This window comes from Strongylocentrotus purpuratus, unplaced genomic scaffold (assembly GCF_000002235.5).
Source record: "Strongylocentrotus purpuratus isolate Spur 01 unplaced genomic scaffold, Spur_5.0 spur5_contig_844, whole genome shotgun sequence".
Classification (NCBI taxonomy): Eukaryota; Metazoa; Echinodermata; class Echinoidea; order Camarodonta; family Strongylocentrotidae; genus Strongylocentrotus; species Strongylocentrotus purpuratus.
In genome coordinates, this window is record NW_022145551.1 from 1,305,468 (window position 1) to 1,412,104 (window position 106,637).

The window sequence follows — 106,637 nt, forward strand, 5'->3', positions numbered from 1 at the left end:
GGTAGCATTATAACGACAAGTAAGCTAATTGCTTGCTTTCTAACGTCGTTTTCAATGATCAGCATAATTGCTGGCAGCCAGGGGGAGAGGTGGGACGTCTTGCAGTTCCATTAATGGCATTATCCATAGTAGCATCGACCACCAGAAAACAGGATTCCTTGTTTCGTAGATAACATTTTTGAAAACGCAGAAACATATAGACACGAATTTTATCGTATTCTCTTTTCCGTATTTGATTTATAAACAACTTTTTTTGTTAGATCAAAAGTCTGAGATTTCCTGTAGCAGTGATCGAGTTTGGGGACATTGAACTGATATTTCAGATAGTGACAATATTCGGGGGCTGTATGCCCTCAACGTTGATTTCGAATAAGACATTTCATTTGCAGACGACAGACCTTTTGATGATGAAACGTGCGATCGGCGAATAATGTTCCATTTATGGCCATGGTGGAAGGTCTACGATTTATCTCAAGCAATCGAAGCAAATGAAAGGAGCATCGAAACAAAGTTTCACTTTGGTATGTCTCCATGTTTTCTTTTATAATTGGCCACGTTTTATTTAAATGATGTGAATGATCTAACATTTACGATGCACTCCGTCAAACGGTTTATTGAGTCAAAGCATCCACCTGCACCTGTAGCTTCATTGGGCCGTGCACGCTCTCTCTACCGTACTCCGCTACGCTACGCATTAGCATGGAATCTCTAGCTTTGCTGGAGTGCTCCGCTACCAGTAGATATATCGCGGCGCCTGCACCCCTGTGGGGTGTGCAAAGTATATACGGTAACATACACCATGTACATGATGGACAAGTTGTACGTACAAGGTTTTTTGTTGATTCATGTTCTAGATAGTTTAAGAGGTAAATTCAGCTTGGTTGCCATCTTGTCAAACTTGGGCAACTTTTTTACATATGCCTTATTTGCATAATCATCAAATCAAGATATGTGCAATGTTGCTTATCGTAATACTTTTCAAAGGTTTTCTATGAAAAAGAATTCATTTATGACAATTGCATTACTTAAAAATAAGAACCGGTGTCCTTAATTGTCATAGAAAACCCTTGAAAAATATTACCCATGTTTATAGGGTTCCCGGATTAAGATGAGCAACATATTAGGCCATGTAATAAAATATACATGTTTAGCGTCCCTGCCCACTTCCTTTTTGGGGGCCGCCTCCTATTTTTTTTCCTTCTTTTTTTTTTCTTCTTTTTTTTAAAATATTATGTTGAATAATTTTTTTGAAATTTTTTTTTAAAGAAAAAAAACATGAAAAACATTGCTAAAATGGATCTATTTCTGATTTAAAAATCAGAAAATTGAAAAATAGCCCGACTGACAGGGAAAATGTACCGAGCGGCCATTTTGAAAGAAAAAAAAAGGGCCTCCTCCTCCTTCCTATTTTTCCAAAAAACAGGACGCTTAACATGTTTTTTTTTTAATTTGGCCTTACATGTTGCACATATCATAATGATTATGCAAATTAGGCTTATAAAAGTTGCCCAAGGTTGGCAAGATGGCAACCAAGCTGAATCTACCTCTTAACCCATCTAGAACACGAATAGACAAAAAAACCTTGTACTTAACAATTCTAAATAATTCTCATTTGAGTCTAGACTCGATACTTAATAGATCCACTCAGGCGCATACGCAGGGGTGGGGGGGGGGGGGGGAGGGGAGGGGTTTGGGCTTAAACCAAGACCCCTTGAGTTTTTTTTATGTGTATGTTTTTGGGGAAACCCCCCCCCCCCTCTTTTGAGTTTTATGCCAATGGCTGACCTAAAAAAAGGTGACCTTACCCCATTTTCCTAGTTATTTATGACTGAATAGATTTGTTTCATGGAGGGGTTGTTTAAAAACACATTTGCAGTAATAATATTTAGGGTGAGTGCATGATTGAACATTCTCTTGAGGGAAATTATAGATTTTAAATTGTTTTAGTATGTAGCTAGGGCAAATGGGAGGGAAGCTTGCACAGAGTTGCCAATATGTGTTGGATCAATTGCACTTTCAAAAATTCATAATTTTTTTTCATTTTTAATTGAATTTTGCTCAAGCTTTTAATGGCCTGCTTTTTCATTCTCCTGCTTCTATTAAAACCAACTTAATTTCAGGGTGGACATCCCCTTAAGGTCATCGTTTGACAATGTCAATCTGAGATGCATGGCCCTACGTGTTATCAGTGTCTGTGATATATTGTGTAATATATTGAAGCCCGAAAAAATTGCGCTTAAAAATGATCATGAAGTGCCTCAAAAAAGTAAAAATCTGTGAGTGACCGGTTTTACCATACTCATTTTGCTGAATATAGACTGTAGTATTATAAAAACTGTTAGGAAAACAAAGAAATATAAATATCTTGATAATCCGACAGGCGATCGGCTTGTAAAAGTCATGGGATTCCTGACTGAACTAAGGTTTATAATTATGATTGCGGATACGATTGATATGGTAAATAGAGGTAGATTTTGTTTCAGAATCTGAGGCAATGTTACCGAGTCACTTTAAGCACTACCACAAGAGGAGCGCTTCCTACTCAGTTGGGTATAAAGTTGTTTTGGGTCATGAAAATTAATTGAGGCAATGTTACCGAGTCACTTTAAGCACTACCACAAGAGGAGCGCTTCCTACTCAGTTGGGTATAAAGTTGTTTTGGGTCATGAAAATTAATTGAAAAGTACACTGGACATTTTGGTAGGGGTTTAGAATGCATTTATGGCCCACTCCTTGTGGTTACCAGCTATAGGCGCATTTATACTGTCAAATACCTCATTTTGAAAAGTTGCGATGTTTCGCGCACCCGTTTACACTTGTGTGGAAACATCACCGACTGAAAAGCTCAGTGATGTTTTGGCGTGTTTTAGTTGGTAATGCGCATGCGCGGCACTCCGATGCAAAAACTTTCCTCTTTCTGTCTTTCCTTATGTTATTCTTTGTTTTTCCTTCTAGCACCTTCTCTTATGTTATTCTTTAACACTTCCTTCTATCACTTTCTCTTTCTGTGTTTCCTTATGTTATTCTTTATTTATTCCTTCTATCACCTTCTCTTATGTTATTCTTTTTTTTTATCATTCTATCACTTTCTCTTTCTGTGTTTCCTTATGTTATTCTTTGTTTCTTCCTTCTGTATCACCTTCTCTTATATTATTCTTTGTTTTTTTATCATTCTATCACTTCCTCTTTCTGTGTTTCCTTATGTTATTTGTTGTTTCTTCCTTCTATCACCTTCTCTTATGTTATTCTTTGTTTACATCGTTCTATCCTTTTTTTCAAGGACGACAGCTAGCTCCGCGCTTAAAGTCATGTGACCTAACATCGCGATATTACAACTGCGAGTGTTCATACTTCCCAAACACGCCAAAAGATCACACTTCGTTTTGGAATGTTTCGGGCTTGGCATGTCTACCGGTAAAGCATAGTTGCCCTTGGTAACATCGCGATCAGGCTCCGGTTTGGCATTTTTTTGGCGTGTTTGGAAGACAGTGTAAATGCCCCTAATGTTGATTTTTTGTTACATGCCATTGTTAGAAAAACAGTGATTTTAAATTTCTCAGTGTGTTGCCAATGCAATAATTAAAAAAAATATTTTCCTATACAAAAATCGTATTATCAAAATGAAAAGTGATCATGTGACAAAAAGGGATAACAAATTTGCAGAAATGTTTGCAATTATTATTAATGCATTTTTTCAGTGCTCTGAATGAAAAGTTACTGAGGCAAACCTGGGGAATGTTTCATGAAGGCTTTGAGTGCGGTTAAGCTTAAATTTTGAAGGCAGAATGAGCGATTTGTAACGCTCATCGTAAACGCTCATCGTAATCGCAGTTCCATGGTGTACTGTTTATGCTCACTTCTCTGGCTCCTTCAGGCAATTCTCCCTGGGTGGCCTTAATTGGCCTTGCAGCTGGATTCGCAACCTTGAAATGCGCATGCTTTGTAGACCATGGTCCATGCGTAGACCCACTAGAGGTCAGTGCGTTGACCCCATTTAAACGCGTTTACAAATTGTAAACACATCTTTTTGTGAGTTTATGTTCGGCGATCGTGATCGCCGTTTTTCGGTGATTCTACAAAAGTGAGAAAGGACGCAACCGTGTTTTAAACTAAACGCATAACAGATGCCTGATTCTGGCCAGAAAAAGTTAAGCATAAACACACCCTAAGATGCATTTAAATTTATGGATGCTGAAGTATTTCATTCACTCAAGGGGAGTGTTTTACAAAAACTAAGATCGACTTTAAGATGGACATAAATATGGCAGGGCATTCATGCCACTGGTTGCTCTCACCATTGGTCTCTCGATTATGATCTTTAGATAATATTTTTTCCTTCAATAATGGACTATCATAAAAGCTGAATTCTGTAGATGTGTGACCCTAATTTGTACGTCCCTCAGGAGACCATTGCCAGTAAACGGAGAGAGCAAAGAGGTGGCATGAACAGCCTGCCATAGTTAAGTCCAATTTAAAGTCGATCTTAGTCTTTGTAAAACACTCCCCTTGAGTGAATGAAATACTTCAGCATCCATAAATTTAAATACATATACTTGATAAACGACTTCACATACTGGTAGTTGATATGCCTGGATCCAGTTCTGTTGATAGATTGGTGAGGAGCCAGGTATACTCACGTTATCAAGAACAAGGGGATACCCATGTCGTGCTGAGAAACTACATTATCATGCAAAGTATATCATGCTTTACCACTCTCATACACTTTGATGAGAAATCTTGTAGATTAATGGGAAAGAATACAATGAACCTTTTAGAGTCAATAAAGTTATTTCTCAGGGTAAAGGTTTTCCTTCATGGATACCAAGTAATTACTAGAGTACTGTTAATAAAAAGGGCCCTCGCCCCTCGGGAAGAAGAGCATTGATGCTGATGATGCTTCCCTAGGTAAACAAAATTATTATCATGAACGCTTATATTTTTGTTGCCTTGTTTTCATTTTTAAACACCAGGATATTTGGTGTCAAAATACCAAGTCTGCATTCAAATGTATGCTTGTTACAGTTGATTGAGTTTTTTCCAATACAGCTTGAAGAGATAGATTGACTTTTACAGTTAAAGTGAAATCCAACCTTGTTAGCAGACTAATCTAATAGGAAGCAGAAGAATCAGAGAAGAACACTGGTGAAAGTTTGAATGAAATCAGACAAAAAATTAGAAAGTTATCAACTTTGTAATCACTGTATGTATGGGAATTTAAATTTTCTGAATCGATATTGTAACTGTGATGTAGTGCCCAGCAACTATTCCTTTTGTTCCAACTTACAAACTAACTAAAATAAAATTTCTTCTTTAAAATGTATGACTTTGGAGTGTCTTGTTTTTTTTGAGAGCGCCTATGATAACATGTTATTATTGTTATGCCTCCGCTACAAAGTAGCCGGAGGCATTATGTTTTTGGGTTGTCCGTCCGTCCATACGTCCGTCCGTACGTCCGTACGTCTGTCCGTACGTCCCGTTCTCGTGATCGCGTTATCTCAAGAACCGATTGGTTGATTCCCACCAAACTTGGGTCATGTATGTATCTCACAGAGCCAATGAACTGATTAGATTTTGGGGTCACGAGATCCAAGGTCAAAGGTCACGGGGCTCATTATTTATGCGAAAATGGCTCGTGATCGCGTTATCTCAAGAACCGATTTATGGATTCCTGCCAAACTTGAGTCATGTATGTATAACACAGAGCCAATGAACTGATCAGATTTTGGGGTCACGAGATCCAAGGTCAAAGGTCACAGGGCTCATTATGTATGCGAAAATGGCTCGTGATCGCGTTATCTCAAGAACTGATTGATGGATTCCTGCCAAACTTAAGTCATGGATGTATCTTGCAGAGCCAATGAACTGATTAGATTTTGGGGTCACAAGGTTGAAGGTCAAAGGTCACAGGGCTCATTATGTATGCAAAATAGCTTGTGATCGCATTATCTCAAGAACCGATTGATGGATTCCTGCCAAACTCAGGTCATGTATGTATCTTGCAGAGCCAATGAAATGATTCGATTTTGGGGTCACCAGGTCAAAGGTCACAGGGGTCTTTATGTATCCAACAATAGCTTGTGATCGCATTATCATGAGATCAAATAGACAGATTACTATCAAACTCAAGTCATGTATGTATCTTGCAGAGCCAATGAACTGATTATATTTTGGGGTCACCAGGTCGAAGGTCAAAGGTCACATGGCTCATTATGTATGCCAAAAATAGCTTGTGCATGCATTATCATTAAAACCCACAGATGGATTACAATCAAACTTGAATTTAAAAATTGTTTCTGTTTTGGTTTGTAAAATTGCTCTATGGCGGAGGCATCATTTTTGACTGCGCGCAGTCAAAGTTCCATCTAGTTATCCATATTATATTATGAATAGTACCCCAAGGGAAATGGCGATGTAAGAGAAAAGAAATAATAATTTGTGTGCACAAGAAACGGGATTGTTGTCTGTGAATAAGTCACAATCTACTGACATGCTTTCCAATTTGAGATTCGCTGAGCTTCAGTGGTCTCATATTTCAAACACTCATAAACTCTTTTATTATCGGTCAGTTTTATTGTAATACTTATCTTTTTAAAAAAAATGATTTTCCTGCTTTGAATCCATAAAAATGAACATATTACAAAGTTTGGATTGCTCTTGTTTTAAGAGTAATATTTTCTTTCAATTTATATCTTTCAGCTATCCACTGCACAAATACCCGGACGTGTTCAGAATCTTGTCATCAACAATATTCAGCAATGGGGGTTCACAGCGGCCTGGAATCCACCAGCTACTGGCAACACCCCAGAATTTTACAATGTGACCATAACAAATACGAACACCAATGATGTGTATGAGAGATCCTTACTCCCCAATGAAGATAGGTCATATGAGATTGATCATCTCTACGATGATACCACTTACACGTTCAGCGTTGTGGCTGTCAACTCTGATGACCAAGGGGGATCACCAGTTGAAAATACTGGCATCAATATTCCACGTAAGTTACCATTTTCGGAACAGCAATCAAATCGACATTGTGATCATAATAGGCTGATCACACATAACAATTACCTAGTGCGATTTGGATTGCAATGCAAAGATCTTTTTTTTTTGGCGACCGTTCACACATGTCAATTTAGTGCGAATTGCAATTGGATCGCGATTCAAAGATAGATGCTTTTTGGCGACAAGACACAGAGAATTCTCGCTCGGCGGCAAGAACGTCCAAACTGCCCATGCATGAATCTCAACGATGTTGTTTGCTTGGAATCCTGGGAGTAAATCAATCAATTTTTGATTCTCAATACCATTCACATACACATAGCGCCCGGCAAACTATCGCAAATTTCCTGAAAAATCAGAAGACTTACTGGGAATGGGATCGCGATGCAAAAATAGATTTTTAAATCTCACTTTTTTCTGTAGGTGTGAACGCCCCTAGTGTAAGATTATGATTTACTCATTAGTAATTCTTTAATTTACATTTAGCTTTGCATACTCTGTCGTCATAGGGGCAGCCGTGACCTATATTCCTTCCCCTTCATCTCTATTCTTAAAGGCACACTGTCCTACTTGTAGCTACTTGCTCCCTCTATATAGAAAACTTCCCAAATCGATGCCTGTTGGTCCCCCATGATCCTCTTTTTCTTATGTTAAATGAGAGCTGAGTTAATTAGATAGCCACCTGTCACAGTGACCTCGATGGCTCACTGGGTGGTCTAATCCCTTCTTGCTGAAGTAGTAAAGCCTCCCTGTAATACTTCCTTTGTTCTGCCCTTATGCATTCTTACCCATTCAACCTTGCCTGCCAAGGCAACCTCACTCTCTGTTATGACAATCCAACCTTTAACTCACTCAACACCTGACACTCTCTTTCCCTCCATTGGTTACTTTAAATTCCTTCTTGCGAACTTATGATTGGTCACTACTACTTTTATATTGTTAACATGTCAGCCATATCTTGGCAGCCATCTTGGAAGATGTATTCAAATTTAAAAAGTCAGTGCACCTCAACTCTAGAAACATGTTGGTGTGTCTTAAATTTAATATAGGTGAAATTACAATAGATGTGATTATGTATTTTTTACCACGGCAGAATAGGTAGACCACAGGAATTACCCTTTTTTAACTTTTTAGAGTGTTTAATATACAATGATGAAATTACAATATTTTTGTTTTTGTTTGTCATCCTAGCTTGTCAACTGTGCCTGAGCAGTGCAAATGTAGGATCAAGCTTTTTCCAACTGATGTTCCCTGCTACGGGTGTGAACACTATTCTCTCTGGAAGAACAGTGGACGCGTCCACGCAACTTAATGGACCCCAGCGTGCAATGGGCCCAAGTTTAACATCCATATTTTATCTTGGGCTTCAAGGGGGTTTGCTGTATGAACTGCAAATGACTGACTCCAATACACAAGCAATTGTTTACTCATCTCGGTATAGAACAGGTTGGTGTAGTCTTTAACTTATACAGTGCTATTTGTGTTAGGACACGGTCTGTATTCAACTAAAAATTGCACCTGATGCGAGGTCGAAACTCAGCAAAAGTTGAGTTTAAACACCTTTTAAAAAAACTTTATGTCAATGGAAAGCTGAATGAATGTAGAATAAAAACATAAAGGAATTTCCCTATCACATGTAGTATTGCACAAAAGCAAATTGAAACCTCATTTTCAGCACCCCTCCAAATTACAATCAACAGGGGTAAAATTTACTGCAGTTTCGGTGACAATATCACATGTGGACCCGATCTTGACTATATAGCTTAGGCAGGTAGCCATGCTTAAAGGGATAGTTGAGTTTTGTTGCAGATTGCGCTACACAAAATAATTTTTTTTGTGAGATAATGAAAAATTTAGTGTCAAATTTGAAGGAACATACAATTTAAATGACAAAATCATCTTTGTTTGATCAAAAAAGGTTCAGAGACGGCTGAAATATCCATAAATGTAACAATTTCTAATATTTATGGTGCCCCACAAAATTAATTGATAATTTGATAATTTGATAATCAGCTGTTGAAAAAACGAGATGTCGCCTTATGTTTCATTCAAGCCAATGCCAATGTTGGCATTTTGATGGGTTTTTGGTGTTGGTTATAATACTAAAAATCAGCCGGCCCGCGTATTGTTATTATTAATTAATTAATTAATCAATGGTCACTGTATCTTTTATGCCTACGTTACGAATTAGCCGGAGGCATTATGTTTTTTGAGTTGTCCGTCTGTCCGTCTGTCTCGTTCTTGTGATATTATCTCAAGAACCGATTGATGGATTCCTGCCAAACTCTGGTCATGTATGTATTTTTCAGAGCCAATGAATTGATTAGATTTGGGGGTCATGAGGTCAAAGGTCAAAGGTCAAATGTCACAGGGATGCATAAATATCTGGTGATCACATCATTAGAACTGATGGACAGAGTGCCATCAAACGCAGGACATGTATGTATCTTGCTGAGCCAGTGAACTGATTAGATTTGGGGGTCATGAGGTCAAAAGTCAAAGGTCCTGGGGCTTATTATATATGCAAAAATGACTTGTGATGGCATTATTATTATTAGAACCGATAGGCAAATTACCATCAAACTCAAGACATGTATGTATCTTGCAAAGTCAATGAACTGATTAGATTTTAGAGTCATGAGGTCAAAGATTAAAGGGTCATATATGTATATGACAAAAAGCTTGTAATCACGATATTCTTAGAACCTCTGGATTACTATTAAACTTTAATTTGAAAAATAGCTTCTGTTTTGGTTTGTGAAATCGCTCTTTGACGGAGGCATCATTTTCGACTGCGTGCAGTCGAAGTTCCATCTAGTTTGAAAGTGGAGCTGAATTGGTATGATGGTATTGGCTAAGTTTCACACATTTTGGGGTCTAAAATTACCTTCATAGCAATTTTAGGTCCTAAAAGAGCACTAGAAATATCATAAATAAGAATAAATGCCAAAACCATGCACTCTAAAGGCAGTTGCGGTCTGAAACAAGAACTCAGCTATCCTCAGTGGAGACAAGTCATTTCCATTGGGGCTTCAATGGAGGAAGTTAGACCAAAGTCAATTTTTTTTCTCATGAGTGTAGCTAGCCTTGTGTCAGGTTAAAATGAGTTGAACTCTTTTTATGCCTCCGTTACGAAGTAGCCGGGGGCATTATGTTTTCGGGTTGTACGTCAGTACGTCTGTATTTCCGTACGTCCCGTTCTTATCGCGTTATCTGAAGAACCGATTGATGGATTCCTGCCAAACTTTGGTCATGTATGTATCTTGCAGACTGACTAGATTTGGGGTCATGAGGTCAAAGGTCAAAGGTCACAGGGCTCATTATGTATGCAAAAACAGCTCGTGATCGCGTTATCTGAAGAACCGATTGATGGATTCCTGCCAAACTTTAGTCATGTATGTATCTTGCAGAGCCGATGAACTGATAAAATTTTGGGGTCACGAGGTCAAAGTTCAAAGGCCACGGCTCATTATGTATGCAAAAACAGCTCGTGATTGCATTATCTGAAGAACCGATTGATGGATTCCAGCCAAACTTTAATCATGTATGTATCTTGCAGAGCCAATGAACTGATTAGATTTTGGGGTCATGAGGTCAAGGTCAAAGGTCATGTGGCTCATTATGCATGCAAAAATAGCTTGTGATCGTATTATCATTAGAACAGATTGATGGATTCCTGCCAGACTTAGATTATTTATGTATCTTGCAGAGCCAATGAACTGAGTAAATTCTTGGTTCATAAGGTCAAAGGTCAAAGGTCATGGGCTCATTATGTATGCAAAAATAGCTTGTGAACGCATTCTCATTAGAACTGACAGATGGATTACTATTTAACTCAGGACATCTTGCAGAGCCAATGAACTGAGTAGATTTTAGGGCCATGAGGTCAAAGATCAAAGGGTCATATATGTATATGAAAAATTGCTTGTAATCACGATATTCTGAGAACCTGTTAATGGATTACAATTTAACTTGAATCTGACAAATTTCTTCTGTTTTGGTTTGTAAAATTGCTCTATGACGGAGGCATCATTTTCGACTGCGCGCAGTCGAAGTTCCATCTAGTTTATTTTTATGATTCTTCTTCTTCTTTTCATTTTAATTATTATAATCAGGTGGGCTGTGTAACGTACAGACCACCTTATAATTTTGTTAGAATTGCCTTTATTATTTATTTATTAGGTGGTCTGTCAATGACAGATCACCTATTGTTTTCGTCAGAATTTTCTTTCTTTATTATTATTATTATTTATTTTTATTTCCTACACTTTTTTGTGCCGAGGATAACTCAAGTACGGTTTCATCAATTTCATTCAATTTTGGCACATTAATAGGTCATTGCCATGAAACGTGACAGTAACATTTTCAAGGTCATCAGGTCATCGTGACGTCATCCAGGCGCCATTTTGTGAAATCCCATTATCCATCAAATCTTTATGATGCATAAGCAAAGGTCATTCATATTCATATCACATATACTTCAGGTCAAGGGGCAACAAGTCATGTCATCAAAGGTCACATAAAGGTCATGACGCGCACGTACGCGCGCGTCAAAATTTTAAAATGCTCAAAATCACTTAACTATTAAACGAGAGTACGAATCAGGTCATTTTAAGCATTTCAAAATTTTCCGTCCGTACGTGTCCCCGCTCGCGTTGCGCGCGCGGACAACGCGCGGAAAATGTCAAATTCAATTTTTTTACATGATTTCGATTCCTCTTACCGTAAATGACAATTTACATTAATTTCAGTCACTCTTGACCTTTCATAAGGCTGTGAGCGCGCGTCAAAGTTCAAAATCCGCGCGTGCTGCTATGGGCAATATAATGCAAATTTGATAAAAAAACATGCCATTTTAAAAATCAAAATAGCTCTTCAGATAGTCCATTGATCCCATTTTTTATATCGTGGTTGGAAAAAGCATGAGTTGGAGATATGATTTCATGTCATCATAATGGCCTCCGAACTCAAAATATCAATTTGCATATTATGACGTCAGCAGAATTTTGGAAAATTGATTGTATCTCTGCAAATGTTGATCAATTTTCTTTCAAATTTTGATATGTTTTAGCTGAGACAATTCTCTACAAATGCAGTTACCACGATATTTCATTTTGACAAAGGCATCATGGCGTATTTTTGCGATTAAAGGAGGCATGTCAATTTTTCACATTTTGCGTGTATTCTCTATGGGACATGACTTTTTCTCAAAACTGGATTCTACATTCTCGCCTTTCGCGAGCAATATCTCCGTAGTCTTAGCTTCGTTTTCGCTGAGCTTTGAGTATGTTGTAGCTGAGACAATAAGCTATCACAAGTGTGCCCTTTATTTTTCGATCAGATGCCGGGATCATGCTCATATTTCACTTACAAAGTGGGATTTGAAAATTCCATTTTTCGTTTACGTGTAATCTCTATGGGAAATGTTTTGGTATATCGGTAACGCACTTCACTTCCGACCTCGAGGTCCCTGGTTCGAGTCCGGGCGTCTCCAACAATTTTTTTTTTTTACTTTTTTTTTGTTGACACTTCACTTTACCATCTCCTTTGAATATTAAAACACGTACAATCGCAAATAATGTAATAAACAACCATATTTACTTTATTATTACCCTATTATCCCTTGATCCATTACTTTTTGCGTGTAATCCTTATGGGAGATGACTTTTTCTCAAATCTGGATTCTACATTGTTGTCTTTTGCGAGCAATATCGCCGTTATTTCGGCTTGGTTTTTGTTGATTTTTGAGTATGTTGTAGCTGAGACTATACGCTATCTAAATGTTCTCTAATTTTGTTCAGTCTGATGTCATCGTGGTCTGTTGATGATAATCATCAACATCATCATGATCATGATCATGATCATCATCGTCATCACCATTACTATCAAGATCATCATCATGATGATCATCATGATGATCATCATTGTTTACATGTCTATATAACTTCTCCCTTTCCCAATATAGTAAATATTATAATCTATCATAAGACTTGAAGACAGACCACCTAATTCGTCTCCATGACGAATTAAATTTCTAGTTTATTTATTCTTTATTTTTCTTATTTCTAACCACTTTTTTGTGGACAAGATAACTTGAAAATGGCTGGATCAAATGCCTTGAAATTCGGCACACATATGTATAGGCATATGTACAAAGCACAGAAATTTTTTCAAATTTGACCTTGACTGATGACGTCATCTAGGCACCATTTTGTAAAATTTTACGAAAATAAACTCATGATCATATCTTCATAACCAAAAGGTATTTCTCATTCATATTTATCATGATCAAGGTCAATATCCGAAATTTTTGAAATGCTCAAAATCGTTTCAAAATCATTTTGCATACGTTTTAGGCCATTCTAAGCATTTTATAAAAAAAAAATCGCGGACACGCACATGCGTGCGCGTTTTCGTGCGTAAAACTATCGCACAAAATATAATTTTTTTTTTTCATAATATTCCACATATTTTTACAAACAAATTGATAGCATGTTTATCTCTTTATGACTATTAATGACGGAATGATCGACCGTTAAACATAAATTTCTGTGCGCGCGAGCTCTTGTAATACAAAGCATATTTGGGTAAAAACATGCCTATGCAAAATCCATTGTAGCTCTTTAGGATGCAAGGTGACCCCAATTTTTTTTCATATTTTGATTGAGTATGAATCGGAGATATGATTTCATGTCTCATTTGACCCTCAACTCATAACGTCATCATAATGGCCTCCGAACTCAAAATTTCAATTTGCATATTATGACGTCCGCATATTTTGGAAAATTGATTGTATCTTTGTAAAAATTGATCGATTGTCTTCAAAATTTTGATATGTTCTAGCTGAGACAATTCTCTACAAATTCAATCCTCACAATTTTTCATTTTGACAAAGGCATCATGGCGTATTTTTGCGATTAAAGGAGGCATGTCAATTTTTCACATTTTGCGTGTATTCTCTATGGGACATGACTTTTTCTCAAAACTTGATTCTACACTCCCGTCTTTCGCGAGCAATATTTACATCGTTTTAGCTTCATTTACGCTGAACTTCGAGTATGTTGTAGCTGAGACAAAAAGCTATCTCAAATGTACCCTTCATTTTGTCTCAATTTTTTGTTGGATCAGCCCACCTATACTTGTTCCAAACAAGTATTACAAATCTAGTTTTTTATTTATTATCATTATAATTATTATTGTAATTATTATTATTATTTATACTTATGTTTATATTATTGTTATTATTTACATCCTTTTCTTTTAAGTTCCTTGGCCGGTAACAAACCTTCTGCTGAGCCCCGAGTCCAGTACCAGCGTACATGTAACGTATGAGCAGCCTATCGGAACTCAGTATCACAAGTATGATGGCTTCAGAATCACGTATGGTGATCAAGAACGCTTCGTGGGAAGTAGCGATACGTCGTTGGTAATCGATGGTCTACGGGCGGGGATTTCATACATCATTGAAGTTCAGACGTTCAGTGGCGAGTTAGCTGATCGTAAATACTCTCTTCCTGCAGCCGGTGACATAACTATTGGTAATGCTTCTCTTTTTTTTATTGTATCCCTAAGGCACGCCGCCGTCGCATCATGTAATTGTGTGCGCTCTAAATTTTGTATGGAGATGTATCTTGGTACAATCTACACATTTGTAGTGTTTGGTGATGCTGCTCCTAGTCTTGACAATAGTTAAGACATTCCCTGCCGGTGCATTCGCATCGTGCGGCAATGGAGATTGCAATTTTTTCCAGTTTTCATGCATTTACTTGTAAACATTTTTACGAGGAATTCACAACTTCAGGTTTAATAGTTGCCTTCGGCTATTTGTTTGCTCATGGTGATTCTGTTTCTTTTTTCTTGTACAGACTCAAATTGAAACTGCAAATAATAGGATGTAAAGTTTCACTCTTTAATATCTTGGTTAGAGAAAATGTTAATCAGACAGTTGGAGCACACTTTCAGCCAAACATTACCAGGCACGACGTCTCTTGTCTTTCACAACTTTCTTATTAAACCTGCCACTTCATTTCGGAATATACCTTAATAGTCTGGTTCATTTCATAGTCCAACATTAAAGAGCAATACAGGTATAATGATGAAGATGTCTCAAAGAGGGCAGCAAGCAAAGATCAAATATAGCCAAGTGATTTCTACATGCATTGTCCATGGTACAAATTATTTGTGTATTAATTTCTGAACCCCTATACAGTTGATTTGTTTTTGGAAGCGAATGCTACTACATCGTTGTCAGTCGCGTGGGCCCTCCCCAGCGTTGAAGTCAGTGGATTCCAGATCCGATACAGCATTTTTGGTGCTTCATCTTTCACCACTTTACCATTTGGTCCGACTGTAACCACTGCTACACTGGAAAACCTAGAGCCTGGTCAGATTTACCGGATCAACCTCTACATTGTGACAGCCGAGGGAACAGACCTTCTAACAGAAGCCGAATTTCAAACAAGTAAGACAAGATTCAAAACCCTGGGTAGTGTCATGTCATTAAATATTGTTATTGTTATTATTATTATTATTATTTTTCAATAAGTATTATTATTACTATTATTTCTATTATTGTTATAAAGGTTCTTCTTTGTATCATTATCGTTGGTGTTGTCATTATTATTATTATTATTATTTTTTACTAATATTATTATTTTTATCATCATCATAAATATATGCTTCTCACTATTTCATTTTGTTTCTAGTTCCTGATGTTGTGAGTGGTATCTTGGGGGAAACCATGGACACCAGTATAGCTTTATCATGGACCCCTCCTGCAGGCAAAGCAGATTATTACCTCGTCATGTACAACCCTCAGTACGGGTCAACTATTACCCCCTCGGAGGCATCCACTCCGGAATTCAACATCGAAGGGCTGGATCCCGGAATTGATTATGAAGTTAGCATCATATCCGTAGCTGGTTCGGCACGGAGTTCTGCAGCAAGTAAAATTTTCATGACAGGTGAGACGATTAATTGTAGCAGTGTCATAGTTGAGTCGTTAAATCACTTGACTGGAAATGTGAAGGTCATGGGTTCAAGCCCTTTCATGGCACTACAGCCCTTTGGCAAGGTATTTACATTTGCCATTGATTACTGTTGGAAAGACTTAAATCACTACTAAATCTACTTATATCAGTATATATTATCTATTAAACACTTTTTTATTTGATTTTTTTTTAGATCTTGGAGATGAGTGTTATCTGACTAAATCACTGCTCCCAACATGTATATCAATTTGTTTTCTATCAATGACTCTTATTTATGTGCTTTTCATATCCTGGAGATATGAAAGTGATCCTACTCAGATGAATCACGGCAACCGTAATATTTTGTATCTATTAGTTGCTTTTTTTTTCTTCTTTGAATGTTTAAGATACAAGTTTGATCTTGCTTTAATACATAAATCACTAATACCTAAATAAATTTGTTATCCATTTTCTATTTAATAATTACTATCTGTTTTATTTTGTTCAGATCTTGGGGATACAAGTTTGATTCGACTGAAGGAAATCACTGCCACATCTTTATCTGTGACCTGGAGTCCCAATCAGTTTGCTACTGCGTACACAGTCTCCATTTCCCCAAATGAGGCTGAGGGAAACCCTGCGTTTAACGTAGCTGCTTCCAACAGACTATTTGCTGAGTTTTCTGGGTTGTCAGGAGGCACTCTGTATACAGTCACATTGCAAACAGATCCCCCTAGTGGTATTCCTTTGGTAGCTGACTTTAAAACAAGTAAGTGGAATACAGGGCCCTGTTTCATGAAACCTTTTATCAATAGCAAGTTACAATAACTGTCATAAGCTACTAAAATCAGGGCATTTGATTGACTGAGAGCAAATTTTTCATAGACATTTTGCATTTGTTATTGATAACAAGTTTTATGAAACAGGTCTCAGAACCCCCATGGGCGTTCAAACTTTTCTTCACGTCTGAATCAATCGGATTTGCCTCTTTCAATTGCACCAGATATATTTACTTTCCACACCTCAATAGTTCTACAACATACAAAATGTCGCATTTTGCATTTGTTATTGATGTAATAAATGACATGTGCCAAACAATTTTCGAAGAAAATGTATACTGGCTGAGTAATGAGCATAGAAAGACAAGGAAATCAAGGTAGTACTAGCCCCGACACCATTTATGTTGTCCCATATATAGCTTTCTGTGTACAGTGCTTGTTACTTTACCAAGACTGGGCCAAATTTATTATGATTTTGATGTCTCCAGAACCTTGCAGTGCACACCAATACTTATATGCTACATGATCAACTGTTTCTTATCCATTCCACACCTTTTCTTTCACAATGCAATCGCATACCAGAACTCACCTTTATCTTTAAAGAGATGGTTCATTGAAATGTGGAGAGTGGGCAAATTACACCTCTACAGATTGCCGAGAACATTAACAAAATGAACAAAGTACTTTTGAAGCCCTCACTGTTGTGAGGAATAAATTAAATGCAATGTTGTTACCCTTTCCTAAACCCACTCGCAAAGTGAATTGACGGCGTTATTTTACATTCGAAACGATGATGTCACAATATGAACAACCTACATCACACATTCGGGACAATGTTGGATACCCATTGCAATTTTCAGATATGGGTTAACGTTGTTTGTATATTTACCGCCAGTGGTGATATTTCCTCTATTTTTGGCATTTTGAATGAGATACAATGAATAAATGATGCTTTCTACAAATGTTTGTTTGATTTTTATATTTTTTTCCGTCACACTTGAGCATAAAAATTGGGAAAATAATCATATATTCTGAGGGCACTTCACTTCTGATCTGGGAAGGCAAAAGTCATTTTGCATGCTGGCCTCATGACTCTTTTGGAGTAAAAAAGGCGACAAATTTACATAGAAATGTCCATATATTCATTACAAAAATGTGTGATTAGGCTGATTAATTTACATTTTTGATTAATTAAGTCGTATAGGACCTGATAAACCGAGAGAAACAGATCAGTCCGGTTCGCGATTCATGGCTAGCTCGAGCACCGGGCTACGGGCTAGGCTGGCTATGCGCTAGCAAGCTGCGCTAGATGAGATGCACACATAGAGGTCAGTGTATTGCACACACATGCACAGAGTACGCACGCACAGCTACTAGCTACGGGAAACTTGAACGCTACATTGACGATATATTCACTCGCTTTTTTGAAGTTATATACCATCTGGAGAATACTCAAGTATGTTTCCGTCCATATCTATATTTCCAGGGGATTTTGATGAAGGTAAACATGTATAAATGGGTACGGTACTCGAGAGTCAACGCAGCATGTGAATCGCACACAAACTGCATCTCGCACCGTCGTCAATCATTTCAGCTGAGCGGCCCGCTGTTCATATTGTGACGTCACTTAAAAAATCAGCTGACTTACAATGTTTTTGGGGTGTTGAGTGGGTTGATTTTTCGTCACGTTCAATCAACTTTTATAAATTTCGCCCGAATGTACAAGTAACACAAATGTAATGATTTTACTTAAAGGTCTGAAAAGTAGCTTTAAAAAAAATCAATTGCCCCATCAAGTACTGATGTTATGTGCTTTGGAGTAGGTCATCTGAGCAAGTGCTATATAGACAAACTAGCATAGGACATCAGGGGTGATAGTGAGCACTAAAAAAAATTTTTTTGTTTGTTTTCCCCTCAACCACGTCCCCCTTGAGTAAAAAAAGAAGCGGATTCGCGGGGAAAAATGGCATCTAACAACATTCCCCCCTTTCGAGTAAGAAAATTCGGGAAAAAACTAGGGAAAAATAGGCAAGAATAGAGAAAATAAGGGGGGAATCCAGAAAATCAGGATAAAAGAGGGAAGAAAAAAGAAATCTGGTAAAAAAAAAAAAAAAAAAAAAAAAATATGTTTGTTTGTTTTTTTCGTTTTTTTTTAAATCAGGAAGAAAAAAAAAATGGGAAAAAATTGGGAAAAATCAAAAAAAATCAGGAAACCGATTTAAAAATCAGGCCTGAATTAGGTTCAGACATTAATTTTTCTGGAAATTCTCAAAGTTCATCATTCATTTTGTATGGTCTAGTGCACGGGTGGCCAACCTGCGGCCCGCGGGCCACATGCAGCCCGCGAGCTCTTCTTGTGCGGCCCGCGGAGCATTGAAAAAGTAATTATAAAAATAGTTAATGAATGGAATGCAGCCCGCATAACAGCGATGAAATAGAGTAAAACATTTACACACAGCTATCTCTATTTCCATAATTTGTTTTTATCATTCACAACATATTGATTCATTACGTGGCTTATACATAACTCCTCAAATTCCCTCTCATTACATTACATTAACGACATTAACATCACTCGCCGTGTTAATTTCAGTTTGTTATTTCCACATGCAGTAACCTTTGTAAATATACAAATAATAACAATAATAATAATCTTTTAAAATCCACTCCAAATTTTATTAAGTTAAACCGAAAATGGAAATTCTTTTTGCCCAATCGATCGTGAATCAAGAAATATGTTTGAAATGCCATACTTGTCTTAAAACTTACAACCCTTTTCTCCCGCCGTATAATTTTTTCATTAATCTTAATCGTGGATAGTCCCCTCATATTCTTTCTGCTGTGTCATTGATTTTGTTTGAAATAACAACCAACATGGCATCGATTTCGAGACGTGCGAAGAAAAGGAAAGTTTCTGATGAAGACAGAAACTTTAAATCGGATTGATCTCTGAAGTATTTCTTCATAGAAGAGAAAGGTAAACAACTTTGCCTCATATTTTGTCAGCCAGAAATCACACTAAAAAAGTAAGCCTGATTTTGTTCGACTGATTTTGTTGTTTGCAAAATTGCAGGTGTGTACATGAGTGTGTGTGTGTGTGTGGGGGGGATTTCAGATTTGGTTTTGACGGGGTGTGCCGCTGAAGCCTCGTAACCTCTACCCATTTTTTTAAAGGGTTGCCTTGTTTTGGCAGATTTTTGTTGAAAGTAAAGCCCATTTTATAAAAAATTCCGGGTGTTTGCATGGCTAAAACCCTGATTTTTTTTTTAAATAATTTTTTTGAAAACACGGACCCATATTTAGGATATTTCTGTAAAAAATGGGACCCAAGTTTAGGGATTCTTTTTGTAAAAAAGGTTACCCATTAGAGCGGCACACCCCGTATGTCTCAATATGTGATTACCCCCCCCCCCCCCCCCCCCCCCCCCCCCCCGCCTGGCCTACGGCCCACCAAGTTATGACAATCGTTAGATGTGGCCCGCGAGCTTTAAAAGGTTGGCCACCCGTGGTCTAGTGGATAAGTCTCTGGAATGTTAAATACAGGTTTCAAATCCTGGCTGCAGCACTAACGTCTTCAGGCATCACATTAAAGGTATGGACCAGTTTTGGAAAACGCCCCCTCTCAAAAAATGAAATGGAAGCTCTTATTACCAATCATGTGAAAGAATATGTTTTTGACTAATGTGTGAGGATGAAATTTTGCCGGGAAAATTAACAGCCTACCAATTGATATATTTGGTAAATTATCATATCGATCCGGCCTGGATAGCTATTGCGAATGCACTTCAACATTGAACATTTGGGCATAGATTTCTGCTTTTTTTGCAAATTGAGATTGAAGTATTGCAATCTAAACCTCTGAAGGCAATATTTGAACAATATTGAATGGATATTTTGCACCCAAAACCCTTGAACCGCAATTTTACCAAACCTGGTCTATACATTTAATTTAAATCTGCTGCACCTGACCAAGGTGAGGTAAATGAGACCCTGACAGGAATTATTTCTGTAAAGCGCTTTGAGAGGGCCTCTGGTCCTGAAAAGTGCTATATAAGAACGAGCTATTATTATTATTATTATTATTTCCTTGTAATGCTAGATTGCCATATTGGCAGCCATGCTAAAGCTGTGATAATTACTTTATGAGTGCAAGGAGTGTCAAGTCTGACAGCGCTAGGCCCTAAAAAAATATGTTGTATTGCCCTTTTTATAGGTGCCAAATCATGGGTCTGTCGGTTGGAAATCTTTTTTTTTTTTAACTCCCTCTTTGGGCTGATAATTTTCAGTTTGGAATGCTTTAATACATTTTTTTCTTTTAAAAAGACAGTTTAAAAAAAATTAAAATTAAAAAGCCGGCAGTCTTTTTTTTTTAGGCCTTATATAAGAATGACTACTATTATTCTAATTATCGATAGACACAAAAATTCCAAGAACTATGGCATCTTTTCAAAATAGAAACTAAAACCAATAGCTCTTTTTGAAATAAAACATTTACTCGCACATATGCCCTTAAAGGGGAAGTCCACCCGGATATTTAGTTAGTTTTAATAGAAACAGAAAACTAAAAGGAACAGGTCATTGAAAGCTTGAACAAAATCCATTTAAAGATAAGAAAGTTAAACAAAATTAAAATTGTGATCAATCAAAAACAAATTAACAATTATGTCACACATCTTGGCAGCTCCCCTCCCATTTGCTCGTTACAGAAAGTTACATTAAATTTCATTTTCTTAGTTATTGATGATGGAACAGATTTTTGTCATACAGGAGCTGTAAAAAAACATATTTGCGACAATTATATTAAGGGCGCATGTATGACTGAAAATTTGCAAAAATAACAAAATTCAGAATTTTCGGTACAGAGCAAATGGGAGGGGAGCTCGCAAGATACGTCACAGAGTTGCCAATTTATGTTTGATCAATCGCACCTTCCTCTCAATTTTCTGCTTCCATTAAATTCAACTTAATATCAGGATAGACTTCCCCTTTAAAACCCCACTGCACTACTTATAGCTACTTGTGCAAACAATGCCTAATGGATGCCAGTTGGTCCCCCATTATCCTCTTTTTCTTATGTTAATTGAGAGCTGATTTGATGCAATAACCACCTGTCAGTGACCTTGCAAGGAGGTCTAATCCCCCTGGCCAAACTAGTACAGACAGGCTTTAACACATCACAATCAAACAAGTCTGTTAGAGCGGAGTGCTTGGCTGGTGCAATAGAAAAAGTGGAATATTCATCAATACCATTGAAAAGCTTTACATCAAAATTTTATCTTCTTTTATCAGCTCTGTCTCCACCATCATCACTGGTTGCCGAGACTCTTGATGCGGATGATACAATAGGCCTTCAGCTTAGCTGGGCGCTACCGACAGGAAAATGGGATGCCATTAAGTATGTATCAAAATTGAAATTAAGCATTTATTATTCATTCAGATTGTGTTTTTTTTTATTGGTAAAAGTTAACAGATCACTTTACAAAAAGAACTAATCATAGATAGGTACAGTAATGGGAAAACAGAGTCATAACAGCTTCAGTTTGGTACATGAAATCAGTTTGGTACGGTGAGGATGCCGACAGAGCGAGATAGCTGCAGAGGACCAAAGGTAGGTAGGCAGAGAAGTCTACTCTAAAGGCTTGTTCAGATATGACACAGCAAAACTACTGCATCTTTTTAATGTTTAGGATGACATGCGATTCACATTTCTCTATCTCATAACAACATAAATATTTTATTTAAACATATTTGTGGCTTACACCCAGTAAATAAGATCGATTGATCGATCTTATTTACTGGGTTTAAGTCAAAATCCAGGAAGCATTACATTTATAAAAACATAAATCTTTATATGCCAAACAAATAATTTCCCTGTGCCGCCAAAGTATTGACCCACAAGATATATACTGTACCAGTGTTAAAAGGGTTGACTTGGAGCTATGAATTTAGACTGGAAATGGGTAATATGCAAAGCCATTGTGTAGTGCAAACCAATTTTTCCCGTCAATTGGTGCTAATTATTCTCTGCAAAATGGCATGTGTGGTAATTGAGCAACTGTTAACAAAGGCGAAGTGAGGAACCAAAAAGTTAATACCGTAAGGTGAAATATCAGTCTTTCCTGGTAATGATGAAAGATTAATTTCTAAAAGTTGTATTATTTTTTATTTTTAGTGTTCTATCTGTTCTCATGTTGCACTTATGTGTATAATTGCTTGTACTTGTATGTCATACATTTCTAGCACAGGTGCACATTGAACATTTGATTTCAAGTGAGTTTGGCGCCTTGCTTGTGATAGAGTCTAACACAGTTATCACCTCATATAAATGATATATATCTATATATATACATATGAAGAGTTTGTCACAAAATGAAACACATGTATGTACATTTCAGCCATCCAAGAGAAACAACATTTTATTCTAACCCTGAGTGTATGCAAGAACATGAAATCAAGAAATAAAATGAAACGATCATTTCACAGGTATTAAAATAATGGTGGAATATTTACACTCAATTTTTACACCTTTGAATTTGGAGCGAGACCACTAGGTATGACCCTCTACAAAACATTGTATTTACAGAATTACCTACACTCCAATGAACGGAGTAAGTCAGTATAAGATGGTTGGTAAAACAGTGACAAGTACCACGCTGGAAGGACTTTACCAGGCAACTGAGTACACGTTGGATGTGAGGTCGGTGTCAGGACTTGATGATCTTGCAGAAGAAAGCGAGCCAGTCTCACAAAGGACTTTGACTAGTAAGTACACTGCATGGCCCAAATTCACTCACATCAGTTTTGACTCTTTATGTGTCCCCGAGATGTATGGGGCCAAGGAGATTTCAAGGAACAAAGTTTTGATACTATGTAATTTCTGCCACTTAGGAAGTTGTTCCCAACAATTAGTTAATCATTCACACCTTTTAGTATTACATTATTCTCACCAGTTACTAATTGTTTTCCACCACATATTAAATCGTTCACACCACATAGTAAGTCATTCACACAACTTAGTAAGTCATTCACACAATAGTATAAGTTATTCTTACCAGTTACTAATTGTTTTCCACCACTTATTAAATCGTTCACACCACTTAGTAAGTCATTCACACCACTTAGTATTAAGTTATGTTTACCAGTTAATGATTCTTTTCCTCTTAGTATGTGATTCCCACCACTTATTAACTCGTTCACGTCACTTAATAAGTCATTCCCGTCACTTAGTGAATTGTTCACACCACTTAGTCACTCACCCCATTGGGTATTAAAAGTGGTTCATACCACAGTGGGTTGTACCCACTATTTAGTAAGTTGGTCCCGCCACTTAGTACGTTGTACCCACCACTTAGTAAGTTGGTCCCATCACTTTATAAGCAGGCGCGGATCCAAGAGGGACGAGCAGGCCTTGCCCCCCCCCCCCTGCAAAAATAAAGAGAGAGAGAGAAAACTCAGAAGGAAAACAAGGGAAAGGGAAAGAGGAGAAAAAGGGAAAGAAAGAAGAGGAAGAAGAAGAAAAAAGGGGGGAAAGAAGATCGGGGGAGGGGCCAAAAGGCCCTTGCCTCCCCCCCCCCTGCCCCAAAAAGGGGGGAGTGAAAGGGAAAGATGAGAGCTAAAAGGGAACAAAAAAAAGGAAGGAGAAAAGAAAAGGGTGAAAAGAAGGGGAGGACAGTTGCGATTCATTCCGCCAACAATGTGTGGATCGGGGGGGGGGGGGCGAAAGTCCTGTGCCTCCCCCCAGCAAACCTAAAACAGAGAGAAGGAAGGGAAGAAAATGGAAAAGAGGAGAGAAAGGGAAAGAAAAAAATGAGAAAGAAAAAAGGTAGGGGAGATCAGTTGCGATTTTTCCCGCCAACAAGGTGTAGATTGGGGGGGGGGGGGGGGGTGGGGGGTGACAGATGCCCCCCAAATATTATTAAAACATGTTTTATTTCTAGTTCGATACCGGTGATTTACAAATGTTGCTCAATTGACATAATTTTCTGAGATTTTCACTCAGTCTTGTGTAAATTATACTTTTTAATGCATTTGTTGGAAAATGACAAATTCCTAAAGAAAGAAAGAAAAAATATTGACCTGCTTTTGTCACAAAATAATGAGGTGTCAAAATTTGCTCATCTGACCGTAATTGAATGCCTAAAACCCTTTGAATTCCAGTGGCTCTGCCACCTGGACACCACCTAGGGCCCTAAGGTGGACTCTTGGATGCTCATCTGACGGTAATTCAATGCCTAAAACCACTGAACTTCCGAGCCTCCGCCCCCTTGACCCCACCAGGGGCCCTAAGGCGGGCCCTGCATGCTTTTTTGACCGTTTTAAAATTCCTAAAACCTCTCAGCTTCTGGGGGCTCTGCCCCATGGACCCTACGCCAATTATTTACCTGCCAGTGTCACAAGTAAGGTATCAATATGCTCATCTGACCGTAATAAATGCCTAAACCCCTGAGCTTTCGAGGCTCTGCCCCCCTGAACCAAACATATGGCCCTAAGGCGGGCCCCTGGATGCTCATCTGACTGATATCTAAAACCCCTGAGCCTCCAGGGCTCCCCTGGACCCCAAGCCAATTAGTGACCTGCAAGTGTCACAAATTAGGTATACAAAATATACTCATCTGACCAAAATTTATTGCCCCAAACCCCTGAGCTTCTGGGGGCTCCGCCTCCAGGACCCCACGCCAATTTGTGACCTGACGGTGTCACAATAAGGTATCAAAATATGCTCATCTGATGGTAATTTAATGTATAAAACCCTTGAGCTTCTGGGGTTCTGCCCCCTGGACCCCACGCCAATTCGAGACCTGCCAGTGTCACAATAAGGTATCAAAAATCATGGGAGACAGTGAGCATGGGAATCAATAATGCCTTTTACAATACTTAATTACATCAAGATTAATAATAATGGAAAAAAGCAATCAATGATCTACTAATTTCGTATATGTAAGAGTGGGGTGATGCAGATTTTTTGTCTACCCCCCCTCCCCAAACATATTTGCTCATTTCGCCACTGCCGGTGTCACCATTACGAACCAATATTTTGCTCGCATAATTTCAATTTTGGGCCCCCCCTAAGAAATCCTGGATCCGTGCCTGTTTATAAGTCATTCACACCACAATGCTACATTAAGTCATTTCCGTTTGGTCTCCTGATTTAGATTAGGAAGTCGTGGGAATGACTTAGAAGTGATGGGAACAATGTAATATAATGTTTTTCTTCTCAAGAGTTGTTTTTAATAACTAAAGGCTTCCAGTGACTTTTTGGTAGAAAAAAACTACTATACACATGTAATAAATGTCAGGACTTACAAAGGGTCATTTTAGTTTACTAGATGGATGGTGCTGTCATTCTGCTAATCACAACCTACTCTGCATTGTTCGTGTCAGTTGACACTCTTTGCACCCCTACCCCTCCCCCCTCAAATACAAACTGGCACTCATTGCATGAATATTACTGGTAATAATAGTGGTGATAATGATATTGTTAAAGGGTACATATCTATCATGTATTTTGGTCACTTATATTTTTATTGCAATGTAAAATACAGTTGAATTGAATTTGATTGAATTTGATTTGATTGCAAATTTATTTCACAACCAGGGAGTCTTCCAGCTGACACTATGATAATCACCATGATAAATGAGACCACGGTGTCTATCATCTGGACTATCTGGGACGGCATCACCATATTTGATGTAATTGATCAGTTCACGGTCACAGTTGACAGTCAACTTTTGGATGAATCAAGAGTGATGCTAACAAACCTGGTGCCAGCCTCTTTGTATAAAGTCTCTGTGAACGGCCTCACCGGACCGAATGATGAAATCGTGAGAGATTTCAGAACAGGTATTTATTATGCAATAACAACAAAAACATCAGTGTTAATAATGATGATATTACTAATAGTAATGATAACAATAGTTATAATAATGATGATAATGATAACAATACTACTACTACTAATGATAATAGACAAATAATGATAATAATAATGAAAATATTGATTAATATATTTATAATGATAAAGATAATAAAGATGCTGATAAAAATAATAATAATACAAATAATGATTAAAATAATGATAATAGAAATAATAATGATAATAATTTTAATAATAAGAATGAAAATGGTAATAAGGATAATAATAGTGATAATATTAATTTCTTATAATGATAATAATTCTTATTATAGTATCTAACAAATTTAAGTCACCAAATCCACTTGAAAAATCCACTGCTCAAGGCACATGTGTGAAAAAGATGAAATCATAAGAGTATTTGCATTATACACATGAACAGAACAGGAGTTAGATCGAACATTCAATAAATGAAAGAGAATAATTAATATTATATCAATTCAAACAGATGTATTTTAAGATTATTAATTTGATTATTTGATGATACAAAGATGCAAAGAATGTTAATAATTAGAACATCTGAGGGGTTTCTTCACACATCCTACAGCAAATTGCTGCATCATTTTCTTGTTTCAGTAAATGATTGGCAAGTGGGGACTAAAAGCGAACTGCTCATATTCAAACAAAGGTCCTACGCCCACTTTCTTCTGTGTGTGTTATTACTTAAAAAAAAAAAACTGTTAAGTCCAGTTCGCTGAAGTATGGTTGGAAAAACCTCTGTGGTAAAACTGTGGCAGATTTGTTAACAAACTAAACTTTAAAGATAACTTGTCACCAGGCACCATTAAACCACAACTTACATCACATGGTGTGATTTACAGTTAGAGCACAATAAAAGTGTTCATGGTTAAGGGGGTCAAATTTTAGTTTGTAGTGTTCCCTGAAAGGATATACTTTCTTGTATGTAATTTCAACATTTTGAAGCACCAAATAATTTGGGCAGATTTTTGTATCATCAGTTAGAGCTCAATAAAAGTATATATATTGTCAAGGGGTCAAAGTTTAGTTTGTAGTATTCTCTGAAAGGATATACTGTAATGTATAATATGATATAATGTAATTTCAACATTTTGAAGCACCAAATAATTTGGGCAGATATTTGTAGACCTAAAACTTTTTTGATTTTGAGCTTGTTTTTAATAATTTTTCTTAATGGCCCTGGCTACTTGTCTCCCTGAGATCTCCTGTAACGTAAGACAGTGTATTAACCCTATATAGCCCGGGCTATTTTGAAACTGCATAGCCCAGGGGGGGGGGGGGGGGGCTTCTAAGGCCTGTGATCGCGGCCGTGAAACGTCCTATCGCCGCAAAAATTTGCATGCATGTCAAGTGAAGTGTATAGAATACTATGGTAGTTTCAATTTTTTTTTGAAAAATTCACTCATTTTCATATTTATGGTAATTTATACAAATATGGTAATAACATTCACATTTTTTTCCATAAATCATATATATTCTTCATATTTAAACATTAATTTTCACTACATATATTATTTAGACCATTTGGGATAATAATACAGCCAAAAAATTGGAAGAGCCGGACTATTCCTTATGTTTTCTATTGTTTTGATAATTTCTTATGTATTTTTTTTTTTTAAGTTACGTAGTTTATTGTTTTTGTTGTTTTATTTCATTTCCAACTATGATTCAACTATTTTGACCCCAAAATAAACACCAAAACTATAAACAAGACCAAATAACCATTTTATCTCTTTATTTGAAAAATGAGATTTCCATATGTTTTGTACACAAATCACAAAAATGAGCGATTTTCGGGCTGACATGCTAAGACAAAAGGACACGTGACTTTGTAATGGTAGGTCCGATTTTCGGAAAAATTTCTTTCAAAAGATGCGCAAGACTTGAAAGAAAAAAGTCACAAAATTTCAGTGCAAGATTTTCTTGCGTTAAAAAAAATTATCGCGAAAAATGTCGAGGGGGGGGTTCTAAAGCCACCCCCGGGCTAGATAGGTTTAAGGCTGATGCATCAATACCTCATTTCAGATTCCTGTACCCTGATAAATTTCACTTTGTTTCTTTCACATTGTAGAACCCTCTCTTCTGTCTTTTAATGCCGAGTTCTGTGTATTGAGATAAAATATTACTCTGTTTCTTTTACATTGTAGCGCCCTCACCACCATCTAAAATTGAGGTGACTGAAGATGAATCTACTGATGCGGAGATCACTTTCACTTGGACTTCATCGCCTGGTGCTGAGTTCTACCGCCCTATTCTATTACGCCCTGATGGTAGTGAACTTTCTCATCCTGATGGCGATGTTCCTGCCACCAGTGCACTTGTGGCCACTTTCAAAGGCCTCCAATCCGGCACGGCATATGAACTGATTGTCAGGTCGGGACTGTACCTGTTTTCACAGTTCCCTGAAATCTTGAGTCGAGCTGTAACGACTGAACACACCACAGGTACAAATTGACATACACATTCAATACTTATGTCAGAAATATGAGTAGTTTTTGTCATAGATAATATACTTAGCCAACTTTAGTATTCAGTTGCAGATTTTGTAAATTTTACCTTCAGTTTCCCAAGCTCCCAAGCAGACTTGACCCTTACTGTACTGGACTATTTTGAGCACCTCGTGACTGGGGGGGGGGGGGGGGGGGGGGGCTGGGAGGCCCCCCCCATATGATCTCGGCCGTCGAAATTCCGATGAACGCAAAAATTTGCATGTTTGTAGATATTTACGTAAGGAACAAAATGGTATAATTAGTTTTTTCCTAATATGCAAATTTTGGTCGTTATAGCCTAATTAATTATGCAAAATGCTAATTTTATGCATTTTACAGAAAACTCTTCATTTTTGTCCGTAGACTTGTGAAGAATGTTGAAAATTTATTGAATAAATGTTTCCTTCATCTCAAAGTCATGAGGTTACATTATTTTTATTATATTTGAAAATGCATAGGTTAATTTGCATAAATTATGAATACGCATTCATGAATGTCAAATCTAGAAATATACAGGGAACTAGAATCATTACAAAAATTGTCAGACTCCACTTTTTGAATGTAAATTGAAATATTCATATGAAACTTCTTTTCTAACACAAAATAGTTATTTTGATGTAATTAAATAAATTAATAATGATAATTTATGCAAATTTGATGCGATTTTCAAATATTTATTTTCTTTTGTATTTTATTGTTTTTTATTTCTTATTATATCTGTTTTATTTCTAATGTATTCTTTTGTTCTGGAATACATCAAGTTACTTTGAGAAACATATAAAAGCAATTTGGTATCAATTCAAAATTCCAAGCGGTTGCGGCGCAATCTCCGAAAATGTCGAGGGGGGGGCCTCCCAGGCCCCCCCCCCCCCCCCAGTACAGTAAGGGTTAATCCAATTATTGTGGAGGCCTTGATTGGCAGGCATATGGTTATCATACACAATTATCTTTTGCTATGAATTATTATGCGATGCATTAATTGTGCATAATTTTGGATAGACCATGTGACATCACAGTGCTACAGTGCTCGTCAGTGAGTATTCCGTCTAAAAGTTGATTTACTTAAGTAAAATACTCAGATACCATTGGCTGCCGGCGAGGAGAACATAAGATCTATAATATAGTTCATGGAAGTTACGGTACATCATTCTTGCAGGCAGCTAACAGTATTATACACCTACGTTTTTTTCACTGAGTGAAAATGCATAATGGTGCTAAATGAGTAAATTACTTGGATATACAAGGACTATCCGATTCCAACGAAAAGTGTTATTTGTTTCTAAATTTGAAGTAAAGAAAATTACCTGAAGTTTTCCCCCATCGTTATTAAAACATGTTTTGTGAGATTTGTATGTCTTTTTTCATGTGTTTTACTCAATTTGTTCACACTGCGCATGTTTCTTTTCTCTGTTTTTGTTTACTGTTTAGGTGGTATTTCCAATACTACGGTTACAGAGGTTGCGAAAACCTCCTCATCGGTTACGCTTGCTCTCATCCCTCCAAATCTGAGTATAACGGTACTCTTCATAGATGTCTACACCGATTATGATACACGAATCACTTCAGCGTTTCAGGCTTATAATGATGAATCTCCCCTTCCACCTATTGTTGAGCAAACGATTCCAGGCCTCTCGCCTGCTACCACGTACAGGCTCAGGATCTCTTGGGGAAACGACAATGAAGAATACTACTTAACAACATGTAAGTAATATTTACATCAAATTATTAAGCGCAGATATATAGGCTGCTTTACCCTTCATTAGCATGATGCAGTCTCCTGTAGGCTCTCCTATAGTTTAAGTTGACTGGCAAGGTTTTTACTTGCACTGGAATTAGCATATTTTACTGTAAATGGACAAGTGCTTTGTCCACACACCATTTCTTTACTTCATGGCACTCCTTGCAGTTACTCGCCTCACCTACCATCCCAGTATATCTTCCTAAGTGAGCTTCAAAAGGAATTGTATCAAGTATCAAGAACTTTATAAATATAAAGCTTACTGGATAGTGATGGAGAAAAAAAACGCCCAAACGGACCACAAACTATTCAAAAGCTTCAGAAAAACATGTGCTTGTTCCAAGAAACCTTTGAAGACTGCAACAGACGAGGCTTTTCTTATGTCTAGTGGCACTTTATTCCAATTAAAGCTTTGAAGCAGCACAACTGAAAGCGCAATCTCCAAGACTAACTTTCGTTTTTGTTTTAGGTAGCTTTAGAAGCAGCTTGTCCTGTGTACTTTGTAAGTTATGTGAATCTGGATGTGATTTAAGAGATAATAATTCAGACATATATAATGTGAATGTTAATGCCCTATATGTTTGTTCTCTCTATACTCCTTTAATGTTGAATGTTCCATGTCACATGTATATTTTATTCTTATTTTTATTTGAAAAATGCATGTAAATTTGAATTGATAAATACTTTGGGGCTTGACCATTTAAAGCTTTGTAAACAAGCAAAAGTTTCTGAAAGACAATGTTACTAATAATGAAAAGAGGTGTATCATGGAAATATTTTGAGTAATTCAAAACGAGTATTGCACAAGTGTCTAGAATTCAGTTATGACGAGGTAGTGGCTTCTAAGTAATATATTAAGCTATCATCACTGTCATAATAAGATGAAGTGGGTAATGTTTGTAAGTAATATACAACGCTGTCAACTAGGCCTGAGTCATGTCGGGATTTTCATAAACCAGGTCGTGGCGGCCTTGCACGGATCGGGACCCGGTGTCCCGAAATCAGCTCGCAGGATTTGTCACTTGCCTCTATAAAAAGCGCATATCATCAGTATCCCTTAAAAGTGACCTTTTCTTTCAGTTAAATAAATCATCACATGCATACCTCGGCACAGATCGGTATATTCTTCCATTTGACATTATTTTCATCCATGATTGGCGATGTTTAGTGCCATTATCGTGCCTCTAAAAGTAAAAAAACTGGAGCGAAAATAGAAAGACAACAATCGAGCCGCCATTTTGATTCATGCAGGTTGAATAAATCGGGTCAAAAAATATGAATGTTAGAATAATAAAACGGCTATCTAAAAAATTCTTCTTTAAAGCATACCAATCAAATAATTTGTTAAAGACAAAATAAATATTTATCTCTTATTTTAAACATCGCATGCTTTTTTTTTTAAACTGAAAATTACTTGGTAATCACAAGAAGTTTCGATACAGAATGCTGTTGCAAGGCAAGTTCAGACTAGTCACGGAAAAATGCGCAGTGCAACTCGTTAGCTGTAATGCGTGCCAGACCGAACCCAAACAAATATACTTGATCGTAACAAGAAATCATTCAGAACTACGAGAGCACAATTGGAAAGACAACTACTGCTCAAAATTACCATAATCAGATACATTACTTGGACAAAGAATTCAATAATCGCCCAAGAAATGCCACAGAAATTGTGATAATCGAGGAGTAACTGGGTACATTTTTATCGCAAGGGGCCTGCTGCAAATACTTGAATCCTTTGTTATACTGCTTTTACCGTAGAGGGCGGTATTTGGTTTCTAGCCTCGTTTTCAATTTAAACACGTGTAATTCGGAGCAGCAGGGCCATTCCAATAATAATTGTACCTATAGTAACTCCTTAAATATCACTATTTCTGTGGCTTTCCTTGGACAACTATTGTATTCTTCCTCCAAGTTATGTATCTGCTTACGATAATTTTGAGTAGTTGTCTTTCCAATTGTGCTCTCGTAGTTTTTAATGATTTTTTGTTCTCGCTACGATCACGTATTTGTTTGGGTTCGTTTGGCACCATTACAGCCAATGAAGTGCAGTGCACAGCGCATTCTTTCTGTGACTAGTCTGATCGAACAGCTATCAGTATCAAAACTTGTTGTGATTACTAAGTAATTTTCAGCTTTTAAAAGAAACATATTACATATTTCATTTTTTTTCCGGAGCCTCGGTTTCCAAAAAACGATACCGGGACCCAACGGCGACGGTCAGGATTCGGTGTGACCGACCGTACCGACTCAGGCCTACTATCAACGCTAACGAAACTACACGGTGATGAAAAGAAAATGGAAATGAGGTAAAGGGCATGAACAGCTGTATGAGAGAGAAACGATTTGAAGATCTAAGAATAACAAATGGAGCCTTTTTCATATTCAAATTTTTGACCAGTGGTTTCATTTTTTTTCAGTGCCATCAAGTCCTACAATATTGAATGTGTTTCCCAGCTCCGACGGTCAATCTTTCCTTCTCAACTGGAGTCCCCCAGTACCATCAGACAACGTCTTTGGATACAAGATCCTGTATTCACCGTCGAAAGAGGATGATGGGGAGACGGAGTTATTTGCTGCCCCCATGGACACATCCAGGGCAGTTCTTAATCTCGTGCCCGGGGTTCCTTATACTTTCTCATTGTCTTCACTGGTTCAGAATCAGAGCGGTGATGTCTTCTTGGAGAGCGAACCCCTCGTCCGCACTTTCACATTAGGTAAGTACAATTTTTACATTATTTTCAACTTGACCCAATGAAACCGGGGGGGGGGGGGGGGGGGGGTTCAAAGCACCTCCCCCCCCCCAGGCTAGGTAGGTTTAAGCCTCATCTAGATTTATATACAGTTACCAGCTAATTATGTGGTTTTACATCTGTGCGAGAAAAAAAAAAATCATAATTTCAAAAATTATGTGTGACGGGTGCGCCTTTTGTGCCACTACATTTCTTAAGCTATCTTGGTCCTACATGTATCTCACTTTGTATACGGTAAGTGCTATTAACTTAAATACAGTGATCAGATAAACTTACCCCCCCCCCCCCCCCCCCTTAGGCTAGATAGGTTTAAGCCTCATCGATCTAGATGTATATGCAGTTACCAGCTGATTATGTGGTTTTACATCTGTGCTAGAAATAAAAAAATCATAATTTCAAAAATTATGTGTGACGGGTGCGCCTTTCGTGCCACTACATTTCTTAAGCTATCTTAGTCCTACATGTATCTCACTTTGTATAAGTGCTATTAACTTGAATACAGTGATCAGATATACTAACTTCTTTATGTTGTCAAGAATGTATCAGGGTTGCCACAGTCGTGGTAAAACCTGGGGGTGTTTCACAAAGATTCTAAGTCAACTTAACTCCAAGTTGGACTTAAAAATTATGGAGAGCCATTTGTTGCCTTAAAATCAAATATATTCAAAAGCAAAAATTCAAGTATTTTAGGCTTTTCATAAATTCTTCATCAAGAACATGAAATCTCCCATGATAATAAAAAATATGAATGATTTGAATCAACATTTTATGCCTTTTTGAAATAACTTTTACAAAATATTTTCAAAGATGCTAACGGCTTTTCATAATTGTTAAGTCCAACTTAGAGATAACTTCAATTAAGGGTCTTTGTAAAACTCCCTCCTGGAAAGTCATGGAAATTGACCTCTCCTAGAAGGTCATGAAACATGTTACAAACAAATCTCCCAGTCATGGAAAATCATGGACATTGTAATAGGGGAAGTAGGGGCTATCACACGCATGCATATCACTGTGTGATATTTGTACGCTGCTTGGATGCCACAACCCGTACTTAACTGGTAGTTATCTTGTCCTGGAAAAGGGCAAAAATGGGTTATGGGCCTTGGTTCTCAAACTGCCCATGGTAGAAAATAGCTTTCACTCGCCCTTACTTTGGTATAATTATCTTTGTTTCTTCTATGCAGATACCACACCAGGCCAAACCTACGTACTCTCCAGGACCAACAGCTCCATTGAGTATATCTGGACACAACTTAACCTTGCCCAGCCATCTTACTTCATATTGACTTTGACTTCAAATGGTGAACAGGTTGGGGATGTGGTGAAGGTATCTGGCTCCTCTCGGCCCAGCGCCTGGTTCGACGGATTACAGTCTGGGACGGCGTATGAACTGACTGTAAATCACTACAGCTTGTTCGTGCTAGGAACTCCTCAATCACTGATTGGAACAAACAGTGTTATCACAACAACAAGTAAGCAGCAAAGTACATTTATATCATGTTAGTGTTCCGGGAAGGCTGTCTCATTGAGGCCTGTACGTCATCCCTGTACACCAACACATGTAAAAAGTGTACGGTAGTTCATCATCACCAGACATTTAATGCGTGTATCATGAAACAGGAAAAAGGGTATCAAATTCACTGGAGATCAGAAGACACATGGAAAGGGTAGGAATTTTTATAGCCCCGGTCAGGAGCAGAGGGTCAGACAGGATTTTTTTAATCCTTAGGAAATACACAATAAAAAGTAAGATAATAGCGGGAGTAAGAAGAAGCAATCCTCAAATAGAGTGTACAATACCATGCAAGATACAAAATCCCTGGTGAGGGACTAAACAACTGGGGATATTAAACAGGTTTCCATGTATGGGGTATCAAAACTACTTTAGACTTTGATCCTCATTTAGTATGGTTTTCAGAAATTGATTTTACGTGGATGATGTACATGTGCTTATTGTGACCTACTCTCCCTTCGAGTCGAGTGCATGCATGTACTTCATGGTAGTGATAAGTGTGCATTATGTTCATTTTCAAAGCTTGATGCATTTTTGTGTTTGTCATATACATCATTTGTGCTCAGTAATGTTTAGCCCTTATTGAGGTACCGCATGGATTAGCAATATCCTTTGTTCTTTTGTAGACCCAAACCGCCCAGGACCTGTCACCGTCATCACTGTGGAGCAAGTGTCACTTATCGTGGGTTTCGAAGAACCTCCTCTTGCCACCAATTTTGATAGCTACGAGGTTTCCTTCAGCCAAGACGGGAGCAACATCGAGGTGTCCGCTGGGTCTGCCGGTGTCAATGACACCATGTTCAGGGTTGAAGGTCTTAACCCAGATACGTTGTATACCATCTATGTGAGGACTGTGAGTGGGACTGGGCCATCACGAAGTGTCAGTGAACCATCCACGGTTCAAGAAGCCACATCATGTAAGTCAAGATTCAAGATTCAAGATTCAAGATAATTTATTGTCATGTAACAGATACATACATTTGTTTTCAGACATTTGAAGGTGCATAATGATACATGTACATGTACATCAAGTCATAATTCATATTTCATTCCCTCACCATTCGTTAAGGATCAAATCAGCTGTATCGTTTGTCTGAATTGTGAGTAATTTATTGAATTGTAAAAATTGTAAAATTTGTGAAACGGTAGAGGTATTGTTGTCTAGTGGATAAGATTCCGGACTGTGAACCACCAGGCACAGGGTTCAATTTCCTTTTGCAGCACTAATGTCCTTTGGCAAGCCATTAATCTACATTTGCCACAGTCCATCCAGGTGAAGTAAATTGGCAGGAATTAATGGCTTAAAATGCTTGAGTGCTGGAATGGCAGCCGTGCTAAAGCCAAGGTAATGGTAATGGAGTGGCAATGTGCCAGATGTGAGCGCTATACAATACTCCACTTTTATTATTTTTGTTATTATTATCAAACTTCGAGTTAGTTTCAGACCCCTGTTAGTGTAATTGCATGCATAATGTAAATCTGAAGAATCGCTATTAGAAGGAATTTTTTTTCTCACTCCATGCTTTGACCTTGCACGATCAATCGCATCACCAATGCAGTATGTAACTCAATCGAGTACCGAAGTGTGACGTCATACTGGCCAAGTTGTCTGGGTTGCAGGTTCTAAATAACTTTGTGCTAAACAATGGTGTGGTTATCACACCCAAGCCTTACACTGAATTTGCCCTGCTCCAGCCCGTTGCTTAAAAGAATTTGCGGTGAATCTCATGCGTAGGCTCTGTGATTAGAACCAGTGACCTGGACAATGAGCCAATATGACGTTTGGTGCTCAATATACCCATCGATAATACCGTGACACGCATGAGATGCGCAGGTCATTGATCAGATTTTCCCTATCCATTTAATCTTACAGCTACATTGGAGCTCGGTCAGATCATTGTTCAAACTGTGGACACCACTTCGATCACATTTACATATGGAGTGAACAACAGCTTGGCAGGAGAGGTCTCCTTCCTACCCACACGATCTCCAAGCGATGGCACCATACGTCACATTGCTGCAGAGCGACGTGTCTTCCTCACCGGTCTTATACCTGGAAAGAGCTACACACTTACTCTTAATGTTGTTGGAGGTGATGATACTGTGTACACGGAATCTACAAGGACAGGTATGTATTGCGCCCTATTGGGCCAAAATGTTTGAGTTAATGTCCTTCGATCTGGCTCCAAACAGACGATATATATACTTATTTGAACATGAAATGGAGAACAACAAATTAATGAGATCTGAAGTTCTGTTTAATATGAAAGCTTTATATGCATGTTGCTTTCAAATTCAATTTCAATTTAGTGTCCAATATTGGAAATTTGTATTGCTCACATTTTACAAACGTACACAGAATCAAAATAAGTTTACATACATAATTTATCATATACATTGACATAGAAATTCTTCAGAATATTGTGTTATACAGAAGTTCTCTTACATTATTATAAAACAAAATAAGTGAATTTATTTAAAGTATTCGAGTGAACGGGAGTCGAAATATGAAATGAAATATAAGCATAGCATTAATCAGCTTTGCCTCTATAACAATTTTGCATTTCACTCAAATTAATTATTCAAGGCAGGAAGGGGTTACTCTTATTCATGAATGGCACTATGTAGTGCAACACGAATGGACTTGTGGATTTTCGATTGACTTTGGCACTTTATGCTCATGTACAGTTTGTAATTAAGAGATTTTTGATCAAAGGATAAAGTACATGTAAAATGTCACTGAAAAATGACACTAAACTGCTATAGGTTAACTGGTATAAGAACATAACAGGTTGCTTGATAGGCATCATATTTACTTATGAAGTACACACGACAAGCTGCTTCTAAAACCTCCTTACTCAAGAACAAAATTAACTCTTAGAGATTGCGCTTTGAGTTGTGCTGCTCCAAAGCTTTGGAATTAAACCTATCTGGTATCATTAGACATATTAAAGAAATGTTGCATTCGTTGCCATCTTCTTGAAGATGTACTTGTTTTTTAGAAGCTCCAGATTAGGTTTTGGTTGTGTGTGATTACTTTTTGTTAGTTGTCATCCTAGCCTAGTAGAGTTATATTTGTATAGTATGTTATTTTTAATATTATTATTTCCACTTACAGTGCCTTTACAGCCCCCATTTGTCACTTTGGTGGCAAGGTATGTTGATGCTACACTGACTTGGGGTGTTCCCACAGGCAGCATCGTAAATGGTTACGAGGTCAGTGTAGACGGTGCTATGTATAAGGATGTACCTGGAGACACAAGAAGTTTGGTCATCGAAGGACTGAAGCCTGCTACCAGCTATGAGGTGCAAGTACGCTCCGTCAGTGAGGATTTGAATGCGAGACGTACCAGTAGTCCTTCAACCAGATCAACTACTACACGTAAGATTCTAAATACAGTCAAACCTGCTTTAGTGACCACCTGTATAGAAAGACCACCTGTCTACAGAGACCAACTTTTGTTTTGTTTCCCTTGAAACCTGTACTGAAGGAACCTGTACATAAAGACCACTTTTCTTGTCTCCTTTGCATGGTCTTTATAGACATGTTTCACTGTATATATCATATTGATTATAATGATAATAATCAGGATTTATATAGCGCTTCAAACGTTACACAAGGGAATCAGATTCATTCACGCATGCACAATGACCTTTGCATTTCAAGTAAAGTGCTCAAACCACTTGACAATGACACCTTAGTTAGTACCTTAGCTACATATAGGTCAGTACAAAAAAACTGGATGAACAGATTATTATGTACCTATTGCATTTCTCAGTTTAATGATCCTGGCCTATATCATCACAAATATTTCATATTAAATGGGTAGAATTTCCCTTTTTAATGATGTATGATCATGTTTGTTACTGGGTTTGTGAGTTTTGGTTTTGACCTAAGGCGTAATACAGGTTTGTTCTGTAATTGCATCTAGATATGTTAATTTGATAAGATGTTAGTGGAGACAGTTAGGTTCCTCTTCTAAGAAACACACCATATACTCCAAAGCAATTTGGAATTTCTAGGATTGTCCTCTGAAGTGGATGAATAGTTTGCTAAAAACATATTTTGCTAAGACAGGTATGGATTTTGAAACAATTTTATTGCAGGACACTCTTATGAAGGAGAAATCAAGAAACATAACAGACTCCCATTTTTACAGGAAAATTATGAACTTGGGATATGGTAGTAATTTAATCAAGCTACTTAATCAATCATTATTGTACTTGTATCTGAAACAGTAAATGAATCTTGTTCATATAATCATATAAATCAGCAATTTAGTTCCATTTGTTTTGTCGCTTGGGTTGTGACATACATCTTGGTTTTGACCTAAGGGATCAAACATGTACTTATTCTCATATTCATACTCAGTATTTTATTGCATTGCTCTGTAATTTTGCTCTGTGATTGTGCTTAACTATCATAATACTCATCTTGCTTTATCCAGAGACTGCTTTGTGCTGTACAATCCGTGAGTCGGTGACATCGACTACAGTGGATGTTTACTTTGGGGAGCTGGATGGTGAAGTAGTGGCATACGTTGCCACACTGGAAGACTCAGAGGGCCCTGTAATTAATGATGAACTGTTGAATTCTCCTGTGGCATCTTTTGATAATCTCGATCCCTCTGAAGTACATACCTTGAGTATCAACTCATTAATTCCTCCATTTGAATCTCTTTCAAGGACATTCAGAACAAGTAAGCAAGCATTGAATATTGATGTCATTCTACAAGTATACGCACATGGGCAGGTCCACAGTATTTACATGTATAATAATTATATAACATTGAATGGCCTTGAGTGGGATTCAAGGGTTTATCCCACGAGCTGATAAGCATATATTTACACAATTTAGCACGATGGGTGAAATATTCTCAAAGAGAGTGCAATATACTTTTGTATCTCATGAAAGAAAAGCCATTCAGTATTACTATTATAAATTGTATGGTATATCTGCTACCTCATTTTTCTTTTATACGTCCGTAGGCTTATTTTCTTCTAATTTAATTAACTTCATAGCATATAAAAAAAAGGAAAGAAAATATTTTTGTTCTCACTGAATAATAATAATAATAAAGACATTTATAACGCACAAACATATCCACCCAGAGGGTGCTCAAGGCGCTTACAATGAGTTACATAATATACATAGATATAATTTTGCTTAAATTACATTACACATGGTTATAAAAAAGAAGAAGATGATATTAGTTAAAGTTGGCCATTAGATAAGTTTTCAGGCTGGCCTTGAAACTATCTACTGATTTGCGGTCCTTAAGTGTGTTAGGGAGACTGTTCCACAATCGGGGAGCTGCTGAGGCAAATGCTCGATCTCCCCATGATCGTCTGGTCTTAGGGATGATCAGAGTTGATGTATTGGCAGAACGCAGACCAGAACGACCAGGCTTGCGAAGGTTGAGTAGAGAAGAGATGTACTGTGGCGAGGAGAACTTCAAGGCACGGTATGTGATCAGAAGGATTTTGTAGGTGAGACGATGTTCAACAGGAAGCCAATGCAGGGATTTAAGGACTGGAGTGATGTGGGCGAACTTGCGTGTATATGTCACTAGACGGGCAGCAGCATTCTGAACAAGCTGGAGCCTCTTAACTTGAGACATAGGGATGCCATAGAGTAAAGAGTTACAACAATCGATGCGGGATGTAACAAATGCATGCACAAGCTGCTCAGCTGCCTTTGTGGTGAGATACTTGCGAATAGCACGAAGATTGCGGAGACTGTGGATCGCAAGTTTAACACTTGATGATACTTGCGACTCCATGGTCATATTGGGGTCAAAAATAACTCCAAGATTTCGAACTTTCTTCACTGGAGTAATTGATGACGAACCAATATTCAGATTGGGGGTTACCGACTTGGCGAGTTGCTGCTTGGAACCCAGCATAACAAACTGAGATTTGTTGGCATTGAGCTTCAAGTAATTCTCCTTCATCCTGAAGCATATTTTAAGGGCTACGCTCATATATCCATTGTTTTAGCTTTTGTTTAATCATACATATATTTATGGTTTTACATGTTTATGCACACTAAAACATGAGATATGGAAAAATACTGCACAGTCATTCAGGTACTTTACATGTATATGGTTTTTAAATTGCATGACCATCCTGGTACTTTTACATAAAGAGTAAAATACACAGATATCTGTGCACTTGTGAATTGTAAGAATGTATGTTTATACTTTGTTCATGAGTTTTTACTTTTCTTGCTTATTTAGAATATTGATTTCACTAAAATCAAAGACATATATGCAACATTCACCCCTCTCCCTCCCCCCACCAAAAAAAAAAAAAAAGGAAGTGTTACCACCAGATCGTATGATGACTTTCTTTCAGATCCACCATCGCCTGGTGACATCACTATACAGGAAATTACTTCCACATCTATCAGGGTATCATGGGATAGAGCTGCTGATGATCTCACCACAGTCACTGGCTATGTGCTCAGCTACGTTGATGCATCAGGACTTGAGACAGAAACTGTCTCAAAGCCTTGTGACCCGAATGAATATACCTTGACGGGCCTGAACCCAGACTCCTACTATAAGATTATCGTCAAAACTCAACTGATGGAGGCAGGGGTTTTCCCAGAGCAAGAGGGGGATGATGATAGCTCTGTACAGTTCAATACAGGTAAGTATGACAGGACACTGGAACAGAAACTACAGTCAAACCTGCTTTAGTGACCACCTGTCTATAAAGACCACATTTTGTTGTTTCCCTTGAATATTGTTTCTCATTTAAACCTGTACTGAAAGAACCTGTCCATAAAGAACACCTGCCTATAGAGACAACTTTTCATGTTTATCTTGATTGGTCTTTATATACAGGTTACACTGTATTACTCAATTACGTGAATGAAAATTAATGTGACCTAAAGATTACTTTCCATTTAGTCTTTTGCATTTCTGTTTCCCATCATGACAGGACACTGAAACAGAAACTCCAGTCAAACCTGCTTTAGTGACCACCTGTTTCCCTTGAATATTGTTTCTCTTTTAAACCTGTACGGAAGGAACCTGTGCATAAAGAACACCTGGCCATAGAGACAACTTTTCATGTTTCTCTTGATCGATCTTTATATACAGGTTACACTGTATTACTCAAGTTCGTGCATGAAAATTAATGTGACCTAAAGATTACTTTCCATTTAGTCTTTTGCATTTCTGTTTTTCATCGAAATTGGTTAAATTAAAAATGAAAATAAATGGATGATTAAATAAAACATTTGTCACTCTATGCCTCTACTCTATACAAAAGTACAGTTACACCTGTCTATAGCGGCCACCTCTATCCATGTCACCTGTGTTTAGTGGTCACCTATATTGTTTCTCTTTAGAAAGAAATGTGTGTTGTGGAACCTGTCTAGAGAGGAAACTTGTCTACAATGCCCAGTTTTCCTGTTTCCATTGGGTGGCTTTATAGACTTTGACTTTGATAGAGTTTGACGGTAACATAATATTACGTCCCTCCCTTCAACTAATATGGATCAAACAATCATGTAGAGGTGCCGTGGTTAAGTCGCCGGACTGTCGATCACAAGGTCTGCGGTTTGAGACCATCGCGGCACTAATGTCCTTTGGCAAGACATTGATCTACATTTGCCACTCTCAACCCAGGTGATGTAAATGGGTATCTGGAATTAATCCTTTGAAATGCTAGAGCACAGCTTTAGCCGGGTTACTAATCTCCCAGTTTGGAAGCGCTTTGTGAGTATCATTATTATTATTATTATTATCTTTGACTTCTCCCCATAGAACCTGTCCCCGAAGACACAATAGTGGTTCAGAGGAGAACTACAACCACACTGGGCATTGTATGGAATGCTGAGGGTCTGAGTGGTCAGCTGATACGTTACAGACGCGTTGACTCAGATGATGTTGAACAGTCGGTGCCAGCGAGCGGGAATACTGCAACTCTCGGTAACTTGCTGCCCGGAACACTCTACTCTTTCCAACTAAGCATTAGTGGCTTCACTGTTGCAAGTGGAATAGGAAGAACAGGTTGGTTGCAGGGTTCAAGCCCCGGCATGGCTCTTATGTCAGTGAGCCAGGCATTTTTATCTACATTGCTCCTCTTTAGGTAATAAATGGGTACCCAGTAGGATCCGAAGGTCAAATTTTAGTAGCATGTGTGACCCAAAATAGTGGGGAACTAGCTGAGATGCTCCCCAGGGAGTGGGGAATGTTAACTGTATAATCCTTGAATCCATTGACTGAGGTAATGACTGTAAGCTCTGTAGTCAGGGTCCCCAGGGTCATGGAAAAAACTGTAACGTCATGGGGAAAAAATATTCTAGAAAGTCATGGAAATTTAGGAAAAAAATCTCCCAAAGTCATGGAAAGTTGTAGAAATTGATCGTGGGTGTGAGCTGTGTGTGGCCAAGGCAGCTTTCCAGTTTGAACTGACAACAGGCGTGTTATAACTATAAGTCTTGGATGCTGTCAAGCCATTCCAATATGGTACTTAACTTGACATGGAAAAGGCAAAAATGGTTTATGGAAAGTCATGGAATTTGGGTTTCAAATTTCAGTGGGAAGAAATTAATGTATATTTGCCTCTCTCGAGCCAGGTGAGGTGATTGGTAACCTGGCAGGACTTATTAATATTTCGTCAATATCTCAGCTTGACCAATACTGTCTTTTATTTATATTATTATCATTATCATTATTATTATTATTTATATTATTATTATTATTATTTCTTTTTAGTTCCCAGACAACCAGGGACACTCTCACTGACAGAGACAACTTCAACAGAGCTGTTCATCGAATGGCCGCAGGAGACTGGAAATGCAGATTTCTACCGCATAACCGTTTCCCCTCTTAACATGGCCGACTGCCCTGAGAAGACAGAGCAGACCACTGATCTACGATCTGTGACGTTGAACCGACTCTTCCCTCAAACAACATACTTGGTGACGGTCAGAGCGGTGGCCGGTATCAGTCAGGATCAGACCGAGAGCACTGCCCAGTCCAATACTTTTACAACAGGTATGTTTTCATTTTCATTTCATGTTCATTATTTGCTTACAATTTAAATGCAACTATAAATATATAATAAAGCTAAGGTTACAAGATTGAAGTTATCTTGATATGAAAGGTACCGGGTAATGCAAAGTTTTTGGAAATTTTGAAAATTGGATGAATAGTAATTCTTTAAAATTTGATATATTTGGATGCCCTTGAGGATGTATTATAAGCACTAGAAAATTTAGCCCCTAAAACACATCTGCTTTCGAGAAATTGAATAATAAAAAATTTACCGGTGCTCCAGGTAAATTTCAAATAGCGCCTAAGGCCATTCCATGGTGGCTGCGATCATGAAAATCTCAGAATATGCAAGTAGCAAATCGGTCGATTGTAGTCAAGAAACATTGTTTTAAAGGTATTAAAAGTAATATCAGTCTTGAGAAGGCGCTATACAACACAAAGAGTTTATTATGTACAGTTTCATCACTTTAGACTTGATTTCAACCGTGACAAAGATCATTGAATATTGTAAAATGTCATTATGCTTCTAATATGTACATTTGAACCAAATTCATGACCCCATACCAAAACTTTGTAGTACCTTTAACAAAATACAAAACATTCACACAAACAAGGAAACCTCACTCCAAATAATAAGTGTAGGTGTGCTGAAAATGAGGTGTATTCCTGCCCTTTGATGGACAATATTCCTGACGAAAATTTACAAGAGATATATAAATGAAGATATTCTTGGCATGATGCGATGCCTTTTAGCTGACATGGGCGGAGCCATTTTCTTGAAAATGTGACATACCAGTTGAAGTTGTACATATGTATCATGCACCAAGCTTTACTTTTTAATGAAAAGATAGCAAATTATATCTGGTTAAAAATATATGACAGGGGAACAATTGTAACTAATTAATTTAGAATACTTAAATATAGCAGTTAACAAATTTATTTCATATATGAGCAACCTTCCCTCTACAAGAGCACACACTTATTTATCCAATTTGCGTTCTGGCAATCATAGTACAAAGGACAATAGCAGGTGAATGAAATGCTCCGTCACCACACACACCTAGTATTAGGAGGCATCCATAAATTTGAATACATTTACTTGATACACGACTTCACATAGTACGTCACGTTATCAAGGAAAAGGCGATACCCATGTCATGCTGAGAAGCTGTACATTATTCTTGCTTTTTGCCTCCCTCACACACTTTGGTGGGGAATCTTGTAGATTAATGGGCAAGGATATAATATATCTCTCAGGATAAGTAAAGTCATTTCTTGGGTTGAGGTTTCCTTTAAGTTATATTTCAGAGATGCAATACCTTCAGGGAGAGAAGCTAGAATGACTACAAAAGTTTTGCAATTAAATAACAACAAAATGAAAAAATGCAATCTTGTTAAAACAGTCGTTCCCCCCACGTCCCTTTCCCCTTTCTGAAACAGGATTATAGTATTAGATAGAGAGCTCAGCAAAACCCAATATCTTTACAACAGGTATGTGTACGGTCGTAAAGACTGCTTGCTCCTGCATGCAACATTTGTTCTGCATCAATATCCAATACCAACCGAATTCTAAACTTCAACCTTGGACCCAACGCTTTACCTTTAATACCTTATCCTAAACTATTAGTGTCTCAAAAAAAATATGCATGGTTATGAGCTAAGTAACCAACATTATTTTCAAAAAACAATGATTCCACCTCTGTTGCTGCTGCAATGTTATTTTTTGTTTGTTGAAATAAATCTTTATTCAGATAAAATCACGGATTACATCCTAGTACATAAATATTCATAACAAAGCACTTAATCACATGTTTAAATGAGATCAAATCAAATAATATATCTCAATTTACTTGATTGTAAATCAGTAATTGTCTTCTTCCACTTGGTAATATTCAAATCTGTTGTCTTAGTTTTATTTCCCTCTACTTCTATTTTGTATTTCAACGTTAAAGGCAATGTTATCATGCAACAAAATGGACACAATGTGTGCAGACATTTCTGCCCTTTCTTTTCATGCCTCTGTTATATTTTTAGGGCTCTGAATCAAACAATACTTAGCCCAAGTAGAAATGTGGAAATGCTAAGTCTTGAAAGGTGTACATGGCTACTAAAACTTGAATCAGGGCAATCACCAATCAACAGCAGGGCAATCCATCTAATGTTATTTTCTCATGTTATCATGTATATTGTTATTTATATGTTTTTATATTGGTCAATAATATCAAATCAAATCAAAATCTTGAATTCTTTTTCTATACAGCGGATGCCCTTGAAGGAGAGGTGTTTTTGATAAATCGCACCAGTTATTCAATGGAGATTCTTTTTGAACCCATCACTGCTCCATCATCGACCTTCCCTCATGTCGTGACAATCACTCCAGCCCCCAATGATGGTGTCGGCGACCTACTGATCCAGGGAAACGACAGGATCGTGGACATAGATAACCTCACACCGGGCCAGACCTATAGCATCACTATTAGGAGGAATGAAGTTCCAGGCCCAGTTAGGCAGATAACAACAAGTATGTTGTCAATTTGTTACCTTTTCTTTCTGAAAACCGAAAAGGGGTGCAGGCATACAGCATCCTGATTAAGAAGGGATGAAACTCATGAGTGCTGGTTTTTCTGCTTACATTCATTTTCTTCATATTCCTTAACCATTTACCCATAGAATGCCAGGTAAAAAGAGTTTCAGGTTGGTATTTTACATTCTAGTAGCACACAAATGAAATGTACAAGTATTTTGTAAGTGATTGGTACTCTTTAAAAAAAGGATGAACATACTGGACTCTCTATCTCTCTATAATATAATATATATATATATATATATATACATTGTAATGTGTCTATAACATGTATATTCTCATTACATATCAGTTGTCTTTTAGATTTGGATTAAGTAAAGTAAATTATCTTTCGTGATGGTTGTAAGCAATAAAAATCTCCCAATGGACAATACAACATTGCAATTAACATTCCTTCTGTCCATTCCAGTTCCCCGACCTCCCCAGGAAGTGGGCATTTGGATAGCCAAGACGACACAGACGTCGCTGACTGCTTTGTGGGAACATCCATTGAGGCCATCATCCACCTCCCCTATCCCATTGGTAGATCAGTACGTGATGGAAGTCACTCGTGATGGGAATCCAGCAGGGTCGCAGACCGTCGACGGCGAGGTCACCGCAGCTACGGTAGACGGACTGGAGGTCAGCACAGAATACGATGTCCATGTCACCTCTTTAGCTGGTGTAGGTGTGGACAATGTCAGAAGTGAGACTGTCACCCTCACTGCTAGTACAGGTAAGCACATTAACCCTTTCACGTTTTTTGTGACTATTTGCTCCTCATATATCGTCACCCGGCTGGCAGAAGGGCATTAGCGCGCAAGTGACTCAAAAAGTACTTTTCAAATTATTCGCATTTAAAGATTTGTTTTATAATTTAAACTTCTTTCCGTCCAAAAAAATTGGTTCAAAACTTAAAAGGCTAATAGAAATGTCATAGTAGAACACGGCCAATTTTTTTGGAAATTTTAAAACAAGTTTGAGACGATTTAGTGCTAACGCCCTTCTGCTTAGAGCTTCATTTTTTACCTGATATTCGAGCTAACGCCCTTCTGCCACCCAGGCAACGATATTGTGCATCAAATTGGCAACAAGAATATTTTACATTGTTCTTATGAAGTGTGATGTCTCTGAAAACAATATGTGGGTACAAATTTTGTTAATAAGTTGAAAAATTGCAAATTTCAATCAAAATAAAAAATTGATATTCGAACCTCTTGATGTGCTGCCAATTGAAGGACTTCCCAGTTTGTGACACCACTGCTGTACCACAGAGCCACTACTATTACTACTAATCTTTAGTTCTCCTCTACCAACCCACACGTACTCTAAGATCCTCCAACTCTGGTCTTCTACACATACTGCTTTCAAAAAAATCTTGGGGGGAACAAGCTTTTGCTCATGCCGGACCAGCCCTGTGGAATTCACTTCCACAGGAGCTGAAGAACTCCGACTCTTCAACGTCTTTTAAGAGCAACCTTAAACCCTATTTGTTTAATTTCGCGTTTTGAAGACAGACATTAATTCATTCTTTCATTTTTGCATTTTCTTTCTTATGTAAATTTACACAATTCTTTGTCATGATGTAATGTGTTCCCTTATATTTTGAAGTGCCTTGAGCATTTAATTAAAATGGATAATTGCGCTATATAAATCTCATGTATTATTAGGTGGTCTGCCGATGACAGATCACCTATTGATTTCGTTAGAATTTTCTTTCTTTATTTATTTATTCTTTATTTATTTTTATTTCTTCCGTACACTTTTTTGTACACACGTTCACTCGAAATCGACATCGTCAATTTCCTTCAAATTTCTGTCAATTATCAAGCCCTATGATTTCAAGTCAAATCAACTTTTTCAAGGTCATTAGGTCTTTGTGACGTCATCCAGGCGCCATTTTGTAAAAATCAGGTCATTATCATATCTCGATAACGAGTCATCAAAAATCAACCATATTTATTATACATCAACTTCAGGTCAAAGGTCAACTAAAAATTTCAACAAATTCCGCGCGCGCACCTCGACGCGCACGTACGCGCGCATTAAAATTTTAAAATGCTCAAATTCGTTCCAAATTAATTTTGCATACGTTTCAGGCCATTTTAAGCATTTTGCAAAAAAACGCGCGCACGGACATGCGCGCGCGTTTTCGCGCGTAATTGCATCTTCCAACATAGAATCGCCAAATTTTTTCTGTCATCATATTTGGCACATTTTTTCAAGCATTTTGATACCTTGTTCAACTTTTTCTGCCCATTAATAACGGAATGAGCGTCCGTTTAAGATAATTACCGTGCGCGCGAGCTTTTGTAATACATAGCATACATGGGCAAAAACATGCCTATACAAAATCCATTGTAGCGCTTTAGGATGCAAGGTGACCCCAAGTTTTTTTCCATATTTTGATAGAGTATGAATCGGAGATATGATTTCATGTTTCATTTGACCCTCAATTAACTCATGACGTCATCATAATGGCCTCCGAACTCAAAATTTCAATTTTCATATTATGACGTCAGCAGATTTTTTTTGGAAAATTGATTGTATCTCTGCAAATGTTGATCAATTTTCTTTCAAATTTTGATATGTTCTACCTTAGAATATTCTCTACAAATGCAGTCGACACGATATTTCATTTTGACAAAGGCATCATGGCGTATTTTTGCGATTAAAGGAGGCATGTCAATTTTTCACATTTTGCGTGTATTCTCTATGGGACATGACTTTTTCTCAAAACTGGATTCTACATTTTCGTCTTTCGCGAGCAATATCTCCGTCGTTTTATCTTTGTTTACGCTGAGCTTTGAGTATGTTGTAGCTGAGACAATAAGCTATCATAAGTGTGCCCTTTATTTTTCGATCAGATGCCGAGATCATGCTCATATTTCACTTGCAACGTGGGATTTGAGAATTCCATTTCTCGTTTACGTTTAATCGCTATGGGAAATGTTTTGGTATATAGGTAACGCACTTTACTTCGAACCTCGAGATCCCTGGATCGAGTCCGGGAGTCTCCAACAATTTTTTTTCTTCATTTTTTTTTCTTTTTTGACTTTTCAATGATCATAAAATTTAAAACAGACCACCTAATTCGTCCCCATGACGAATTAAATTTCTAGTTATTGTTATTAATATTATGATTATTATTCATTGTAGTGACACCCCTCCCCGGTCAAATCCTTGTCATCGCATACACTATTACCACCATTGACTTTGTGTGGGGAGACAGCAGCGAAGAGGCAGGATTTGTCCGCGACGACGTGACCTACTTGCCGCTAACCACAAATTCTAACTATGAACCAACTGGAACCAGACGAGGTAGACTGACAGTCCTCACGCCTGGTGCTTTGTACAACATTCGTCTTGATGTCGTCTCATCTGCTCCTCAGGACGACACTACTTCCCAGAGAACTGGTAATGATTTTGTATAGAACTTATTATTTTTTTTAAATTTGTTTTTACACATATTTATATAGGTATTTTTTCAGTTCAGTTTCTGTTCATTTTATTCAAAACCACACAAAACATGATATAATCTGTTACATAAAAAAAACTGGTAACAGTACACCAATCAACACATTTACGAATACATCATAAACTGAATGATTTTAGGACCCCTTTAGAAACTAAGCTTCTTAAATCATGGTATTCCATGGTATTTGTGGTGGTTTTTTCACACTTTTCTTCTGGATGCTGCCACTCATAATGATACCTATTAATCAAAATCTGGTAGTGATGCAAATTATTAGTAGTTATCAACTTTGTATTCAAAGAAAAGCAATATCTAGGGTGTTGAAAAATATATCTTGAGGAGAGGTTCACTTGCACATGTTACTTAGTCAGCTGCCATTTCTCTATATTTTTTTAAAAAGTTTCCAATGTACAGTTAATAACAAAATTATTCATACCCTTTGTAAATTCTATATTTTTAATTTTTTTTTTGTAACTTAAGAATGAAAGATGGCTGAATAAGGGCCTTTGTTAAATACTTTTAGATGTAAGCTTTATTATGTATCATTCTCAAGAAACACAATTCAGGGCAAATCTATTTAATATGTCCCCTCAATATATTCTTAATAGATTTTGCAGACCTGATGAAGCCACTAGAAGATGAAAGTCTCAATAACATTTCAAGATCATTTCAAGAAAAACAAATTATAGTCTTTGAGTTTATTTAATTTCATACAGTTTGTTCAAATTAAATGCATATTATTTTCAGACAATGCATACATGCACTACAAACTACTTGTAAGTTTTACCGCTACTAAAAAATGTTGTATATATCAATTGTATATCTACATTGATGAATACATTTCAAAGGCACATGAACTGCATGCAACTTTATGTATGGCCAATGAACACTCTAATCAACTTTTACTCCAAAGCAACTTTATATCACAATAGAAATTCATTTTAATCTTTTCCACACTTTTTCCCGTTATTGAACAAACAAGGAATGCTGCAATCAGCTTCCTTCACTCATATACACACATTTACAATACACTTTTCAAACACTGTGGCAGGCTATGTTTTTTTCCATGGAAAAAATAAAATAAATGATTTGTTTGTATGTTTGTGTTTGCAGTACCGCTGCCCCCGACCGACCTGATAGTCCTTAGCAGGACTCAACTGTCGGTGACATTCAGTTGGACTCTCGGAAACACTGAACTAGATAACTTTACAATCTCCTACATGCTACGTGACGACAATGTTGAAGTGACGGTCAATCCTGGTCTTACTACCTACGAGCTGACCAATTTGGAGCCTGATACAGCATATAGCTTCAGTATGGTAACAGTTAGTGGGGATGAACAGAGTTTAGAGGTCACTACAAATGGGGCAACAGGTATGTAAGGATTCTCATTTGATATTTGTTGTTGTTGTTAGAATTCATTTCAGAAATATGCACTTTCATGTATCTATTTTCTTCTCACTTTTCGTTCAAGTATTATCATCTAATCAATATTGAATAATGAACATCAATCAGCTTTTATTTCATGCTCATATTTTGTTTTCATGGCCGTGGTTTGTATTATTGAAAGGCCAGTCTAACAACTATTGACTTATAAAATGATTCCCTATGAATCTACTTAGTACCAGTGTATGAAAATGCAGGTGGCAATATTTTTATATTTCCTGTCAGATATCTTTTAGGAGGGATGCATGGTCCCCCCCCCCCCTTCCCCTAACTCCTACATGGTATAGCGCTTCATTCACTTAAATCTCAATCCAGGGGCTCAAGGTTTTAATCCCAGCGTAGCACTTACATGTTTTGAGAAGACCTTAATCCTCATTTGCCACTCTCCCCCGAGGTGTTAAATGGGTACCTGGCTGAGTGAACTGGGCACTGATTTCAGCTGACAGAGCTAAAGCTAGGGTAATAACATCCACAGTTATTTGGAAGAACATAGGGACATTATATCATAATGTAATATGGGCTATACATAAACTGTTCATTATCTTTATTACAAAAACATTTAAAGGGCAATCCAACCCTTGTAATAAGCTGATTTGTATGAAAGCAGAAAAATAACTGAAATAGAATGGTAATAGTTTGAAATGAATCGGACCAACAGGAAGGAAGTTATGAATGTTTGAAATATGAGATCACTATCATCTATGCAAACCTTAAATAGGTAGTTTGGTCAGTAGATTGTGACGTAGGACGTGGATAACTCTCCCATTTGCTGTGTCCAAAAATATCACTATTTCTTTTTACTTGTTAGTTCCTTCTCTCTTGGGGCACTACTCAAAATATATATTATAGGTACCATATTATTATTAGTCCTTTAAAAAAAGAATAATCCCTCCTGAGCCATGATTTTTTTAAAATTTAATTTTTAGTCATTTTATATATTGGAACAGATGGGAAAGTATTCCAGCAACACATCACATTGACATTGCTGCTTCAGCCAATTTGAAGTGCCCTTACGTATAGCGATTACAATTTTTGACATTTCATAACTTTTCAATATTTAGTCTTATTTAATTGAAACTTTCAAGATCAGTTTTCTTCTTTGATTTCTCTGCTTTCTTTTAGAGTAGTTGTCTATTTAGGTTGGATTTTTCCATTTAAAGATTCTTCCATTCACCTGAGTATATTGATTTCTCTACCTCCCCGATAGATCCACTGGCATCAAACACCATCCTTGCTGCTGAAACGACAGACTCGTCAATTAAAGCATGGTTTACCCCCATCAGTGGCGCTGCCGGTCCGTACGGTGTCGCTGTACCTGGGCGAGCTGATCTGACCATTCAAGACAATGAACCCCTGACCTTTACCCTGACTGGCTTGTCACCTAGCTCTGTTTATGATATTGACGTTTACAGGTCGAATCAGGAATACACCGACTCTGTCAGGACAAGTAAGCTCTTATACTATTATTATAATTAATTATTTTGTATTATTATTATTATTATTATTATTGTTGATATTATTATTATTATCATTATCATTACTATTATTATAACTATTTGTTATTATGATTAGTATCATTATCATAATTATTATTGATGTTACTTTAATAATTCACCACATAACAAGAGTATTTGTGAAATGGAACCAGATCTATTGTAAGTCCTCCATTTAATAGCAAAACCTACTGTGTCCTTTCACCAAAATATGTCTGTATATACTGTTCATGTATGAATTATTTGTTTCTATGCAACATTAATTTGTGATAAATGCTCAAATTATATCAAGTCAAATCATTGAACTGGAAATGCTAAGTGCGAAAATCTGATTCTCTCTACGACATAGATCCGCCTAATCCTGGTGAAGTGACTTCGCTTGAGGGTGGAAGATTTGCAGTAGAATTCAGCTTCAGTGCTGGTGTTCCTGCAGAAGCCATTAACTCTTATCAGATTTATCGTCAGGTAACGAGGTTTATTACTAACATGGTTGTTGTGTGGGAGTGTCGTGGTTGAGTGGTTTAAGGCACTTGACTGAAGATGCGAAGGTTGAGGGTTCGAATCCTTAAAATCCTTAAAATGCTTGAGTGCTATAAAGGCAGCCATGCTAATGCTGGGGTAATAATGATGGAACCCCAGGAGTGAAAATTTGTCAAATATTAGTACTATACAAGACTCCACTATTCATATATTTAATATCATTACTGTAGTAACTTCCTTAGTGTCTGCCTACCATGGTACCTAGCCATAAGATCCTGCCCATTAGGAAAAATAGCAAATTAATTTCCTTTTCTCCAGTCATTGAAAAGTGAAGAGATGATTGGTACAACATTAAAGAATAGCTGTGAATAAAGACATTCTGAAGGGTTGAGTCTAAAGCTTGAGATAGTTAACTTTCGGATGAAATGCTGTTTGTCTAATCTTTTCTGTCTTTTTTGTCTAAGAGGAAAAGCTTCACTATTACTTCACTGTTATTATTTGAATATGGAACCCACTTCCTTCTTTTGTTGGCATTTCGGCTTTGACTGACTCTTCTATAAAGAATTTTAAGACACACCTCTTCAATATTAACTGAATATGTTAATTACTTTTCCTTTTTGGGATTGGTTGTTTGTCGTTAGCATTATTTTTAAATTTTGATGAGAAATATTTCACAGAATTTTTTACTATATAAAAAGCAGTTATATGTATTTATGTATGTATTCACTGCTAGCCAAGAAGAGTCGAAGAATTCGAAAACAATTGCTTGAATCAGAATTTGTATTGGTCCTATGAGAAGTAATCAGTCATGCAAATCCATTCCTGTACAATTTGATATGTATAAAGAAATACAGAATACAGACTGATGTAAATGATGATTATGGAATCAAGAGTGCAATAACATACCATGATATTCTTGTCTAGACAGTCCCCTTAGAGTATTACAAGTAAAGAGTATTAGGAATATACCAAGTCTGGTTTAAGCAAATTTACATGCATCACATATGGGATTTCCGGAGGGTCTAGCTGTCTTTGAGGTGAGAACTTAACAAAACTGAAGCTCTATGTAACTGTGACTTTTTCAATAATTCTGTATTTTTGACATTATGTTGTCTAGGGTGATGGAATGTCAAGGGTCCTTGGTAATCCATCGTGTTGCAACCGGGTGTTGCTTGCAACGTTGCTTGCCACTGCCCCACTGTCATTTGAAGACACAGGTCTGAATCCTAATACAACCTACATGTATGAGATCAGTTCTCTCCTCAATGCTGCAGATGGCTTTCCCCTCCAAATGAGCAATCAAGTACAGCTTGTCGACGTCGTCACAGGTAATATTTAGAACTAAACCATTTGTTTCTTTGTGTGTTCAAAAACAGGATTAGTAAACAGTTACATGTATGATTCAAATGCAACTGTTTTTTTTTCTGTTTTTATTATTGTGTTTTAAATATTATCATTATTTAAATTTCTTTTTGTTATTGTTATTATTGCTAAAGCTGTATTGTAGATGTACGTAATGCTAAAGCACTAATTATGAATGTCATTGTTTAGTCTCTATAGCAATTTGTAATTCATTCCCTTCTATTTATTTCAAACCAGATGAACTCCCCGCAGGAACCGTGGACGTTCGTGAAACGACGACTACTACCATCAACCTGGTATGGCTGACAACTGATTTGAATTCCTTGGCTTTCTTCATCAGCTACAAACCTACACATGAAACACAACAGACACAGAGAACTCTGTCTGTATCACCAGAAATCGTGTATGCTGAGTACACTCTGGATTCACTGACTGCTGGGGAGCTCTATACAATTAGAATACAGAATGGTGACAACGACCTCAACGATGAGATCACACAGAGAACTTGTAAGTACGATTTTGAAATCTCGGCCCCAAATCATGTGGCATGTTTGAAAGAAAATCCAACCTCAAAGCCTATCTGTACTAATTTGGCCAGGGGGAATTAGACCTCCCTGCAAGGCCACTGACAGCTGGTATTTTGAATGAACACATTACAATGAAATTCATAATGAAAGCTTGTAAGGAGCCTTGCTTCCAACTGTTTAATATTATACAGATATTGACTGGCAGGGGGTATGATATAACATTCTTTGGACTGCTGAAGAATGTTATATACCCCCTGCCAGTCAATATCTGTTATATTAGATACCGGTAGCCCTGGTTTGAAAAATTTAGGGACGGAGGGGGGTCAATTTTTTGGCCGGAATTGGCAGAGGATGAACAACATTTTAGACAAAATTGTGAGAGAAAAAAAATATTAGATATAATTTGAGAAAATTTTTAAAAATTTCAAGGGGAAAACAAAAATATTCTTATGAAAAAAAGAAGGTATTTTGGGGGTAAAAAAAAGGTAATTACAAGGGGAAAGAAAAAATTTGACCCTCATACGTTCTTCAAGAGGGCGACATGCATGGATTAAAAATTTATTTATTTCACCAGCTGGTGAATATAACCGTTGAAAGTGACCGGCCAGGAAAATATAACAATTACGATCCTCGCAATTGATATCACATGACGAGCCCTGGACCAATCACATCTCAGTATCTGTCTAAGCTATCTAATATTCTTGATTGTTTCCAGGGCCGAATGCTATCACTCAGTTGACGTCGTCCCTCACTACATCAACCAACATCACACTCAACTGGAATAGCGCCCCCAGGGTTGTGTCGTATTACGAAGTCGCGTATGATCCTCCCAATGGCAAGTCTCCAAGACGCACTGATGTACGGGCAGATGAACCACGCACCCTTACCCTGTCAGGATTGTTCCCTGATTCTCAATATACAGTTACCGTGGTAACGTGGTCTGGGACCGGTGAAGATGCTACATCAAGCACACCATTCTCAGTCATGTTTAATACAGGTATGTGTATACAATCTAGAATCATTATTGTGCAGTGAAAATTATTCTTTCCCCATACTTACCATATTGCCTCTGCTGTTAAAATTTGTATTGAAATGACATGGAAAAAGTTTGATTTTGATTTTTCCAGGTATCTTTCATGAAAGATATCCTGTATCTGCTAGTAAACCTTGTATTAGAATAACTTGAAAATTTGTTTTTTCCTCATTTGATATAGCTCCTATCCAACCACTGCAAGTCATTGTGCGATTTGTGAATGAGACCGAGGCCCAGTTGACTTGGGGTTTAGTTCTTGGAGAGGATACGTACATCATCACCGTGGATGATAGTGGTTTGGACCCTGTCTCATCTCAAGTAACAGTTCCGGAAGGGGAAACACCGTTGTCTGTGAGGAAGGGGCTAACACCTGGAAGTCTGTATACTGCAATCGTTCAGACTACAAAGGCGAACGGTCGGGATCAACAATTCAGGACATGTAAGCCTCTTTACAGGGTGATCCAACCTTTGTAACGATTTCATTTGTACAAAAACGGAAAATAAGAGAAACAGAATGGCAAAAGTTTGAGATAAATCGGACCAATAAGCAGAAAGTTATGAGTGTGAAACCACTATATATATATGCCAATTTCAAAGTCAGAAATTTGGTTACTATGGATTGTGACGTAGTTGCAGATAACTCTCCTGTTTGTTGTGCATAAAGGTACCATAACATTCTGCCCATGTGTTTTTTGCTTGAAGTCAAAAGATCACATTTAAAATCTTGCAAGAAACAGATTTTTACTTTGAACAAAGTAAATTGATTTCTTTTTTAAAAAATGCAAAAAGAATAGAAACTTGCAATAAAGGGGTTTACTTTGATCAAAGTTTAAAACAAAATTACATTGAAAACACAAGAAGTATAGAAACTCTATCATAGTTGGTTTTCATTGAGAATTTGACATCATTTGAATGTTTACCCAATAACAGGTGTTGTCATTCACCAAGAGTAGACTTCTCTTTTACGACTAACATGTCTTGTGTAAGGGCACTGTGCCCTAGCCTAATGTGATAAGGCATTTTCATTTTAAAATCAAATTTCCCTCGCCCTCGAGATGTGAAAAAAGTTGGGAGTATTTCTGGTGGAACCATGTGTTTGCTGCTTCAGAGACATTTGCACACAGAGACACATTAATTGCTAATTGAATCACATCTTGTTTCATCATATTATGATGTAATACACAGGGATACTGACAGCTATGAGGCTTTAATGTCTTTTTGCTACACATGTTCATGTATGTTCAGCTTTAATAGCATGCTTCCCTTCTTTCTCTACAGCCCCCTACCCTCCAACCGATCTTGATGTCACCGAAAGTACCCCAACATCCATCAGCGTGGCGTGGGCACCACCAAGGGCTGGAGGAGTCTTTGACGAGTACATCTTGTCCTATAGCATTGGGGATAGAATCAGGACGGAGGTTGGACGATTCGCACCCGATGTCACCACGGCAACCATCAATAACCTGAACACGGCTACCACCTACAACATCTACCTCGTTACCGAGGCTAATGATGGAGGTTTCCCCCAGAGCAGCGATGTGATTACTAGGGAGGGGCGAACAGGTAAGAAGAGCATTTCTATTCGTTTGGTTTCAGATGACACTATTCAATCTCTTGGAATTTTCCCATAGATCCCATAGACGGGCATGGTGGCTCAGTGGTTAGAGCGCCCGCCTCATGAACGGATGGTCGTGGGTTTGATCCCCGACTGAGTAATACCAAAGACTTATAACAATGGGACCTTCTGGCTTCTAGATTGGAGAAGGGTAGTAGTAACACATTATTTTATGCAGGGCCCGCTGGAAGAGCAGTTTCATAACTGAAGTGGCTACCCTGGGTAAATAAAACGTTATTATATTATTATCATGTCACTTTTCACGCCACTCTACAATTCAATCAATTCAAGTTCATGAAAACATATTATATACGAAGGATGTAACATGCTGTAAACCCAGTGGCTTGAGATAATTGTAAGAGCAACTTGTTTTTGTTTTAGATGACACCTTTCAGTCTCTTGGATTTTTCACGCAATTCGTTTTCTCTCCTATCTACTCCAAAATGAGTCTTTGGGCTTATTGTCAGTTTGATGGTGGGGGAAATAAACATTTCTATCCTCTTTAAGTTCTGCTATATCCTCCTTCCTCATTTCACCTCATTGTGTGGAGGGTGAAATTATCGAACAGATATTTAAGAGGAATAATAATGATAATAAAATGCTTTTATGGCTAACAGTATGGTGCTTTCAGCATTGTGAATATGATTATGACACTGCCACTCCACAGTTCAACTTCATTATGCGATATTTGTGTCTAGATGTTTTTATTTGTTCTTCTAGAAATCCCAGCTCCTGGAGAGATCATCATCATCAACCGAACTCCGACCAGCTTTAGATTCCAGTGGGGTCCATCCACTATGGAAGATGTGAGTTATATCACCACTTACAGACCATCAGATGGCTCCAAGCTTGATACCCTCAGCATCAGACAGTCTGATGTTACTGGTGCTATCCCAGGACGTCTCTATGAACTCACAGTTTTTGTTCTCCCAGGAGAACAGCAGGAAACGGGCCTCGTTCGAACCTGTAAGTCGCTATTATTACCTCTTCCAGTCTGCTAACGTCAAGCATTTATTAATTTGTCTGATCCGTTGTTGTTATATTTGTTTTGTTTTCTAGGCCAATTTCATCCCAGTCTGCTAACTGCAAGCAACTAATTTGTCTGATTTGTTGTTGTTATGTTTGTTTTGTTATCTAGTGCCTTCAAGTCCAGTTCTCCTAGCTGCAACCGTTGTTGACTATGTCTCGGTGACTTTAGTGTGGATTCCAGGGAGTGGGGAGTATACCGGCTTCATCATCAGCTACAAACCCACAGCGGGCATTAAGTACATTGATGTGGCGGAGGTGGACCAAGATGTGAGGACATGGAAGGTCGAAGGCCTCTCCCCGGACGTTTCGTATGACTTCCAGGTCGTTGCGGTGAGTGGAGAAACCGACACCACATACAGTGAACCTACCAGGAAGACAAACACCATGACATGTGAGTTTTTACCTTATTGGGAAGAAATTAAGCTAGGAGAGTGAGATGATGTTAGCTTTAGGAAGAAGAATAGTATAGTAATAATGACTGCTTTGAGAGACATAGTTGTTTTTATATGCTCAAGGGGAGCATATAAAAACAACTATGTCTCAAAAATTAAAGTAGTCATTATTACTTTTATATACTGAAAAAAGAGTCAACTTATGACACAACCTTGGCTTTTCTCTGAGAGTTAGACTACAGGTAGTCTAGATCTAGCCTCTAGCCTCTAGGAATCTATGTAGCATTTTCCCCCTAGGCCTAATTCCTCACAAATTTCGAAGCTGTTGAGTGTCATAACCTTGACCTGAAGACCTAAAGGATCATCCAAATCAAGCGAACCTTGGATTTTGTCCATGTCTTCTGCTGAGATAGCTGGTTTGTGAGTCACAACTTTCTTTCCTTCTTGTTTAAGCATTGCTGAAAAACACTTAAAAACTCTTGTCGAATTGGAAAAATCTTCATGCTTAATTTATGATGTCGACATTGTTGGAATTGAGGAAATGACGCTGAAATCTGAATCTCTAGGCCTAGGCCTAGATCTACGTTGTCCAGCTCCGAATTTGGAAGTTTGTTTACACTATCTAGGTCTGTGTTGATAACTTGCAGGTAGCCTAGATCTAGACCTAATCTTCAAATATTTTTATGGAGAATTTCACGTACCCTTTTGATGTTCTTGCTGTCAGCATAATTAATCAAGTCTTGCAAATGATCATCATCAAAAAGTTGAAATCTAGGAAGAGTTTCTTCAGCCATTGTTGCCTTGTTTGAAAACTAGGCCGGATTTAGTAGTACGATCGAAATCGCCACGATCGTCTTATTAAAAAATTGAAACAAAACAGGTATTAGAAAGATAACAACTTTTGAATAATGCCCTTTTAATAGCTTGATTTCCTTGCCTACAGCCGCAATTTTGATCTGAAGAGTCTGCTTAGAAAGTTTACAAAATCATATTATCACAATACGCGTGCGTGTGAAGCAGCAAGCTAGCTGCTTTGTGACGCGGCTAGCTGTGTCTCGTATGTGACGTCACAAATCTCGATGCTCTACGGAGGACCGCTGAAGATAGAAAATATGAATCTCAAAATTAACATTTTTGAGAGATGATTACTGCGGGCCCCAAACATGTTTTGAAGAGGGAAGTTGTTACATTCGATCAGTAAGGCTTCCCCTTCACAATGATATAAATTTGGATCAATTCAAAACATATTTGATTCTCTGGGTGACTCCTTTAAGGTGAAAAATATGATGTACATGTACATGTACACTGATGTATTTCATGGGCTGCCCTCATGAAGTCTGTTACTGCTATAAACAAAGAATTAGTCTTATGAACATTCTTGCGGGCAGCCGACAGTTTATAACCAGGGCCGGTATTTTATTCAGTTTTCGGCCTAGATAAAATACTTAGCCAATTAGGGTATTCAGTTCAAACTCCTGGCTTATTTTTATCCTAAATTCAAGACAGCTCCCTAGCAGACTAAAGCCAATTATGTTGGAAGCATGAATTGGCAAGCGTATGGTTTCATACGCAGTACAAATGAGCTGCACTCGATACATAAATTGCGGCTCACTTTTGATTGACCGTGTGATGTCACGATGCTTATCAGTATTTAGGGGAGCCTTCTAAATTTGCGACTGTGCCCGGACACGTCGGGGCGCAATGAATATAAAGGTCGCATCTCAAGAGACACATTTAGGCGCAAATTAAGGGTCGCTAAGGGGCGCGACAGTTACCCTCACCCGATTCTTGCATATGAAAAGAAACTGTCTATTGTTGGTATAAACCCGCTCTATTCTTCTTACGCCCTTTTGCGCCCTACCAGGTGATGGAAGATTATCTCTCCCGTCATTGTTCTCGCTCGTGATGCGCGATGCACAACGGTACAGCTTAAACTTGCTATACAGAAAGTATTTGTCAGCCAAAGCCTGTCTGTCCCTCTTCCTGTTCTCGTTCTGATAAACATCACATTATTTGTAAAAACTTGATGTATTCTTCTCGCGTCGCGATCTATTCTTCCCGCGCTGGGGTATTATCTTTCCTATCATTGTGGAAGCTTTGCGATGTACATTGCTATAGCACAGCCTGAACTTGTCTGGTGGGAGTGTTTTTGTTTTGGGGGGCAATCAACACACTCGTTCATCTTGATCAGAATAAATTATGATTTTTTTTTCTGTTGTTGGTTTAATACACCTTCTTTTAATATTTGTGACGACTGTATGAAATGTGAAATAAAGATGACTATGTACGATGAATGGTTGTTTAATTGCGAGCTTGATTGTCCCCAACAACAAAAAGTAAAAGACGAATGAGTGAATGAATACATGTATGTGGTTATAGTCAGCAAACTGATTACTGTTTGGGACACTTGTGTATGTTTGTAATTCGAATGATTATCAACATATTTGTATAATTTCCACGTCGCAATATTATTCTAGCGTCGTAATGGACAAAGGAATCATCATTCTCTCCCGTCATTATTCACGCTACGTGTAGCACATTGCCACAGCCTGAGCTTGGAAGAGTTTATATTTTGTCATTCAAATCCTGTTTTTCCTCTCTTGACTTCTAATAAACAACCCATATTGTATTAAAATAAAACTCGATGTATTCTTTTTGCGTCGTGTCTTTTCTTCTCGTGCCGTTTTTTGCAATAATCAGACTGGAGAGTTTAACATTGTTTTGGTAATCAATGAACTCACGGTGCATCATGATCAGTAAAGGAAAATCTTTATAAAATGCATTATAACATTACTAATGGTAATAATAACAATAATTCTAAAAGGACTTTTTTAAACACTCTTCCATACCCTCCCCCAAGTAAGTATAGATATGAATCAACGAAAATCTGAACGGATGTATTTTTTGATATTTCAGCTGTTTCTAAACCGTAACGTTAAGTTAATTTTATCATTAATAAAAATTGTATACTATTTGTAATTTGACAAATTTTTGCAAAATAAGTAAAATTTGCCGCAAATAATAGTGCGACACCCCCCCCCCCCCACCTGTCAGGATATTGTCGGTAAAATTGCGCTGCCGTCGGGAAACAAAGAGAAAAGGGGGAGGGGGAAAAAGAGGAAAGAGGAAAAGAAAGGAAAGAAAAGAGAAGAAAGAAAAAGAAAAAGAGGGAGGAGAGGAAAGAAAGGAAAAGAAAGAAAAAAGAAAAAAGAAAGAAAAAAAAATAAAAGGGAAAGAAAAGAAACGGGGGGGGGGGGGGGTGAAAGAGAGGAGAGAGGGGGAGGTAAGAGCCTGAGAGAGGAGGGGTGGGAGTAAAAGAGAGAAGGGGGTTGTTGGGTGGAGTCGTCTCGTCGAAGGAGCAAGAAAGACACGGGTAAATATGTTGCTGTGTCGGGTCAGCTGTGTCGGTATTCTTGCTCGATCCTCGTGTACTATATCAATGCAGAAGTTTGAAGTCGGTAAGATGTATATTGTTGGTCGGCCGACAAGTTTTTTTCCGCTACGAACTGTGACTTTTATCTGCTGTGACGACTTCGTGAGTGACTATAACTTCAATACTTGTATTTTCTCAAAGTTTCACTTTCCTATAATATCAGCTAAAGAAATCAGAATTTTAAAAATTTGGGGAAAACTAAATTCAAACAAGGTTCAAGAGTCAACAATGGTACGATGAACCGTCTTCTTTCTCTAATCATTTAAGGAAACGTCAAAGCTTCCGCGCTTTGCGCGAGAGGGAGAAACTGAATTCAGACAAATAGGGCTTATTAAGAGTCAAAAACGGTACAACGAATCCTCTTCTTTCTCTAATGATTTAAGGAAATTTCAAAGCTTCAGTGCTTTGCGCGGGGGAGGGGGAGAAACTGCATTCAGACAAGGATTAAGAGTCGAAAACGGTACAACGAATCCTCTTCTTTCTCTAATAATTTAATTAAACGCCAAAAATTCCGCACTTCGCGCGAAGAGGAAAACTTTGACCAGTCGAGAACGATACAACAAATTGTCTTCTTTCTCTAATAATTTAAGGAAACATCAAAGCTTTCGCGCTTAAGGGGGAAACTGAATTCAGACAATTAGGGCTTATTAAGAGTAAAAAACGGTACAACGAATCCTCTTCTTTTCTAATAATTTAATGAAACGTCAAAGCTTCCGCGTTTCGTGCAAGAGGGTGAAACTGAATTCAGATGAATAGGGCTTAATAAGAGTCGAAAACGGTACAATTCTCTTCTTTCTCTAATAATTTAAGGAAACGTTGAACCTTCCGTGCTTCGCGCGAGACGGGGAAACTGAATTCAGATAAATAGGGCTTAGTAAGGGTCGAAAGGTACGACAAATTGTCTTCCTTTCTCTATATTGTGATGAAACGCCAAAAATTCCATGCTTCGCGCGGAAGGGTAAAAATTCATTTAGACCAGTCGAGAACGATACAACGAATCGTCTTACTCTAATAATTTAAGAAAACTGGTCCTTTAGAATAACCAAATTTTAGAGGATTCACACTTTTCACAACGAAAAACTTCTCCATGTTTCAGTCCTTGCGCGATCATCTCCAGCTCCAGCAGATATTGGGCGTCAGCGCGCACACCGGTACTACCGGGGCAGTATAGCCACTGCTGACGGCTGCATGCGCATTAGCTGCACTTCGAGCTTCCGTTGTTTGTATCAATAATACTCAAAGAGTTGAAAGAGAAAGCGCCATTTCATTGGTTTAAGGTTTGAAAATTGATACTCAATATTGTGTTAAAGTTATATCAGAAAAGATAATCTTTATTTTATAATTCTACGGGGCGATTTTTAATTTTGCAATCGCCCCCGTGAGCAACCTGACGGGGGCGAATATGGAGCTCACGGGGGCGAATCGTCCATCGCCCCCATGTATTTTGAGCGCTGCATGCATGTGTCCATTGGTTTATTATGGTAGTTTGTTCAAATCATATAAGTTCTGTATGTACTTTTTGTAGTTTTTCCTCTCGTAGCAGCAATCAGAAATATCAAGTGACCATCTGATGTCCAGACTTCTTGACCTTTTTGTGATGCTTGGCTTTCCACAGAAAGCTTCATCAATAGCTAAGCCAGACCCCTTCAGTTTGCGTCTAGCGTGTACAGCTGACCGCTTCCGATAGGAGCAGAACTTCACTATTATTGCTCTCGGCTTTTTCTTCCTGGTTGTAGCGCCATCTGTGGTAGTAGTAGTTGTTGCTGTTGCATCTCCGCTCTTCGACGAGCTGCTTTGCATCCTGGGTGAGACACGATGAGATCTATCAATCTCCTCCGCGGACGATTGTACGCCTAATCGCTCGGACACAAGGCTGCAGATCTGACCATCCGTATTCTCATCTGTGTTTTCAGGAATGCCGTAGAATTTTAAGCAGTTTCCTCTTGAATACTGCTCCATGACATTCACAGAAAGTTGGAGGTTGTTGAGAGTTGTTGCTCGGGTGGAGATCGTGCTATTCAATTGCTTGATTTCCTTTTCTTTGGCCTGGACGTTGGCTTCTAATTCCATTATTCTTCCATCGTTGATCTCTAGTCGTTCTGTTGTAGCAGTATTACTTTCCTCCAATCCCTCAATCTGCTCAAATAACTTTTTCAATTGTCTGTCGATTGCCTTTTCCACTGCTGAATCAATTGCTTTGAAAAAGGCGTTGCTTTTTAGGTAATCCTGCACTGCTTGAATGATCGTGTTTCCATGAAATCTTTGATTTGTCCTTTCTCTCTTATGCCATCCACTTTCAGATCCCAAACTCTTTTTACGGGCTCATCATCTTCCCTTCTCAACACATGACCCATCTATCTCAATCTACTTCTCTCTTTTTAGTTTCTTCCAGACCCGACCTTTCCATGAGCTCACCTGTGTTCTTCCTATCAAACAGTTTCACACCACACATCTTTCATATCATTGCTCTTTCTGTTCTCCTCAAGATGCCCTCTTGTACTGCTTTAAAAAATCAAAACATAGTAATAATAAATGTGGTCTATTCTTCCATACATCTTCCTTGATTTACGATTTATTTATTTATTTTTCCTCTTCAGTATCTATTACTGCCGACGCCTTTGTCGTGTTGGACTACAACTCAACTTCAATTACTGTGGCCTGGAGAGACACAAACACCAATATCATAGTCAGCATTGACCCCCAGGACGATGAAGCAAGGAACGTGAATGTTGGTGAAAGGCCCGTTCATACTTTCACCGGTTTGAACTCATCCACTGCTTACACTATTACCTCATTGAGTCAATTGCAGAACCTAGAGACTCAAGTTAGAACGAGTAAGTGAAGATGATCATTTTTATGTTAGTTTTTGTTCACTTAATACTCGTCTTTCAACAAAACTATTTACCTAAACTTTGGGAGCAATTACGAAAAAATGGATCTTCTAATATCACTTTTCCTTAATAGACACCTGTACAAAATCTGGTAAACAATTTCTTTTTTCTCCAAAGTTACAAAAATGGATTTTGCTCCTTTTGGAATTAAACTCTTATATTATGTGTGACATTCTGACATGTGGACCGTGAGTGACCTGGCAGAGGCCAATGACGTGGCTCATACTTTCAATAGATATTGGGAAGTAGTTGTGCGATAATGATAATGCTCCCCATGGAGTGGAAAATGTGCATACATTGTGTGCGGGTAAGCCTGAATCCAATGACCGGGGTAATAATATATCTGTAAAGCGTTTAGGCACATCGTTGTATTGATGTATTGGCCGCTATATAAAAGCAGAAATTAAAAAAGAAAATGATCAAAAAGATGATGATCAAAGTCAGTTGATATCCAGTAATTTAGAGCAGAAAGAAAAATGAATACAAAATAAAACAATTACTTGTGTCATTGTAAACTTTTTTTGTTTACTATACATTACACAGACCCAGCATCGCCATCAAATCTGGAGGTTTCCAAGACCTCGACCTCGTTCTCTATCAAATGGGAAGCAGCCGAGTCGGAGGTCAGTCAGTACAAGGTTGATGTGAAGTGCGCAGATATGTCCTGTTCCTTCAACGGTGTTATCTACCCCAACGAGAGACTGGTTTATGAGCTCGAGGGACTGTTCTATCTCAGGGAGTATCTAGTGACCGTGTCGTCTTGTCTGGATGCGGATAGCCAATTTGCAGAGCAGATGGGTGAAGAACCTTTAGAGAGTAGCATCGTTACAGGTAAGAATGATACTGCCGCTGCTGATTTTTTTTTATGGTGGGTGGTGGTTATTTTATTTGACTGCTAAAAAAAACATAAATGCTTGTTAGTAAGCAACCAAAAGACCGACGGCTTTAGGTCCTCTCCGAGGAACTTGGTAATGAGGATTAATGCCTTACCAAAGGACACTAGCGCATCGACTTGGTTTCGAACCCGGGTCACTGGATTACGAGACCACTGCTCGACCGACTGAGCTATCGCGCTGATGATGATAATAATAATATTATAAAAGTAATAATATATTATAATATAAAATGTGATATGATACTATGTAATATTGGACTATAACACTCTTGTCCACCATGCTGAGTTGCTCAAGTCACTTGAATATTACCCCAGCCCTAGCTAGGCTACTGATTTGGGTGATCATAGCATTCAAGAAATTCCTTCCTTCCAATTCCATTTCAACTCCGGGGTGGAAAGCAGCATTCACAGTTTGTGAGAGATTTTACAATTAGTTGTCTTTCTAGATTAGTTTGCAGATGAATTTAGCACAGTGAGCATCAATAGCTGTCATCAGGCTTGATACAGTACATGCAGCCACTTAAAGGAATCAAATTTCATTACCGGTATCTATTAAAGCCTGTACCAGTTTGAAATGATGAAAATGTAAAATTCTCTTGAGTTTTTCCTGCTCATGTTTACATGTACAATATCTCTTTCCTTATATCCATATTTGGTTTTTAACTCTCTTTTTAACACTTCAGTTGCTTTCTTATCCTCTCTGCACAATTGGTTGTTTGCCTTTGATGCAGTTTTGCTCAAAAAAGTTGGCACCAATTGACAGAAAGATTGCATTAGGAAACACATCAGCTTTACAGAATTAACCATTTCTGGTCTTTACTTGCTCCATGACAATCCTTTCAACACAAATAAAGATTAATCTTGCAATGGAAACAGTTAAATATCTTGAAGGCTTTGATTCATGTACCATGTATATGTGCAGGACTACACACCCCCAAGAAAGATTACCGAGAGTCCATTTCAGGACTCCTCAATCCTCTCTCTCTCTCTCACATGGTGCACCCGCAAGCCTACTGTAAATAATAATATTATTCAGTTCTTGTAGAGTGCATAATACGTTATGAATTAACATCTCTATGCGCTTCCGAAGAGATTTGGAAATTAATACCATGTATCCCATAATAAAGTATACAGTATGGCACAGGAAGATAAAATTGTTTTGCATCTTAAGAGTTCTATCCCTGTCCTTGAATATGTGTAGATGACGTGCCTGTTGACGAGATCGTTGTTCAGGAGACCACGACAGACAGCATCACCATCTTCTACGCCACCGGTAACAGGCGAGGATTCGTTGAAGCCATCTACCTCGCAGGAACACCAGCTCTAGTAGGATCCAATACCTTTGTCACCGGAGCTGTAGTCGAGAAGACATTCAATGGCTTGACACCCGGAATGCTTTACACTATACGGATCACGGAATTAACTAACACCATTATGCAAAGGACTGTCAATGTCCGCACAAGTGAGTAGCTTCTCTTTAGACCTACTGGTATGGAAAATGAAGCTTTGATATAATGCAGAATTATAGTGGGATTTTAAACGGATCAATAAAGTTTAAAGAAAGTAAGATGCCTCTGTGCATTTGCAAAAATTTACACTTCTCACATCTTTTGCATAACTAAAATCTTTTTAAGGAATGATAATGTTGGTATATATTAAACTGAGTTGCCTCTCTACAACTGCAGAGAGCATCAAATACATTTTGATATCACACAGATTCATGACATTCACAATACTGAGTTTTCTCTGTGCACTGATTTGGTAAAACAAATATAATGAATGCTAATGCTTGAAAAAGGGGGGAAGAATGCTGGTTATATAAAAAAAAATGTTTTCCTTGAAAATGGTTTCTCATTGAAACATGTTCTAAAGTAACCTGTCTACAAAAAACACTTTTTGTGTTTCCCTTGGGTGGCCGCCATAGACAGGTTTAACTGTACAACGATAGTGACACCTGTCACTTTAGTAAGACACATGTTGAATAGGTGAATGAGGGGGTCTAATAATCAAGTGCTTATGTTCTCATCCCTTTAGGACCCATCGCTCCGTCTTCTATTTTCGGAAGCCCCACATCCACCGTGATTCCAGTCGCTTGGCTCGCCTCTCCTGGACCTATCAGCTTTTACGAAGTAACGTATTCTCCTCCCGATGGTACCACTCCGGCCGTTTCTAGAGAAGACGCTAGGGGAACTCTGTCTCTGGACATTGTTACTCTTCTACCCCAGAAGGTGTACACTGTGTTTGTTAGAGCTGTGGCAGGAGTGGATAACATGCCGAGCATCAGTGAAGCCGTAAGCGGAACGTTCGAAACATGTAAGCCGATAGGATCTATTGACACATGCTGTAACCCCTTCTGAGGGTGTTAAATTCCATAAAAATTCACATACTCTAATAATAATTATAATAATATTGGAGACTTATGTAGCGCTCATGCCTAGCACATTGCCAATCCTGGCGCTCCATTATTATTACTCCGGCTTTCCGACGGTTGCCTTTACAGCGCTTGAGCATTTTAAGGAATTAATTCCTGCCGAGCACCCATTTACCTCACCTGGGTGGAGTGTGGTAATTTAGATGAATGTCTTGCCAAAGGACTTTAGTACTACAACAGGGATTTGAACCTTGTACATTGAGACTTATCCACCGGACCGCAACACCTCTACATTTTGTTCACTAGACAGCAACATGCTCTACCAAAACTCTGGAATAATTTTTTTTTTTTCTTCCAGAAGTTCACTTTTATTATGGAGCTTTTTTTTTCTCACAGTATATCTTGAAAGTAAAAAGGACAATGTGACAAAGAATTTAAATTGGTACATGAATCGAACAAGTTATTTTATGGTAAATGTTTGTAAAGCTAGTTGCACAATAGGAACTAAAACTGACTGCCCTGAATGTGCAAAGTATCATTCAATAGATTAGAATTAATTTTCTATTAAATGTCAAACCAAAACGTTGTATTTCATGGTCATGCAATCTTGTCCAACAATGTATTAGTGAAAGGATTTGAAAGCGTCCTTCTTTTGTGACTATAGTTTAACGTTTGAATGTATAGCCAAGCTCTTGAATAGTAATCAGCCATTGCCTCTTCCAGAGCTGCCCACCATTCCGTTTTTGCCGGAATTACTCTGTTTTTTCCCCCAAATTACGGTATTACGTTTTTTCTTTATAAAATATTTTTTTTTTGTTGGTTTTTTTTCCTTTTTTTTTTTATTACATACCACACGTCAACCAACTGCTCTAAAATGGTGATTTCATCACAAATTCAATAGAAAACTAATTTTAAAACATACTTGAAGAGAAAAATATTCTCAAAAAGAATGAAATGCAGATAATACCAAAATAACCAAAACAAAAAACCCTGCTTGTTTGGAAAAAACAGCATGAGGAATGAACATTTCTGCATTGGAAGTGTGTCGCGCGTGAATGTAAGTTTTGTTTTTATGAATTCCTTTTTTTTGCTTGAAATTCCTTTTTTTTGCCATCATGATTCCTTTTTTTGGTCGCACAAGGCAGCTCTGCTCTTCATTAATTCATATATTTCAGTTCCTGATGTTGGTCATGACATCAAGTGAATATTTAGGAACTCGCAAACATGACTCTTTTTAGTCCTGGATATCTGAATTGACCTTTTCTACGTCTTGCAGTGTTCGGTGAAAAATGGAGATGCACTTGTACATGTGAATATTGCTTTATAATAATACTACTCTCTTCATTTAAATTTAAATTCAACTTCTCCTTCACCTCAGTGCCAGCGCAGCCAGGAGAGATCATCTTGCGCAGGATCACAACCGACACCATCACCTATACATTGAGTGAAGTGCCCAGTGTCCTCCAGTATATTGTTCAGCTGAACATAGGCACAGATTTACAGTCCGCAAATCCCCACGTACTTCCAAATGTCGAAGGAGAGTTTGACGAACTCACGCCGGGTCAGTTATACACGCTTGTTTTAACTGTGCCTGGTACACAAGGAGATTTGGCCACCATTCAAGTCAGAACAGGTATATTTTCTTTTTCTGATTTACTGTTGGTTATATTTGGGGTGATGATGGTTTAGTTTACTTGACTGCTAAGAAAGCATTGTGTTAAAGCCCCACTGCACTACTTGCAGCTACTTGCTCCCTCTATATAGAAAACAATGCCTAAGCGGTGCCTGTTGGTTCCCCATGATCCTCTTTTTCTTATGCTAATTGAGGGCTGAGTTGATGAGACAACCACCTGTCAGTGACCACGCTGGGTGATCTAATCCCTCTTGGCCAAACTAGTACAGACGGGATAAAGTATTAAAGCAATCAGGGGACCAGCTATTTTAAGTCCCTTATGCAGGACTGGGTAATGAAGATTAGATTCTAATCCCTTACCAAATGACACCAGCGTATCACTTGGTTTTGAGTTTCAAGACCACTGCTCTAGATCAACCAGGATAACAACGAATGCCATTTTATGTATTAGTCAAGTTATTGTTTCATTTCATTCAACATTAAATACATTTAATGTACTGTGCATGTCTATATTTATTCAAACAGAGGAAACAGGAGAGAGCAAATACATGAAAAACCTAAACAAAAGTAATAGTAAGGTCTAATTATAAAGTATTATAATGCTCTAATATCATTAATTTTTCCCATCTGAAGGCATTTAATGAACAACAATATTTGATATGCAAATGTAAATTATTCAAACTTTGGGTCCCTTATAAAAGATACATATAAGATAGAATTACATTGTTGTTAGTAGTTGTAGTAGTAGTAACAGTATTAATAGTAGTAGTAGTAGTAGTAAAAGAAGTAGTCGTAGTGGCAGTAGTGGTAGTACTAGTAAAGAAGTTGTAGTAGTGGCGATAATAGTAGTAGTAGTAGAGGTAGAAGTAGTGGCAGTAGTAGTAGTAGGAGTATTACTTGCAGTAGTACTGATATCATTTATTATTCATAGGTATTTATACATTATTATTATTGATATTATAATTATCATTAATACATCACCATCATCACCATTACGACCACCGTCATTTTTGCTATAATATTATAATCATAATAATAGGAATGTTACAAATCATATAATTATTATTGCTTTTCAGACCCAAACCCTCCAGGAAGCGTGTCAGTAGAACTTACATCGGTGCCCTATTCGTCCTTGCTCGCGGAGTGGGAAGCGCCTCCAGCTGGTTCCCTCAGCGGATACGAGGTTAGGGTCCGCCCGGCTGATCAAGTCTTGACCACCGTTTGGGACGTCGTTGATAGTTCTACCACAGAGCTACTGCTTGATAACCTTCTCCCAGAGGTGAATTACACTGTGGAGGTGCGGACCATCTCGGCAGGGGAAGGATTTTCATCTACGAGTGACCCGACTGAAGCAATGGGCAGAACTGGTTAGCTCAATTTAATTCTTTACCTACGGGAAATGGGCGGTCACTCTTCAAAAGGCATTTGAAGAGTCATGCTCTTCAGGGAACATTTTTTATCTGATGTTCTTCCACACTTGCATAATACAATGATAACGCTCACAAATTATTTTCACCCCTTCCCAGAACTCAACCTTCTCTTTATATGTTGAGTTAAGTAAAGTGACATGGAACCCCTAAAATAGAGAGAAAAACGTCTTTTGGCGATTGTTACACTTTAAGGGCTGCTATACAGATTTCTAATAGATATACCATCATAATAATTGCCATTACAGTCTGATAAAACGTGAAAGAACTATAGAAGGGAAACATGAAAGAGGTGAACAAGGAATCACTAGGTTTCACAACATCAAGCAAGACTGGACTCTGTTATTGAGAGATTAATTAGAATAAGATCTTATAATCAAAGCCCATTGATGTGCGTAGCCACCAACCCTGACCTGGGACGGCACTACATGAATGAATGAATGATATTTAAACAATTTTTTTCTTTCTTGCCTCAGCTCCATTCCCAGAAGCTATCTTGCTCGTGACTGGCTATGACACCACTACCATCTCTGTCACCTGGCGCAAGAAAGAAGGTGTCGACTACCTGGTGCAGTTCATTGAAGTAGGCCAGGAGCTTGGAGAGGACTTCCAAGGCCTGGTCCAGTCGTCATCATCAACCAGCACCATCCTGTCGTTCAGGTACACAGACCTGGTTCCAGGAAGAAATTATGAGCTCATCGTCAGAAGCAACGATCAAAGCGAGGACACAATCCGTGTTAGTCAGAGAACCAGTAAGTCATACTAGAGTTGGAGATGATGATTTTCTTCCGCTGAAATTTTTTCCGGAATGATGTCGTCTGTTGAAGCTAGATGTGTGTAAAACAATATGATACCCCTCTAGCTCCAAACAAACAATGAGTGATTTCAAGTTGGGTGTTAGTGTTTAATAGTGTTAGTGTTTAGAGCAGTCAAGAGCTCTTAAATCGAGCTAATAATTTAGCGTCATTCGTGCATAGACTGTTGTGCAGTACAACACCGAACTGGAAATCAACATTTGCCTCATCCCTAGGGCCTAGTGTTAGTGAATAGGACATTTGTGCGTAAAATAATAACACCAGCCAGAAAGGTGGTTCAGCAGACGACAACTTTGTAAAATCGATAACACTAGCTACCGGAAGTTGACGATATTCAGAAGTCAAAGTCTTAACACTAGCTGATTTCCATTCGGTGTTTAGGGCTGGTGTTAGTGTTTATTAAATACTAATACCAACCCTAAACACCGAACTTGTTGTATACCACGGGTGGCCAACATTTTAAAGCTCGCGGGCCACAGCTAACGATTGACATAAGTTGGCGGGCCGTAGGTATACTTCTCCCCCACCCCCTCCTCTCCCCCAAACCAGTGGCGAATCCAGGGAGGGGGGCCAGGCCTCCTCCCCTGGGAAAGACAGGTAAAAACATGTTAATTTATTGATTTAGTAAATCTTTATTTAGATACTGGCCCCCCGCCCTCACCTGGCGCTCAAGGCAAGGGGGTGCGATTTTCAAACTTTGGAGGGCCAATCAAAATATTGTGCTGACTACCAACCCCCCTCCCACTGAGCGAATTTTTCGGGGGCAAAAACAACAACAATTAGTGCTCCTCCCCCCCCCCCCCGATTATTCACCGGCTGGCTGTTAAATATCGCTGCTAAATATTTTCTTACGAATTGGGCCCCCTCTCTAGCCCCCTCCCCTGCCGCCGGCTAGATCCGCCGCTGCCCCACACAAACACTCATGCAATACGTGTACACACCTGCAATTTTGCAAAAGCAAACAAGCAAACAACAAAACCGGTGAGAAAAAAAATCAGGCTTATTTTTTAATGTGATTTTTGGGGCTGCATTATTTTGATAGGCAAGTTTCAGCAAGTCTAGATGCAGCGTGTCATAATTCATTGCTATGTTGTTAACCTTCATTACATTCACACTCTGGTGACAAATGAGGCAAAGTAGTTTACCTTTCTCTTTTATGAAGAAATACTTCAGAAACCAATCTGATTTAAAGTTTCTGCCTTCACCAGAAACAATATCCTAACTGTATTAGTTACACTGAACATCTCATTGAACGCAGTGTATATGTAATGGGAACGGGACAAGTTTACGATTAAGATTCATGAGAAAATTCAACGGTGGTAGAAAAGAGTTGAACAACTTGGCATTTCAAACATATTTCTCGATTCACAACATATGTATATTTACAGACGTTACTGCATGCGGAAATTACAAATTACAAATTATGTTGTGAATGATGAAGACAAATTATGGAAATACAGATAGCTGTGTGTAAATGTTTTACCCTATTTCATCGCTGCTACATGTTTGTGGGCCGCATTTCACTTATGAGGTATTTTGATAATTACTTTTTCAAAGCTCCGCGGGCCGCACCAAAAGAGCTCGCGGGCTGCGGGTTGGCCACCCGTGTTGTATACAGTAGACATATAAGAGGTAACGCGATAAATCTCATCTGTTATAAGTCGTTCTAGAACTTAAATAGCTTCTCCCTCTCTGAAATTATCTTCTGTAGTAATATCATGTGTTAGAGATCTTTGATGAAAGTTTCTTTGTTAAAGATACATGTAATATTTCTTCTGTAGCGATGTTGTTAGAATGAAATTGAAAACACAAGAAATGCTTCATAACCTTCAATTTTGCAATGTGTCCATGCAAAGAAGCAACGTCTCTGTTTCACAGCTATGGCCTTCAAGGAACAGCAAAGTTGTAGCTTATCAATCTTTAATTTGCTCATGCTCCAGGTAGCCATCTAGCATTCTCCACGAACACCACATTTCAAATGAGTCTAAATTCTTTCTGCTCTTTAAAATACAAATATATATTGTTTTGAAATAAGTTTCTTTATTTACTTCTTTAATCTTTGTAATGTGATAATGATTTTCGTCTTGTTTTGTGCTTTGTTTGTATTCTGTATTTATTTTGTTTATTACTATCATTGTAAGAGAAATCACTGTGTTTTATTACAAGCCGCTGGCGTTTTAATTCAACTTCCCATGCTCAATTTGATTATATATGATATCTTTGTATTTTATGACATTTATTAATAAATTGAAAATGTCCAGCATTCATTTCTGTACATCACCACCAGAGAGCCTAATAGAGGTACCATCCATTAGTACAGCTTGATATTATTAATGTGATGTCTTTTCTTTTTAACCCTAGTGCCGTCTCCACCGATGAACGCTGCTGCTGCACCACTCAGCGCAGAGAGCATCAGGGTGGCATGGACCGCCGCCACAAATGATTTTGAGTTTTACGAAGTCACCTTCTATCCTGCAGCTGATATGACAGATTCTACTGCCATGACCATACCAAGGGATCAATTCAGTGTTGATATAGATAGTTTATTAGCCGATACAGAGTATGTTTTTGATATTAGGAGTGTGAGCGGCAGTGGGAATTCGTTGCAGAAGAGTGCTGCTATCACAGCAAGTGCAGCAACAGGTTGGAGAAGAATTCACGTTTGTTTATCCGTTACGACTAAATTCTCATGTACCCCCGGTAATACTATTCCATGAAACCATTATCCCTTTAATAGCAGGGGTTGGTTGCCTGAATGCCTTGTCTCAACTCTCCTTGTTTGTGCGGCTTTCAGATTTAGTTCCCTCAACAACAACAAAATCCAAAAAATTCCCAAAAATCTTCAGCCTTCCTCTAACTCGGATTTCTTAATTTTGTTGTACCACAGATTTCAGCGCATTGGGGATTAAATTGCTTGCCCTGGGCATGGGCTGATAGGTACATTAATCCTGGTGATCCACCAAGTACAGGAAAATGTATCACCAGTAAAATCTCATGAGCCAAATGATTTGTTAATTGTTTGATTTGCATTATTCATCTTAATTCAAACTGTCTACCAAGTTGATGTGTATCGAACCTGTCGAAGAGTGGACGGTGGACGGACCTCAAGTCATGCTTTAGAGACAGGACAGTTGATATAGTTTATTATAGTTTTTTACTCATCTTGGACTTATATGACCATCATCTTTTCATCGCATAGAACAATCTGGAGATAATGCACAGTTTTCAGTAGAAACAGAAAACGGTATTTTGAGCAGAAACCAGTTCCTGAAATCTGACATCGAGTGCAAAACTGTAAGTTCAGCCCCACATACTTTATTTCGTGTATATCCACAGCGATAAGAGAACCTCATTATGCCACCCAAGCTCCGCCCAGCTAGCAATAAAAAAGCCAAAACCACAGGCAAAATCCAGTCTGCCAGCCAAGGACAAATGCCAACACCTAAACGTCCTTTTAACGCTCATGAGGGGGTAAACCAAGAGGTAATAAGGCAGCAAGGTATGACAGCCACCACAAGCAGAGATGAATCATCGAAGGACAAGGGGGTCTTCATAAATTTTGATGATCTCTCTGACCAGCTAGGGGACATTAATTACGGAGGTGATGGTAATATGGCACAGGTTATAACCAGTGCAGTGGAGGCAGCAATTAAAACTGCAATACCAGCCATTGTTCAAGCAGTGAGAGATGCTTTTATGGTCAATGTAAAAGAATCTGTCAATCCTGTGATCCTGCGGTCACAATTTCGCATGGATGAGATGGAGCAGGAAACAAAAAGAGAAAATCTGCGCATTAGCGGCTTAGCAGAAAATGGTGAAGAAGAAGAAGGCGAAGAGTCTGAAGATGACCTAATAAGAAAGGTCATTGGATTGGCAAAAGCAGTGGATGTTGAAATTCAACCATCTGACATCTCGTCCTGTTATCGTATAGGGAAGTGGTCACCAGATAAGGAGAAGATTCGTCAGTCTGTTGTGCGCTTCACAACAAGGAGGAGGAGGGATGCCCTGTACCAGGCACGTTTTGGTCTGAAAGACAAGGACAACTTCACGAGGGTGTATGTGAATGAGGACCTAACCAGGCTGAGGTACTCGGTGATGATGGCGGCCAAAAAGATAGATGGAGTCAAGAGTGTGGCGACAAGGTCAGGAACAATTGTCTGCAAGATGGATGATGGCGATTTTAAAACAATTCGCAACCCTGATGACCTTTTTGATCTTGGACTTGATGATATGGATTACGCTCGCTTCAAGCTATTTGTCATTGCTTGATTTTCTTTTTATCTGAGTAATTTTAAGTCATTAATAGAAAAATGACTTTAAAATGGAGGACAATGAACTCAATCTGTGTCTTAGTTCACACAAATTAACTCCTGTTAATTTTGATGATGTTCTGCAAACCAAAACTGAAAATGCATTTTCTCTTACACATGTCAATATCAGATCTTTGAATAGAAATATAGAAAACCTAAAACTGTTATACGAATGTAGTATCAAATCAAAATTTGATATAATATGTTTATCTGAAGTGTGGAGCGTACCAGACACATCCATCTTGGGCATACAAGGCTATACTTTAGAGGTGAAATGCCGCAATCATACTTTAAGAGGTGGAGGTGTTGGTGCATACATTCACTCTTCCCTTAAATACAGGCTTTTGGGAAATTTTGAAGTAGCACATGCTGAATCACTTTGGTTGGAAGTAGTAATTAATGAAAAGAAGATCATTATTGGTGTCATCTATCGCAAGCCAAATACAGATATTCATGAGTTTCAGGATAGTCTGTTAAGTATTGTACATGATCTGAAATTAGACAAAAGTCAATGTGTGCTAACTGGAGACTTCAATATCAATCTTCTAGGCGATGAAATGGCAGCTGATAACTTTCTCACCTCCATGCAATGTATCGGCATGCATCAATTGATTAATTTTCCTACTAGAGTAACGCAACATAGCTTCTCTTTGATTGATCATATATATACCAATATGAATGTTCCCAGTATTCATGCAGGAATAATTGAATCTGACGTTACAGACCACTTTCCGATCTTTACCATTTTTAAGTCTAATATACAATTTAAGAAAAAGTCTTGCCGAGGAAAATTAATGTCTCGTTCTTACAAGAACTATGATGTTACAAAATTCCATGCTGAGCTTGCCAATATAACATGGGAATCAGTTTATGCAGCGGATGATGCTGATCTCGCATACTCCCGTTTTTGTGAAATCATGACAAAAGTGTGTGATGAGCATGCACCAGTTGTAGCTCAACACGGTAAAAGGAGAAAGAACGAACCTAAGAAACCTTGGATTACAAAAGCTATAATGAATTCCATAAAAAAGAAACATACAATGTATTCACAGGTTCTTGCCACCAACCACAATCCTGTCTATTTAACAACATACAAGAAGTACAGGAATATGTTAACTACAATAATCAGAAACTCAAAGAGAAATTACTATAGTAGGATATTCCTTGAAAATAAGGGTGATACTAGCAAAACATGGAAGACTGTAAACGAGATTTTAAGTGGTGGAAACAATTCGTTTAAGCCAACAGTGGTGGATAAATTGTGTGTGAATGATACTGGTACTAATGAAACCCTGTGTAATGAACAAGATATTGCAAATGCATTTAATGACTTCTTTGTTAATGTTGGTCCAAATTTGGCGAATGCCATACCAAACACAAATCGTAATACAGAGAAAGTTTTAGACGATGGTGTAGACAAATCTTTCTTCTGGAAACCAGTTACTGAGACTGAGGTTAGCAACCATTTAATAGCCTTGAATGTAAAGAAAGCTAGTGGGTATGATAATATGCCAATCAAGCTGATAAAAGATGCTGTGCACTATGTAACTTCTCCCCTTACATTTATTTTCAATCTGTCTTTCACCTCTGGTAAATTCCCAGATGCCTTTAAAATAGCAAAAGTGACACCTGTTTATAAGAAAGGACCTAAAGATGAAGCAGGAAATTATAGACCTATTTCAGTATTACCTGTTCTTGGGAAGGTTTTTGAAAAAATTGTAAATAATAGGCTTCTTGACTTTCTTGAAAAAAATCATGTATTATATGAGCACCAGTATGGCTTCCGTAAAAAATACAGTACAAAATTGTCAATGATAAATTTAGTTAACACTTTGAGGAATTCAATGGATGAGGGAAGAATCACACTTGGGATATTTGTAGACTTTAAGAAAGCATTTGATACAATTAATCATGATATTTTATACAGCAAACTTTCACACTATGGAATACGAGGCATAGCATTACAGTGGTTTAAGGACTATTTTTATAGAAGATTTCAATTTGTACAGTACGGAAATGTAACATCTCCCATGCTGCCTTTAACATGTGGTGTACCGCAAGGCTCTGTCCTAGGCCCAACGCTTTTCCTACTTTATATTAATGATATGCCATTTGCTACACGTTACTTTAACTTTCGACTCTTTGCGGATGACTCAAACTTATTCCATACATTTCCTGAAGGGCAAAAAGAAATTGATATGACTGAAGTGAACACAAATCTTCAAATTGTTTCAGACTGGTGTAATGCTAATAAACTGACAATTAATTTACAAAAGACGAGTTATATGCTAATAAGAAACCAGAGACGGCAGATTAATGTTCAAGGGCAACTGGCTATATCAGAAGCTGAAATAATAGAAGTTGATTCTTCGCTCTTTGTTGGGATAAAGATTGATAAACACTTGACTTGGAAACCCCACATACAAATGGTTAATAAATGCATCAGACAAAAAGTAGGAATCCTCTTCCGCTTACGGCATTTTGTGCCTAGAAATATCCTAGTGTTGTTGTATAAAACCTTTATTCAACCTCATATATCATACGGAATTGAAGTGTGGGGGAGCACTTACAAGTCTCACTTAAATTGCATACTGTATACACAGAAGATGGCCATACGGACAATCACATTTAGCCATTTTATGAGTCGTTCAGCACCATTGTTTTACGAATTGAAAATCTTAGATATTAACAAGTTCTATGAGTTGTCTCTATGTACATTTATGTATGACCTAGTACATAATAATTTACCTCACTGTTTGACGGATTATTGTGATAAAATTGAGCATAGATACAATACAAGAAAAAGAGAAAAGGGCCATCTACGTATACCACTGTATAAAACAACACAAGGCAAATTTTCAGTAACTTGTGTAGGAACCCGATTATGGAATGAACTTCCCGATGAAATCAAAAACAAAGGGTCTAGAAACACTTTTCGTAAACATCTCAACGATTACTTGATGAATAAGTGATTGAATTATGCAAGTACACATGTATATATTGTAAATAATCTCCATATTACATTTTTGTTGTTTTTTTTTTGTCAAAAAAATGCAATTTTTTGTATAAATAATCTGTAGATACATGTATCTATGACTTTTTAACCTGGTATATCCTCTTCATAATTATATTTGGAGTGTAGAAATTGTGCTACGGTATTACTCAACATGTATACTTCTACTGTCAAGTTTTATTTTTTGATAATGATATATTTATTTTTGCCAAGTGTGTGCTAAGAACAGGGGCCAGACTCGACTAGCACATGTGCTATTATTTGGCTCCTTTTCATCACCTTCTATATTCTATGAGAAAAGACATATGTCTAGCATATCAATACTTTGTTAGGTTTTTCTTTAATATGATCTATAATATTCATTTATGAACATGTACCATTCACGATGTATTCAAATGTTTAATCACTGATGTTATTGATGATGAATAAATAAAATCAAATCAAATCAAATCAAATTATTGACCCATTGCCTTCAAGAACCGGATGGATCCTGTATAAAAAACCTCTAGTAATAAAGGAGTTCAGTAGTCAGGTCGTTAAAGGTAATACAAAGTTTTGGTATGGGGTAATGGATTTGGTTCAAATGAACATATTGGAAGCATATGTAATCCTACAATATTCAGTGATCGTTGTCGCGTTTGAAATCAAGTCTAAAGTGATGAAATTGTAAATAATAAACTCTTTATGTTGTATAGCGCCCTCTTAAGGCCAAGATATTAATTCAGCTATAAAACATTATTTGACTAAAATCGACCGATTAACTATTACCGTTTGGAATATATATATATCAAATCTGCATATTCTGAGATACTTATGATTGCAGCTAACATCGTATGGCTGTAGGCGCTATTTCAAATTTATCAGAATTTACCGGGAGCACCGGTAAATTTTTATATTAAATTTTTCTCGAAAGCAGAAGAGTTTTAGGGGCTAAAATTTTTAGTGCTTATAATACATCCATAGGGGCATCCAAATATATCAAAATGGTAAAGAATCACTATCCAGCCAATTTTCAAAATTTACCAAAACTTTGTAATACCTTTAATAGATAAGTAATAAGTTTGTTTTGAATATCAAACAAGAGGATGCTTTGCTAAATTCTCATTTTAGTCACACCCTCTGTTTCTCTCACCCCCCCCCCCATTGATTTCTCTTCTGCATTTGATTTTTTAAGATGACCTTCTATTTTATAAGATCGACATCCCTGGAAAATTACAATTTTCTGTTGATCTATCCATAACCTTTGTAATTCTGTCTAATTTGGATCACTCTACCCATCTCCTTTGTTCACCTTTCATACAGAACCAATCATCATGAGACTCTTCTCTGCCGTGGAGAATGTTTTGCTAATTGATTTCACCCCCATCGTTGGTATCTTTGATGATTACCGCTATGGATACCGCGCCCTTCCCTCCGGTACAATCACCTACGAGCCACTTGACTCGGGAACGTCTCAGTTCGGCATCCAGGGATTGAGGTCAGGTGCTCTGTATGAGATAACGCTGGACACACGAAGAGGAGCGATCTACACCGAAGTTGATCGGATCCAGGCTAGAACTAGTAAGCTTCAATTAGACCACATTTCAATCTACTGTTTTATGTTGAATTTGTTTCCATTTGTGTAATATCCTCAAGTTAGAATAGAGTCCGGATATAACACTAGCGATAACACACAACGTGCAGAGAAATGGCCGTGTTCTATGTAATGTGTTTGATCCAAGAGGCACAAATACAGGATCATAAAACGTATATTCTTGGACTCGACCTGTTATTCAGTCAATGATCATTAGTGGTATGAACGATAATTGAGCTGGATTAACTAGTGATTGGAATGAATGTCAGATATTATAATTGTGCATGTAAGATTAATGTGTGCCAATCTCTGACAAATTCATTTGTGTACAACTACCTGTATATTAATGCATTATTATCAACCTTAAAAACACTTTAACTGACATTCTACGGGCTACAAATTAGGAGTATGAAGAAAATAAAAACCAGATAAAAATCTGTGTACAACAATGCTCACAGGCCCTATTTCATGCTGGCGCGGACAGGTGTGTCGAGAAGCCGACTCGCATTAACATGTACTTGACACCATTTTTTTTTAAAGAGGAAAATACATGTAGTTAAAGGAACTTGGTAACATTGTTCAGATGAACGATAGTGGTGCTTAGGTAGTGACTTCAATGCTAGATGTACAATATAAGATAATCTGAAAATTTGAGTGAAAACGGACCATTATTCATGGTACAAATTGGGAAAACTGCTCTGTTCAATTTCTTAATTCCCCCAACTATATTATTAAAATTTAATTACATTTTAGGTGAATGTAAATCGTCACAAAGCAATAAAATGGCTCTACATTCCATTCCAGACAGTTAAGTGTTGACAGATTTTGTATAGCCTGTTTTGTGTCTTTTTTCATGGAAAAACGGTTGGGGAAAATTCAAAAATGGTTGGGAGAATTTACTGTTAATCACTGTTAGAGGGTGCCTCCCATCGACGCCTTCAAAGAAAACCATAGATATCTTCGTGGTTTGAGAATTTTTTCAGGATTTGTTGCTTGTCAGAGGGGTAGTACAGTAGAAGGAATATAGTAAATAACATTTTATACAAAGAAGATTAAGCAATTTTTTTCATCAACCTTCAACAATGTTACCGAGTCACTTTAAGAACAGTTCGTTATAATTTCTTTTTTTCGACATTGCTACTATGATAATTTTGTCACAAATTATTTCAGCTATCAGTTGAGCTTTTCATATCATGATATTGCTTTAACTTGGTGTAAGGCAATATCTGATGCACATTGTCAGATATGATTGTAGAGCTGGAATGGTATATATTAAAGTGTGAGACATGAATTAAGGATTTTGAATACCTGCTGCATCATTAACTCCCTTTGGCAATTTATCTACACTTGCCACACTCCACGCAGGTGAGGTAGATGGGTACTTAATGGCTAGAATCAATTCCTGAAGCTGCTCAAGTGCCATAATGGCAGCCATGCTAAAGTTGGGGTAATAACTGTAGAGTGCCCGCAGTGTCAAGTCTGGCAAGTCAAAGCGTTATACAAGAAGCTATGTACTTACTGCCCATTATGCCTCCTGGCACATAGGGCAGCAACAAAAGTCTTCCACTCCTTCCGATCCTGGACCAGTCTTTGGATGGTTCCCCATGTGTCGTCCAGGTCTTTAATCTCCCCTTCCACATTTCTTCGCCAAGTGTTTTTAAATTCTGGTGTCCAGTGGAGGGCTGTCCGTGTGATGTCATCTATGTTCTTTCTCATGTCCGATTCATCTCCAGTATTATTACATGACTTTCATATTTCTCTTTTTTACTCAGGGCCCTCTGCCCCTCGTCTGATTAGTCCAGTGAGAGACTTCGATGATAATTCATTCACCTTAGAATGGCTAGCCCCCTCTACAGCTCAGGTTGATTTTGACGGGTTCCGCGTGATCTATACCCCTGCCGATGGAGCGCTTGAGTCTCCACTGTTACTTGATAAGACTCGGACATCACTGTTCCTGACGCGTCTTGAACCAGCGACTGAATATATGGTTACATTGGTGTCTGTGTCAGGACAAGGAAGCACACAACAAGTCAGCTTTGAAGAAAATGTTTCAGTTACAACAGGTACACATTATTTTGTATACATCTTACATGAGAGTACAAATGTTAAAGCCCCTCTGTACTACATATAGCTACTTGCTTCCTCTATATAACAAACAATGCCTAATCGGTGTCTGTTGGTCCCCCATGATCCTGTTAATTGAGAGCTGATTTGATGAGATAACCACCTGTCAGTGACCTTGCAGGGAGGTCTACCCCCCCTTCCTGGCCAAACTAGTGCAGACAGGCTTTAAATTCACTGATTTTTGTTAAAGTGGTATTTATTTTAAAAACAACCATGTGTTGCAACATTATTATTATTATTATTTATTCGACCATAAAAACACATTCAGCATGTACAGTGTATATAGGTGTATACAGAGTGAAATAGGAAAAATACAAAGTAAGATAAAGAAGGAATAGCATGTGGGTCAGGGTGCACAAAAGCGAAATTCTTCCCTGTTGCCCGGGGGCATGTGCACCCTCACATGCCATTCCGAGACATAATAGAATATATTGCAAGGTTCACATTATATAAGTATACAAAATAATTACAAACAATCATTCAGAAAATCATGATTAAATTAAATTTCGATAAATGCATTAAGAGGATATGAAGCTGCAATGAATAGAGTGCTTTAAGATTTGTATGCAGAAAAAACTTAAAACTTAAAATAACCAGAACACAATTAACATAAATCGTCATTATTCAATTGATCCAACGGTGTCTCATTCAAAGAAATTCTAATTAAAAAGAAAAAAGAAGAGATGTGTAATTGTTCAAGGTAAATCTGACCAGCAATTTCTTGTATATAACAAAAATATACATATGAATAGAGCGTAAATATTGTTTTGGGCTATACAATCAAGGAAATTATAAAACGTCATGTACCACAATAATGTACAATTTTTGCAGAAATTAAAGGTGCAATAAGCATTAGGATTGATAATCATTCACAAAATATTGAGTAGGGCCTATGGTGTTATCATTTAAGAAGAGTGGCATAATGTGGATATGAAGCTATCAATGTGGACCATTGTTCCAGGTTCAATTAATATAATCATTGTATCATTGAAAGAAAAAAAAAGAAAAAAAAAAAAATTAAACAAGTAACATTCTGAATCCAGTGTTTCAATAAGTTCTTGGATATTGATAAACAATGATTATTAAAGAAAAGGAGGAATCCCCCACTCTCAGTGAGGAAGCCCCTCTCAGTTTGAAAATTAGTTAGAATCGAGAAGGGACCGCTTCATAGAGAGTAGAAAGGATGAAAGTGAGGAGACCACCGATGCATCCCTAACCTCTAACGGTAATTCATCCCATACCCGAGGAAATCTCCGGGAAGCGGACAGGAACAGGGCCTGTGTTCGTGATTGCTGATGAATGAAGGACAGTGTAAAGAGGCGTCTCTTGCTAATGGCTATGTTTTCTATTAGTGTTTCACAGTCACAACAAAAGTACAGACATTTGAAGGTAAAGGTTTTGTATGTAACCCAGTCAGTAGAAGCTTTAGTTCTTTTAGCGTTTCTGAACAGACAGTGTTTCTTAGAAATAAGTTTCTTGAGCTCAGCTGTGATCCATGGTGAGCATTTGGATTTACGCTTAGATGATTGTGGAATCGATTCTTTAATTGCTGCATTAAAAAGATCTAAGAATAGTTCAGAACTTTCTTCAACATTACAAGGGTCTAGAAATGAGTTCCAGGGAATGAGATGAAGAAGAGTCCGCAGGTGGTCAAAGTCTCCCTTGTTGACATGTAGGAAAGACCGGAGAACAGAAGGCATTGGAGCGGGCTGCGATGAGCGAAGACGAACGCAAACAGCCAAATGGTCCGATTCCACAGGATTGGCCATAGTATGAACATTTGTTATGGCATGGTCACGATTGGTCAATACTAAGTCTATGAGTGACCCTGAATAGACATTCGTAGCGGTCAGACGAGTAGGAGAAGCTACCATTTGAGTGAGATCGAAGTCATTCATGAAAGATGACAAATGGGTCCGGTTGTTTGAAAGAACATTAGGGGACATGTCGACGTTGAGGTCCCCTAGGAGAAGAAGCCCATCGTAGTCATCGGGGTTTCACAGAATCCAGCTCAGCTTGTAGCAACTTTGAACTGTGCATATTTTACTATCAAAATGCTGGAGCGCTGTATAAATGGCAGCTAGGCTAAAGCTGAGGTAATAATAAATGTGCGTCAAATAGAATTATCTAGATAGACGACGCTAAAGAAATGCCTATTATTATTATTATTAATAATTTTAAATTATCTTTACAATTTGTATCTCTTTCGTAGCCGCTGGTGTGCCTGGTGGTGTCAACATCAAGGAGCTGACTGAGACGTCCATTCGTATCACATGGAACAGTGCTCCCAGTGTAACCTACATCCCCACCATCACACCAGATGAAGGGACAACCGGGATCTTGGGTGACGAGGCTGCCATCTTTGAAGAACTCACCCCTGGCCAGCTCTACACACTGACAATGACACAGATTGGTGGTTCCTCAGGTCCCTCCACTCAACAGTACACATGTGAGTGATTTACTTTCAGATTGTTTATTAAATAATTAAAGGGAAATCAAAATTTAAAGGCATCGTTTAACAATGTTAAATCTGAGATGCGCGGCCCTACCTGTTATCAGTGTCTGTGATATGGTGTAATATTAAAGTGACTTGGTAACATTGTTGAAGTTTGATGAAAAAATTGCTTCATTTTTGTATAAAATGTTACTTACTATATTCCTTGTACTGTACTAACCCTCTGACATGAAACAAATCCTGAAAAAAATTCTCAAACCACGAAGATATCTATGGTTTTCTTTGAAGGAGTCGATGTATGACACCCTATAACATTGATTAACAGTGATTAACAGTAAATTCTCCCAACCATTTTTGAATTTTCCCAACCGTTTTTCAATGAAAAAAAGACATAAAATAGGCTATAAAAAATCTGTTAACACTTAAATGTCTGGAATGGAATGTAGAGCCATTTTATTGCTTTGTGGCGATTTCCATTCACCTAAAATGTAATTAAATTGTAATAATATAGTTGGGAGAATTAAGGAATCGATCAGATCAGTTTTTCTCAATTTGTACCATGAATAATGGTCCGTTTTCACTCAAATTTTCAGATTATCTAGCATTGAAGTCACTACCTTAGCACCACTATCTCTCATCTGAACAATGTTACAAAGTCCCTTCAAAGCCCTAATATTGCGCTTCAAGAAAAAAGTGCCTTAAAAAAGTAAAAATCTTTGAGTAACCGGTTTTACCACAATCGTTTTCCCAAATAGACTGTAGTGTTAGGAAAATGCAAAATTTGATTTTGATTTCCAATCGTAAATATCTTAATAATCAGACAGGCGATCGGCTTGTAAAAGTCATGGGGTTCCTGACTGACCTAAAGGTTTATATTTATCATTGGAGCATGAGCTAAATCCAGGATTTTGTTTCAGAATCTGAGTCAAATTTACGCAATCCCTTTAACCCTTTCATAACAATCGTTCCACATTTGTTTGTTTGGTTCAATAAATTAAGATTCAGAGCCTAACAAAATATGCGAGACGCATTAGTAGAAAGGGCAAAATTTCTGAATAAACTGCATTTATTTGAATTTCATGACTATCTTGCGGTTGATGTCAGGAACTTTTAAAAAGTAAAATAAACTTTAAAATCCTTGAATTGGCAACACACTGAGAAATTAAATTCATTATTTTTGACGGAAATGGCAATGTTTCAACATTCCCGCCGATGTATACTGTTTTTAGAGACATTCCATTTAATTTTTACAATGTAGCAATAAAAGAAAAATATTATTGTTGCCAATTTAGAGGGAAATGTGATAGATTTGGGGTCAATAAATGAATTTGTTTCCACAGTACCAAATGCCCCCATGGATGTGGCCATCTCCAGAACTACTGCCTTTGAACTGGACGTATCCTGGAGTCCGCCAGCGCTTGGGTTCTACAACTCCTTTAGTCTAACCTACTCTCAGGTTGGGGCTAGTGAAGTCACTACTATACCTGTTCCTGCGAGTGATACACCCTCTGTTACCTTGCCTGACCTTCTGCCAGAGACGTCCTACGCTGTATCGGTTGTCTCGGTCAGAGGAACTATCAGCAGTCAGCCTGCTGAGACGTCGGGAACCACAGGTAACTTCCTTCCATCGTTCATCCAGGGCCCGATTTCACAAAACTTGTCATCAGTGACAAATGACAGTTTTTGTTATAAGCTACTGAAATCCTTGCTTCTGATTGGTTATCAGCAGATTTGTCACTGATTTTTGTCGTTTGTCATTGAAAAAAGGCTTCGTGAACGGGGTCCCAGATTTCGCCCAACCCTTTGTGTGTGTGCCATGCAAATGATCTCCTTGTGCAAAATTACTGCCGCTGGGGTATTCATATGTACAATTAAGCTAAACAGGTGTTAAATGGGTTTTAATGAAGATGATTTAGACTGGAAATTGTTAATTTTAAAAGGTTTTTACGCACAAAATAGTCCTCTTAATTGTAACCTTTTGTTTATGCCAAATGGTACTTGTGGCAACTCTGGGAGTGTGCCAGTTTGCACCGGTGGCGCATCAAAGTTGATATGATCCACACTTTGAACTAGAGTTTACTAAGACTTCCACTGCTGAGAGGCAGAAGATCGTTTTGATGGGTCAGTGACACAAAGTCATAACTCCATGTTGGCCATTTTGAGAAAAAGTGGTTAGTGTGTCACTGAGCACTTGGGCCTTGAGTTAAGTCTATGTTTCACTAGGCATTGACTTCAATGGGGTGTTGGGTGGAGTTAAGTCGTTGTGTGTCCTGGAAAGCCCACATTTTCCTGAACATTTTGATATCAAATACTTGTTTTGGCAAAATATGGAGTTACATCCTTGTGTCACTGAACCCTCGATTTCCCTGGATCAACTCAACAGGTGATTTAATACAAATGTGATTTCTCAGACACATAAGCATCTTTAAAAAAAAAGAAAAGTTCCATGGCATTGACGGTATTTGTATTTCCAGCCATTGTATTCTATAAAGAATCCGTGAATTTGTTAGGGCTGGAATTACCTTGTCTATTCCTGTCTATAATCCATCGATCTCCACATGTGGGCTATAAACATGCAGTCCCTTATTTAAACTAAAACTGTTGTTATGATTATAACTATTATTACATTTTAACATGGTATCTTCTTGTAGGTCGAGCCCCAGAGGGTGTGCCGGTACTTGTAGAACGTACGACTACCACCATTTCCATCAGCTGGGGTGCATCAATGGATGCACTGGCTACCGGATACCAGCTGAGGATCAGAACAGAAGGAGGTACATCCATCCTCTTCAACCTAGGGCAAGCACTCACCACCTACACCTTTATGAACTTGGAATCAGGAACATACTATATCATCAGCCTGCAGATTGTTGGGCTGTCAGAAGCACCACAGGAATTGCCAGTCACGACATGTAAGTTGTTCATTGCCCTTGGGTGTGGTCTGGGGTTGCGAGGATGGGGAGGGGGGGGGGGGGTAACTCAGATTTGGTTTGGGTGGGGATGTGCGGCTGGAGCCTCCCATACCCATTTTTAAGGGCTATTTGGGGAGAAAAAGATACTTGCTATTTGATTTTGGGCTGAAAAAGCAAAATTATTTCAATCTCATTGTGGATATTGAAAAGAAAATTGTAACCCATATCTAAGGCCAGGATATCTAAAGGTGAGGTAGGACCACCCATTAGTATTGTTATCATTGTAATTATTTTTCATGTTGTTGTTATTGTCATGCCATCATCATCATCATCATCATCATTATCATCATCATCATCATCATCATCATCATTATTGTCATTATTATCATCATAATCATCATCATCATCGTCATCATGATCATCTTTATTTTCATTATTATTATTATCATTATTATCAACATTATAATTATCATCATCGTTATTTTACAGACCCTCAGACCCCAGGTGCCATTCAGATCCTTCGCACCACGCAGACCAGTATCACCTTCGCCTGGGGCAGCGCCGGAGGAAACTTTGATCTCTACTCTATCAATCTGTACCCTGATGGTTCCCAAACTGCCTTCCTGCAGGATGTTCCCAGAGGCTCCGACCTTACCGTCTCCAAGAACTACCTTGCCCCTGGAACGTTGTATAGGATCGAGATCTACGCTGTCACAGGATCTACACGCAGTGCTCTCCGAGACACCACTGCTTCTACTGGTAAGCTTATATTGTTTTTATCCAACGTATGAGTATTTTTGGTGCTTTGTGTAATAAATTAAAGTGTGAGTTAGAGGCTCATATTGTAACTTCACCATAGTCCATTTGTACATAATGTAAGTACATGGTATTTACATATGATATGAAAAAACATTCTAATTGATGAATCGTATTAGGTATGTTTGTTTATTACTGGTATTTAATCTATAATATATATTGTTCTGTTTTTTGTAATTTATTTATTGATGTTACGATGTATTTTGGAAAAAATATTGATATATATGTCAATGAAGTTCATTGAATAAAATACATACATCTATGGAATGTAACAGTAGTAGAGATTGGTAGAAATGTAATTAGAAGTAAACCTTAGCTATATTATTTCATTTTATTTTGATAAACCTCTTAAACCTGTTGATTGTTGAATTGTTTGATGTCCATTGTAGTCTATAGATATTTTTTCCCATTACTGATGCGAATGCCCAAATAATTCGCTGTGTTGTATTTTCAGTTTATATAGACAAAATAGGTCTGAAACATATTTACTGTTGACAGAATGTGTTTTCCTCTGTTGGAGCTGTGAGGGGATTATTGCTGTCAATAATATCAATCCCTCCTGTTTTTCTTTTCAGCAATGGAGCTTTTGGTCTTCATCACAATTGATGCCTTTGGCGTGGCTCTTTCCTGGCCTAATGCACCAGATTTTTCCAATTACTATCTTGAATATGATCCCTCAAATGGTATGCCGCCCTCTCCAGTTCCTACCACCCAGGACAGTGTCTTCCTCAATAGTCTTACTCCAGGACAGGTCTACAACTTTGCTCTCTCCTCGGGCACTCCTGAAACAGGCACACAGAGTTTAGTCAGGGCAACATATGTCTTAGGTAAGATTTGTTGTCATATTGCTCTTAAATTTGTGATTAATCAGAAGTAGGAGTGGTATTTTTCTGACTTGCACTTTCTTTATATGAAGATATATAATGCAGAAGGAAATCAGAGAATAATGGCTGCGTATCTTAAATCAAAGTTACCAATTGCTGTTCTCCCTTTTGGATTTTTTTCTTTCCCTTTTAAAAACACTACACCACGGAGTCAGACCGACAGATTGACAAATATATATGTAGATTTTTTTCCTACGGAACCTGCATACAAGCAACTAAAGCTAAATCATGGACTTTGTATACAGCATTTATTTCCGTCTCATCAGCGCCTGTGATGAGGCAATTGCATGTACATGTAAAGATATTTGCTCTCTACTATTCCCAGAATGAGTTGGAATGTACTTTATTTTTATTTTCTCTCTTTCAGCGCCGCTTGCACCGACTATGGAGATCATGATCCTCTCTCCAACTACCATTCTGATCAAGATCCTACCAGCCTCCGCAGGGGTCCTGGATTACTATCGAGTGGGTGTGACAGCCAGACAGACGGGGTTGGGTGTCGGCCAAAACGGTGTCGCTAGCTTCAATATCCCCAGAGAGGCCTGTCCTGACGTGGTTATCACAGACCTGGTACCTGGAGGAATGTACGACGTTGAGGTCGTAGCTGTGTCCGGAGAGACGAATAGTGCTGTTTCATCCATGGATGTCTCCTTAGGTAATTACATGGTTAAACAGTTCTACATTCATGTACTGATAGATGAAGTTGAGTCCTGGTCAAGCAATCACATTATGAAAGTAACAGTCTGGTAGCAATTAGGATAAGTTGATTATGTAGTAGATAAGAATTGGTTTATTCATGTATATTGAGGTTTGGATAAAGTAGTATCATCAAATAGTTGGCCCAATCATGCTAAAATCACATGCATGGCACACAGAAAAAAGGTATATGAGACTGAAATGTACACAAATGTGTGGTCCCAACTTTTCAGGCATATATCGAATATGAGGGCAATTGAGGACAATGAACTTTATCATTGTTTTTATTATTATTATTATCGTTGTTGTTGTTGTTATTATCATTATCATTATTATTATTATCAATATCATTGTTATTCTTAATTTTCATTATTATTTATTATTTCAAATTTCTATTATCATTATTATTGCTATTATTATTCTTAGTAGAAGTAGTAGAGTAGTATTGCTTTTATTATTATCATTCGTATAATTATAACTATTATTATATTTCAGATACCATGGTTGCTGGCCAGTTGACTGTGAGTGATCGCACTACAAACTCTCTAGAAGTAGTCTGGGGTGCAGTCACCGGTAGAACGTTCACCAACTATGTGGTGAACCTGTTTATTGGTAATACTCGGACCCAGACCCGATCACAGGGCATCAACGAGGAACGCAAGGTGTTATTTGAGGGCCTGCTGCCAGGCACAGAGTACTCCCTGAATCTGGCAGTGGAAGGAGATGCAATTACACAGTCTACCATACTTACTGCTACAGGTTAGTTTTCTTCCCATTTGAATATGGCATGATCATAAACTGCCTGCTGGATGCCAGAAGGGCGTGAACTATAGAATCAATCTTAGTAAAAACACCTTTTTGGCTCTCTAGAGATTGATAAGAGGGCATATTTAAGGTATTTAGTCATTTCCTGTTCCATACGTTACCAATCAACATGTAGATCTGTATTTGTTAGTTTTCTCTTTTTCAGAATACACCTCAAAATAGGCCCAATACTGTAGATTTGAAATGTATTTAAATTAATCAAAAATTAGATTACAATTTTTGTAAACAATAAATTACATACATATATGTGTCTTTCAACAGCACCGCTGACCCCTGGTAGCCTGTCCTTCCTGTCAGTCGAAGGTCAAGAGGTCACTCTAGCATGGCCTGCTAGAAACTCTCAGGTTGATTCCTATGAGCTCTGCTGGACTCCTTCCAGCCAGACTCGAAGTCCTACTGCCGATGCAACCCAGGAGCTCCTGACGTTAGAGCAGTCTGATGTGGAATACACCATCTCCTTGTATGCTGTGGTGTCTGTGGGTGTAGGGGACGAAGTGAAGACTATCAGAAGTGATGCAATCACCTGCTTCATCACACTCAGTAAGTGGACAAATCTGCTGCTCTAAGCCAGAAGGGCGATAATTAAAGAGTTAAAGTGTATGAGTGATAACCCTCCATTACACACAGCAGTGGACGCAGATGTGCTGGTCAGAGCCAAAAGGGGGTTAATTATAGAGTTGAGGTGTATGAGTTACCTCCCTTCATCACGCTCAGTAAGTGGACGCAAATCTGCTGCTCTGAGTTATAAGGGTGATAATTATAGAGTTCCGACTCGAGTTCAAACAGACAAAATGGTGTAGAAATGCTTATACCTTTATTATTCCTTTACTGACTCATAATATGAAGAACACATTCCTCTGACATGTACTGCATGTGTATAGATTAAATGTGAATATCGTGTTATTGCTGTCAGTACCATAATCTCTCACATAATAGTAGGTGTGAATATTTCCACTTAAAAATTGAATGAAATGAATTCCCATGTGAAGTCAATTTAGTTCTGATATACATTTACATGTTTGTTGGTTTACTGCAGCTTAAGCAAAATTCAATATCGCATTGTATCACACCAGGCATGCACCAATTAATGACTTAATAATTTTCCGGATTTGTTTAATGATTTATATTATAATTATTTTCAGGTGAGGGCCTTGAAGGCGAGCTGAACGTGACAGATTTCACTTCCGACTCAATCTCGGTAGAGTGGAGCGAGGTCGTCAGCATCAACTTTGAGAACTACCGCCTCCAGGCTACACCAGAGGGCGACGGATCCCCAATTGTGGCTGTGATACCTCCCGAGGGTCCCAGGATGCATACCTTTGAGAACCTGATACCAGGTGTTAGGTACACCATCAATAACATCTTTGAAGGCTCTGATCCAATGGTGACTAGGACTGTACATCAAAGAACAAGTGAGTGATGGTTGCTCCTAATCATCCATTACCCGATTGGCAATAGAAACAGGGTTGTCACTGATTTAGGAGAGGTGTCATGGTCTAGTGGATATGTCACTGGACTGTGGATCACATGGTTCACGGTTCAAGTCCTGCCGTGGCACTAATGTCCATTGGCAAGACATTAATCTACATTTGCCACTCTCAAGTGAATCCAATGACCGGGGTAATACCAGTTACAATGTGATGTGCTAAGGAACATAGTATTAAGCACTATACAAGTCTATTGGCAATAAGAACAGGGTTGTCCCTGGATTAGTACAGGATCACATTGTTCATGGTTGAAGTCACTCTGCGGCAATGTCCTTTTGCAAGACATTCTACATTTGCCACTCTCCACCCAGGTGGTAAATAGTACCCTGTAGGATATGAATGTTAATGTGATTGGATTGACATGTGTGTGCTTGTAAAATGGCACGTGGCTGGAATATTCCCTAGGAGCGGATGCACTATCATGTGCGGAATAGCTAGTGAATCCAATGACCGGGGTAGTAATAATTACAATGTGAAGTGCTTAAAAATGTAGTATCAAGAAGTTAGCTGGTAACTTCTTGATAGTATTAAGGGCTTTACAAGTGTGACTATTATTATTAAGTCTATGAGAAATAGAGAATTCAGTAGTCAGTGGGTTAAGTGTTGTTCACACAATGCCAAGTTATTTGTAGCAGCCGTTTACCCTGAGTTTTTGCAGAACTGTATTGAATGAATCCATGGTGAGGGCCTCTCCAATGTCGATGAGAAGATTGTCTCAGAGTTTCGGGCAACAAAGGAAAGGTTTGATTGCCATAACACATCATGGTCCGAGGTCTAGAACATATGTACATGTAGGTTGGGATAAAAGATGGTGGTGTTTGTTGCTGAAGATTCAAATTCAGAAGGTACGTAGGATAGAACAAAGTTGTGATTGATTTTTTTTCAACAAGAAGAAGAACTTTGAAAATGATTCTCCCTGTTCATCATGTTCTTTTAATGACTTCTGCTCCTCTCAGGACCAAATCCAGTTTCTGGACTCACTGTGGCTGATTTGACCCCTCAATCCATCACCGTGACCTGGCAACATGCTACAGGCTCATTCAACGACTACATTGTCACCTACACTCTCTCCGATGACCCCATGATGGTCATCTATGCGGATCGCATCCCTAGCGATGGTACCCGAGTGTCAGTCATAGATGGGTTGCTCCCTGATACATCCTACGTGGTAACTGTCTACACCAGCAGTGGAACCGACGCTGATCAGACAACAAGTACAGAAGAGTTCGTCCAGGCTAGAACTAGTAAGGGTTCTCCTCTGTACGACTCCTTCACACTTGACATATTAAACTGCCTAAAAAACCCAATGAGGTGAAAGGAAATCAATGTAGGGGCAGTGGAATTCTCTGCTGCCAATCACATGATTCTAGAGATGTAGGTTTTGGCGTCTTCACAAGAGTTGGGGTTATACGTCTAGGTCGGATATCTTAATTTCTTTTACCACAGAATCTGTAGGTGTCTTTTTTAGATTGTAGCTGTAGACATCTATGATACGAGAGTGCCAGTGGAACTCTCTGCTACCAATCAAGTGATTCAAGATGTGACCAAGGTCGAGATAAAACTGACTGAATAATCAATGGTGTCAGTTTCGCCGCATTCACAAGAGTTGGGGTTATATACGACTAGCTCGGATAACTTAATTTCTTATTTCACAGAATCTTTAGGTATCTTTAGGATTGTAGCCGTAGACATCTATGATACGAGAGCATCAGTGGAATTCTCAGCTACAAATCAAGTGATTCTAGATGTGACCAAACTGACTGAATAATCAATGGTGTCAGTTTCGCCGCCTTCACAAGAGTTGGGTAATATACGACTAGCTCGGATATCTTGATTTTTTTCCCCACAGAATCGTTAGGGGTCTTTGAGATTGAAGGTGAGACATCTATGACACGAGAATGTCAGTGGAATTCCAGATGTGACCAAGTGCGAGATAGAACTGACTGAATGATCAATGGTGTAGGTTTTGCCGCCTTCACAACAATCAGGGTTATGCGCCTAGCTCGGATATCTTTTTTTTCTTTTTACCACAGAATCTTTAGGTGTCTTTTTTAGATTGTAGCCGTAGACATCTGTGATACGAGAGCATCAGCGGAATTCTCTGCTACAAATCACAGGATTCTACATGTGACCAAGTGCGAGATAAAACTGACTGAATAATCAATGGAGTGGGTTTCGCAGCCTTCACAACAATCGGGGTTATGAGACCAACTCGTATATCTTAATTTGTTTTAGCACAGAATCTTTAGGTGTCTTTGAATCTTTAGGTGTCTTTGTAGCCGTAGGCATCCATGATACGAGAGTGTCAGTGGAATTATCTGCTACAAATCTCATGTGTCGAGATGTCACCAATTACGAGATAGCAGTCACCACATCAGCTGGAGGCATGGCTCAGATCATCACAGTTAAAAAGGGCATTACTCTGCAGATATCACGGACCTGATCGGTGGTACCAGTTATGATGTAGATCAGGCTGTAGGAAAGAACTACAAGAGGTACGTATTTACAATTTAAAAAAATATTTTATATGATTGTAGAAAGGTGTTTGGTAATCCAAAAAGACACAAATTCAGTTGTTACTGATGAAATTTGGATAATCGGAGGGTTTAGCAATATTTTTCTTCCCCTCAGGTAGCCAGTAATTACTGTGCCTGATGCTAAATCATTCTCATCACTTGTAACTTTGAGTTTTTTATGCCTCCGTTACGAAGTAGCCGAAGTCATCATGTTTTCGGGTTGTACGTCCGTCCGTCCGTATATCTGTACGTACGTACGTCCGTACGTCCCATTCTCGTGATCGCGATATCTCAAGAACCGATCAATTAATGAATTACCGCCAAACTTGGGTCATGTATGTATCTTGCAGAGCCAATGAACTGATTAGATTTTGGAGTCCTAAGGTCAAGGGTTATTGGGCTTATTATGTATGCAAAAATAGCTTAATCACGCTATTCTGAGAACCTGGTAATGGTTTACAATCAAACTTGAGTTTTTAAAATTGCTTCTGTTTTGGTTTGTAAATCGCTCTATGGCGGAGGCATTTTTTTTCGACTGCATGCAGTCGAAGATCCATCTAGTTTTCTCATAACTCAAGAATGATAGGTGGACTGGTTGAATTAGGGCCTTTGTTGAATACTATTACATTCGAAAAAAATTACAAAACTTGGTAAGGGTATGTGAAATTTAGTTGTTAACTGTTTGTGCTACCCACTGTTCACTATTCAATAATCCAATCGATTACGAGTTGATTTTTATTTGAAAGTTGCGGTGAAACTCTCTTTCAAAATGCAATTACATGAACTCTGATCGACTTTACCAGATGACTTGTGAATTCTCTAATTCCCATATGCTTAGTACAGGAAGTTCCCATTGGCATCAGGTCAATCTTCTAACACTTATTCATTTCTGAGCTTCCGATCAACAGTAGCTACGATGGCTTTGTCATCACAGCTAATGGTGAATCGAAACAAGTCCTTCAAGCCCAAGCTAATTACCAGGCTACCTTTGAGAACATGATTCCTGGGGAGACTTACAAGCGTGGATGCGTACCGGTATTCCTTTCTGTATCCGCCAGATTTGACAAGTCAGGCCCTCATGGATTTTACTTCAGTGTCCGTAAAAACAGGTACCTATAACTTTAGACATGTTTTCTTTAAAGTCTGTCTGTACTAGTTTGGCTAGGAGGGAATAGAACATCCAGGATGGTCATCTCATGGCCAGGTGGCTATCTCATCAACTCGGCTCTCAATTAACATAAGAAAAAGAGGATCATGGGGGACCAATGGTCACCAATTAGGCATTGTTTTCTAGATAGAGGGAGCAAGTACCTACAAGTAGTACAGTGGGCCTTTAAGTAAGGCCCTCATGGATTTTACCTAGTTTCCATAACAATGGGTACTTAACTTTTTCTTCAAATGAAAGAATACTGTAGTAAAAAAAAGGAATACTGTAGTTTGAAATTCTCCTTCAGAAATATTGTACCGAGAAATACAAATACATGTAGTTCTTTTTTTAAAACAACTCTCTTTACTCTTAAATCTTCAACAGTTGTGATCTGCTCACATCCTTTTCGACGTTGATCTATCTTTTATTTCCCTTTCCCTTCCTCTTTCATTTTCACCTCATTTTTTGATGAAAATATGTTGAAAACAAAAAAACAAAAACGAAATCATTAGATTTTTAGTAAAATCGGTTGCTTTTGTTTCTTAAAAATCAAGGACATGTGTATATGTAATGATACATTTTGCTTGACCTACCTAAATTCCTGAGGATGTTTTCCATTAATTGTTAGGTAACCTATCACTGAAAGGCAGAAGCAAAGGATGATATCAAATAACACTAAGAGTATCCTACATATAGGCTTATATTCACTAAGAACTTATAATCTACCGATTCACTTTCATGTGTTTTGCGTTCCGGATTCATCTTTTTGCGCCACTTCAATATAGACCAGTTTTTTTACTGACATTTTCCAATTTTATGCATACTTTATAAACAAAGGTCGTTCTGGAGAGGCTGAAGGCTTGACCAAGACTTGCCCGACATAGCAGCATATAATTTATTGAGACTGGATTCCACATATTGTTTTTCATTCATTAATAACAGTTTAATGGAATACCTCTTCACTAGGTCCCCAGGAAAGAAATATCCATAAATTTGAATATGTAAGTAAACCAAGCTACCAAAGAGTTGAACCAAAACTGTTTATCCATTTCCTCCTTTATCTCTGTTCTTAAGATACTCCTGACTCGGCGATGATCAGTCAATCACCTCCACCTTAATCACAGTCAGCTGGGGAGCTGTGTCTGGTGTGGTTCAGTATTCTGTCACTATCAGCCTGTTAGAAGGACTTCGTACAGAAAATATCATGAGCAGAAAAGTTGACTTCACGCAGCTCACTCCAGGGAGGTTATATACGATCACCCTCATCTCAGAATCACCCGGAGGGTCTCGTGACTCAAGTGCACAGGTGAGTGGAAAATGTCTTGAGGTTAGGATTCCTTTAACATTGTTTTTATTGCCTTCTTTTGTTATACATGTACAAATTTATGTTCCTGAAATTTAAATGCAAGAATTTACTTTGCTATTTTGCATTGGTAAATTAGGAATGCTTCTGAAAGTCAGAAAAAGAACACACACAAAAAATCAGTTGCCCCATTCAAGTACTGATCTTATGTGCATTGGGGCAGCTCATCTAAATAAGTGCTATAGAGACAATCTGGCATAGGTTCAGACATATAAATCATTACCATTGAAAATCTGAACATCAAATTTTTATCTTCTGTTATCAGCTCCGTCTCCACCGTCATCACTGGTTGCCGAGACTCTTGATGTGGATGATACAGAAGGCCTTCAACTTTACTGGACAATATAGCTACCATCAGCAGGAGAGTGGGATGCCATTAATTACTTAACTGTTTCCAGTGAAAAATTACTACCGGTATATACTGGTGTTAAAAGGGTTGGCTTGGAGGTGATTAACCCTATTTAGCCCGGGCTATTTTGAAACTGCATAGCCCGGGGGGGGGGGGGGGGGGGGGGGGGGGGGGGGCTTCTAAGGCCCCCCCCCCCCTATGATCTCGGCCGTGAAACGACCGATCGCCACGAAAATTTGCATACATGTCAAGTGAAGTGTATAGAATACTATGGTAATTTCAATTTTTTGAAAAACTCACTCATTTGCATATTCATGGTAATTTATGCAAATAAGGTCATCAAATTCACGTTTTTGCCCATAAATCAGACATTATTCATATTTAGGCATTCTTTCTCACTACATATATTTGTTAGACCATTTGGAATAATAATACAACACAAACATTTTAAAAACCAGGGTTATTCCTTATGTTATCTATTGTTTTGATAATTTCTTATGTATTTCCTTGTTTTTTTAACTTATGTATTTTATTGTTTTTGTTGTTTTATTTCATTTCTAACTATAATTCAACTATTTTGACCCCAAAATAAACACCCTAAACTATAAACAAGACCAAATAACCAATGTTTTATCTCTGTATTTGAAAAATGAGATTTCCTTACGTTTTGTACACAAATCACAAAAATGAGCGATTTTCGGGCTGACATGCAAAGACAAAAGGACACGTGACTTTGTAATGGTAGGTCCGATTTTCGAAAAATTTCTTTCAAAAGATGTGCAAGACTCGAAAGAAAAAAGTCACAAAATTTCAGTGCAAGATTTTCTTGCGTTAAAAAATTATCGCGAAAAATGTTGAGGGGGGGGGGGGGCTTCTCAAGCCCCCCCCCCCCCCCGGGCTAAATAGGGTTAAACCTTTAAGTGGAATTATATAGACCGTTGGCAATTTTCGCAACACGTTTCAAATTTATGTGTAGAAAATGGTCTGATTTTCAGACCCTTTTACCGTATGGTCGTTTTGTGCTGCACAAAGATTCAATCAGCTTAATTTTGGTCATTACAAGAAGTGGGTTATTGATGAGTAGTACAAATGCTCTTGTACCCTTTACAGCTCATTTATGTATGATATTACCAAAGAAAAAAAGAAGTCCCTCAGTCACTGAATAGCATCTGACAGTGAAGTCTAGTAAGTAAACAAATACTAGGACACTGCTAACATTTAAATTCCACAAATAGGACATACGTGACATATTCATAATTCCTGCAAGGTTCTACAGAATTTGATGTTGGCTGCAAAGGGGAAACACTACCTTTAAACACAGGTCACTATGTTGAAATGAAAGTTGTGATTTTTATTGAAGATTATTTCCAACAAGTTTTTGTGACGTTGTTTTTATTTTACTGGTTCAAACAATCAATCTACTGCAGGATAAAGAATCCAGAATGCATTATAGCCATGTTCTCTTGACATACAATGCCCCTTCCAGAGCTCAAGATTAGCTTTAAGTTCTTATAGTTAATTTGTTTATTGTTCTGTCTGTTCTCATGTTGCACTTACCGGTATGTGTATAATTGCTTGTACTTGTTTGTCATTCATCTTTAGCACAGTTGCACTTTGAGAATTTGATTTTAAGTGAATTTTGCATTCTAATTGTGATCGAGTCTGCCACAGTTATCACGTCATATATCAGATATATATTTTCAAATACATATGAAGAGTTTGTCATGAAATGAAATATGTACATTTCAGACGTTAGAGAGAAACAACATTTTATTTACAGAATTTCCTACACTCCAATGAATGGAGTAAGTCAGGTTTTCCCGATCAATTTCATATTTCAGTTCAGTTCAGTTTGTTTATTCATTTCATTTTCATAAAAAACACGGCAAAAACAAATAAACGTTTAAGTATATATACATACTAAGGCATAGATTGTTCAGTTTATACAGAATAAGTACAAATGAAATAGGAGAACAAAGGAAAAGCCCATGGTGGCTTGTTTATAAAGAAAGGACGTGCAATATATCCTCTATTTGTAAATCATATATTATTGCCTCAAAGACATTGTCATCAGATTTTAAAACATTTCACATTTTGATGATGTTTATTTTTATGATTCTTAATCATCTAAATAATTGACATATAATCATGTTTTTTTTTTCATTTCATCATTACAAATATTATTTCATTTTTATATAATTTCAGTATGATTGTAAATTTCTTTCTTTTTATCACTGTTCTTCTGTTTATAGTACATTGCATGACATATTGCATGTGCAGCATTTTATATTTACTTTCCATTTGATGGTTTTACATTTTACTTTCCATTTGATGGTTTACATTTTGCTTTCCATACTCTATGTTTTGCACCTCATTTACATTTCAACTCATGACCTCCATTCCATCCTCTCTCCACCTTCACACATCACTCTCATTGCCATTGTCACACCTTGTTTCTTCTATTCAATTTCTACCCAACATGCTACCCTTTCCATTCCACTTCCACCCAACATGCTACCATTTTCATTCCATTTCCACCCACCATGCTACCATTTCCGTTCCACTTCCACCCCTCATGCTACCATTTCCATTCCACTTCCACCCCTCATGCTACCATTTCCATTCCACTTCCACCCCTCATGCTACCATTTCCATTCCACTTCCACCCCTCATGCTACCATTTCCATTCCACTTCCACCCCTCATGCTACCATTTCCATTCCACTTCCACCCCTCATGCTACCATTTCCATTCCACTTCCACCCCTCATGCTACCATTTCCATTCCATTTCCACCCATCATGCTACCATTTCCATTCCATTTCCACTGCACATGGTTCTATTCTTTGGTTCTCATTTATATTCAGAACACCTCATGATCTCCTTTCCATATTGTCTATTGGTCCTTCCTTCTCCCTAGGTTCTTCCATTATTATTTTTTACTATTCCACTTTTATTTTTTGATTAGTTCTTTATTTATGATGTAACTTATGTTCTTATCTGTTGAAATTGAATTTCTCTTATTAAAGGCAGTGCAACTCAGGATCTGGTCCAGTCAAGACATCATTTTATTTTCTTCTCTTTTTAGTTAGACTTAGCTGTTTATTTAAGAACAAGAGTTTATAAGTTGATTTGAGCAGAAGTTCAGTGTTTGCGAGCAATGTTTGAGAGACGCAATTTTACAAGTTTACAATTTTACAAGTTTAAACATGTTTTCCTTAATTTTGTTTATAACTGGCATGTGATAACCACAGGTTTGTTTTCTTTCTTTTCATCTTTACATCCTTTATTTCATGTTCACATGGGACCTAAATAGTCCTCATGATGATATATATATATATATTTACAGTGCTTCCCAGAAAAAACGAATCCGAGAATTATTGATGTTTTATCATAACTTAACCACAATAATCTATGGCTGATCGTCAACTAAACGGAGTTAAGTCTTTTGTCAGTTATGTTTGTTGCTATGCCAGGCAGCCAGTGTAAAAAAGAATTCGTTTAATCAAATTATGGAATCGCAAGCGTTACTTTCAACAAACAGAACTTTGTTATTCCCAGCTCATTTTTCCTGATTGAGGTGTATGAAAGGGCAGAAAATGAATTTTCTAGAAATGTGATTTTCTCATTGAAATTCAGATACGTCTGCCAAATAACTTGTTGGTACTCTTTCTACAAATTGATTTTAATCACTCATGCGTGAAATATGCATCATATGAGTTGCATCAAATGAAAGAGGAGGATCTAAGCTCTACATATATGTGTCATTTATTAATCATAATTATGATTAAGTTATGATAAAACATCGATAATTCTCGGTTTCGTTTTTTCTGGGACGCACTTTATATATAAATGATTATAATCAAAGTCTAAGTCCGGTGTGTAAAGTCAATCCGGGCCGATTTTTGTGTGTGGTTACGAGCCGGACTTTGTTGCGTGAACAAACCCTTTACCGGACATTTTGGGAACATGAATGAGGTCCCTCCGTTCCCTGACTAGTAGGGGGGGGGGGGGGGTCTATGAACCTTGAAAAAGGGGCACGTTCATATTCTCGTCTAGCAAACCAGCATATCCGTAATTTCGATTTAGATCGACCCTCGTCTTCACTGTCTTCATCTGAGGAGGGACCATGAACTACCTCTACCGCATCTGGGAAAATAAAAGGGTGCAAACATACACAAAAACACTACCACTACCAGGGGCGTACGCAGGGGGGGTGTTTTGGGGGTTCAAACACCCCCCTTTGGTATTTTAATGTATGTAAACCCCCTAAAAAAATCTAAAACCCCCCCCCCCCCCCCCCCCCCCCCCTTTGGCTTTTTTTTTTTTTTTTTTTTTTTAATTAAAAAAAAAAAAAAAAAAAAAAAAAAAAAAAATTATACCCACGGCTAACCTAAATAAGGTGACCTTACCCTCCCCCCGTACGTAAAAAAATGTCAAATTTTGAAATTTTGAGACCAAAAAAAAAAAAAAAAGTGTCCGCTTATCCCCCCCCCCCCCCCCCGATTTTCAAATTTTCGGGAGCAAAATATTTTAAAACCCCCCCCTTGAAAAAATCCTGCGTACGCCCCTGACCACTACTACCATTATTCCAAGGCAAATACACGCATCATAAGAAGACAACAGAGCAAAACTCTCTTCCCCGCTCATGAAAAAACACAACAACCCCAAACCAAATACAAAAGGAAGGCTTTGATATATAATTATAATACTTGAAAAATACAAGACAAAAGACTTGTACTAGCCTTACACAAAGTATATTTATCTTTTTCTTGACTACAGTTGACAAAAATTTGCTTATAAATTCATTAATGTTATAACTTTGTAAACTTCCGCAATACGGCAAGAAATTGTGCAGTCGATCGTTGCTGGCTATTGGCTACTCTGTTTGATTATGACTTTGTGATGATGGGACGAGCAACCTCTTGACTCTCATTAGTCCAGAATCTGGCCCATTTACTTTTGATCTCCACCACACCAACGCTACCTCTCCCTACTTACTTGCGACCCGCCGATGATGGCGTGATCATTAAATTAGGACGCCAGTCTGGGCTGGTGAGCATAATTATGAGTTTGTTGATAACGCCATCTTCGACGGCTTGAATCAAGTGTGTAGGAAAATTATAAAGGCTGTGCAGATTCTGGACTAGACTCTCATGCGCATCATCAGTCTCGGTCGTAACTCCATGCTTATCAGACTCTAGTCCAGAATCTGCCCGGTTCTTAATATTCCCTACAATTTATTGAAGCCCAATATACGCTCACCAGAAGAATCAGTGAAGATTTCTATTTGTTGCTAATAACCCGCCCCCCCCCCCCCACTCAGAGGTCGGAATGACCGCATGCGTGTTGCCAAAATGTCCGGTAAAGGGGTACTTTTCGTGCGACAAAGTCCGGCCCGAGAATTGTAAAAAAGAAAGGGGTGTATTTGACTTTTCACCCGGAGATATCTTTAAAAAGGGGTGTTTTTTCTTTTTCTCTCTCATCTCTTTGGACTCCTGAGAAATTATTCCGAATTTAGGGGAGTACATTGAGCATTTTTCCTGATTTAGGGGGGTTTCCAAGGCAGGAAAAGCCCGCGAAATGCCCGCGAGATGCCCGCGAAATGCCCGCGAAAGGGGGTTCGGAAATATTGGCAGTCCTCAGATAGGGGGTGCTTTCAAAAAGAGGGAACGAGCATATGCGTACCCTAAATTACATTGAGTAGGGGGGGGGCGGGGCTAATAACCGCAAATGAATCGTCTGCCACTAAATGGCCAGACATCTTTGTCGGCTAGATGTATAATGACTGAATAATGGGCAAGAGAGAGATAAAGAAATCGAGTCCCGACGCATTTAGAGAACATAGTCTACTCTGTGTCAGTCTGTGTGTCTGAATATAACATGAAGCCAGAAAAACGGAGAGGAGAAGCATGAAGAAAAGAAGTAAAAGAAGAAGTTGTAAAAATGTATGTACATTAACAAATATAAATTGAATACATGATGTATTATTAATGAGTCATTCAGACAATACACGCCTACAAACGCTGTCGACCGATATCCCAAGTTGGGGGAACGTTCATTTCTCCCCCTTTCATTGTCTGCGGTCAATACCTTTACCTCGAACCTTTGATAATGAATAATAGTGGGTTTTTGTAAAGCCCTCATGTCTGTCAGACTTTACACGCCTGGCACCCCACACGTTATATTAAGCCAGCTGAAACATGGCTGCCATTGAGGTACCCATTAACCTCCCCGGGGTCGAGTGTGGCAAATGTAGATAAATATCTTGCAAAAAGACAGTCTTCATTCCTATGCTAACATCTTGATTTGATGAACGTAGTTATGTCTTGGTTTCTATCAACACAAGAAATTTTCAAATTAATATATCAACACTAAAATTTGCTTAGGGAAAAATGTTGGAAAATGAATTTCGAAATAATGAAGTGAATTTAAGAGGACTGGACTTTCTTTTCCCAGTCCAACTCCCTCTTTGCCCCCACCCTCTCTCCCCCTCTCTCTCTCTCTCTCTCTTTCTCTCCCTCTCTCTCTCTCTCTCATTCTCTCTCTCTCTCTCCTTCTGAAACGCATACACCTTTGTGCGATACTTATCTGTCATATTAATCAACATCAGTCGTCAATGGCTACGTTTCACCCTTTTTAATAATAATACTTTTAGTACTCCACGAACTTTGTTCCAAGCGTTTTGACCTAGAATCTTACATGAACTATTCACATAGAATTGTATGAAGACAATTAGTCTAGGAAAATAATAGCATGTCGTCAGTCGAAACCCGTTGATTTTAAAGAATTCTTACCATTTTGATTATCATTTTCCCTCTCTTCTCTTTAATTTGTATTTTTACCCTCCCCCCCCCTTTCTCTCCCTTTTTCTATCGCCTCCTTTTTTTTCTCTCATCCCTTTCAGTTCTTCCAACTCCGCCCCCCTCTCTCTCTCTCTCTATCCATCTCTTGCTTTTTCATCTTCCTAGTATATCATTATCTATTTATTGCAACCAAAAGATTGTTTTAAAAACATATTAAAAACAAAGAGATACATAGAAATCAGACAATGTTAGAAATGATTTACACAATGAACTTATATAAAATAATGAATATCTATACAGTGGCTGCAATCAAATTATTACACGATATCAATTAAA

The 106,637-nt window shown here is 38.0% G+C and overlaps 2 protein-coding genes and 1 long non-coding RNA gene across 3 annotated transcripts; all 3 read left to right on the forward strand.

The window, feature by feature from the left end:
• The first annotated feature begins 394 nt into the window (after positions 1-394).
• LOC105438539 (fibronectin-like) lies at positions 395-30,838 on the forward strand. The gene is made up of 12 exons (XM_030990396.1): positions 395-521; positions 6,697-6,997; positions 8,194-8,448; positions 14,268-14,540; positions 15,212-15,463; positions 15,708-15,965; positions 16,480-16,740; positions 22,040-22,145; positions 23,334-23,512; positions 26,346-26,591; positions 28,788-29,084; positions 30,558-30,838. Exons 1-12 carry the CDS (start codon positions 489-491, stop codon positions 30,836-30,838), a joined length of 2,742 nt encoding a protein of 913 aa, XP_030846256.1. The 5' UTR covers positions 395-488.
• A 4,279-nt stretch (positions 30,839-35,117) lies between these two features.
• LOC100893781 (tenascin-X) lies at positions 35,118-96,875 on the forward strand. Its single transcript, XM_030990406.1, has 41 exons — positions 35,118-35,154; positions 35,760-36,050; positions 37,007-37,261; positions 38,252-38,515; positions 39,582-39,833; positions 41,491-41,787; positions 42,912-43,157; positions 43,866-44,147; positions 46,408-46,668; positions 47,141-47,446; positions 49,870-50,127; positions 51,299-51,559; positions 52,839-53,078; positions 53,474-53,589; positions 54,722-54,932; positions 55,204-55,473; positions 56,209-56,490; positions 56,708-56,965; positions 57,805-58,089; positions 58,862-59,107; positions 59,280-59,561; positions 65,593-65,829; positions 66,430-66,717; positions 67,983-68,243; positions 68,816-69,094; positions 70,531-70,785; positions 71,862-72,152; positions 72,689-72,964; positions 75,389-75,670; positions 81,653-81,910; positions 83,696-83,986; positions 86,260-86,496; positions 87,843-88,115; positions 89,154-89,414; positions 89,904-90,173; positions 90,806-91,057; positions 91,482-91,769; positions 92,306-92,569; positions 92,897-93,175; positions 93,778-94,047; positions 95,079-96,875. The coding sequence occupies exons 1-41, from the start codon at positions 35,118-35,120 to the stop codon at positions 95,435-95,437; spliced, it is 10,671 nt and encodes a 3,556-aa protein (XP_030846266.1). The 3' UTR covers positions 95,438-96,875.
• Positions 96,876-96,941: 66 nt separating this feature from the next.
• Positions 96,942-99,627, forward strand: LOC115926212. Its single transcript, XR_004065025.1, has 3 exons — positions 96,942-97,747; positions 98,860-99,091; positions 99,414-99,627. It is a non-coding gene; the product is annotated as an uncharacterized LOC115926212 (long non-coding RNA).
• The last annotated feature ends 7,010 nt before the right edge of the window (positions 99,628-106,637 follow it).

Coding starts and splice junctions, on each gene's coding strand:
- LOC105438539 (XM_030990396.1), top strand. CDS start 489: ATGAAAGGAGCATCGAAACAAAGTTTCACTTTG. Junction 8,449..14,267: donor CTCATCTCGGTATAGAACAG/GTTGGTGTAGTC, acceptor TTTTCTTTTAAG/TTCCTTGGCCGGTAACAAAC. Junction 29,085..30,557: donor AACGACTGAACACACCACAG/GTACAAATTGAC, acceptor TTTACTGTTTAG/GTGGTATTTCCAATACTACG.
- LOC100893781 (XM_030990406.1), top strand. CDS start 35,118: ATGTTAGTGTTCCGGGAAGGCTGTCTCATTGAGGCCT. Junction 47,447..49,869: donor CACCCTCACTGCTAGTACAG/GTAAGCACATTA, acceptor TATTCATTGTAG/TGACACCCCTCCCCGGTCAA. Junction 50,128..51,298: donor CACTACTTCCCAGAGAACTG/GTAATGATTTTG, acceptor TTGTGTTTGCAG/TACCGCTGCCCCCGACCGAC.